At 34.3% G+C, this 125,064-nt stretch overlaps 9 protein-coding genes, 3 long non-coding RNA genes, 3 other non-coding genes and 1 pseudogene across 29 annotated transcripts; 5 read left to right on the forward strand and 11 right to left on the reverse strand.

The window, feature by feature from the left end:
* Positions 3,179–5,078, reverse strand: LOC107612388. The gene is made up of 4 exons (XM_016314121.1): positions 5,051–5,078; positions 4,798–4,934; positions 4,264–4,423; positions 3,179–3,870 (listed from the first exon to the last, which is right to left on the reverse strand). The coding sequence occupies exons 1-4, from the start codon at positions 5,076–5,078 to the stop codon at positions 3,179–3,181; spliced, it is 1,017 nt and encodes a 338-aa protein (XP_016169607.1).
* LOC110262598 lies at positions 13,057–16,115 on the forward strand. 5 transcript variants are annotated; one of them, XM_021102974.1, is made up of 5 exons: positions 13,059–13,817; positions 14,532–14,637; positions 15,028–15,095; positions 15,174–15,275; positions 15,966–16,115. In XM_021102974.1, exons 2-5 carry the CDS (start codon positions 14,566–14,568, stop codon positions 16,015–16,017), a joined length of 294 nt encoding a protein of 97 aa, XP_020958633.1. In that variant the 5' UTR covers positions 13,059–13,817; positions 14,532–14,565; the 3' UTR covers positions 16,018–16,115. The 5 variants fall into 5 exon arrangements, with proteins under 5 accessions (XP_020958630.1, XP_020958628.1, XP_020958623.1 ...); XM_021102977.1 differs by having other exon boundaries at positions 13,062–13,817; positions 15,174–15,309; XM_021102971.1 differs by lacking the exon at positions 15,966–16,115 and having other exon boundaries at positions 13,057–13,817; positions 14,524–14,637; positions 15,174–15,954.
* Positions 25,522–27,282, reverse strand: LOC110266724 (myb-like protein X). Its single transcript, XM_021111688.1, has 3 exons — positions 27,020–27,282; positions 26,349–26,680; positions 25,522–25,815 (listed from the first exon to the last, which is right to left on the reverse strand). The coding sequence occupies exons 1-3, from the start codon at positions 27,186–27,188 to the stop codon at positions 25,522–25,524; spliced, it is 795 nt and encodes a 264-aa protein (XP_020967347.1). The 5' UTR covers positions 27,189–27,282.
* LOC107612402 lies at positions 27,373–32,151 on the reverse strand. Its single transcript, XR_002347470.1, has 5 exons — positions 31,990–32,151; positions 30,465–31,051; positions 29,792–30,196; positions 29,034–29,689; positions 27,373–28,170 (listed from the first exon to the last, which is right to left on the reverse strand). It is a non-coding gene; the product is annotated as an uncharacterized LOC107612402 (long non-coding RNA).
* On the forward strand, positions 34,528–35,322 carry LOC107612416. Its single transcript, XM_016314134.1, has one exon. It carries the CDS (start codon positions 34,528–34,530, stop codon positions 35,320–35,322), a length of 795 nt encoding a protein of 264 aa, XP_016169620.1.
* Positions 36,900–38,288, forward strand: LOC107612427. The gene has a single exon (XM_016314138.1). The coding sequence runs from the start codon at positions 36,900–36,902 to the stop codon at positions 38,286–38,288; it is 1,389 nt and encodes a 462-aa protein (XP_016169624.1).
* TRNAK-UUU lies at positions 38,582–38,653 on the reverse strand. Its single transcript has one exon. It is a non-coding gene; the product is annotated as a tRNA-Lys (tRNA).
* LOC107612440 (probable sugar phosphate/phosphate translocator At3g17430) lies at positions 39,161–41,804 on the forward strand. The gene is made up of 6 exons (XM_021102950.1): positions 39,161–39,188; positions 39,280–39,330; positions 40,199–40,260; positions 40,344–40,605; positions 40,886–41,151; positions 41,238–41,804. Exons 1-6 carry the CDS (start codon positions 39,175–39,177, stop codon positions 41,321–41,323), a joined length of 741 nt encoding a protein of 246 aa, XP_020958609.1. The 5' UTR covers positions 39,161–39,174; the 3' UTR covers positions 41,324–41,804.
* LOC110266730 lies at positions 65,152–67,283 on the forward strand. Its single transcript, XM_021111704.1, has 4 exons — positions 65,152–65,290; positions 66,528–66,749; positions 66,826–66,888; positions 67,123–67,283. The coding sequence occupies exons 1-4, from the start codon at positions 65,152–65,154 to the stop codon at positions 67,281–67,283; spliced, it is 585 nt and encodes a 194-aa protein (XP_020967363.1).
* On the reverse strand, positions 67,615–74,985 carry LOC110262604. The gene is made up of 7 exons (XR_002347469.1): positions 74,891–74,985; positions 73,367–73,952; positions 72,695–73,098; positions 71,975–72,592; positions 70,944–71,067; positions 70,227–70,336; positions 67,615–69,658 (listed from the first exon to the last, which is right to left on the reverse strand). It is a non-coding gene; the product is annotated as an uncharacterized LOC110262604 (long non-coding RNA).
* LOC107612455 lies at positions 76,477–79,052 on the reverse strand. Of its 2 annotated transcripts, none has more exons than XR_002347466.1 (6): positions 78,767–79,052; positions 78,292–78,385; positions 77,420–77,984; positions 77,229–77,318; positions 77,069–77,143; positions 76,477–76,959 (listed from the first exon to the last, which is right to left on the reverse strand). It is a non-coding gene; the product is annotated as an uncharacterized LOC107612455 (long non-coding RNA). The 2 variants fall into 2 exon arrangements; XR_002347467.1 differs by having other exon boundaries at positions 77,488–77,984; positions 78,767–79,049.
* On the reverse strand, positions 79,602–79,673 carry TRNAK-UUU. Its single transcript has one exon. It is a non-coding gene; the product is annotated as a tRNA-Lys (tRNA).
* LOC107635477 (protein FAR1-RELATED SEQUENCE 5-like) lies at positions 87,376–95,881 on the reverse strand. Of its 9 annotated transcripts, none has more exons than XR_002347439.1 (9): positions 95,768–95,880; positions 94,948–94,980; positions 94,021–94,424; positions 93,263–93,918; positions 92,275–92,400; positions 90,266–90,597; positions 90,052–90,180; positions 89,653–89,971; positions 87,376–89,033 (listed from the first exon to the last, which is right to left on the reverse strand). XR_002347439.1 is itself a non-coding variant. In XM_021102952.1 (3 exons), exons 2-3 carry the CDS (start codon positions 94,445–94,447, stop codon positions 93,647–93,649), a joined length of 699 nt encoding a protein of 232 aa, XP_020958611.1. In that variant the 5' UTR covers positions 94,448–94,980; positions 95,768–95,879; the 3' UTR covers positions 93,350–93,646. The 9 variants fall into 9 exon arrangements, 1 of the variants encoding a protein (XP_020958611.1); XR_002347441.1 differs by lacking the exon at positions 95,768–95,880 and adding an exon at positions 95,621–95,747; XR_002347438.1 differs by having other exon boundaries at positions 92,275–92,416; positions 94,021–94,980; positions 95,768–95,881.
* On the reverse strand, positions 97,245–99,959 carry LOC107612462 (annotated as a pseudogene).
* On the reverse strand, positions 101,830–101,901 carry TRNAK-UUU. Its single transcript has one exon. It is a non-coding gene; the product is annotated as a tRNA-Lys (tRNA).
* LOC107619472 ((DL)-glycerol-3-phosphatase 2) lies at positions 114,807–117,376 on the reverse strand. 2 transcript variants are annotated; one of them, XM_016321773.2, is made up of 6 exons: positions 117,207–117,374; positions 116,836–117,060; positions 116,681–116,741; positions 116,431–116,578; positions 116,150–116,229; positions 114,807–115,048 (listed from the first exon to the last, which is right to left on the reverse strand). In XM_016321773.2, the coding sequence occupies exons 1-6, from the start codon at positions 117,268–117,270 to the stop codon at positions 114,931–114,933; spliced, it is 696 nt and encodes a 231-aa protein (XP_016177259.1). In that variant the 5' UTR covers positions 117,271–117,374; the 3' UTR covers positions 114,807–114,930. The 2 variants fall into 2 exon arrangements, with proteins under 2 accessions (XP_016177259.1, XP_016177266.1); XM_016321780.2 differs by having other exon boundaries at positions 114,813–115,048; positions 116,150–116,251; positions 117,207–117,376.

A 125,064-nucleotide genomic window follows, 5' to 3' on the forward strand; every position in this document is an offset into this window, starting at 1 on the left:
CAAGTTAAACAATCAAACTTAAAATAATATTAGTCATAACTGATTTTTGTTGTCTTAGACAAATTTGATTGGACTTGGTTAACAAAAAAATACGAATATATAGTATTTCAATGGGAGTTGGAACTACTGGATCAATTACATGAGACATTGAGACCTGTGCAACTAGTTGTTAACAGAGAGGATAGGGTAGTATGGAAATATGACAGACAAGGAGTTTATACAACTAACTCATTTGTTCAGGTTTTGCAGGAGGCGATACTACCGGAGGAGGTGACAAGCTACAGCTTTACAAAAACCATCTGGAAAGGGTTAGTTCCACCTAGAGTGGAACTATTTGCTTGGTTTGTCCTGCTAGGTAGGGTGAATACAAAAGAACGGTTAAGCCGTTTGGGGATCATTAACCAGGACGACAACATCTGTGTTCTATGTAATAAGTATGCGGAGCATGTGCACCACTTGTTTGTATGCTGTGAATTTACTTGGCAGGTGTGGAGTGCTTGGTTAGCGATGTTTGGACAACAATGGTCTATTTCAGGGTCAATGCGAGAACATTTTCTGAGCTGGACAGAGGGACCAAGGAGGAGGGAGGATAAAGAACAACGACTGAGATGCTTTTGTACGATTGTTTGGAACATCTGGCTGGAGAGAAATAGAAGGATATTTCAGAACATGAACAAAGGTGTTGAAGATATCACTCACATGACTGTGTTGAGCCATAACGAGTGGAGTGGTGTAGACCCCTTTTGTTGTTGATGGCAATACCGGAGATGACAAGGGGATTTTAAATTGTTCTACTCTTACTTGAATTTTGTTGTTACTATTTTTCTTTATTTTGGTTGTTAGCTCTGATTGACTGCTCCACAGTATTGTGTTGAGCTCTTTCTTTTAAAAAAAAAAGATATTTATAAGGGTAAAGTATATTTTTTGTCCCCAAAGTTTGGCAAAAGTTTTAAAAATATCCCTAAGTTTTATTTTGTTTCAATTTTGTCCCAAAAGTTTTCGATTTACATCAAATATACCATCGGAGGCTAAATTTTCAGAAAATTTAAGACCAATATAACAATAATGCATGAAAATTATACTTGATTTGCTTGTGTTGAGAGGTTATTCTTATGAAATTGTTGTTGAATCGATCTTAAATTTTTTGAAAAATTAGCCTCAGGGGTATATTTGATGCAAATCGAAAACTTTTGGGACAAAATTGAAACAAAATAAAACTTAGGGATATTTTTAAAACTTTTGTCAAACTTTAAAAACAAAAAATATACTTTATCCTATTTATAAATGATTATTTTAGTATTTTAATTTGTAAAATTAGATATTATAAAAACTAATCATGTTATATTTTTCACTCCCACATACAAACCCCATAATTCTGCCATGGTTATTGTGCATCTTCCTAAAATATAGGCTGAAACCTGCAATAAACCGTCCTCTACAATCTCGGATTAGTCCGCCGCTAGCTCTGTTGCTCTCAGGTTGGAACACAGACCCATCGACATTCAACTTTATCCAATCCTCTTCCAGGGGTTCCCAAACAACATCTTCTCTGGCGAGTCTCAATTTCTTGCTACTCTGTTCCGTGATATTCAGAACAGAATTATAGTTTTCTGCCAATGTCTGAATCAAGTGTTGCAATCGGTTGCTCTGGGGGGAAGTGTGATTGAAAATTATCTCATTCCTGTACCTCCATGCTGTGTTGCAGGTTATGATGAAAGTAATGGTCCATGGTGTACCATTTTGAAGTACAGTGGTTTTCATCAGGTTAGTTTTTAGCTAGTCTTTATAATTTTGACTGAAAAACATTCCCTGTGAATCACTGGCTTCAATGCTCTTCCAGACATTACGGATATAGGGACAATCACGTAACGTGTGGACCAAAGTCTCATCATCTCCTTGGCATCTCGGGTAGCTCCCATCCTCTGTAAGTCTTCTTCTTTTCTGGTAATTTGTTAGCAAGGCCACATGCATCAAAAGTCAACTAAATGATTTTAATCTCTGTGGTAATTTGGCTGTCCATATGTGTTTGAACGAATTGTTTTCTCACTCCCCATCATTATAAAATGCTTCATATGCTAACTTGATAGAAAAAATTTCGTCTGAGGCTGGTAACCAACTAATACAGTCATCCCCTATGACGGGATTAGATACTTTGATTGAGTGCATTATGTCTGTGATTTCCTCAGGTGGCACAAGACTTAGAGCTCTCCAATTCCAATCCCCATGACCTGTAGTATAGTTGGCGACATTTTCTTGTAATCTATCTTCATCTAGGTTCACCAGTGCCACTTCTTTTAAGTTTTCGAACCCTGGGATCCATTGATCTGTTCAAAAATGAATCCTCTTGCCATTACCAATCCGCCAAATAAACTTTCTTCTAAAATTTTTCCAGATTTTGTTAATGCCACATCGTGCATTAGAATTGTTTGCCCTTAACTGGACTTTGGGGTTAATATCATCTCCGCACCCATATTTAGCTCGCACAACCTTCACCTAAAGCACATCTATATTCAAAATTATCCCCCAAGCCAACTTCATAAGAAAGAGGGAGTTGGATTCCTGAGACTTTCTTATGCCCAAGCCCCCTTTGTCCTTTGATTTACAAACACTATCTCAGTTTAGTAAATGGATCTTCTTTTCTTCCGCACTGCTCCTCTAAAGAAAATTCCTACACAAGTTGTCTATTTTATTGTACACTGCTGTTGGAATCTTCATGGTCTGCATACAGTAACTTGGAATGGTAGAGAGAACCGACTAGATGAGGGTACACCTTCCTGCCAAAGAGAGGGTCTTTTTATTCTAACTAGATAATTTGGCTTGCATTCTAACAATGACAAATTGGAACTGTTGTTGATTGTATCTCTCGTGAATAAGGGGACCCCTAAGTACTTTCTCAGATTTGTTGTAAGGGAAATACTTAGTTCCTGACTAAGCTGCTGCCTATTGTTGTGGTTGACATTGCTAGAGAAAAAAATGCTTGACTTCCCAAAACTAATTTTCTGACCCGAATAGTCGCAAAAGTGTTGGAGAGCCTCCTTAATGATCTGAACCTACCTCATATCCGCTTTAGCTAATAAAACCAGATCATCTACAAAATAGAGATGAGAAATTTTAGGACCTCTTCTCAAGAGTGTTAATTTTATCTTCCACCAAACTATAAATCAATTGAGATAATTTGTCAATACAAAGAACAAATAGATAAGGTGAGAGGGGGTCTCCCTGTCTGATTTCTCTTGTAGGAGAGAAGCATTTTGAAGGTGATCCATTCCACAACAGATTCATGGTTGGAGTTAATAAGCAATGAGCAATAATACCTTATTATCTTCTCCGGGATACTCGTATCACTAAGAGTATCTATCACAAAGCCCCAATTTAATCTATCATAGGATTTCTCTAGGTCAATTTTGATAGCCATGAGCTCTTTTCCTCGCCTCTTGTTCCTCACAGTGTGTACCACCTCTTGAGCCACAAGAATATTATCTGCGTTAATTCTACCAAGCACGAAACTAGATTGTGTGTTAGAGATAAGAGTAGGCATGAACTTTTTCAATCTACACGTTATGATTTGAGTCACAAATTTATAACAAACATTATCGAGACTTATTGGTCTAAAATGCCCAAAATTCTCTGGAAAGAAAATTTTGGGGATAATAGCAATAAGAGTCTGATTAACTCTTGCAATATTACTGGGATCATTAAAAATCAGTTTCACCCAGTCCAGTAAGGAGTTCGCAACAACATCCCAAGCTTGTTGATAAAATTTTGCTGGCAATCCGTCACTCGCCGGCGCCTTCCAACTCCCCGTAGAAAAAACAGCTTCCTTGATTTCTTCCGTGGTCACCTCTCTGGCTATATCAGGATATTCCCTGTCTAACAACTTAGGAAACTTATCAGTAATACTAAAGGGGTTAAAATTCATGCTAGAACAATAAAGAATTTTAAAGAAATCAACTTCCTAAGCTTTAAGAGTTTCTATATCTTCAACCCATTCTCCATCGTCATTTTTAAAGCTGTGACTTTGTTCCTTCGCCTCCTTCCATTCGCTTTTTGGTGAAAGTATTTTGAATTTTTTCTCACCAAAATTGATGTAGTTACATCTTGACATTTGTTGCCAATAGATTTTCTCTTGGATTGCTATGACTTCATACTCTTTCCACAATCCCTTTTGGAGTTTATCCAAGTGGGGATTGGGGCTAAAGGACTGCTTGTTAATAATACCCTCGAGCCTTGACAGGAGCCTTTGCTTTCTCTTAAAAATATTACCAAAAACTTTCCTATTCCAAAGTTTGGCTTTTTCTATGAAGCTGGCTATGTTCTTCAGCAAATCATCTTGGTTCTTCCAACTTTCTTTTACCATATTATCATAATCTTCATGTAGGACCGAGGGAGCCAGGAATCTGAACAGCCTATTCCCATCCTTAATCTGTGTCATATGAAAGTCTAATAACATAGGTAAATGATCAGACTTAAGTTTAGGTAGGTGCCTAACACCAATAGCAAAAAAAGAATTAGAGAACTCTAGATTGTAAGAAAGCGATCCAGCCTTCTCCTCGTGTTTCCTCTACTCCAAGTAAAGGGTGGCCTAGAAAAGCTTAAGTTCTTTAAATCACAAATATTAATGTAATTTATAAATTTATTGGAGTCTAAAGATAAGTTTGAGAAACCCTCTCTATCATTACTAGACAAAGTGGAGTTGAAATTCCCTCCCACGCACAAAGGTTCATCAATAGTGCTCGCAATGTTTTCCAAATTAACCCAAAGATCATTCCAAATTCCTACTCTAGGACTACCGTATACCGCTTTAAGATACCAGTGTATGTCATTCTCCCATATGATTTTCATATGAATAAATTGTTTGTAGACTGAGAGGTGTGACATTCCAATGATCTTTCCTCCAAAGACACCAAATGAATCCCGAAAACCCTTCCGCTTCGCTAATACACCAAGAATCAAAGGCCATCTTTTTACTACTGCCTATTTAATCTAACATTCGAAACCTAAACTCCAAAAAAAAAAAATTCTAATCTAGTTAATCACTACTTTAGCTTACCATTGTTTATCACTCCTCCACCTTGCATTTGTACTTTTAAAATTCTAACAATCTATTAAATCACTACTCTAATTACTATTTGTAGCTTAAGAATTCTAAAAACGCATATAATGAAATTCTAAGCGACTTAATATCACATACAATTATTTATTTTTTAAAAAAAATAAATTTCATTCACTAACCTCTTTATAGATGGAACCATCAATATGGATAACGCCGTCCAACCAATAGATACGATTCGGGTCGTCTTCTATTTCTGCATTTTGAATGTTGTAATTTTTTTGTTCACTTATCTCTGGATTCGGCGTTGGAAATTTGGTGATTTGGTGAAATGTAATTCGAAAAAGTGGATTCGAATTGTTTATATAAGTATATATATACTAATTCGAGGCTAGTAAATTCCATTACCACTACTAGCGTACATTTCATGTAAACCGAATTCAATCATTTTAATTTATTATGGGCCTAATTCGAATTCAATCAATTCGAATTACTAGGGGTATAAATCATGGGCATAAATCGAAGCAACTAGTTTTGATATACTATGGGTTACTTTCTAATTCGAATTTCAAACTCTAGTAAATCGAATCCATTAAATTTGATTTTTGTATTTACCAAATAGTTGATTCGATTTAGCACTAAAATGGCTAAATCGAGTTTAGTCAATTCGATTTATATATAAATTCAAGACATGCACATAACATTTTTTCTTTTAGGGAATCTATGTAAAATTGCCTCTTATTTAGTTTCTTTATGTGCTTTGCTCGAAAATAAATGTATGTAACAAAGAATGAATGAAAAAACAAATAGACATTAAAGGGAGAAATTGAAAGTAGTTGTCAGAAGACAGTAAAGTCAAATAGTAAAAATCACTCCATTACTAAAACATAACTGAGTAATTGAATGTGAGAACAAGATAGAGCAACATTGGACATGAAACACCTTAAACAATCCAACTCTCATGCTCTCTTTAAGACAAGTCAGCATTCCACTTACTTGAAAATTCTCTTTTAAAAGTTTGATATTAGATTAGATTTGTATAGCATCAAAATTAGACAAATAATATAAAAAGGGTTATAATGGTGATGATAATGATACTCCTTAGCTTATTGGATTTTGTCTTTTTTATCCTAAAAGTTGAAAGTATATTTGTTTGTGAGGTGTTTCGGTGGATTGATGAGCGGTTAAACTTTTAATTTTGATAATCAATTAGCTTTTGATATTTTTATCTTTTTTCTGCTTTTGAAGCTTGAACACAATGTACTTTCAGATTAATTAAAAAAAATGATAAATAACTAGATAACTAGATAAGCAAAGAGATACAAATTCATAAATAGTATAAAATCTTAAAAAAACATAAAAAATTCTGAACTAAATTCTGAACTATTGTGGTGGTCCATCCTCCCTGCATCGCACTTCTTCCTCCACTGCTAGCAAAGGATTTGCTTGATTCCTGATTATCGCCATTGTTGCTATCAACAAAGAAGCCTCCCTTCTGATCAGTTCAGCTAGTTCAGATTGGTGGATGTTCCCTTTTGTTTAATAACTTTGTTTAGAAGACATACTTTGGTTCCTGGAAGTAAAATAATTGGACCAATAGTTCCCAATAAGCCCAACTGTACAGAATGAGATACTTGTGTAATTACTAATTATTGTTTTTGCGGTTGTGCTACATGCACACTACTTTCAGCCACTATTTTTAGCCATCGTATTTATATATGTATACAATACAAAATACAAAATACAAAATTCAAAAATTAAAAATAAAAACCTCACTCTCAACCTTATTCTCACGCGCTGAAACAACGTTCTTCTTTCTCCTTCCCTTACTCTCACTTTCACTCTCACTTTCCGACGCGACTCCTTCTTCATCCTCATTCTCAACGGTGATTCTACTTGCCTCTCTCTTTCCATTGGCATGATTCTCCTTCCCTCTCTCTGGTGGCACGATTCTCCTTTGCTCTCTTTCAGGCGCAGTTGCGATACTCCTTCCTCTGTCTCGGGCGTGATGCTCTCTGTCTCAGGCACGAATTTCATCGACTGCATTTTCCTTGTTTGATTCTGTAAGATAAATTTCTATTCCTTTTTTTATTATGCATTTTCCTTGTTTTATTCCATCATCTTCTTTGACGGCATTTTTCTTGTTCGTTTCCAGCATCTATCAACTTCTTCGACTACATTTTTCTTCGTCATTTTGAGTTTCTATAAATGAATTTGTGTTGTGCATATTTTGTACTTAAAATATTTAAGTTAGGGTTTTGAATTGAAGTCTCAGTATGCTAATTTTAACAATTAATTATTAGTAGACTATTAATTGACTATAACTGGATTTTTGTGATATGAGTTGGAGTATGTTTGATTATTACACTGAATGAGTTTGATTATGCTCAGTTTTTAAAAATTATATTATAGCATAGTTGGATGTTTTCCTATCCAATACTCTTGTCAACATTTATGTCAGAATTGGCAATTTGTTTTGCGCACAGAAGCTATTTGCTGAAATGCCCCAAAGGAAACACTGTTTCCGGGTCTTGTTTGAATTCAAGATATGCACAAAATGGCTTGCCTGATGATGCTTGTATTTTATTCAAAGAGATGATTTCTGCTGGCCTCATGCCAAATCACTATGCCATTGGCAGTGCCCTTCGAGCTTGCCAAGACGGAGGTCCAACTAGGCTTAAACTCGGCATGGATATTCATGCCTTAATTTCTAAGTCTCCATTTTTTTAGACTTAAACAAATGTGATATCTACAGCATGTTTGATTACAACTGAATTTTTGTGATATGATTTGGAGTCTATTTGATTATGCTCAGCTTTTAAAACATGATATTACAGCATGTTTGATTATAGCATACTTGATATTTGATTATTGAGTTTTAACTTTTTTTTATATTTTGAATTTGATTAGATTTTGGTTGTTTAATTTGCTAGTTTTGACATATGCGAAAGAAGACTACACCAAAACGAGTAGAAAGAGAACCAGAAAACAGGGAAACCAAAGAAAATAAAAGAAAACATGTATCCAAAAAACTTCGAAGGAGATGGAGTGGCGAAAGGTATTTTGTCTTTATTTTTTTATCTTTTATGCTAGATTTTTTTTTCATCTGATAAGGTCTTTGCATGCTCTGATTTTATTATGGAGAGTGCATTACTAAATATTAGTTTACACAACGAATCATATGACACTTTAGCTAACACATGCTGTATTTTAGTGTTTGATTATTATCTTTGAATTTCAGAAATAATACCCACTGAATGCAGTGTTGAGTTCAAATCTTTTATTTTGCCACTTTAGCTAACACATACTGTAACTGACGATTTCAAAGCATGATACATGACTACTCTGTGTGTGCAGTAAAGAGAAGTGTGAGTTACATTTGCTCCAATTATTGGTCTTTTCGGGTGATTAACTTGCAACTTTCAAAGTTTGACCTATAATTCTGGGTTTCCAATAAAGTTGCTATCATTGTGTCCATGATCTATATCTAGCTGCATTGCACTAATTAAGTAAAAATATTATTCACAGTAACCTCCAACACTAGTCTTACATAGGTATGGATGATTATTAACACTAGGTCACAAGCTAAGCGCTTATTAATAATTAATTATTAAAGTTTAGAAAATTAAATAATTAATCAATTAATAAAGAAGCACGAAGAATCTGCAGGTCCTTTTAGTTGGAAACCAATTCATCATCAATTAGGTTGTCAAAATTCAAGAAACAGCATTCCTTCTTGTTATATATAGTCAACATGGTCTAAATATTAAGTGTTAGTAACAGTAATTAATAAGAAAATGTGTCATTAATAGGAACTCTGTTCTGATCCTTTTTTCCCCTGCAATGCAGTAATGGTAATTAATAAGAAGGGAAAAGGGGAGATTCAATATTCTACTATTCTCATTCTATATAGGAACTACATAGTTTGATTACAATGTTATTCATATAGAATTTACATTATTGCCTTACTGAAATGTTTATTATTTTAACTAATTGCAAGTTGGTAATTTGAATTGAAACTGAGCACGCTACTACTTTATATCTATGATTTGATTTGAATATGATTACTATTTTCATTCATGTAGTGCTATATATGTTGACACGAGAAGCGCACCAAACTTGTTAGTGACACTTTCTTCTGATTATTTGAATGATGCGCAACGCAACAAAATCCGAGCAATGGGTTTTGGATCTCTCTTGGGTATTCCCAAGGAGAATTTAAACCATGATTTGATTTTGGCCCTTGCAAATGCCTATAATCCCTCCAAATTTCATCTTCTCACTCCAATAGGAAAAGTAGATGTTACTTGGGATTTAGTTGCAACTGTCTTTGGATTCCGTGCATATAGTAATAATTAAAATTTCTTTAAGATCCTTTGGTTTTATTAATTAGGATTTATTGTATAAAATCAAACATGCTATATAACATGTTTTAAGATCCTTTATTATGTTGCTATTAAATTTGATTTTTAATATCACTTGATTGGTATAGGAGTATAACTATATATTGAATCTGAATCTTGCATTATTAATGACTTGCTTGTTGAACTTTTTACATATTGAAGCTATTGATGTTAAAAATATCGTGCTATGCTGAGTTTGATTATCATGTTGACTACTGAGTTTGATTATACATATTTACTGAGTTTGATTATACTCCGAGTTTGATTATAACCTTGTTTCTCTCATTATTTTCTTTAAAATAGGTGACCCATTCAAGGAGGTAACTAAAGAGCATGAGCCCATGCTTTTAGAGTTCAAGAAAAAAAAGTCCAAATGCTTTGAGACAAATCATGTTAGAAAATCCAAGAGGGGTCCCAAATTTAGGAGAGCTTTATTGTTGTATGCATTGATAACATTAATGTTATCAATAAATACAACAATAACTTGGGATAAAATTTTCCCGTTTGTAATTGATATTGATAATCCAATGAAGTACAATTGGATTAGATACATTGTTGATGGCCTTGCTGATGGAGTTAATAACTTTAAAGAAGGAGCGGTGTCAAGTTTGAATGGGTGCATATATTTGCTTCAGGTATTTTTTATTTAAACTAATTTTTTCTTTGACTATTATCTAAAGTATGTTTGATTATAATATAACTTTAATTAATTGAATTCAGATTTTATACTTTCATAAACAAAAATATGGACCCTTTGATTTTGAGAAAGAACCACAACCGCCTTGGCTTCCCCATTGAACAAAGGAACTCATTTCTGCCCAAATAGTGTTAGAAAGAAAAAGTTCATCGGTACTTACATTGCCCGCTCTCTAAAATTTTATTTTCTATCCATAATGAATGAATTTTCACTAATTATGCATGTCTTGTAAGGGCTGGTTAGGTCAAAGGAAGAGCAACCTATGCCTAAAAGGCCAGTTCGATCAAAGAAAAGCGTTGTGAAAGAGGCTACCAAAGTGGAAAAAGAGCAAAGTGAAAAGGAAAAAGTGGTAGACAGCCCTAAGAAGGATAAAAAAGAATTGAGGTAAGAAGATTCTGCAAAATCAACCAAAGTGAAAAAACAACAAAGTGAAAAGAGAAAAGTGGTAGACAGTCCTAATAAGGACTAAAAGGAATTGAAGCAAGAAGACTCTACAAAATCAAAGAGAGAAAAGAAGCAAGAAGGAGGAGCAAACACAATTTCCAATGAAAAGTTAGTTTGGCATTTCCACCATTCTCTATTTTGACTTTTCAGCACTCATGTATACTACATTCACTTTCGTACATGATGTTAAAATTAATAATTACTTGCTTTCTCTGATTATACTGTGAGTTTGACTATATATGTTTACATATTTACAAAATTTGATTATACATATTTTTAAAGTTTGATTATACTCAGGTTTAGTGCTATATTTGACTACTGAGTTTGATTATATATGTTTATTGAGTTTGATTATACATGTTTACCGAGTTTGATTATATTTAGGTTCAGTGCTATATTTGACTGCTAAGTTTGATTATACATGTTTACTAAGTTTGATTATAATCTGAGTTTGATTATACATATTTACCAAGTTTGATTATATTCAGATTCAGTGCTATATTTTACTGCTGAGTTTGATTATATGTATTTGCTGAGTTTGATTATGCTCAGGTTCAGTGCTATATTTGACTACTGTGTTTGATTATACAGGTTTACTGAGTTTGATTATAAATGACTAACGAGTTTGATTATCCTTCCCATAGTACAATCTAAATCTTCATGAAATGTAAATCGCAAATATGTTTCTAGTTTGATTACATCCTTGCTTTTCCATGCATTATCCATAGCCAAAATGAAAAGAAAACACACTCACCATCAATGCCTACCTTTGACCTTGGAGTTGAATTTCCTCCAACACCTCTAACAGCTATGACCGTGGATTCAATTGATGTTTCAATCCAACAAGCGTTGGGTTCAAAGATATCATGCATAAATCAAACAACAGATGTGCCAATAGAGGGGTCAGCACCAATTGTTAAGGAATTAGTATTGGATGCTAATATGACTGAAAAATTATACGAGTGGGTGATGGACGAAAGGAAAGATGAAGAGAAGATTGTGGCAACATTTAGGGCGTGTTTGTGGTTCACGTTGGGGAATAGAAAAGCCTGTTTGAGCGTCTTGAACGTCCCATTGTTATGTTGGCAATTTTTTGAAACCCCTAACCCATAAGTGCTTTCATCTCTGAACGTATGTTCACGTGAAGCTAAAAATTCAAGCTTCTGCGTTCACGTTGGGAAAGTTAATTACCGTTAGAGGAATTAGGTAAGAAATTTATTCCATATCTACCAACTGTACCCTTAATTTCTTCTATAAAAAGGATGCACATAACCACATAATTTCACAGTAGTTCTCTGTATGTTCTTCGTTACATATTTTTTTTTCCAGATTTGTTTTCATCACTGCCAAGGTAAAGATTTTAATTTTTTTTTTATTATTTTTAGTTCTTTCTTTCATATTTTGATTTTTATGTTTTTTATTGTATTTTTTATTTATACGATAAATATTTTTCATATCATTTTTTTAGTATTCTGATGTTATTTTTTTAATTTTCTATTGTTATATTTTTATTGTATTTTTTTATTTATATGACAACTATTGTTGATATAAATTTTTGGGCAATTTACACAAATAAAATGATTGAGGAAAACCTTTATGCAAATACAACATTGGCAAATTTCAAACACAAATGCAACAAACGCAACTGTATATAATCCGCTACACCCTATAGTGGAACTCAATTTGCACGTAATCCGCTACAGGCTATCGCGGATTACATTGAGGGCTGCATTACTCATAAACCGTTACACCCTATAGCGGTTTGTAACCAAATGGCGTTTGTGCATAATCCACTACACCCTGTAGTAGATTATGAGTATAGTGGTGATTATATATACCGCGTGAGGCTGTAGTGGAAATCATTTGAAGTATTTTGGAAAGAAAGTTAGAGAGAGAAAGTAGAGAGAAGAGAGAGAAAATTCAAATTCTTGAGTAGTTTGGAAGAATGGAGGATGAACGGCGGTTGTACCGGCTCGACGGCGTTGCTCACGTACACTACAAGAAAATAGAGCATTTGTAACAAAAAATTTGTATCAAATTTAAAATTGTTACAAATGATGGTTTTTTTGTAACAATATTTAGTTATTGTTACAAAATAAGAATATTTTGTAACAAGAAAAAAATTTGTTACAAAATATTTCAATATTTTGTAACGATGTGATTTTTTTTGTTACAAATTATGTTGGCTTTCGTATCGAATTGTTGTTTTGTTGCAAAATATTATAATGTTTTGTAACAAAAGATTATATTCTTACAAAAATTAAAAATATTTTGTAACAAAATATATATTTGTTTCAAAAATAAATTAATTTATTAATAAATAAAATTTTATACTTTTTAAAAATAATCTTTACAATATCATATTTAAAATTTAAATTATTATTTTATTTTAAATATTTTATAAAATTATTATGAAAATTTCAAATTCTAACCCTAATACACAAAATCTCTAATTTGTGCCTTAAATCCACTAACACACGCACACTCAGAGACAGAGAGGGGAGAAGGGGGAAATCAGAAGAACGGAGAAGAGGAAGGAAGATAGGGGAAAGAGCGCGAGGGAAACGAGGGAGGAAGGGCGCCGCCTCCGTCGCGGCTAAGCCACCGTGGTTGAGGTTGCCGTCGTCTCTGTTGAGTTCCACCATGGAGAAGGCAACGGTGCGCAAGAGAGGCAGAGACAGAGGAAGGAGACGCGACGAGGAGAGGAGGAGAAGGCCATTTCGTTCGCCACTGAAGCTTCCAATGCCGCCGCTGCCACCGGAGACCTCGTCCTAGCCGCGAGGAAGAGGAGGAGGGGTGTTCTTTGCGCCTTCGCCGCTGCCCCGCGTTGTCACTATCAAGAAGTAGAACGAGACAGAGAGAGACGCGAAGAAGAATGACGGAGGCCACCATCGCTGCTACTGTCGTTGCTGGGCTCGCCGGATGCTGCCGTGACCACCACTGAGCTCCGCTGTCTATGGAGTCACTGATGGAGGTGTCTTTGCTGCCTCTTCGGTTTAGGTCCTTCGCTCCTTTAATTTGTTCTACTTCCACTTTTACTCTACTGTTATCCTATTTCTGCTACCTTGTTTCCATTCCATTCTTTGTCAGTTATTGAAGCTGCGATTACTGTTGCTGCGATTATTTTTTCCGCCCGTTGCTCAGCCATCACCAAAGCCCACTACCGCCGGGAGAAAATACTAGTATTTTGTATATATCCTTCTCAATAGTGCCTGTTTTTGGGGTAAATAATTTGATTATGGTGTTAAGATCTGAACTTCTGATTCTAAAGTTAATTGTTTATGGTTTCAATCTTTGAATTCATTTAATGTTATCATAGTTTCAATTGGTGTAATATGTTGTTGGAAATGATATAAATACCTTTCGAATAGTTACTTGTGTTTATAGTGATTGCATTGTGTGTGCATTTGTCATTGAATAATTTCTCACATTAAGTTGTTATTGCTGCTCTATACTTGCTGTTGGTTGCTGCTGATTTTTCCCCCTCATTGCTTGCTTGTTGAATGATTGTTAAATTCAATGAGAAAGGAAATGCTGCTGAGTTATTGTTGTTTGTGTTGGAATAGATGATGGTTGCTGAACTGAGATTGGTTTTATTGATAAATCTGTTGCTGAAATTGTTTAGTTTGGCTTGCTTGATTTTCTGTTGAATTAATGGATAAACTGTTGTGCCCCTGCTGCTTGCAAGTGTAATGGTTATTGACTTCAATGAATAGAATGCTGCCTGAATCCATTACCTTTGTTTATTTTACTGTTTTGGGTGCTGTATGATGGGCCATTAATTGCTGTTCTGCTGAGTGCTGCTCTGCTTCTTGCTTGGTTTTAATTGTTTCCTCATGTTTTCTTGCTGGAATTGGTTTATTTACTTCCTTCATATGAATTCATTATGATTTTTTCTTGTGTAATTTTTTTTTGCATAATTATTGGAGATATATAGTGATAGTAGTTACAAGTTAGTGGTGATCGGAACCATGGGAAAATTGGCAGCGCCGGTGAACGGTGGTGGCGCCGTGCTTAAAAGAAAGACACCTTCGAAACTTCGGGTTGGTTTCAATTTCCAAGTGCTTTACTTTGATTTGTTATTTCACATTTGTTATTCAATTCAATTACGATGATGCTTCTGTATAGGAGCTTCCAATACCTATAGTAACATAGTCATTTGTATCAGGAAAAAAATTAGGCTTTTTAAAAAAAGAATCAAAATAAAAAATTTCGCTACTTGTTATGCTGTACTAGTACATATATTAATTTCACTTTTGTAGTGACATAAGCTAAGTTCTTTTTTGCTTAATTCTCTCCATCTGCTTATAATCACAAGCTTGTTGAATAGTTTTGATTTGATTTTCCAATATATTTTCTATTTTTCTTCCAATGTTGGACAAAATAGTATTGAATTGTTGAGGAAGAAATTCTCATTTTTACATGGTTGGCAGGGAGAGCAGTTGAAGAGGGGAAGTGCTGTCACTGATAAATCTTCACTCCCTTTGAGTGATACTACAAGGTATGTTTCTTATGCTTCTCTTAAAATGTTTGTGTTATTTCAAGATTTCATGAGATTTTGGTTGATTTACGTTTGCAGCACCAATCAGATGGATAATGTGGATACGAGACCAGGGCTGTTGAGGAGCCCAAAATACACCAATAAGCGTGTTGATGAAGTATTTCCTGCCAAAAAGTCCAGGTTTGGAGTTGTTTCTGGAAAAGAAAATGCAAAGGTTATTTTATTTGCCAAACTCATGATTCTTATTCAGCTTGGTTGGTTTTCTGTGTCAAAATAGACCATTGTTTGCTACATGATTTCTGATTGCCTCAAGATATTTCTTTGCAAGTGTGGTCATGCCTTTAACATTCTTTGCCTTTTTTTTTTCATACTAAATTACTCCTATGCATTGAATAGTTCAAGTGAATTTTCAAATTGACCACGAACTTGAAATTCTTTTAAAAGAAGAGCCTCTTTTGCATGCTCTCACAAGGTTGGAGATTTCTTTTTACCTATGTGGCTAATTTGATTTATTTTATTCATGCCTAACTTACCTTAAGTCACATAGGGCATGAATTTTTCAAGTCTTGTCTCAACCTTGTGACTTTTATGCTTCATTGGAATTTGGTGTTTGAATGTTCTTTGGCTTACATGTTTCTTTATGTTTCTATCTTAGTCAACACCAAATTGTTTTAATTTATGCCACTTATTTGTGATTGATATTTACTTGATTATGTGCTCTACACATACATGTGTATCACTTGTTTTGGTATTTTGAATTGTTGAGAAGTGAATACAAACTTGCTTGTTTTGAAAATTTAGAAACTTTTTGAACTTAAGGAACTTTTGATTATGCACCTAACTTTTTGTTTCGGTTTTTCTTATTTACAGGAGTGCTAAAATGGTGACCACATACTACCTTGAGGGCTCAAGAATATTTTGATTCATAGAGACACTAATCTATGTTAGAACTTTTAACTTTTGGTTGAACTTGTGCAAGACATATAACTTGTAGAACTAATCAATGTACTCAATAATGTTATTTTGTTTTAAAACAATTTTAGCTAAATGAGACATGTTTGAATTATGTATGTTTTTACATATTATATAAATGGTTTAATAAAATAGTTAATATATTAATTTAAAAAATAATTTAGTAAATTATGCATGCAATTTGTATTAAAAAAAATTGTTACAAAATAATTATTTTACTTTTGTAACTAAAGAAAACAAATGTTACAAAATCAAGTTACATTTTGTAACAAAATTTTATGATAGAAAAAAAAAATAGATTATCACCAAAAATACCTTGAAGATCAAAATTTGTTACCACTTTTGTAATGACTTATGGTTTTTTGTATCCAAAAAATTTGTTACAAAATATCACTTTGAATTGTAACAGTTCCATTTTTTGTTACAAAAACTTTTTGTAACGGGACATACAGTAACGGCTCCTTTTTTTTGTTACAAAATCCTTTTGTTTCAAAATTTCGATTTTTTGTAACAATTTTTTTGTTACAAATATTGCTTTTTCTTGTAGTGGTAGCCGGAACCATCAATGAAGAGGTAAGTGTCTCTATTTCCCTTCAATATTTTAATAAATGTATATTTTATTCAATATTAAGGAAGTAATTCATTAATTAGATAGATAGAGACTTAGTTTAGCTTTTGGTTTGAAAATGAAAATTTGAACTTTAAACTTTGACATTTAACATTTAATAGTCAAGGTAGAGAGGTAAATTAGTAATTTCAAAACCTAAGTAGCTTAAGAATAGAAACATAAGCTATAGTTTGGTGATGTCATTATTAGAAATTAAGCCGGTGTTCTTTATTTCTGAAAATGCAGCCAACCCGATGTGTGTATAGCGTCCGTAGGCAACAAAATATGCCATTACATGATAGGATCATACCTTACTTGGAGAGGGCTGGGTTGTACCACCTGGCTAGGCTGAACGCGCATTGGTTCTAGTTGGATGAGCCTCTGGTCAGCGCATTTATCGAGAGGTGGCGGCCTAAGACCCACACTTTTCATATGCCATTCGGAGAGTGTACTATCACGCTCCAGGACGTAGCATACCAGTTGGGGCTGCCTGTGGATGGCCAGGCTATTTTCGGGTGCATGACAGACTTCCACCTGCACATCGAGGGGGCCAGACTGGCATGGGAGTGGTTCCAGGACTTATTTGGTGAGCTTCCGCCATTGGATAACAAAAAGTTATACACAGTCCACTTCACATGATTTCATGAGTGGTTCAGGGTGCTACCAGCGGATGCTTCGGAGGAGACCGTGCGTATATATGCACGTGCGTATATTATGATGCTTCTGTCGACACAGCTGTTCATGGACAAGAGTGCTAATCGGGTCCACCTTCGCTGGTTGCCTTTTGTGGCGAGACTAGATGACATAGGCAGCTATAGCTGGGGAGCCGCTGCATTGGCGTGGCTGTACCGATGCATGTGCAGAGTGGCGAACAGAAACGTCACCAACTTGGCTGGACCCCTACAGTTGCTACACTGATCGCGAGTGGTGCTGGCTCGACGACATGATGCAGGAGGAGCAGGTTGGTGGTGATGACGGAGGCCAGGCAGATCATCGTCTTCGTCGATCTGCTGCTAGATGACGGGCTGCTCGTGGTGGACGAGCACCTCCCGTCCACCATGATGACGAGGCTGGATCGTCCCGTCGGCACCCTACAAACACTCATGTTGGTGGCACCGCGGAGGCTAGTATGGGTGGTACAACTTTTACTCACGTATCTAGCTCTCAGATACTACATGAGTGTAGCACACAGCTGTTAGCCGATCTTGCTACCACTTCTTTCACCATGGATTTGGACAATCAGTTGGGTGGACCCCAGTTCTATGCGGATTTTGTTGAGATCATACGGGGTGACGACGTTCATCAGTACCAGAGCCCGATTCCAGGCGGCCCTTCCGACCCTCCATAGTATAGGCCACAGCCAGTGGATGTGCCGTCACAGGTTCCTGAGACCTAGCTCCCGGTCGACCTGAATGAGCCCGCAGGCAGCCCGTACGACACTTGGTTCGGCATGGGGGGACGCCACCATCTGCATTTGGAGTTGGGGCACAGGAGGCTCCACCGGGAGATCGGCGAGCGGCTAGGGTTAGGCGTCCGACTCGATGTGGCACAGGCTCGCACCTACTTGGTCCATTCGGGGGCGACCATGATGTTGGTAGTGACCAGCACTAGCGCCGATTGTCTTATTTCCGACTTCAATCCTTGTATGAATTATTACTTATTTATTTTCTGTTAGGGTTAACGACTTGTGACAGTTATATCTTATTTATATGAGTTATGTAGTTAACTTATTCTGTGTTATTGTTAATGCTTGGTGGTTATTATTTTTGTACGACTTATTAAGAATGACGATTACATTTTGTATCAATTTGTGCATTTTGCATCATGGGTTGTTACTATTAACATATAATCACCACTATACTCATAATCCGCTACAGGGTGTAGCGGATTATGCACAAACGCCATTTGGTCATAAACCGCTACAGGGTGTAGCGGTTTATGAGTAATGCAGCCCTCAACGTAATCCGCGATAGCCTGTAGCGGATTACGTGCAAATTGAGTTCCGCTACAGGGTGTAGCGGATTATATACAGATGCGTTTGTTGCATTTGCGTCTGGAAATTGCCAATATTGTATTTGCGTAAAGGTTTTCCTCAATCATTTTGTTTGTGTAAATTGCCCTAAATTTTTATTTTTATTAATTTTTATGATATTTTTATTATTTTTTGTTTATATAAATTATTTTTTCTATCCTTTATTGTACTATATTTATGTTGTGTATAAATTTTTTTATTTGATTTTATTTATATAAATTTTATTTACTTTTTATTATAATTTTTTTGTTCATATAATATATGTTGTTGGTTGTGATTATTATATATTATGTTTGTATGAATTTTTTTTGTTTTTATTTTTTATTTTTATTGTACTTTTTACTGTACTTTATTTTTGTTTTTATTATATACTAATTATAAGTAACAAAGGGGTCATAAATAATAAAAATTTATAGTCCAAATGATACTAAATTAAAGAGTACTAACGACACAAAAATAAATTATAAAATATTTTTTTGTTTAATATTATAAAATATATAGTACTCTCTTTTATATTTTTATTTCTTATTGTTTTTTAGTTCATATGAATTTTTTTTATTATTTACTGTTCTTTATGTTTAATATGTAAAATGTCTTTTTTATTTTTATTTGACTTTATTTTTTACTTATTTTTATCATTGGCTTTTTTTATATTATTTTTTCAGTGTTCTAATCTCTCAGGCATGCTATTAATTTTTAAGGTATTCTTATTATTTCTTGTTCATATGAATTCTATTTTTTTCTCTTTTATGCACGGTGTTTATATCTTATACAAAGTTTATTTTATTTTTCTTATTTGATATAGTTCATATGAATTTTTTTTATCTTTTATTATATTTCTTTTATTCATATGATATATATTGTTGGTTTTATAAAATTTTTATCGTTTTTTATTTACGTGAGTTCTCGTTTTATATTTTTATTATACTTTATTTTTGTTTCGGCTGAAATTTTTTATTTTTTATTCGACTATGTAAAATTTATAATTATAATTCTCATATATTATATTTTATTGTAACTTTTTTTATAATATAGATTAATTGATCCCATTAAAAAAGACAAACTAAATAAAAAATTATTCATAAGTATTAACAAAATTATGAATGTTGGATGCCAAAAAAATTTTATAAAAATAAAATTATTGAAAGTACAGTATAAAAATAATATTAAATTAATATTCTCACATTATTACTTGAAATTTAAAAAAAGATAACATATTTGATTATATATATATATAATAGAATAATGAGTAACAATGAATCTCTAAAGACAAAAGCAGCATGGAACATGGAGACTACTAAACAATTTATTCAAGCATGTTTAGATCAAGTTGCTAAACAGCAACGTAATGGAACCACTTTTACAAAAAAAAGTTGGAAGGATGCTTTGTCTCAGTTTAATGAAAAAACTGGAAAACAATATAATAAGATTCAATTAAAAAATAAATGGGACAAGGAATGGTCATCATGGTACAAGCTTTTTAGCAAATAAATGGGTTTAGGATGGGATTATACTAAACATACCGTTGATGCACCAAATGAATGGTGGGAGAGAAAATAATTGGTACGTAATAACTTATTATTAAAGCAAAAATTTTAACTTTAATTTTGGTAATAAGTCTTGTGTTGATTAGTTGTACACATACAGGAAAATTCTTTATATGAAAAATTCAGAAATAAAGGACTTCTTTTTAAAGATGAGTTAACTATATTATTTAAAAAATGTTATGGCCAATAGCAAATTTGCTTGGGCTCCCTCATCTGGGATGTTACCTAGTGACATAGAAGAAGATGGTGATGGATATCGACCATACTTTGAGGAAGGTCATGTTGATATAGAAGAAGATTATGGAGATAGTGAAGAAGGTATAGGTGCTAGTGTGGGAGTTAGTTCTGAATTTCAACACATAAATCTTAGCTCTTCTCAAGAAAATAATAGTAAAAAGAGTACGGAAAAAAGAAAGAGAGATATGGTTTGTGAAACAACAAAAAGAAAAAAATTTTAAAGTCCCTACCTCAAAGCAAATTGTAGATGCAATAAGTAGAATTGCCTTTGCATCTGAATCACGCTCAACTATTGTGTCCACATTTCTAGTACCCGGTGCATCTATTGGGGAAGTAATGGCTGAGATTCAAAAGATGGAAATGATCATTAGTGATTCCGATTTTCATAGTTGTTGTTGTCAACTAATGATGTTTAAATTTGCTAGAGAAATGTTTGTATCCTTAAAAGGATATGATCAAAGATTGTTGGATTGGCTCAAACATGCAGCATATAATCCACTACCATTCATGCAAAATTATTTTTTTTTTGTGATTTTCATGCAAAACTAGTTAAGTTATTATTGTACTCCATTTTAATTTGTCCATGAATTTTTTGTTATGCTAGGACTTACAATAGAAAAATTTGTGTGTTGCTTATTTATCATTTTATAATATAATGTTTGTGATACTTAATTATTGTTCTTATTATATATAATTTATTTCTTAGCTTGGTATTGATAAGAATTTATTTATATTTTTATGTAGGACTTAATTTTTGTTAATTAATTTGGAATGAACATGGAGTATTTGTTTGAAGAGTATGAAAAGGAACAACATGAAGAATCAAAATTACTTTCCATTCTAGAAGAAGAAACAGTTGAAATTGAAAATATTTCTGCATTAATTGGTCAATATGCAGTCAATTATTTGTCCAAAAAATCATGCAGAACTAGTGAACAAACATGTTATTTATGGGGGCAAGAAATTTTATGTGGCCATGGCATTCGTTGTTATGAAATGTTTCGGATGGAAAAACATATTTTTTTTTAATTTTGTGATGAATTAGTTGAATAAGGATTAAAATGTACAAGACAAATGGGAGTTCAGGAAATAGTTGCAATGTTCTTAAATACGGTTGGTCATGGAGTGGGTAATAGGATGATATAAGAAAGATTTCAACATTCTGAAGAGACAGTAAGTAGACATTTTCATGAGGTATTGGTTGCTTGCTTGAGATTATCTATTAAATATATTAAGCCATCGGATCCTAAGTTTCAGAATGTTCATAGCAAAATAAAAAATGACCAACGATATTGGCCATTTTTTAAAAATGCTATAGGAGCAATTGATGGTACTCATATCCCATGTGTGGTTAGCCCAAGTGATCAACCCAAATTTATTGGAAGAAAATGATATCCAACACAAAATATAATGGCGGTATGTGATTGGGACATGTGCTTTATTTTTGCTTTACCTGGATGGGAAGGCACTGCGCATGATGCTCGTGTATTTGATAATGCTATTACAACTCCTACCATGAATTTTCCGCATCCTCCTCCAGGTTAATTTTTATCATTTTCTTACAAATAAACTATATTTACTTGGTTATCATGTAACTAATTTTTTCCTCATTAGGTAAATATTATTTGGTAGATGCCGGTTATCCAACACCGAAAGGATATATTGGTCCATATAAATGTGAGCGCTATCATCTTTCAGATTTTAGGCGTTCTTCTGGATTTACAAATCATAATGAAGTATTTAATTATTATCACTCAAGCTTAAGATGCACAATAGAAAGGAATTTTGGAGTGTGAAAAAATAGATTTGCTATCTTGCGACACATGCCCAAGTTCAAAATTGAAACTCAAGTGCAGATAGTGTGTGCAACAATGGCTATTCATAATTTTATTAGAAGATATTCTGAAATAGATACTAAGTTTAATCAATATGAACATGCAAACATTCTTGATGGAGAAGATAATAGTTATGTTGGTGAAAGCTCAGATCAAACTCTAACCATTAGCTCTTCTGTAGAAATGGACCGTGTTCGAGATTTGATTAGGGATCAAATTATTAATCACATGCAGTAAAAATAATAGTGTTCTTATGTATTAATTTTGTATAAGATATTATTTTTTATGTATTTCATTAGTGTTTTATCTTTTAATTTAATATTTATTAGTATTTTTATGTATTAAAATATATTTTGTCAATTTTTATATGTTACTTTAATTTAGTAAGTAAATATTAACTTTATTATAAAATGGGTTAATAAGATTTTCAACTATCTAAAGTAAAATAATAGAATAATATAAAAAATTATTTTAATTGATGTCTCTTTTAGTAATTTTTCATCTAAAAGTAATTTTGAGTAGTATAATCCAAACAACATTTATTTTACTATAATCCATTTTGACATAAAGATTGCCAAACATAAATCACGTTAATACAAACTTACTTTTCATCAAAATCAAGTTTGCAAAATCAATTCTATGCAAACTCCCGTTTGCAAACTGTAATCCAAACACACACTTAGTGGCCAGCGCAATGTCTTCCTTAAAAGAACTAATGTGCAAACATTAAAGCCACGAAATAAAATAGATAATTGGGTTAGTAACACAAAATATTTTATTTAGTATAAAGTATTTATTTTATTCTTGAATTATTTGATTATTAATTGTTTGCTTTGCTTGTATCAAGGTGGTCAATTATTATTGATGCATGCTTAATGAGTTACCACAAACAAAATTCAAGAAAGATATATATTACATGAATTCAGACTCAATGGTAAAAAATTTTATTATGTATCTCTTCGTTTTTTTATTTGACAGATTTTGTTCTATTCTAATTTAGATCAATTTGATTTTAATTGCGGTTATTGAGTTTTTATAAAGATGGGCAAGGTGGGAAGAGCTCTACATCAGCTGACATATCTAGGATTCCTAATTTTATCAAAATTAGGATGCGAGGAAAAAAACTTATTTTCTTACCTTTTTGCCATAACCGTCATTGGTGGTTATACGCATTAGATGTTTGTAATAACAAGTTTTACGTCCTCGACCCGTTGTACATATCTTAGACTGCTGAACGGGATGAAATAGATCAATATGTTGTAAGTTTATTTTGTTATAACAACTTTTATTTAGGTCTTGATATTTGATTATCATATAACTTTGACAATTTCATAACATTTTTTAACAGGAAAGTTATCTTGACAACATGTTAGGAATTGCGGATCCTGCATATGTTCAAGCCCCCTCAACTCCAACAATTGAATATCTGAACATACCCAAACAACCAAATTTGCATGATTGTGGTTTGTTTGTAATGAAATGGATGGAATTGTGGCATGGCTTCTGATAGTTCCCACAATTCCATTCATTTCATTACAAACAAACCACAATCATGAAAATTTGGTTGTTTGGGTGTCCAGATATTCAATTATTGGAGTTGAGGAGGTTTGAACATATGCAGGATCCGCAATTCCTAACATATTCTCAAGATAACTTGCCTGTTAAAAAATGTCCTGAAATTGTCAAAGTTATATGATAATCAAATATCAAGACCTAAATAAAAGTTGTTATAAAAAAATAAACTTACAACATATTGATCTATTTCATCCCGTTCAGCAGTCTAAGATGTGTACAACAGATCGAGGACGTAAAATTTGTTATTACAAATATCTAATGCATATAACCACCAATGATGGTTATGGTAAAAAGGTAAGAAAACAAGTTTCTTCCTCGCATCCTAATTTTGATAAAATTAGGGATCCTAGATATGTCAGCTGATGTAGAGCTCTTCTTACGTTGCCCATCTTTATAAAAACTCAATAACTGCAATTAAAATCAAATTGATCATAAATTAGAATAGAACAAAATCTGTCAAATAAAAAAACGAAGAGATACATAATAAAATTTCTTACCACTGAGTCTGAATTCATGCAATATATATCTTTCTTGAATCTTGTTTGTGGTAACTCATTAAGCATGCGTCAATAATAGTTGACCACCTTGATACAAGCAAAGCAAACAATTAATAATCAAATAATTCAAGAATAAAATAAATACTTTATACTAAAAAAAATATTTAGTGTTACTAACCTAATTATCTATTTCATTTCGTGTCTTTAATGTTTGCGCATTAGTTCTTTTAAGGAAGAGATTGCGTTGGCCACTAAATGTTTCCACAATCTTCTCTTCATCTTTCCTTTTGTCCATCACCCACTCGTATAATTTTTCAATCATATTAGCATCCAATACTAATTCCTCAACAATTAGTTCTGACACCTCTATTGACACATCTGTTGTTTGATTAGGCATGGTATCTTTGAACCCAACACTTGTTGGGTTGGAACATCAATTGAATCCAAGGTCATAGTTGTTAGAGGTGTTGGAGGTGCTGGAGGTGTTGGAGGAAATTCAACTCCAAGGTCGAAGGTAGGCATTGATGGTGAGTGTGTTTTCTTTTCATTCCGGCTGTAGATAATACACGGAAAAGCAAGGATGTAATCAAACTACAAACATATTTGCGATTTATATTTCATGAAGATTTAGATTGTACTATGGGAAGGATAATCAAACTCGTTAGTCATTTATAATCAAACTCAGTAAACATGTATAATCAAACACAATAGTCAAATATAGCACTAAACCTGAGCATAATCAAACTGAGCAAACACATATAATCAAACTCAACAATCAAATATAGCACTGAACCTGAATATAATCAAACTCAGCAGTCAAATATAGCACTGAACCTGATTATAATCAAACTCGGTAAGCATGTATAATCAAACTCAGACTCAGTAGTCAAATATAGCACTAAACATGAGTATAATCAAACTTTAAAAATATGTATAATCAAACTTAGAGTATAATCAAACTTTGTAAATATGTAAACATGTATAATCAAAGGAAGCAAGTAATTATTAATTTTTAACATCATGTACGAAAGTGAATGTAGTATACATGAGTGCTGAAAAGTCAAAATAGAGAATGATGGGAATGCCAAACTAACTTACTTTTCATTGGAATTTGTGTTTGCTCCTCATTCTGGCTTCTTTTCTCTCTTTGATTTTGTAGAGTCTTCTTGCCTCAATTCCTTTTTGTCCTTATTAGGACTGTCTACCATTTTTCTCTTTCCATTTTGTTGTTTTTTTACTTTGGTTGATTTTGCAGAATCTTCTTGCCTCGATTCTTTTTTATCCTTCTTAGGGCTGTCTACCACTTTTATCTTTTCACTTTGCTCTTTTTCCACTTTGGTAGCCTCTTTCACAACGCTTTTCTTTGGTCGAACTGGCCTTTTAGGCATATGTTGCTCTTCCTTTGACCTAACCAGCCTCTATAAGACATGCATAATTAGTAAAAATTCATTCATTATGGATAGAAAATGAAATTTTAGAGAGCGGACAATGTAAGTATCGATGAACTTTTTCTTTCTAATGCTATTTGGGTAGAAATGAGTTTCTTTGTCCAATGGGAAAGCCAAGGCAGTTGTGGTTCTTTCTCAAAATCAAATGGTCCATATTTTTTCTTATGGAAGTATAAAATCTGAATTCAATTAATTAAAGTTATATTATAATCAAACATGCTTTAGATAATAGTCAAAGAAATTAAGAGTGGCAAAACGGGTCGAGCCCGTCGGGCCAATCCGCTAAACCCGCTAAAAAAGGCGGGTCGGGCTAGGATTTGGAGCCCGCCAAATTAAAAAAGCCCGCCAAACCCGCACCGCCAAATTGGCGGGTTTTGGCGGGGCGGGGCGGGCCGGTCCGCCGGGCCGAAGATTTTTATTTTTCTTTTTTTTTTATTAAATAAAAGTGTGATTACTATTATAAAATTACCCCTAAAAGAAATATTAGTTTAAATGAAAAATACCTGAAGCACATATATGCACCAATTCAAACTTGACACCACTCCTTCTTTAAAGTTGTTAACTCCATCAGCAAGGCCATCAACAATGCATCTAATCCAATTGTACTTCATTAGATTATCAATATCAATTACAAATGGAAAAATTTTATCCCGAGTTATTGTTGTATTTATTGATAACAAAAATGTTATAAATGCATACAACGAAAAAGCTCTCCTAAATCTGGGACCCCCTCTTGGATTTTCTAACATGATTTGTCTCAAAGCATTTGGACTTTTTTTCTTGAACTCTAAAAGCATGGGCTCATGCTCTTTAGTTACATCCTTGAATGGGTCACCTATTTTAAAGAAAATAATGAGAAACATGATTATAATCAAACTCGGTAAATATGTATAATCAAACTCAGTAGTCAACATGATAATCAAACTCAGCATAGCACGATATTTTTAACATCAATAGCTTCAATATGTAAAAAGTTCAACAAGCAAGTCATCAATAATGCAAGATTCAGATTCAATATATAGTTATACTCCTATACCAATCAAGTGATATTAAAAATCAAATTTAATAGCAACATAATGAAGGATCTTAAAACATGTTATACAGCATGTTTGATTTTATACAGTAAATCCTAATTAATAAAACCAAAGGATCTTAAAGAAATTTTAATTATTACCGTATACATGGAATCCAAAGACAGCTGCAACTGAATCCCAAGTAACATCTACTTTTCCTATCGGAGTGAGAAGATGAAATTTGGAGGGATTATAGGCATTTGCAAGGGCCAAAATCAAATCATGGTTTAAATTCTCCTTGGGAATACCCAAGAGAGATCCAAAACCCATTGCTCGGATTTCGTTGCGTTACCCATCATTCAAATAATCAGAAGAAAGTGTCGCTAACAAGTTTGGTGCGCTTCTCGTGTCAACATATATATAGCACATTAGAGTTCCTATTAATGACACATTTTCTTATTAATTACCGTTACTAACACTTAATTTTTAGACCATGTTGACTATATATAACAAGAAGGAATGCTGTTTCTTGAATTTTGACAACCTAATTGATGATGAATTGGTTTCCAACTAAAAGGACCTGCAGATTCTTCGTGCTTCTTTATTAATTGATTAATTAATTAATTTTAAACTTTAATAATTAATTATTAATAAGCGCTTAGCTTGTGACCTAGTGTTAATAATCAACCAGACCTATGTAAGACTAGTGTTGGAGGTTACTGTGAATAATGTTTTTACTTTATTAGTGCAATGCAGCTAGATATAGATCATGGACACAATGATAGCAACTTTATTGGAAACCCAGAATTATAGGTCAAACTTTGAAAGTTGCAAGTTAATCACCCGAAAAGACCAATAATTGGAGCAAATGCAACTCACACTTCTCTTTACTGCACACACACAGTAGCAATGTATCATGCTTGGGAATCATCAGTTACAGTATGTGTTAGCTAAAGTGGCAAAATAAAAGATTTGAACTCAACACTGCATTCAGTGGGTATTATTTCTGAAATTCAGAGATAATAATCAAACACTAAAATACAGCATGTGTTAGCTAAAGTGGCATATGATTCATTGTGTAAACTAATATTTAGTAATGCACTCTGCATAATAAAATCAAAGCATGCAAAGACCTTATCAAATGAAAAAAAAATCTAGCATAAAAGATAAAAAATAAAGACAAAATACCTTTCTCCACTCCATCTCCTTCGAAGTCTTTTGGTTACATTTTTCTTTTATTTTCTTTGGTATCCCTGTTTTCTGGTTCTCTTTCTACTCGTTTTGGTGTAGTCTTCTTTCGCATATTTCAAAACTAGCAAATTAAACAATCAAAATCCAATCAAATTCAAAAATAAAAAAAGTTAAAACTCAATAATCAAATATCAAGTATGCTATAATCAAACATGCTGTAATATCATGTTTTAAAAGTTGAGCATAATCAAATAGACTCCAAATCATATCACAAAATTCAGTTGTAATCAAACATGCTGTAGATATCACATTTGTTTAAGTCTGAAAAAAATGGAGACTTAGAAATTAAGGCATGAATATCCATGCCGAGTTTAAGCCTAGTTGGACCTCCGTCTTGGCAAGCTCGAAGGGCACTGCCAATGGCATAGTGATTTGGCATGAGGCCAGCAAAAATCATCTCTTTGAATAAAATACAAGCGTCATCAGGCATGCCATTTTGTGCATATCCTGAATTCAAACAAGACCAGGAAACAGTGTTTTCTTTGGGGCATTTCAGCAAACAGCTTCCGCGCACAAAACAAATTGCCAATTCTGACATAAATGTTGACAAGAGTATTGGATATGAAAACATCCAACTATGCTATAATATAATTTTAAAAAACTGAGCATAATCAAACTCATTCAGTGTAATAATCAAACATACTCCAACTCATATCACAAAAATCCAGTTATAATCAATTAATAGTCTACTAATAATCAATTGTTAAAATTAGCATACTGAGACTTCAATTCAAAACCCTAACTTAAATATTTTTAGTACAAAATATGCACAACACAAATTCATTTATAGAAACTCAAAATGACAAAAAAAAATGTAGTCGAAGAAGTTGATAGATGTTGGAAACGAACAAGAAAAATGCCGTCAAAGAAGATGATGGAATAAAACAAGAATAATGCATAACCAAACAAGGAATAGAAATTTACCTTACAGAATCAAACAAGAAAAATGCAGTCGATGAAATTCGTGCTTGAGACAGAGAGCACCACGCCCGAGACAGAGGAAGGAGAATCGCAACCGCGCCTGAAAGAGAGCAAAGAAGAATTGTGCCACCCAAGAGAGAGGGAAGGAGAATCATGTCGCCGGAGAGAGGGGGAAGGAAAATCACCGTTGAGAATGAGGATGAGGAACGAGTCGCGTCGGAGAGTGAGAGTGAGAGTAAGGTAAGGAGAAAGAAGAACGTTGTTTCAGCGCGTGAGAGTAAGGTTGGGAGTGAGGTTTTTATTTTTAATTTTTGAATTTTGTATTTTGTATTGTATATGTATATAAATACGGTGGCTGAAAATAGTGGCTGAAAGTGGTGTGCATGTTTAGCACAACCGAAACTGTTTTTCAATAGCAGTGGCAGTAGCACAAGGGATAATGGTATTGAAACTGGCAACATCCAATTCATATTCTTGTTGAGCTTTATTTGCAAGACAATTGTCATATTGTGTTACAAATTGTTGCAAGTTGCTCTTTGAGGTTAGGTAGCCTTTTATAAACGCATGCATGCTTTCACTCCTTTGAGTGCTACGCATGCCTGCCCAAAAACTGTTACTAAGAAAAATAGTGACCTACCTGTCACGTTCTTCGTACAAATCTGAAACCATAAAATGGACATAATCAAACTTGTAAGGCATATTGATTAATAAATGATAAATAAACAAACAGTATATATAAGATAATCAAACTGATAAAATACCTGCTAACCAATTATTATCATGCAAACTAAATCTGTTGATAAAATCAATCCAAGAGCTCTCAAATGCTTCCTTAGACCTAGAATCCCATACAATATATGTCATATCAGCACTAATCTCGTTAAATTGCTTGCATGCTCCTATTTTTTTTGAAATTTTCTTCATGATATGCCAAATACACCATCAATGTTGTCTCATTGGCAACAACTTTTTCAATGGCATTCCGCAAAACTTTGCATTGATCCGTCAATATGTCAATAGGCGGCTTGCCACCCATACATCGTATCCAACAATTAAATAACCAAACAAAGGAACTCTCTTCTTCGCATAAAAGAAGAGCGCAACCAAGTAGCAATGATTGGCCATGGTGGTTAACCCCAACAAATGAGGCAAAAGGCATATCATACCTATAATAAAAACAAGAGAACATAATCAAACTGACTAAATCAAACAATCAAACTTAGTATATCATGCAGAGCAGCAGTAGCAAATTCATTCTATTCTACCTATCCCTATACATCAAACATATGCAAAAATAAGAGTACATAATCAAACTCAGTATATCATGCACAGCAGCAACAAATTCATTCTATTCTACCTATCCTTATCCATCAAACACATGCAAAAACCAAAGTATATATAATTAACTTGAAATATATAATTGTGGTGTCGTACCTATTTGTTAGGTACGTCGTATCAAAGCTCACAACGTCCCCAAAGTGCTCATAAGCAGTACGACTTCTAGCATCAGCCCAAAAAGCATGCTCTATGTGATGTTGCTCATCCAATTTAACTTTGTAAAAGAAGTTGCAGTTTTATTGTTGCATCCGATGAAAATACTGCATTAACGATTGCTCATCCCCCTCCTCTTGTATGACTCTGACACTTTTTGCTACATGATTCCGAAGATCTTTTTCAGTAAAAGTTAATTTATCATAGCCACCAGTAGCAGTTGCTAAACTCTGATATGTGTTTCTCATTGTAACACTAGCTTAATCAATGATCTTAGCTATCCGTTTGGCATGCAAGCTTAGTTCCCTATTCTTTCTTAGGGTCTTTGCCATGCTAGGACTAATAGCATGGTTGTGCTGGATATTCACAAAGGTTAACACATATTCCATCTTCTTATCCCTTTTCACAATAATCCTAACTTTATAATTTTTCTCGAAAGGATTTGTCTTCTTTAATGGATCAATTTTTTATCTTCGATAACCAATTCTAGAACATACAGAGGAGAATGCCATTCCTATGCTTGGAACAACCTAAAACATAGATAATAAAAAATTTAAAATTAAATCAGGTATAAAAACGCTCTCAATTTTCTATGAATAAACAAGACAAATTAGTTGTCAAGCATTGAACCTGAATATAATCAAATTCAGTAGTCAAATATAGCACTAATCTTGAATATAATCAAATTCAGTAAACATCATAATCAAACTCAATAGTCAAATATAACACTAAACCCCAACACATTCATAGAATCAACATCATCATCTAATCTAAGTAAATGCAGAAATTTCAAATATGCAAACTACCAATTTGACTACAATCCAGGAGCTAAACATTTTTTTCATTACACAAATTTATAACATAAATTTTTCAGGATATAATCACACAACGTACATGATGTAAAAGGATCTAAATGACATAATGAAGCCACATATCAGAAGCATAAGCCTAAGATAACAAGAACAAAAAACCCTAAGATATAATAAAAAAATTAAAATCAAATCAAGAATAAAAAATTAACATATGAAGTAAATTAAATACAAACCTCATCATTCGAGTTTATGGATTCCATTGAATCAAAATTTATAATCAAAACCCTAAGATAACAAGAACCAAAAATAGCGCAAAGCAAAGCAAAGGGCACCGTGGAGAAGAAAAGAAAGTGAGAAGTGAGATTGGTGCAATCGAAGAGAAGTAAAAAGTGAGGTTGGCGCAATCGAAGAGAAGAGAATTGAGGTGCATGCAATGAAACCCTTTTTGCAAGAAGAGAAGAAAGCACAAGAGGTGAGGTGAGAGAGTGGCTGAAAGGTAACGTATAAATAGCATTTTCCTTGATTTTGTTAGATTCTATTACATAATTCATAATAAATCACAAGGATTTTTTGACAATATCATAAAAAAGAGACACCTTAACAAATCATAAGGATTTTATGACAATATCATAAAAAAGGGACACCTTTGCACTAACCTGTATTAGAGGTAAAAGGTTCTTCATTAACCTCAATTGACCAGGTGCAGGTTAAAACTCACCATACTTCACTTGATCTTAGTCCGAAAACCGGGAAGGATATGCTTTAATATTTTTTCTTTTATACTAAAACCCCATCTCTTTCTGCGTGCTCTTCTCGATGTAAGACTAACCAGACTAAACCTTCTAAACTATAAGTGTAGTGCCAAGAGCTTTTTTCCGCATGCAATGCATTTGTCGTCCAAAATTGCTGTGCCTCTGACAAAAACATTGATTGAAAAGTGAAAAACATTGCTAAATGCCTAAATCCTTCATCAAGGTTTACTTAGTTAACTCATACTACAAGTACCCAGCTAGACAAAACAGTGCAACAGGAAAATAAAATTCAGAATTCGTGTTATATGGGATAATTTTCACACCCATAATGTAACATCCCAAATTTAAGAACTATTTTAAATATCTAATTTTGTTTATTAAAGCTTTTTGTATGCGTTTTGTGATATCTTTCTTATTTTTTCATAAGTTTCATTAATATAATAACATATGCTTTTCAGTTAGTTTATTATCATATAAATAACCACAATAAGACAATTAACACGGTTCTAAAAACATGCGAGTTATTGCTTTATGTAATCAATCTTCGGTTCCTCATGGATGTTATCTTCGTGTTTGTTATCATTGGAGCACATGTTGAAAGATAATTTGCAATTAAACCATTTTGACTTATTACAGGCAATTTTTTAAGTTAAATTTAGACAATATAATGATCCTTTTTGCAAGTAAGTTACATCTCATCAATCTGTCAAAAAAAGGTTACATCTCATCAACATTAATTTTTCACATCATTCACACCTGAAAAATGGCATCTTAATACATGCCAAAAGTATATTGAAGCGAATATCGTACATGCAATTTATAAACCCATCCTACAGAAAATGTTAAGGATAAGTGGCAGGGCAAATTATAGAAAAGTCAAAAGTCATTAAACAATGACTTCTTAATACTAAAGTCATAAGTTGTTTATATTAACAACTTAGGAATTAACATAGGATGAAGACCATGTAAAACGATAAAAAAAGGAATGCAAAATAGCAACTCTAAAGCACAAGTATACTATGACTTCTAAGGCATGAGTTTAACAATGGTAAGTGAATTCTAATCTAATGAACTCCCTTTGTTGCACTGTTGGTAAGTGAATGTCAATGTCAGCAGCAATAGTGCCTGTTAAGAAAAATCAGTTTATAGCAAGCATTTCAGACCAAATATTTCAAAAAGTAGGTGTAATCGTATATGATGAGCTAAATTTTGAAAAGCAAATAACAAGAATTATTACTATAATATAAAACTATCCTATGCTGAAATTCTTTTAGTTAGATTAGATTTAGACAGTAAAATGATCCTGTTGCAAGTTATTTCTCATCAACATCAAATTTTCACAGCATTTCCACCCACAAAACAGCCTCTTAATACATGCAAAGTAGAGTGAAGTTAATATCGTATATGTTACGGCCTGGCCCAGACTGAATGTGGGCCGGCCCGACCCGGGCGCCACCCGACCCGGACAATTAGTAACAAGGCGCCCGATTGCCGACCCAGACACGCGTCCCTGACAGCTTCGCTACAGCTGTGCGAGGGAGGTCTCGAAGAAGATGGACCTGCCCTTGCAGGGCCCACCTCTGACACGGTATAAATAGGGAAGGACCTGCCCTTCCCCCAAGGTACGTCACATACCACCCAACCTTTACTCGCCTGCACATTTCACTGACTTGAGCGTCGGAGTGTCTTTACAGGTGACACCCCCCTCTACATCCGAAGAGCTCGGGACTCTGCCTATCCTCAACTCAGAGACGTGCGACCAGACGACTTCCCCTTCTTTGATCAAGGTATCAACCCAACCCATCCGGTATCCGACCTACCGAACATTGGCGCGTCTGTGGGGAGCTAGTCGCCTGGATGGACGTTGTTTTGGGAGAGACAGGCCGCGAGACCGAGCGCAGAGGGGAACCCTCCGCGATTTCTCCCCGACCGTGCACGAGGTCCCCTCCGAGACGTACCACCCGATCTCTCGAAAGACGCCCTTTCGGGGGAACTGGCGACAACCATGCCAGAATAATGCAGGAACTACGCCACAGGATGCAAGACTTGGAACGCCGGCTAGCAGACCGGGAACACGACCAGCACACCCCAGACTAAAGCCACTCTCGTTCTCACTCAAGGAGCCATTCCAGACGCACAGCCAGCCCTCAGGCTGAATCCGAGAGCGCCGGGGAAAGAGGACGCGTGAGAAGACGCCACGACCCCCTCATCTACACCAGGCACGAAAGGCGGCATACCACAGATCGCAACCACGAGGAGACTCGTCAGGAGGACGACGAAGGGAGAACAACGAGAACGCGGGGACCCGTGATAATGGGAGCGACCCCATTTCACCGTTCCATCCTCGAGGTCCGGCTGCCAAAACACTTTGACAAGCCAACGGACATGAGGTATGACGGAATGTAAGACCCGCTGGAACACCTCACGGCCTTTGAGGCCAGGATGAACTTGGAGGGAGTGGGAGATGAGGTAAGGTGCCACACTTTCCCGGTCACCCTGGCGGGACCTGCAATACGGTGGTTCAACAACCTTCCGCAAGGCTCGGTGACCAGTTTTGTGGACATCAGCCACACCTTCTTAGCCCAATTCACGACTAGAATTGCAAAAGCAAAACACCCAATCAACCTGCTTGGAGTGGCCCAGCGGCCCAGAGTGCCGACCAGGAAATACCTAGACCGATTCAACGACGAGTGCCTGGAAATAGATGGGCTGACGGACTCAGTTGCAAGCTTGTGCCTAACAAACGGGCTCCTGAACGAGGACCTCAGAAAGCACCTCACCACGAAGCCGGTGTGGACCATGCAGGAGATCCAATGTGTAGCCAAGGAGTACATCAACAACGAAGAAGTTAGCCAAGTCGTGGCTGCCAACAAACGGCAGCCCTCTTACAACCAAGACCAGCACCGCAGGAGCAGAGAAGGACAAAAGGAACACGCCAGGGACGGCGGTCCGAGCAAGGCACCCAGACCGTTTCCTCGTGTCGGGAAGTTCACCAATTACACTCCCCTCACCGCACCAATCATGGAAGTTTATCAACAAATCGCCGAAAAGGGGATCTTGTCGAAGCCTCGACCACTAAAAGAACGAACAGAGGGAAACCGAAGCCTCTACTGTGACTATCACAAGGGCTATGGGCACAAGACACAGGATTGCTTCGACCTAAAGGACGCATTAGAACAAGCGATCAGGGATGGAAAGCTAGCTGAATTCTCCCACCTCATTAGAGAGCCGAGATGACGGAATCACGACCACGACGGCGAAGACAGGACTCAGGCAGCAAAGCGACGCCAAGAACCGGAGGGCGACGACCAAGGCCTCACCATAGTGAACGTAGTAACAGCTAGGAATGCGGCACCTAGATCAAGGTCGGCGCATAGGAAAGACGCCAAAGTTCTGGCGGTCTCCTCGTCCTCTGCACGAAGCGCGAGGAAGCACCCACCCATTTCATTCGGCCCAGAGGATCAATGGTTCGACGACGTCGGAGAAAGCCCTCCCATGGTCATAACGGCCAGAGTAGAAACCGGTCTCGTCAAGCGAATCCTTGTAGATACGGGGGCAGACTCAAACATCATGTTCCGCAATGTGTTCGACGCTTTAGGCCTAAGGAACACCGACCTACAGACTCACCAGCACGGCGTCGTAGGGCTCGGCGACCACTTCATTAAGCCGGATGGCATAATCACCCTGCCGACCTCATTGGGACAAGGCCAAGGGAGAAGAACGATAATGGTCGAGTTCGTGATCCTAGAGACTCCACCGCCTACAACATCATCCTGGGGAGAAAAACCATCAACGACCTAGGAGGAGTCATCAGCACAAGGATGTTGGTAATGAAGTTCATAATTGAAGAAGGGTCAGTAGGATCTGTGAGGGGAGACCTGGAAACGGCGGTCGCTTGCGACAACGCCAGTCTCGCATTAAGAAAGAAATTTAGAGAAGCATCGGGGGTATTTCTCGCCGACTTGGATGCCAGAATTGACGACAAGCCCAGGCTCAAACCAGAAGGGGACCTGGAAAAGTTTAGGGTCGGGAACACGGAGGAAAAGTTCACGTTCGTGAATAGGAACCTCCCCCATGAATTAAAAGAGCCCTTGATGGAAATGATCAGAGCCAACGGCGACTTGTTTGCTTGGACACCTGCCGATATGCCGGGGATAGACTCCGGGTTCATGTCACATCACCTAGCCATCAGGCCAGAAGCCAAACGAGTGGCTCAAAGGAGAAGAAAAATGTCTCAGGAAAGGGCAGAGGAAGTGGCCAGACAAACGGCCAGCCTCCTTGAAGCAGGGTTTATCCAGGAACTAGACTACTCTACCTGGTTGTCAAATGTGGTCCTGGTAAAAAAGCACAATGGGAGATGGAGGATGTGCGTGGACTACTCTGATCTCAACAAGGCATGTCCCAAGGACTGCTACCCCCTCCCCAACATTGATGCACTCGTTGACGCGGCCGCGGGATACCGGTATCTAAGCTTCATGGACGCCTACTCTGGCTACAACTAGATACCGATGCACCGGCCAGATGAGGATAAAACGGCGTTCATAACGCCGGGAGGGACCTACTGCTACAAGGTGATGCCTTTTGGAATGAAAAACGCGGGGGCAACGTACCAGAGGTTGATGAACAAAATATTCAGCGATCTTATCGACAAGATGGTGGAAGTCTATGTGGACGATATCCTTGCAAAAATCGCCCGACCTGATGACCTCATAAGCGACCTGGAGAATGTGTTCGCATCCCTCCGACAACACGACATGAGGCTCAACCCGCTTAAGTGCGCCTTTGCCATGGAGGCCGGAAAGTTCCTAGGGTTCATGATAACCCAAAGGGGAGTGGAAGCCAACCCCGAAAAGTGCCAAGCGATACTCCAGATGAGGAGCCCGGGTTTCATCAAAGACGTTCAGCAGCTGGCGGGAAGGCTCACCGCATTGTCCCGATTCCTCGGCGCATCGGCAGCAAAGGCCCTACCCTTCTTCAACTTGATAAAGAAGGGAATAGCGTTTGAATGGACTCCGGCATGCGAGGAGGCATTCAACCACTTCAAAGAAATCCTAGCAGCACCACCTGTGCTCAGGAAACCCAGAGCCGGGGAACCACTCTACCTATACCTAGCCATAACAGAAGGAGCGCTTGCAGGGGTGCTGGTGCAAGAAGAAGGGAAGGCCCAGCAACCGATTTACTTCGTGAGTAGAGCGCTGCAAGGGGCAGAACTTAGGTACAGGAAGCTAGAGAAACTGGCACTAGCGCTCTTGATCTCTTCCCGCAGACTACGACAATACTTCCAGGGTCACCAGGTGGTCGTGAGAACGGACCAGGGGATCTGCCAGGTGCTCCCAAAACCTAATTTGGCGGGGAGGATGATGACCTGGGCCATCGAGCTGTCCCAATACGATCTGAGCTACGAACCCCGACACGCGATTAAGGCACAAGCAATGGCGAACTTCCTAGTGGAAGTGATCGGAAATCCAACCGAGGACACGGGCACACGGTGGAAACTCCATGTGGACGGAGCTTCCAACCAGACGTCTGGAGGTCCTGGGATCATCCTAGAAAGCCCGGACGGAGTCATTTACGAACAATCGGTTAAGTTCGAGTTTCCCATATCAAACAACCAAGCAGAATACGAAGCCCTTCTAGGGGGATTGGTTCTAGCTCAGGAATTCGGGGCCACAAGGTTAGAAGTATGCAGCGACTCGCAGGTCGTCACCGTGCAAGTAAATGGAAGCTACCAAGCCAGAGACTCGCTGCTGCAAAAATACTTGAAAAGGGTCAAAGAGCTGAGCAAACAATTTGAGGAGGTTACGGTCCAACACGTCCCAAGGGAAAGGAACACACGAGCAGACCTCCTATCTAAGTTGGTAAGCACAAAACCTAGAACCGGCAACCACTCCCTCATTCAAGGCATCACGAAAGAGCCCGCAGTTGCTCTACACCTGACCAAGATGAGCCCCTCTTGGATGGACCCCATCACCGATTTCTTGAAAAACGGCAAACTCCCTGGGGATGGGAAGGAAGCCAAAGCGTTGAGAAGGGAGGCTGCCAAGTATACGGTCATACAGGACCAGCTATTCAAAAAGGGACTCAGCCAACCTTTGCTGAAGTGCCTACACCCCGACCAGACAGACTACGTGCTCAGAGAAGTCCACGAGGGATGCTGCGGCCACCATATCGGGGGTAAAGCCCTGGCCGTCAATGATGAATGACTCCAGAGAATTCATGAAAAAATGCGCCAAGTGTCAACAGAACGCCAACTTCCATAGAGCGCCGGCTTCCGAGCTGAGCCTACTGACGTCCTCCCGACCTTTTGCACAATGGGGAGTCGACCTCTTGGGGCCCTTCCCGGTTGGCCCAGGGCAAGTCCATTTTTTTATAATGTTTAATTTAGTTTGATATATTTTAATTTTTTTATTTATTCACTAAATTGGACTTTAGTTATAGGTTTAAGATTTTTTTTTATTTTAACATAAGAGGTTATAAATAACTCTCTCTTTGTTAACGCCATCTGTGGGGATCGAACCCACGACCACGTGGTTAAAAGCCACGCGCTCTACCGCTGAGCTAAGATGGCATGCATTTTTAAATCTACATAATTATTAATATAATTAAATCATGTAAATTAATTTGAAAAAGGAAAACAACTATTAAGATATGTTTTCATTTTAATGTGTTTTTTTTCGGTATTTAGTTAAGAAAAAATAAGAATAAAAGATAAAAATAAAAATACAAATTAAATGTACTCTAATATTTTAATTTCTTACTAACGAACTTCTTTGAATTGTGATAATTGGACAAAAAAAGATTACATAATTTCATTTAAGTTTGTATGCTTGATATTGCCAACCTCTTTTGTACTAGGCTTTGACATTGATAACAGACTATGGTCAATTTTTCTTAGGTGTCTCAAAGATTTGATTTGTGCAATGAAGCCTATGCATGATCATGTTCCAATTTCATTTGGTTGTTCTTCATAATTTAGCATCACTATGCCTCTAACTGTGCTACTTGATCACCTTTCATTGTCTTATTATATATTTAGTACCTTAATTTATGTTCTCTCATTCTAAATTCCAGGTTGTATCTCCTGTCAAAATGACATTTGAAATGTAAGTGTATCTTCTCCGCTTTGAAGCCTTCTTTAGCTTATTCTCTTTTTGTTCTATTTATTTATTTTTACTCACTTTCTTTCTATCTCAGATATGCAACTTGTGTGGTACCAATTAGTGCTTTCTTCGCATCAAGCCTTTGGTAAGCTCTACAACTGTTTTTCTTTCCCCCCCTCGAGATAGTTTAACAATGGTTGACTCTTGAAAAGAGCATCTACAAAGCCACAAAGGCTAACCAAGGGGAAGCATAACCAAACAAGTATCAATATAAACACCGAATGCACATAGAAATTAGAAATGCAAACATCAAATAGTAGCTGCACCTCGGTAACAATAACTAAACCCAAAAAGAAACAAAAACACCAACCAACTCCTTGAAGTACATGAGCATGCTACTTCACTTGTTGACGACTTGTAGAAGAACCAGGGAACTGCACCAAGCCACACACACATCTATAGCATGATAAACTTGCAGGGTTAATGGGAATTGGGAAATATCTCTCATTTGTATGTTTTCTATCTAGTTTAGTTTGGAAAGTGCTTGATCAATATTGCATCAAACCATATTATCCCTGTTGAATTTTTTATCAAAATTTCAACGGGCTTAAGCTTTCTTTCCGGGTGCAGTATTTGTTAATTTTTACCCCATTTAAGTATAGTTCTGTTACTTTCGATTAGGGTGAATCAGTGTTTTTATGAATCTGGAGTTGTTACTCCTCCCTTGATTACTCAAACTGGAATTCTCCATCTGCCACTACTTACCTATCCTTGGAAATTTTCATTTCTATTGTTTGAATCTGTTCGAAGTATGATGTTTGTGAAGAAACTATGATGGTTCACTTGTACAATTGAAAGGATCACATTGGTGGTAACTGGTAACTAAGTACTAAGTACTATTGACTATGGTTTCTATATAGGATAAATTCACAAGTTTGCTCCTTATGAAATTGGTTGAAAAATTGTATGAGAAATTTTTTATTTTATTTTATTATTATTACTTTTGTTGACAGGTTTGGTAACACTGCCTACTTGCATATATCTGTGGCGTTTATCCAGATGCTCAAGGCTCTGAGTACGTTGTCATTCTATTGAACTTCCCATGTTTATCTTACAGTCTAAACAATCTTTCCTTAATTCCAAAACTTGATGTTTCAGTGCCAGTGGCAACATTTGTTGTGGCTATTGTGTGCGGCACTGAGAAAGCAAGGTGTGATGTGTTCTTGAACATGGTGTTGGTCAGCATTGGAGTTGTCGTTTCCTCGTATGGGGAAATTCATTTTAATGTAGTTGGTACACTTTATCAGGTCACAGGCATTTTTGCAGAAGCTTTAAGACTGGTCTTAACACAAGTCCTTCTGCAAAAGAAGGGCTTAAGTTTAAATCCTATCACAAGCTTATATTATATAGCTCCATGCAGGTATATTCTGTTGAAATTTTCCGACTAGTTTTCTCTATACAAGAAATCAAGTATAGAAAATGTAACAGCTAATGTGTGTGTCTAGCAACTATCCAATTGATTCTTCTTGCTATTCCGGAAGAGGTATTGTTAACATTGATCAATGTTGATAAAAGATGTCACTTTATGTGATTCAATCTCTTGCTTAACAAGTAATGTTATTGTGAGCACCAATGCTTGGATATTAGTGAATCCAGTCTAATGTGATGTGATAACTTCTCGTTTGCTTTGTTATGCGCAGTTTTGTGTTTCTCTTTGTACCTTGGTACCTACTGGAAAAGCCTGCAATGGAAGTTTCACAGATTCAGTTCAATTTTTGGATCTTCTTTTCCAATGCTCTATGTGCTCTCGCCTTGAATTTCTCTATTTTCCTAGTAATCGGTAGAACTGGTGCTGTGACCATCCGAGTCGCCGGCGTGCTTAAGGACTGGATATTAATAGCCCTTTCAACTGTTATATTTCCAGAGTCCACAATGACTGGGTTGAATATAACTGGCTATGCTATAGGTAAGTTTCAGTTGAAACTCGAAACACATTCTTAATATCACTCCCTCCTTTGTCTTGATCAACTATTGTATCTTTTACTTCTGCAGCACTATGTGGCGTCGTGATGTACAATTACATAAAAGTCAAGGACGTTCGAGCCTCTCAACAACCGACCGAAATCATTCCAGATTGAATCACAAAGGCATCTTCTTGAGTCTTGACATGTATAGTTGCATTTCTATGTCCCAGTCTCATTGTAAACTTGTCTGATACACAGGACTGGAGATTTGAGAAGAGACCTTCTGACATTTATGAGCCATTGAACGCCGCCAACAATGAGGGAAGCATTGGAGGTAATGGTTTCACATCAGATATTGAGCGTCGATGAAGAAGCACCACGACACTTAAAATTTAGTAGTAGCAGTTAGGGAGAACTGGCCTTGTTGGTTATGGAATGCACTTTTCTGAATCTGAATAATCAAAATATGTTTGTGAAAGGAGAAGGATCTGTTTTAACTCTCTGTGATGGCCGTTTTACAATCTTTCCAATACAGGGAATCAAGGATAGTTATTATATAAACATTTCATTAGTAACCAAAGTGTGTAACTGTGTACATTCTTGAACCGACCAAGAATTAATAAAGCTCTACAGCAAAATAAACTTGCAAGAGTAACAGGCACTCTTAATCAAATTTTATAAAGACGTGCCATCTTATTTGGTAGAATTTTAGAAAACTATACGTTCGAAAATTTTCAAATAACGCACTACTTTACAAAGAGAATAAAGTCTTACAACTAAGCAAAATATTTAACTAAATCCAATTAAGTTGTTATAACCGTTTTTCACCGTCACGCATATCTTTTTCTTCTTCTTTCCACTCTTATGCTATTGCTTCTTCTTCTCCTTTTTTTTGCTCATTTTCTCTTTTATTATCGTCGTTGTCACCACTACTGTGCCACCACCTCCATCTCCTTCTCCTTGTTCTTTTTTTATTTGAATTTTCTTTAATCTCCTCTTTTCTTTTCCTCCTCCTCTTCCTCTATCATCATTATTATTGTCATTGTTATTATTATTGTCATTATTGTCGTCTTATATGTATAAGAGTTCAAATCCGAAATGCACCAAAATTTCTTAATAGTGACGACACACAAATAAACTCAGTTCAAAATAAGTTCAGATTAGAATGCACCGAAAATAAATAAAAAATAGACCAAAATAAAATCCAGAATGCACCGAAATTACTTAATGATGACGACACACAAACAAACTCAATTCAAAACAAGCACAGACTAAGTGATGGAGGTGGTGGTGTGGTGGTGTTAACAACGACAATAACGAAGGAGAAAGAGGAAAAAAAAAAGAGGAGGAGGAAGAGAAGAAGAAAATGATGATGATAACGAAGAAGAAGGATGAGGAGTTTTGAGTTATCATTAAGTAATTTCGATGCATTCTGAATATAAATAAAGTGTCCCTTCCTTTCCCCCTTCAGATGGAGGCAAGAGTACCCTTCCGTGATCGTTCTGCAAAAGGAATTTTGCTCTGGGTAGTTTTCTGAGTTTAGAGTGAGCTTCATTTTCTGTAAGACCAGCCGATGTTTGTGAAGGATTACCATGTGTTCATAACACGCAACGGAAGAAAAGAAAGTAATCTTAAAGATCTATTTTGCGTTTAAATTTTATTCCAATAATATATAGATCAGATCTAAATACCGTTAGATACTTTAGTAAAAACTTTATTCTTCAATTGTATGAAGACTCTATGCGTATCCACACTGAAACGAACCTTTACTGTCAACTCCTTGACTAGTGGACATCTAATCTAAATTAATAAATCTCTTGCAACTCTTTGCACACCATAAAATTATTCTCCAAGAATTAGGCTCATATATGTTTATGTATGTAGAGGTAAAGGAATAAAACTCTTGTTATTAGTCTCATTTCCCTTTGCTCTTGTCATACATATATATAGTATGAGATTTGTTATTGATTTTAAATTTGAATCTCAAATTCAAATTTAAATCATATCTTTTTATTTTAAACTTGAATTTTTCAAATTTATGAATCAATCATAATTCAATTTGAAACAGAATCAGTTAGAATCTCGTCCAAACTTAGAATTCAAATTTAGAAATAGAATAACTCATTATTCTCAAATCTCATTTAATATTCTTACTTATCATACTATTATTATATTATTGGTGCTAACAAAGAATACAATAATATTCCATTTGAATAAATATAATTATTTATTTGATCAAATCAAAATAATAATTAAATAATTCTACAGTAAAGATTAAAACACTCGTTAGTGTGTGACCCATAGGTTCAATACTAAGCGGATAGTAAATTAGTCATATTAAATTTACTAATCAAGGTTGACGTCTACCAACACTCCTCAACGACCCGATAGTATGAAGTAGTATATTTTTTTACTAAGAACCTGAGAAGAACAAAGTATAATTCCTTACATTTTTCTAGCTCTTGGTTAACCCTTAGAGTATGGTTTAATTGTCAAACTCTAACTTGTTACTATTATTATAATGAACTATGAATGACCTAAGAAACTCATTTCTTCATTCATTCAATTCCTTGGCCAAAGTTTTATTAATCTCAATCATTATAATCATAGAGTTCAAACTCTTTACCAAGAGTTGACGGTGTTTTGTCGATTTTTAGCAAATCGATGGTGGTTCGATATCTAGTGGTCTGCGAGCGAAACCTACTCCTCTTTGCGGGTACCAATTTTCTAAAAGTGCATCAAAGTATCTTCTATCAGATAAGTATTGGTAATAGAAATAAAGAAGGTTTATAAATTGGTAAAGGAAACTTAAAGGTTAAAATTTTCAAAGATTAAATGTGAAGAAAGCAGAAAGGCTTGCATCGGAATTTAAAAGAAAACAAAGAAATGCCTTTGACTGAATCGAAGGTCTTTGACATAGAAATTTGAAATGCAGAAGGATAAATTGAACAATGAAAATAAAGAACACTTGGAAAATAAATTTACTTGAAATGTTAAATTTACAGAAGTGTAAACTAAAAGAATGAAAAGATGGGAGGAATCCTACAAAAAAGTTACTCGATTGCAGACTCAGGAAATTCCTGGGATGTGAGTGTGCTTGAGTGTTTTTCTGAGTAAAAGTTCCAACCCTTAATCCCTATAACTTCTTAGTATTTATAGGTCAATCTTACATAACTGACAATTAATTTACAATTAATTATAATTAAATACGAAAATACAAATTTGAACTGCAATCACTCTTGGTAACCGTTCCCGCCGCATGATTGTAGATATTCCCCATGATTTCCTTGTGTGAAAGAAGCTACTAACTCTCCCGCTTCCATGACTATTTCGAACAGTTCATCGAAAACCTGCTCGATTTCTCAAATCGAATCTCCTATTCGATTAGGCCTATTCGACTGACTCATGCCGAATCAACTTACTCTGGTCGAAAATATTTTCGACTAACAAATTGCCCCCTTGGATTAATGTGATTGCCTTCGATAACATTATCGAAGAATAAAACACTTAATCCAAAAAAGCAACGTCAGTTTTCAAATCAGTAATAATTGTTATTTAAACTCTCCATTACTACTGATCCACTCAATACGTCTCCCGAAACTTGCGATTTCTCTTTCTACCACTTCACATTCCTCGCGAAGTTACCTCTATTTGCATTCCTTCCACAATAACGGCTACTGTGATACTTTAAATTTCTCACTTTCTCCTTTGTTCAAATCTTTCGAACCCCATCATTCTCTGAACTTTCCTTGCACCAAGAATTTTTTTCACAAAAATCCCCAACCTTCAATTTTCCTTGACAATGGCTAATTCTTCTTCTCATGCCACTACTCAAGATAAGGGTAAAGGTCCTGTAATAGCGCCACCATCTCCACCAGCCCTTCGCATTCTAAATCAAATCAATGATGAAATCATTGACGACCCCCATTTGCAGGTTAATGACACGAGAATCCTAATCCCCTTCACAATCGGCACAGATACACACTGCTTCCTCGGACCGATTGAAACTCTTGAAAGAGCAAAGAAAAAACTCTCTTTCTTCTCTAATGCTGAAGAGGAAGATTTATTGATAAACCAAGTTTTTAACATTTCTCACTTTATCAACCAAAAACCCTTCCGAAATAATCCAAAAATCAATCCTTGAGGATTTGATTTCACAACTTGGTATCAACGTCTCGAACCCACAAAAGGTGCTATCTGGGGAGCCCTAGGAATACAAAAGCTACTAAGGCTCTCTCATTTTTCACTCACTACTCATCCTTGGATGATTGGAGCAGTGACTTGTTTCTGGAATAGGACTACCAACAACTTCCACCTTCCTTGCGGAATGATCGGGATGTCTCTCCTCGATGTGGCTGCCATTACAGGACTCCCAATAAATTCTCTAGATTGTACTCCTGACATGCAATCTCAGCGTCAGTACAATGTTACTTTCAGCACCTCTTACAGTGAGTTCATTGCCTACAACATGGGTGCAGACGGTACAGAAATCACAGATAATGAACATGTAGCCTTCTTGTTTTACTGGCTAAATACAGTTTTGTTCTGTTCCTGAAGCGTACAGATGTCAAAGCTCTACCTTCCCCTGGCTGCTCTTTTACATGAAGGAAAAGTTCTCAACTTGGCCAAACTTCTTTTGGGGCACATTTTCGAAGAATTTGGTCTACTTGTTTGTGACCTCCGCGATAACAAAATAATCAACACAGGAGGTCCTCTTTGGCTCCTTTAATTATGGCTTAATGCCATTTTTGAAAATTTCATGACAAAACCTGTAGGTGGCAGTACTGATAAATAGCACATTGAGGGTTTTCGCTTGTCTAATTACAAACCCAATTTTCCAAACACCCAATTAGATGAAGACAGATTTTGGTCTATTTTCTCTCTTTTCCATTCCTGCAAAGATTTTGATAATAAGCAACTCAATTTTACATCTTTTTTGCACCGCAATTGTGGCCCTGCCTGACTCGATTGTTTGCTCTTCCCAAACACTAATGAGAAAAACGAACTTGCAAATCGAACTTGGGCAAACTTGTTGGCTGTTCAAGTGATACCAATCGGGTTACCACAGTATAAGAAGGAAAAGTTCAAGATAACCTTGTACGCTCCTCACTTGACTACCAGACAACTCGGATTTTCTCAAGCTATCCCAACTCTACAACCTCGACACAGTGAACCATTCTATCAAATTACTTTGACATCTCAAGAAGATTTCAACACTTGTCTCTTGAAAAATCAAAAACAAAGATACCGTTTCAACTTTTTGATCTATGAACGCAGTTCATTTATCACCAAATCCTGTTTTGAATGGTGGACTGCTTATTACTCAAGATACACCCGTACCTTGGAAGAAATTCAGCAAACTGCTGTTCGAACAGCTGTCACTGAGAGTTTACCAAAAAGAACTCACAAAAGGAAGGCTGATGCTACTCGACCACCACCACATAAGAGCAGAAGAACTCCTACCAGAACCTCTCGAAGAGTAATTCTTCTATTCATAACTCTATTTTCAAACTCAAAATATCCTTCAAATTATATATTATGTTTTTTTTTATTCTGGACTTTTAACAGTTAGTGTTGCAATCATCAAGCGAAAGCGCTGATGAGAGTGAACCAACCAATAAGGATTCTCTTGCTGCTTCCTCTCAATCGGAAGATGCAGCCGATTCTGATCCTAGCCCTCAGTTAATACTAAGATCCAGAGTTTCTCAGGTAACACAATCATCACTACACACATCTTACTTAGTTTAAAAAAAATTAAACTCATAACTGTGTACCTTTTGTATTAGCCCGTTAATATTGCCCAATCGGCTTCTTCCACTGGAGTTCCTGATCAACCGATTCCCTAACAACAAAATGACCCAGAGCACTCTACATCACATGATTCGGCTACTCATCTACCTCTTCCTCACTCAACACAGGTGATTGATCTGACAGCAAATCCCTTGCAGCATTCCCCAGAAGAAACCCACAGACTTGAATCAATCTCACCAAATAATCAAGCTGCATTCTCTGAAGGGAACCAGGTGGTCCCGGATTCCGATTCCGCTTCTAAGTCTGCTGACACCACCAACTCAAATTCCTCTCGATCTAAGGTTTTAGAAACTCCTCCAGAGTTGCAACCTAATCCTTCACTCCAAGCTAATCTTCAGACCCCTCCGGGACCAAGACCCGGAACATCGAATGTTCCTACTACTCCAACCAGTGCAACCTTGGATGACTTGATCTTTGTTTTGAATAAAGTTATCCAAGAAAACAAAGTGCCAGTGCCTGTACCAGAAATCTCAAGACCTGCTACATCAAGGCCTCCAATCGAATTAGATCCTGACACTCGGGAACAACTTCGATCACTCATCAAGCTCTTGGATCATCCACCTACCACATGGGTTAATGATCCAATTCTCAACAAACTCTTGGCTGATCTTTTGAATTCTTCTTTTGAACTCCCAACTAACACACTGTATTCTGCTTCAATTCAAGAATTCAAACAACTTCTTAACGAGAGCGTTGCATCTCAGTTTCAACTTCAGAAAACTAAAAATAAAGAAGCCACAGCCAGATCCAATATAGAAAATTGTCTTGCAACTGCTCAACCAATCCAAACCTCTCGTGAGGAATTTGACCAGAGAATCTCCCATGCTATTTCTGTTCAAGCTTTTCATGATCAAGAAGAAGCAAGGCTCGAAGCAGAAATAATTCAAATTAAAGAACAACTTGCCACCATACGCCGGAATCGAGCCACTATAGCCAAACCTCTGGCCGTAGCCCAACAAGAACAACATCTCCTTATTCAAGAACTTGTCTCAATCGATACCAAGCGGGGAGAATATGAAAAACAACTTGAGAAAATTCAAGCCGACAAGTTCAAACAAATGGAAGAGCTTTCAATTCTGGAAAACAAAAGGGCGAAACTGCGCTCCGATTTGGCAAAACTAGTAGCACCTTGAATTCCTTTTTACTTCTATTTTTGTAACTTCTTTTGTCTTTTCTGAACTTTATATATATTGAACTTTTATGTTTGCCAACAATAGAAAAGTTTTAAATACTTCCCATTAATCGAGTTAATCACTTTTCCTGACTCGATATCTTTGATTTGATAAGTGTTCCCAGAATACATCCATATTACCTGAAAAGGGCCTTCCCAACTATGGGACCATTTACACAGAAATATCGATTTCTTCTCCATCGGCAAGATGACTTTTAAAACTAACTCGCCTATTTTGAAAGACTTTTCCTTAATTCAACGATTATAACTTCTAGCAACACTTTCTTTTTGTCGAATTACATTATCAAGTGCCAGGATTCGCTCTGAGTCCAATTCATTTAACTCATCGAACATGCATTCCAATAATGATCAACTGGAAAATCATTCTGTCTTGCTACTCTTAAAGTATTCAAATTGATTTCTAATGGTAACACTGCATCATGGCCGTATACCAATTTATAAGGTGATGTTCCTGTCAAACCTCTTGGCGAATTTCGATAAGCCCATAATACTTGACTTAAAGTTTCATGCCACGTTCGAGGCTTATTCCCGATATGCTTTTTAATCAAGATTATCAATATCTTATTTGTCGCCTCTACTTGTCCATTAGCCTGTGCATAATAAGGAGTTAAAGTAACCATATTAATGTTTCTCGAAACCGCAAAATTTTTAATTCGCTGACCAGTAAACATAGCTCCTTGGTTAGTACTTAACATCTGAGAAATTCCAAATCGATGGATAATATGTTCCTCAATGAAGTCTATTATTTCATTTTGACCAACTTCTACCAACGGAACTGCTTCAACCCATTTTGTGAAATAGTCAATAGCTATTAAAATAAACTTGTGTTGTTTTGCTAAAGGAGGATGGATCAATCCAATCAAATCCAGAGCCCAACCTCTAAATGGCCATGGTTTTATTATCGAATGCATTTCAGCCACTGGAATCTGTTGTATCAAACCATGTTTCTGACATTCCTGACATGCCTTTGCATACTCAATACAATCTTTTATCATGGACGGCCAGTATACATGATTTCGATATAATACCCATCTCATTTTCTTCCCTGCCTGATGGGCACCACATATTCCATTATGGACTTCACCTAAGGCAACGTTCTGATAATCTCGACTTAAGCATCTTAACAGACTCCCATCAATCCCTTTTTTATATAGTTCATCAGCCAATAAGACGAAATTCATTGCTCGTAATTTTATCTTTCTATCAACTACAACATTGGGATCCTTTAAATAAAGAGCAATAGGCTTTCTCCAATCAGAATCCTCCCATTCATCCATACACAAAACCTCTCTTTCATTCGCTGGTACTAAAATTTGATGGATACCAGATAATTTTCTAAGAGTCTCCGGACCAACCCGATACCTCGAAGCAATTTGGGCTAACTCATTAGCAATTTCATTATGAATTCTAGGGATATGCACCAAGGAAATCTTTCGAAAAGACGTTAATAATTCCCAAGCAGTTACTAAATATTTTTGTAACGTCTCATTATTACACTTCAATTCTTTCGATAACTGCTTTAAAACTAACTGTGAATCCCCTAAAATTTGAACCTCTAAAGCTCCTTTGCTGATTAAAATTTCAAGACCCAAAATCAGAGCCTCATATTCAGCCACATTATTCAAACAAGATACTTTAATTCAAACAAGAATTCTGATGGAATACCCTCTGGTGAGATAATGAGAATCCTAACTCCTGCACCATGTTTATGCTTGGATCCATCAAAATACAATTTCCAATAACTGCTTTCTACTTCGATTATGTTTGCCCCCTGGTCATTCAGATCCTTCGAATTATCTACAAGAAAATCGGCAATGACCTGCCCTTTTACAGCCTTGGCTGGAACATACTGTAAATCGAATTCCGTTAATACCAGCATCCATTTTCCCAAACATCCCCTTAACATAGGAAAGCTTAACATATACTTGATCAGGTCAGTTTGTGCTATAACTTTTACTGACTTAGCCACCATATAACACTTTAATTTCATACATGCATGATATAAAGACAAACATAATTTCTCGATTGGAGAATACCTTGCTTCGATGTCAGTTAATACTCGACTAAGGTAATAAACTGCTCGCTCATGCCCGTTTTCATCATCCTGGGCTAACATACATCCAATAGTATCTTCAGATGCTGCAATATATAATTTTAAAGGCTTAGATGGACGAACATTCGCCATAATCGGGGATTTTGACAAATATGCCTTGATCGAATCGAACACCGATTGATGTTCTGTGGTCCATTCGAATTTTGAACCATTTTTTAATTTCACTAAAGGCGCAAATACCCTAGTTCGATCTGAAAGATTCGAGATGAATCTCCGAAGATAATTTACTTTACCCAAAAATGATTGCACTTCCTTCTTCGATTTGGGTGCAGACAATGCTAATATTGCATCTGCTTTATTTCTATCAATAGCTATTCCTTTCTTATGAACAACAAATGCCAAGAAATTTCCAGCCGATACTCCAAAAGCACATTTCAACAGATTCATTTTTAAACCTTTCTTCCTCATAGTAAGGAATGCCTTTCTTAAGTGGTCAATATGTTGACTTGCGGAAATCGTTTTGTCCATTACGTCATCGATATATACCTCCATAAACTTCCCAATGAATTCATGAAAAATGGCATTCATTTCACACTGATATGTTGCTCCAGCATTCCTTAAACCGAAAGGCATAACCACCCATTCATATGTACCTAATGCTCCAGGACAACGGAAAGCAGTTTTAGCCACGTCATCTTCTGCAATAAAAATCTGGTTATATCCATAATATCCATCCATGAAACTAAGAATTTCATTCCCCGCTGCAGAATCGATTAACATATCTGCGATAGGCATAAAATATTCATCTTTTGGAGTAGCATTATTTAAATCTCGAAAATTGATACATACTCTTAAATTCCCATCCTTCTTCATAACAGGGACAATGTTTGATACCCACTCCACATAACATGCAATTCGAATAAATTTCGCTTTGATTAAGCATTCTATTTCTTTTTTAATTTTAATATTGATTTTAGGAGCAAAATGCCTTGGAGTCTATTTTACAGGTCGAGCATTGGGTTTCAATGCTAATCGATGTTCTATCAATGAACGATCGAGACCAGGCATCTCATGATAATTCCAAGCAAAATAATCTTTGAATTCATATAAAAGATTAAAGAGTTCAGTTCGAAAAGGATCAACAAGATCTTTACAAATATATGTAATTCGAACATCATCAAGAGTCCCTAGATTAATTTCTTCTAAGGGATCTTGAGATTCAAACCCTTTATAATAATCATCCTCTTTGGTTGAATATTTTTCAAATCCCAAAGGTTCCAAATCATAGATGCAATCTGTTCATACCCTGGGTCAAAGCTGTCCGACCCGGGATGTTTAGCGACAAGGCGACCGACCTCGACAGATCCGACTATCCGACCTCTTCTCAAAGAACTCGGCCAAACTGCCAGGAAAGCCCAGTAAAGGGCCCAAATAGAGGAACACGACCCAAATCCAAAGGCAGTCCAAGCCTATAAGAGATAAAGGTGGTTCCCTTGAAGATAAGCTAACCTCACCCAAAGATAAGATAAGATAAGATAAAGATAACTAACTTATCTTATCTAAAAAGGTCAGCCCACTCTATTATAAATACACTGGAGCACCCAGGTATAACTCATACTCTGATTCTACTAAAAACCTACTTAATACCCTTTCTAACTTAAGTATCGGAGTCCCTTGCAGGTACCCCCCACCCTCCGGTGACCAAGGATCGGCAGTGCAGCCAAGCTCAACAAATCGGATACGACAGCTCCGGCCGCCACCCACCAGCCGGGCACGTCATCTCCGACCAGTACAGAAGATCTCGTCCGAGATCGACCTACAGTTTCAGGTAACCCTCGGAACATTGGCGCCGTTGCTAGGGAACCTGGAAGTCATCCCATCACCATGGCGGATGACCATGACAACGATCACAACTCTGGTTTGGTGGATAGAATGCCAAACAAAGACACGGACGCCACCTCCAAAGACACACCTCAAAACGGGGGAGATAAGCAACCCCCAAACACAGAAATTTTGGAAGCTATCCGTAAGAAACAGAATCGTCTTAAACAGCTGAAACAAGAAGCTGAGAGAAACCTCCGGAGAGAAACTAGGCGACGACGAGAGCTAGAGGACAAGCTTCTAAAGCTCGAGGCTGATCTCAAAGCCAAAACCATTCAACCCAGTCACGATGACGACTCCCACAAGGACAAAGATCCCTTCACCAAGGAGATCATGAAAGCTAAAGTCCCAAAGGACTTCAAAGCTCCCGACATGACTCCGTACGACGGCACATCAGATCCAAGCCATCATCTTAGCAATTTCAGAAGCAGGATGTATCTCACGGAGGCCTCAGATGCAATCCGTTATTCTCCATCCAGAAGGACAAAGCCAAGCACGCCCCAAGTCTATTAGGAATCAAGCAAGGAGATCGGAAAACTCTCCGCAGCTACATGGAAAGATTCAACAAAGCATGCCTTGACATACAAAGTCTTCCAACAGAAGCGGCCAGCATGGGATTCATCAATGGCCTCAGAGAAGGACCTTTCAACCACTTAATATCCAAGAAGTACCCAACATCTCTAAACGAGGTCTGAAAAAGGGCGGACAAATATATCAATATGGAGGAGAACTCCCGATTGGGAGATAGCTCAAAAACTGGATTCTCCTAACCCACCACGGGACAAGGATAAAGAGTCCAAGAAAAAAGAAGATCAACCCGGTGAGAAGCCTATAAAATTCCACAATTACACCCCTCTTCGGGTGTCTCTTGTGGATGTTTACTAAGAAATATGCAACACTGAGAAGATCCCGCCACCTCGCCTAATCAAAAACAAAAGAGGTCAGACGAGTTGAAGGTCCACCTCACACCAAAGAGGTCGGACGAGTTGAAGGTCCACATCACAATGAAGAGGTCAGATGAGTGGAACATCCACCTCACACCAAAGAGGTCGGGCGAGTTGAAGATCCACCTCACACCGAAGAGGTCGGGCGAGTTGAACGTCCACCTCACACCGAAGAGGTCGGATGAGTTGAACGTCCACCTCACACCCCTAAGAGACATATTCATATGATAAATGGAGGATTCGCAGGAGGAGGCATCTCTAAATCATCTTGCAAAAGACACCTCAAAGAGGTATATTAGGGAAGGGAGAGAGGTTTGAAAAGGACAATGGAGTGCGAACAAGCCTTCCGAGATTTCAAAAATTCTTGGGGCAACCACCCATTCTTACCCGACCAAGGGAAAGTGAAGAACTCATATCATACCTCACAGTGGGAAGTCGGGCAATAGCCTCAGCACTAGTCAAAGAAGACGAAAAGGGGGCAACAACCCGTCTACAGCAAGGCTCTATAAGGGGCCGAACTAAACTATCAAAAGATAGAAAAAGTTTTCCTACGCCCTCATACTCACCTCTCAACGACTCCACCCATACTTTCAAGCTCACACTATCAGAGTTCGAACCAACCAGCCCATAAAAGGCATCCTACAGAAAATAAACTTAGCTGGAAGAATCGGGACCCTGGACAAAACCAGAGAACAGGTCGACAATTCGGGGACCCTGGACAAAAACAAAAAATAGCTCGGACATTTCGGTGGATATGAGGTCCAACACATACCTCGGGAGCAGAATGCCCGAGCTGATGCACTTTCAAAACTAGCCAGCACCAACAACTCGGGAAAATAAGGAAACAACTCGGACAATAACAGAAAAACATCAGATGTCAGATATAGCAGTAAAAGGGAAACCCCAAGACTCACACAAAAGTCCAGGGGCACCCTTTGGAGGCAACAACAGAGCCAAAACCCAAATACAAAGTCAAAGTTTTACATCAAAAAGCATGCCAGCTTCCACATTGCCTCATCAGAGGAGCTCATCAGTGTAACATCACCTTGGCCGTTCGCAAAGAGGGGACTCGACCTCCTCGGACTATTTTCCAAAGGATCGGGACAAGTCAAGTTCTTCATTATAGAGGTGGATTACTTCACAAAATGGATTGAGGCAGAGCCCCTAGCTAATACCACTACTCAAAAAAGTCGGAAATTCTTGTACATATACATTGTTACAAGGTTTGGGGTTCCTTACTCCATCACCACAGATGATGGCACTCAATTCACGGACACAGGTTTCAAGAAGTTGGTGGCTGACTTGAAAATAAAGCACCAATTCACATCCGTAGAACACCCACAAGCTAGTGGACAAGCAGAAGCTGCCAACAAAGTCATACTAGCTGGGTTAAAACGACACAAAGGGAGCTTGGGCTGAAGAGCTCCCACAAGTCCTATGGGCATATCGGACAACTCCACACTTCACCACAGGGGAATCATCCTTTCGATTGATTTATGGAATGGAGGCAATGATCCCAGTAGAGATTGAAAAAGGATCCCCCAGAATGATCCTCTACAATGAAGAGGTCAACTCCCAAATCCAAAAGAAAGAACTCAACCTACTTCCAGAAGTCGGAGAGAGAGCTCGGATCAAGGAAGAGGCATTAAAATGTCGAATGGCCTCAAGATACAATCAGAAGGTAGTATAGCGAAGCTGTGGCAACAACGACCTCATCCTAATCTGAAATGATATCAGAACAACTTGACCTGGAGAAGGAAAGCTGGCAACAAACTGGAAAGGACCCTACCGAATCATAGAAGTACATGGAAAGGGCTACTACCGACTGTCCGAACTCGAAGGGCAAGAGCTACCAAGGTCATGGCATGCCTGCAATCTAAAAAGGGTGCCAGGCCGAGATCTAAAAAGATTGCCTGACCTAGAAGGGTAAGCACTAACATATACATACTCTTATCCTTATTTTATTGTTTAAAAGATTGCAGATTCCCTAAAAAGTTTCCTACCAAGACGCCCGATTACGACAGGTCGGCAAGGTGAAAACCAAATTCACCGCCCGATCATGACAAAGTCGGCAAGGTGAAAACCAACTTCACCACCCGACCACGATGAAAACCGAATTCATCGTTTGATTTCGACAAAGGTCGACAAAGTGAAAACCAAATTCACTGCTCTACCAAGACGCATTAATCTGAGCGCAAAATTTCACTTCCTGATCACGACAAGGTCGGCGGGGTGAAAACCAAATTCACCGCCCGATCACGATAAAAGTCGGCAAAGATGAAAGCAGAATTCATCGCCTGATTTCGACAAGGTCGGCAAAAAAGTGAAAGCAAAATCATCGCCCGATTATAAAGCTACAGATCGCCAGAAAGTGAAAATCAAATTCACTGCACAATCACGATAAAGACTAACAGAGATGAAAACCAAATTCATCTAAAGGTCGACCAAACGAGGATTGAACCCAATTTCTACAAATCGGCAAAGATAAAAACAGAATAATGCAAGAAGTTATCGAAAGTGATCCGGAGAAAGGACCTGACGAGGTCTTGATAAGATGGATTGCTAAATAATAACTTAAAGACTGGCCGACGTTAAGAAGTCGGACCAGTCAACCAAAGTTATAAGTAAACCCTAGAAAGAGGTCTGGCCAACCCTATAAAAGAGGATTACTATAACTTAGAAGGGCACGACACGACGAAGTCGGCCCAAAACATAAAAGTTATAAAAGTAATCCCTGAAAGAGACCTGAACAAAGGTCCAAGAAAGAGGATTACAAAAATAACTTAGAAGGGCCCGACATGATGAAGTCGGCCCAAAACACAAAAGTTATAAAAGCAATCCCTGAAAGAGACCTGAACAAGGTCCAAGAAAGAGGATTACAAAAATAACTTAGAAGGGTCCGACATGAAAAAGTCGGCCCAAAATGAAAAAGTTATAAAAGGTAATCCCTGAAAGAGACCTGACAAAGGTCCAAAAAAGAGAATTACTAAAAATAACTTAGAAGAGACCGACATAACGGAGTCGGCGTGACAAAAAGTTATAAAAAGTAATCCATAAAAGAGACCCACCAAGGTCCAACCAAAAATGGATTACTAGAAAGAACTTAGAAGCGACCGACATGAAGAAGTCGGCCCAAAGACGATTAAAGCTACAGAGTTATAAAAAGTAAATCCATAAAAAAGATCCGGGAGGTATAATGGATTACTAAAAATAACTCAGAAAGAATCGACAAGCGAAGTCGACCAACGAAAGCTACAGGGTGGACCGACAAGAGAAGTCAGACCAACGAAAGCTACAGCTCGGATCGACACGAGAAGTCGGATCAACGAAAAGCGTGCGCTAAAAAGGACACAGCTTTTCCCAAAAAGCCACGGCTCTACGACAAGGCTATCAAAAATGTTCAGACCAACTAAAAAGGTTCTACCAAGAACACTAAAAAGTTGTCGGACAAGTTAGCCCCAAAGGTCATCCCACCTAAACAGAAGACTGACTAAAAAAGATCTAATCAAAAAGAGGTTGGACAACAAAGTACCAACACTCTATAAACATCTCATAAAGGCCAAGGAAAAGTCAAAAGACCAAAGCCAGAAGTGCTTCGCTGAAAAGTACAAAGTCTTGAAAAAAGACACTACTTAGAAAGCAAAAAGCACGGCCTCAAAGACGGAGCTAAAAAGTCGTCCAAACAAACTATAAAAAGGTTTCCCATCAGAATACTACCTAAAAAGTTGTTGGATTTTGACTAAAAAGCCCGAGCAGTGAAGACAAACAAGCCGGAAGAAGGCTTAAAAGACCTCTCAACGAAAAAGGCAATACCAAACTCGCACAAGGAGAAACTACGCAAGATCGACCAAAGACAGATGCTTGAGCGCAACTTCCCCAAAGAGATCGAAGCTCTGAAAGCACGATCTCACGGAAAAGTCCGAACTCAAGCAGGGACAAAGTCGTACAGGTCGACGTCAGCTAAGAAGAGGCGCAAGTACGATCTCAAAAAAAGAACAAGCCAAAAGGTTGGAAAACAACTTAAGGCTCAAATGTGCTTAGCTAAAAGGGATACAACTCCGCTCAAAAAAGGCACAACCTCAAACAGGGCTACGAATGTCATCCGAGACTAAAAAAGGTTCTATATAAAGAACACTAAAAAAGTCATCAGACAAGTCATTAAAAGCCCGGATATCAAGCCGCAAGGACAACTTCGCCAAAGCAGAGGATTGTCAACACAAACTCAAAGCAAGGCGTGATCCAGAAGGCAAGAGTAGAAAACCCACACTACCACTCAAAAGAGGTCGGACTGTGAAGAACCAAACCTCTAGAAAATCTGCAAAAGATTGCAAAGCAATGAAGAAACAAGCCAGACATATGCTTGAGCACAATCCCACGGAAAGATCGAACTCAAGCAGGGGCACTATTCATACCTTGGGTCAAAGCTGTCCGACCCGGGATGTTTAGTGACAAGCCGACCGACCTCTTCAGGTCAGACTATCCGACCTCCTAGAAGGTTGGCCCATGACCGACCTCTTGGAAGGTTGGCCCATTACCGACCTCTTCTCAAAGAGCTCGGACAAAATGCCACAGAGGCCCAAGTAGGCCCAAACAAAGGAACACAGCCCAATCTAAAGGCAGCTAAAGCCCAGAAAGATAAAGGCGGTTCCCCAGAAGATAGGATGACCTCACTCAAAGATAAGATAAGATAAGATAAGATAACTAACTTATCTTATCTAAAAAGGTCACTCTACACCATTATAAATACACTGGAGCACCCAGGTATAACTCATACTCTGATTCTACTAAAAACCTGCTTAATACCCTTGCTAACTTAAGCATCGGAATCCCTTGCAGGTATCCCCTACCCTCCGGTGACCAAGGATCAGCAGTGCAGCCAAGCTCAACAAATCGGATACGACAGCTCCGGCCGCCACCCACCAGCCGGGCACGTCATCTCCGACCAGTACAGAAGATCTCGTCCGAGATCGACCTACAGTTTCAGGTAACCCTCGGAACACAATCAAAAGTGAAATCAATAAAATCATCAGAAATAGAAGAAATTGGATCTTTGATTAAATCATCATCACTTTTATTTTCTACACAATGGGCCTCTGCTATTGAATCGGCAGTCCGGCTCGCATTATTAGTTCCATTACAAGACATAAGGAAATTGAAACTAAATTTGACTGGGAATGTCGAATCGGACGCATTACAATTAACAAACTTACTAACCCTATCATATTCAAATTCATAAGAAGAATTATCTTTATTATCTAATAACTGCGAATTATTTAAATAATTTTGTAATATTACCAGGTAGTTGGAAACTTCCTCAACCTGGTCCATGGAGCAGTCCCTTCTAAGTCTTTAAGAGAGGCAATCCCAACCAGTTGGTTCACAATCCAACTCTGGATAATGCAACTTCACCAAAAGGCCTTCTGAGGACAAGTAGCACCCTTCACAATTATAAGGACTCAGTGATCGATCAACATCTAAGGCCCTTAACTTACAATTATAAATCCTGAAATCGACATGCATTTGTTCGACGTATAAATTCGAATTTGCCTTGACGGTTTCAGGTTTACCCTCATTAGTCCATAAAAGCACACTTTGATGCAATGTAGAAGGTACAGCTCCCACACCATGTATCCAGTCTCGCCCCAACAAAGCATTATAACTTGCTCTCGAAGGAACCACCACAAAGACAGTATTACACTCAGATGAGCCAACCTTTACGGTCAGAGTCACCAATCCCCTGGCTGGAGTCGAAGCCCCACTAAAATCTGTCACAGCAATGTTTGTAGGGACTAAATGATCAGGATGCTTCCCTACTTTAATTAACATCCTTTCTGGCAACAAACTGATTGCAGCACCACCATTAATCAAAACCTTATTCACCTTTATCCCACTTAAAGTAGTTGTTATATAAAGTGGGCGAAGGTGAGACATCTGCTTCTCAGTAGGCCGTAAGAAGTAACCTGGCTCATCCTCTATCCGGATGAAGGAAAAAGCTTCCTCATCCTCCGAATCATAATCTGCATCAGGATCTCCTTCATACTCCCCCAAATATTCAGTGGGAATGATCGATATTGTCCCAACCATATCATCATCGCCCTCATCGAAGTATTCCACATCCACATCAACATCTTTGTTTTTATCAATTCCAGAAGATTGGGCTACTGCCTTGCCCTTTTCCATTTTTGCAGGTGATGGAATTTCTTTAGGGTAAGTTTCTCCATCAGAAGGAAAAACGATTCTAGAATGCACAGAAGGCATTGCCCCCTTGCTTAGTTCCTTGCCTGTCTCAATCGAAAGTTTCTTATTCTGATTGAAACCTCTCCTTCCTCCTCTTCCTCGTGGGTAACCTCTAGCACGACCTCGATAGTAGGAATACTGATTTCGAGAAGGTGCTCGATGCCCCCACTGTGGATTATGCCGATACAAATGGTCACGTCTCTGGAACTCCTTGCAATTCCTGATCCACTAAACACCTACAGCTTGAGAATGGCTTAAAGGTGTAGATACATTCTCCTGAGGAGTCTTTGAACTAGAGCCCTCCATACGCCTGAGTGGCTGACTCTGGCGCGCCTGCTCTTCCCTATGAGCCAACTCCTTCTTCATCCTTTCTTTTTCAAAGATTTCTGCTGCTTCAGCATCAAAAACAACATTGCACCGCGGACACAGAGATACGTCCCAGTCTTTGATCTTTTGCTAAACTAAGAAGTCCAGTAAACCATCCCCTGTCCTAGGGTATACTGATCTGACCTGTGACTCGAAATCATCAAGAGCCACATCAAAATCGTAGGACATGCCCACCATGTTTACTCTAAGGCAAGGTTCAACATAACTGGCATCAACTTCGAAGGGATCTACATCAACCTTCATCTCCTTCTTGCCATCATCGAATTTCAACCGTCCTTCCATTATTGCTTCTTGAATCAAATCCCTGAAACGGACACAGCTATTAGTCGAATGACTTGTTGCTTGATGAAACTTATAGTAAGGCTTTCCTTTTAAATCTTTCACAGAAAGCAAAGTTCTACCCTCAGATAAAATTAACTGTTTATCTTTAAGCAACACATCAAAAATCTGATCAGATTTCAAAATATCAAAACTATATTTCTTTCCTTTTTAGTTCTGAATAATTTGACTTTTCACTACTTGGCAATTTCTTTAACAAAGAACAAACATAAGGAGGGCCTTTCTTAAGTTCGGCCAAATCGATTTCTGTTTCGAAATCGAATTCCTCTTCGAAAGACTCCATTGTTACATAAGCAACTTTTTCTTTTCGAGTAAAAGGCTTACTCTTCGATCTTTGTTCACTCCTATATTTTTCTTTTTCTTTTTTCATAATTTCGGTCTGTCGAACCTTTTCAGCCAAATGGGCCAAATCAGGAATATGCACGTTAAGCAGTTTTCTACGCATATAGAATCCTAACCCCATAGTTGCTATTTTCACTATCTCATTCTCAGGTAATGACACATAGCATCTACTCCTAGCGTTTTTGAAATGTATTAAATAATCATCAATGGTCTCACCATCTTCACGTTTCAAAGCCACTAGATCGGTAACTGCTACGTTCATTTCACCTCGATAAAACTGAGCATGAAAAGTAGTTTCTCACTGATTCCATGTTGTAATCGAATTTGGTCTAAGATTCGAGAACCAAGTAAATGCATTCTTCGTCAATGACGAAGGAAAAAATTTTATTTTCAAATTTTCATCATTAGCTAAATTCCCGATCTCAACCAAATAACAAGCAACATGTTCAGTAGTTGATTCTCCAACTTCACCAGCAAATTTTGTGGTTATCTTTGGATTTTTTACCCCTCTTGGAACTTTTGCCATTTGGACCACTTAGGGAAAAGCAGACACAAAATGCGGTTGGTTTATAAAACCAACATTCAATCCAACTCGATTTAAAATCTCTTCTACAATTCTAGTGACTTGATAGCATTCGCCACTACGCAATCTGGCTAAATAGTCATCAGCATTTTGACCTCGGGGAACCACGTGAGGATTTTCTCGATTTGGAATATCATTTTCATTTTGAAAAATATTTTCCATCGCTTCGTTATTTCCCCTGGCATTATGTCTTTCACCTTCATCATAATCAACAATTCGAGCAATCCTCTCGACTTGTCTAGCAAGACGCTCGAATCTTGATTCATGATCAGCCATCATGGGATTCAGAATTGTAGTCATTTGCTGAGTTAATAAATTGACCAGGTCATGATGACTTTCCTCCACTTGTTGTCGATATGCCGCCATCGAACTCACAGAATTTGAAGTGGAGCCCACACTAAAATCACAAGAATACTCATAATGTTGTTGTGGGTTTTAAACATTATTCACTCTATTTACATTCCCAAAGAAGACAGGTGGCACAAAATCACCCACCGGTGGGGTATAACCAGGAGGAAGACCATAAGGAGGCCAACCAACAGTTAATGGAGGTTGATATGGTGGCACAGGGCCACGTGGACGAATATTGCGTCCAACATTTTCAGTTTGAATAGTCGTAACAACTATACTTTCAGTTCCAATTGCACCCTCCGAACGTGAAGATACGTCGGTTTGTTGCATGGACACTGGTATGCTATCATTAGTGGACGAACCACCATTCACATTTGATAATTCATTAGCCATGTGAATGATCTTCCCACTTCGTAATCGCATACACTAAAAATTACTGGAAAGAATATTTATCTGACACACTTCGATTTAAAAACTGTCCCACCGGGCGTGCCAATTTGTTTTGTCGATTTTTAGCAAATCGATGGTGGTTCAATATCTAGTGGTCTGGGAGTGAAACCTACTCCTCTTTGCGAGTACCAGTTTTCTAAAAGTGCATCAAAGTATCTTCTATCAAATAAGTATTGGTAATAGAAATAAAGAAGGTTTATAAATTGGTAAAGGAAACTTAAAGGTTAAAATTTCCAAAGATTAAATGTGAAGAAAGCAGAAAGGCTCGCATCGGAATTTAAAAGAAAACAAAGAAATGCCTTTGACTGAATCGAAGGTCTTTGACATAGAAATTTGAAATACAAAAGGATAAATTGAACAATGAAAATAAAGAACACTTGGAAAATAAATTTACTTGAAATGTTAAATTTACAGAAGTGTAAACTGAAAGAATGAAAAGATGGAAGGAACCCTACAGAAAAGTTACTCGATTGCAGACTCAAGAATTCCCTGGGATGTGAGTGTGCTTGAGTATTTTTCTGAGTAAAAGTTCCAACCCCTAATCCCTATCACTTCTTAGTATTTATAGGCCAATCTTACATAACTGACAATTAGTTTACAATTAATTATAATTAAATACAAAAATACAAATTTGAACTGTAATCACTCTTGGTAACCGTTCCCGCCACGTTATTGTAGATATCCCCATGATTTCCTCGTGTGAAAGAAGCTACTAACTCTCCCGCTTCCATGACTATTTTGAATAGTTCATCGAAAACCTGCTCGATTTCTCGAATCGAATCTCCTATTCGATTAGGCCTATTCGACTGACTCATTCCGAATCAACTTGCTCTGGTCGAAAATATTTTCGACCAACAGACAGATTCCTTATTAACTAATCATTAATTCTACAAATATTTAAATCATACCCAATATCCATTCAACTAGCATTGTAGGGTATTAGGTGTTTGGAATCAAAGTATAATAAATATATTGTTAATTACTATGACAGTCGCAGGTCAAAGGAAACTCTACTACTATGTTCATCTTGAGAATATCCTATTGACAAATATGCGGTAATTATAACCATTAAGAATTTTCAAATTGAGTTAGTTTAATGGTCATATCTCTATAAGCACCATCTATATATATAATTTAATAAATGAGATATATTAATATTTTTAGATTATTAATGTCCTTTTTAATAATCTTATGACCAAGAACAATTTAGACTAAATTAAAAAAATTTACTGTCAATATTATGATCACTATCACAATGATAAATTTCTAAATTTAATCAAGAACCTTATTATATTGACTCTTTAATATAACAACAATAACAAATTATTGACACATGATTGATTGAATTGTGGTCATACTATTTATTCCCAATAGTTTGCACTCCGTCTATTTACGGGCTCTAACCTAGATCCTCCGTACAATGCTCCTGTTATGTGGCTACTTGATGAAGTACCAGTGAGTTGTCCTATGACGACGTATGATTATGCAGAGGAGTAGTAGATAACATTTCGTCTTTTGATCCTGTTCAACCTAACTCGAGTTTTGAAAACCTAGAATGTATTTTCTCTCGCTTTTATAGTCTAGAGGGATTAGGTTGATATAGAGTATTAGAGTTTAGGCTAGTTTGGGCGCCAACTTAGGAACTTCTTGAACAGATGAGGACCTAAAATATTGTATGTATATATAAGTATATGGTTATTGTTTAGTTACTTCTAGGGGTATCATAACGAAGATTTGAGCATTGTTGAAGGATGGATGACTGAATATTGTTAACTGATACGAGTTGTATATATATGTGTGTGGTTGCTTATAACAACTTTATCTGTTATTATTTATGATTTATCTGTGTATGTTCCTGCTTATCAACCTCAACATTTTCAAAAAAAAAAAATACCCCACAAAATAACAATGTTTGAACAATGAATCACGCTCATTAATAAATAATAGCTAAAGTTAAAAAAAGCAAATTAGTAGCGCTTGGCTTCTAATATAATCATGACATATCGAAAGTTGTGTCGTTATAAAACGCCTTAGGAATTGAGCGTTTCATAATCATAATGCTCATTCGATTGGATCTCTCCTACTTCTCTATTTTAATCTCATTGGAATTTTCTGCAGTGTAAGTGGGTTTTTTCTCTCGAAAAACTATATCTAGATTCATATAACCAAAGACAATTTTTACGGTATCTTTATAAACCTTAAAGTTTATACCATTCAGCATAGGAATGCTGTTAACTTGTGTAGAAACATTGGTAGCTGAAGCCATAGTAACTGAATTAGAACAAAAAACATGCAGTAAATATTAGTTAAATAATGCAAAAAAAAGTTCAGATTGAGATATCTAAAACATTAATTTTCAATCTTTGGATAGAAAAATTAACGGTAAGTTTTTCTCTCATTGCAGTAATTAAATATTGTCCAAAATTCCTATTACACATTAAACCTTTTTTTAGACCGACTAAATATGCACATGAAAACTTAAACTTTGTAACCTATTTATTACTGCATATATTTTCCATTTATTGGTCAAAACAATAATCTTTTTTTGGACCGATTATTGACTTTATAATTAATAGAAAATAAACAAAAGTGTGCAATGCTTATTATTTGGCCAAACAATAAACTTCCTTTGGACCGATTATTATTCGCATAAATAATGAACATCAATAATTTATTCTTAAATTCTCTATTATTCAAATATTATTAATGTATACATATAATTTAGTCAAATATAAATCTTCTTTTGGATCGATTAATATTCATATAAGTGAGATACACAATCATTTTTATATCCCAAAAGATATTCAATCAATTTTACACCAAATTTAATGATACATACAATTAAACAAAACAATCATACTTCAATTTTATGAGTATCATTTTATATATAAATTTAAAACCTACTCAATATATATATATAATTTATATTTTTTTAATAGAATAATGAGTAACAATGAATCTCTAAAGACAAAAGTAGCATGGGACATGGAGACTACTAAACAATTTATTCGATCATGTTTAGATCAAGTTGCTAAACAGCAACGTAATGGAACCACTCTTACAAAAAAAGGTTGGAAGGATGCTTTGTCTCAATTTAATAAAAAAACTAGAAAACAATATAATAAGATTCAATTAAAAAATAAATGGGACAATCTTAAGAAGGAATGGTCAGCATGGTACAAGCTTTTAAGCAAATAAATGGGTTTAGGATGGGATTATACTAAACATACCGTTGATGCACCAAATGAATGATGGGAGAGAAAATAATTGGTACGTAGTAACTTATTATTAAAGCAAAAATTTCAACTTTAATTTTGGTAATAAGTCTTGTGTTGATTAGTTGTACACATACAGGAAAATTCTTTATATGGAAAATTCAGAAATAAAGGACTTCTTTTTAAAGATGAGTTAACTATATTATTTAAAGATGTTATGGCCGATAGCAAATTTGCTTGGGCTCCCTCATTTGGGATGTTATCTAGTGACATAGAAGAAGATGGTGATGGATATCGACCATACTTTGAGGAAGGTCATGTTGATATAGAAGAAGGTTTTGGAGATAGTGAAGAAGGTATAGGTGCTAGTGTGGGAGTTAGTTCTGAATTTCAACACATAAATCTTATCTCTTCTCAAGAAAATAATAGTCAAAAGAGTACAGAAAAAAGAAAGAGAGATATGGTTTGTGAAACAACAAAAAGAAGAAAAATTTTAAAGTCCCTGCCTCAAAGCAAATTGCAGATGCAATAAGTAGAATTGCCTTTGCATGTGAATCACGCTCAACTATTGTGTCCACATTTCTAGTACCCGGTGCATCTATTGGAGAAGTAATGGCTGAGATTCAAAAGATGGAAATGATCACTAGTGATTTCGATTTTCATAGTCGTTGTTGTCAACTAATGATGTTTAAACCTGCTAGAGAAATGTTTGTATCCTTAAAAGGATATGAGCAAAGATTGTTGGATTGGCTAAAACATGCAGCATATAATCCACTACCATTCATGCAATTTTTTTTTTTTTTGTGATTTTCATGCAAAACTAGTTAAGTTATTATTGTACTCCATTTTAATTTGTCCATGAATTTTTCATTATGCTAGGATAAGACAATAGAAAAATTTGTGTGTTGCTTATTTATCATTTTATAATATAATGTTTGTGGTACTTAATTATTGTTCTTATTATATATACTTTATTTCTTAGCTTGGTATTGATAAGAATTTATTTATACTTTTATGTAGGAGTTAATTTTTGTTAATTAATTTGGAATGAACATGGAGTATTTGTTTGAAGAGTATGAAAAGGAACAACATGAAGAATCAAAATTACTTTCCATTCTAGAAGAAGAAACAGTTGAAATTGAAAATATTTCTGCATTAATTGGTCAATATGCAGTCAATTATTTGTCCAAAAAATCATGCAGAACTAGTGAACAAATAGGTTATTTATGGGTGCAAGAAATTTTATGTGGCCATGGCATTCATTGTTATGAAATGTTTCGGACGGAAAAACATATTTTTTTCAATTTTGTGATGAATTAGTTGAACAAAGATTAAAATGTACAAGACAAATGGGAGTTCAGGAAATGGTTGCAATGTTCTTAAATACGGTTGGTCATAGAGTGGGTAATAGGATGATATAAGAAAGGTTTCAACATTCTGAAGAGACAGTAAGTAGACATTTTCATGAGGTATTGGTTGCTTGCTTGAGATTATCTATTAAATATATTAAGCCATCGAATCCTAAGTTTCAGAATGTTCATAGCAAAATAAAAAATGACCAACAATATTGGCCATTTTTTAAAAATGCTATAGGAGCAATTGATGGTACTCATATCCCATGTGTGGTTAGCCCAAGTGATCAACCCAAATTTATTGGAAAAAAAGGATATCCAACACAAAATATAATGGCGGTATGTGATTGGGACATGTGCTTTATTTTTGCTTTACCTGGATGGGAAGGCACTGCACATGATGCTCGTGTATTTGATAATGCTATTACAACTCCTACCATGAATTTTCCGCATCCTTCTCCAGGTTAATTTTTATCATTTTCTTACAAATAAACTATATTTACTTGGTTATCATGTAACTAATTTTTTTTCCTCATTAGGTAAATATTATTTGGTAGATGCCGGTTATCCAACACCGAAAGGATATATTGGTCCATATAAATGTGAGCGCTATCATCTTTCAGATTTTAGGCGTTCTTCTGGATTTACAAATCATAATGAAGTATTTAATTATTATCACTCAAGCTTAAGATGCACAATAGAAAGGAATTTTGGAGTGTGAAAAAATAGATTTGCTATCTTGCGACACATGCCCAAGTTCAAAATTGAAACTCAAGTGCAGATAGTGTGTGCAACAATGGCTATTCATAATTTTATTAGAAAATATTCTGAAATAGATACTGAGTTTAATCAATATGAACATGCAAACATTCTTGATGGAGAAGATAATAGTTATGTTGGTGAAAGCTCAGATCAAACTCTAACCATTAGCTCTTCTACAGAAATGGACCGTGTTCGAGATTCGATTAGGGATCAAATTCTTAATCACATGCAGTGAAAATAATAGTGTTCTTATGTATTAATTTTGTATAAGATATCATTAGTGTTTTATCTTTTAATTTAATATTTATTAGTATTTTTATGTATTAAAATATATTTTGTCAATTTTTATATGTTACTTTAATTTAGTAAGTAAATATTAACTTTATTATAAAATGGGTTAATAAGATTTTCAACTATCTAAAGTAAAATAATAGAATAATATAAAAAATTATTTTAATTGATGTCTCTTTTAGTAATTTTTCATCTAAAAGTGATTTTCAGTAGTATAATCCAAACAATATTTATTTTACTATAATCCATTTTGACATAAAAGATTGCCAAACATAAATCACGTTAACACAAACTTACTTTTCATCAAAATCAAGTTTGCAAAATCAATTCTATGCAAACTCCCGTTTGCAAACTGTAATCCAAACACACACTTAGTGGCCAGCGCAATGTCTTCCTTAAAAGAACTAATGTGCAAACATTAAAGCCACGAAATAAAATAGATAATTGGGTTAGTAACACAAAATATTTTATTTAGTATAAAGTATTTATTTTATTCTTGAATTATTTGATTATTAATTGTTTGCTTTGCTTGTATCAAGGTGGTCAATTATTATTGATGCATGCTTAATGAGTTACCACAAACAAGATTCAAGAAAGATATATATTACATGAATTCAGACTCAGTGGTAAGAAATTTTATTATGTATCTCTTCGTTTTTTTATTTGACAGATTTTGTTCTATTCTAATTTAGATCAATTTGATTTTAATTGTGGTTATTGAGTTTTTATAAAGATGGGCAAGGTGGGAAGAGCTCTACATCAGCTGACATATCTAGGATCCCTAATTTTATCAAAATTAGGATGCGAGGAAAAAAACTTATTTTCTTACCTTTTTGCCATAACCGTCATTTGTGGTTATATGCATTAGATGTTTGTAATAACAAGTTTTACGTCCTCGACCCGTTGTACACATCTTAGACTGCTGAACGGGATGAAATAGATCAATATATTGTAAGTTTATTTTGTTATAACAACTTTTATTTAGGTCTTGATATTTGATTATCATATAACTTTGACAATTTTATAACATTTTTTAACAGGCAAGTTATCTTGACAACATGTTAGGAATTGCGGATCCTGCATATGTTCAAACCCCCTCAACTCCAACAATTGAATATCTGAACATACCCAAACAACCAAATTTGCATGATTGTGGTTTGTTTGTAATGAAATGGATGGAATTGTGGCATGGCTTTAGATAGTTCCCACAATTCCATTCATTTCATTACAAACAAACCACAATCATGCAAATTTGGTTGTTTGGGTGTCCAGATATTCAATTGTTGGAGTTGAGGAGGTTTGAACATATGCAGGATCCGCAATTCCTAACATATTCTCAAGATAACTTGCCTGTTAAAAAATGTCCTGAAATTGTCAAAGTTATATGATAATCAAATATCAAGACCTAAATAAAAGTTGTTATAAAAAAATAAACTTACAACATATTGATCTATTTCATCCCATTCAGCAGTCTAAGATGTGTACAACAGATCGAGGACGTAAAACTTGTTATTACAAATATCTAATGCATATAACCACCAATGATGGTTATGGTAAAAAGGTAAGAAAACAAGTTTTCTTCCTCGCATCCTAATTTTGATAAAATTAGGGATCCTAGATATGTCAGCTGATGTAGAGCTCTTCTTACCTTGCTCATCTTTATAAAAACTCAATAACCGCAATTAAAATCAAATTGATCATAAATTAGAATAGAACAAAATCTGTCAAATAAAATAACGAAGAGATACATAATAAAATTTCTTACCACTGAGTCTGAATTCATGCAATATATATCTTTCTTGAATCTTGTTTGTGGTAACTCATTAAGCATGCATCAATAATAGTTGACCACCTTGATACAACCAAAGCAAACAATTAATAATCAAATAATTTAAGAATAAAATAAATATTTTATACTAAATAAAATATTTAGTGTTACTAACCCAATTATCTATTTCATTTCGTGGCTTTAATGTTTGCGCATTAGTTCTTTTAAGGAAGAGATTGCGCTAGCCACTAAATGTTTCCACAATCTTCTCTTCATCTTTTCTTTTGTCCATCACCCACTCGTATAATTTTTCAATCATATTAGCATCCAATACTAATTCCTCAACAATTAGTTCTGACACCTCTATTGGCACATCTGTTGTTTGATTTAGGCATGGTATCTTTGAACCCAACACTTGTTGGGTTAGAACATCAATTGAATCCAAGGTCATAGTTGTTAGAGGTGTTGGAGGTGCTGGAGGTGTTGGAGGAAATTCAACTCCAAGGTCGAAGGTAGGCATTGATGGTGAGTGTGTTTTCTTTTCATTCCGGCTGTAGATAATACACGGAAAAGCAAGGATGTAATCAAACTACAAACATATTTGCGATTTATATTTCATGAAGATTTAGATTGTACTATGGAAAGGATAATCAAACTTGTTAGTCATTTATAATCAAACTCAGTAAACATGTATAATCAAACACAATAGTCAAATATAGCACTAAACCTGAGCATAATCAAACTGAGCAAACACATATAATCAAACTCAACAGTCAAATATAGCACTGAACCTGAATATAATCAAACTCGATAAACATGTATAATCAAACTCAGATTATAATCAAACTCAGCAGTCAAATATAGCACTGAACCTGATTATAATCAAACTCGGTAAACATGTATAATCAAATTAAGACTCAGTAGTCAAATATAGCACTAAACATGAGTATAATCAAACTTTAAAAATATGTATAATCAAACTTTGTAAATATGTAAACATGTATAATCAAAGGAAGCAAGTAATTATTAATTTTTAACATCATGTACAAAAGTGAATGTAGTATATATGAGTGCTGAAAAGTCAAAACAGATAATGATGGGAATGCCAAACTAACTTACTTTTCATTCGAACTTGTGTTTGCTCCTCCTTCTTGCTTCTTTTCTCTCTTTGATTTTGTAGAGTCTTCTTGCTTCAATTCCTTTTTGTCCTTTTTTGTCCTTAAAAGGACCTGCAGATTCTTCGTGCTTCTTTATTAATTGATTAATTAATTAATTTTTAAACTTTAATAATTAATTATTAATAAGCGCTTAGCTTGTGACCTAGTGTTAATAATCAACCAGACCTATGTAAGACTAGTGTTGGAGGTTACTGTGAATAATGTTTTTACTTTATTAGTGCAATGCAGCTAGATATAGATCATGGACACACTGATAGCAACTTTATTGGAAACCCAGAATTATAGGTCAAACTTTGAAAGTTGCAAGTTAATCACCCAAAAAGACCAATAATTGGAGCAAATGCAACTCACACTTCCCTTTACTACACACACACAGTAGCCATGTATCATGCTTGGGAATCGTCAGTTATAGTATGTGTTAGCTAAAGTGGCAAAATAAAAGATTTGAACTCAACACTGCATTCAGTGGGTATTATCTCTGAAATTCAGAGATAATAATCAAACACTAAAACACAGCATGTGTTAGCTAAAGTGGCATATGATTCGTGTGTAAACTAATATTTAGTAATGCACTCTGCATAATAAAATCAGAGCATGCAAAGACCTTATCAAATAAAAAAAAATCTAGCATAAAAGATAAAAAATAAAGACAAAATACCTTTCTCCACTCCATCTCCTTCGAAGTTTTTTGGATACATTTTTCTTTTATTTTCTTTGGTATCCCTGTTTTCTGGTTCTCTTTCTACTCGTTTTAGTGTAGTCTTCTTTCGCATATTTCAAAACTAGCAAATTAAACAATCAAAATCCAATCAAATTCAAAAATAAAAAAAGTTAAAACTCAATAATCAAATATCAAGTATGCTATAATCAATCATGCTGTAATATCATGTTTTAAAAGTTGAGCATAATCAAATAGACTCCAAATCATATCACAAAATTCAGTTGTAATCAAACATGCTGTAGATATCACATTTGTTTAAGTCTAAAAAAAATGGAGACTTAGAAATTAAGGCATGAATATCCATGCCGAGTTTAAGCCTAGTTGGACCTCCGTCTTGGCAAGCTCGAAGGGCACTGCCAATGGCATAGTGATTTGGCATGAGGCCAGCAGAAATCATCTCTTTGAATAAAATACAAGCATCATCAGGCATGCCATTTTGTGCATATCCTGAATTCAAACAAGACCAGAAAACAGTGTTTTCTTTGGGGCATTTCAGCAAACAGCTTCCGTGCGCAAAACAAATTGCCAATTCTGACATAAATGTTGACAAGAGTATTGGATAGGAAAACATCCAACTATGCTATAATATAATTTTTAAAAACTGAGCATAATCAAACTCATTCAGTGTAATAATCAAACATACTCCAACTCATATCACAAAAATTCAGTTATAATCAATTAATAGTCTACTAATAATCAATTGTTAAAATTAGCATACTGAGACTTCAATTCAAAACCCTAACTTAAATATTTTTAGTACAAAATATGCACAACACAAATTCATTTATAGAAACTCAAAATGACGAAGAAAAATGTAGTCGAAGAAGTTGATAGATGCTGGAAACGAACAAGAAAAATGTCGTCAAAGAAGATGATGGAATAAAACAAGGAAAATGCATAACCAAACAAGGAATAGAAATTTACCTTACAGAATCAAACAAGGAAAATGCAGTCGATGAAATTCGTACCTGAGACAGAGAGCACCACGCCCGAGACAGAGGAAGGAGAATCGCAACCGGGCCTGAAAGAGAGCAAAGGAGAATCGTGCCACCCGAGAGAGAGGGAAGGAGAATCATGTCGCCGGAGAGAGGAGGAAGGAGAATCACCGTTGAGAATGAGGATGAGGAAAGAGTCGCATCGGAGAGTGAGAGTGAGAGTGAGAGTAAAGGAAGGAGAAAGAAGAACATTGTTTCAGCACGTGAGAGTAAGGTTGGGAGTGAGATTTTTATTTTTAATTTTTGAATTTTGTATTTTGTATTGTATATGTATATAAATACGGTGGCTGAAAATAGTGGCTGAAAGTGGTGTGCATGTTTAGCACAACCGAAACTGTTTTTCAATAGCAGCGGCAGTAGCACAAGGGATAATGGTATTGAAACTGGCAACATCTAATTCATATTCTTGTTGAGCTTTATTTGCAAGACAATTGTCATATTGTGTTACAAATTGTTGCAAGTTGCTCTTTGAGGTTAGGTAGCCTTTCATAAACGCATGCATGCTTTCACTCCTTTGAGTGCTACGCATGCCTGCCCAAAAACTGTTACTAAGAAACATAGTGACTCACCTGTCACGTTCTTCGTACAAATCTGAAACCATAAAATGGACATAATCAAACTTGTAAGGCATATTGATTAATATATGATAAATAATCAAACAGTATATATAAGATAATCAAACTGATAAAATACCTGCTAACCAATTATTATCATGCAAAATAAATCTGTTGATAAAATCAATCCAAGAGCTCTCAAATGCTTCCTTAGACCTAGAATCTCACACAATATGTGTCATATCAGCACTAATCTCGTTAAATTACTTGCATGCTCCTATTTTTTCTGAAATTTTCTTCATGATATGTCAAATACACCATCGATGTTGTGTCATTGGCAACAATTTTTCAATGACATTCCGCAAAACTTTGCATTGATCCGTCAATATGCCAATAGGTGGCTTGCCACCCATACATCGTATCCAACAATCAAATAACCAAACAAAGGAACTCTCTTCTTCGCATGAAAGAAGAGCGCAACCAAGTAGCAATGATTGGCCATGGTGGTTAACCCCAACAAATGAGGCAAAAGGCATATCATACCTATAATAAAAACAAGAAAACACAATCAAACTGACTAAATCAAACAATCAAACTTAGTATATCATGCAGAGAAGTAGTGGCAAATTCATTCTATTCTACCTATCCCTATACATCAAACATATGCAAAAATAATAGTACATAATCAAACTCAGTATATCATGCACAGCAGCAACAAATTCATTCTATTCTACCTATCCCTATCCATCAAACACATGCAAAAACCAAAGTATATATAATTAACTTGAAATATATAATTGTGGTGTCGTACCTATTTGTTAGGTACGTCGTATCAAAGCTCACAACGTCCCCAAAGTGCTCATAAGCAGTACGACTTCTAGCATTAGCCCAAAAAGCATGCTCTATGTGATGTTGCTCATCCAATTTAACTTTGTAAAAGAAGTTGCAGTTTTGTTGTTGCATCCGATGAAAATACTGCATTAATGATTGCTCATCCCCCTCCTCTTGTATGACTCTGACACTTTTTGCTACATGATTCTGAAGATCTTTTTCAGTAAAAGTTAATTTATCATAGCCACCAGTAGCAGTTGCTAAACTCTTATATGTGTTTCTCATTGTAACTCCAGCTTAATCAATGATCTCAGCTATCCGTTTGGCATGCAAGCTTAGTTCCCTATTCTTTCTCAGGGTCTTTGCCATGCTAGGACTAATAGCATGTTGTGCTGAATATTCACAAAGGTTAACACATATTCCATCTTCTTATACCTTTTCACAATAATCCTAACTTTACAATTTTTCTCGAAAGGATTTGTCTTCTTTAATGGATCAATTTTTTATCTTCGATAACCAATTCTAGAACATACAGAGGAGAATGCCATTCCTATGCTTGGAACAACCTAAAACATAGATAATAAAAAATTTAAAATCAAATCAGGTATAAAAACGCTCTCAATTTTCTATGAATAAACAAGACAAATTAGTTGTCAAGCATTGAACCTGAGTATAATCAAACTCAGTAGTCAAATATAACACTAATCTTGAATATAATCAAATTCAGTAAACATCATAATCAAACTCAATAGTCAAATATAACACTAAACCCCAACACATTCATAGAATCAGCATCATCATCTAATCTAAGTAAATGCAGAAATTTCAAACATGCAAACTACCAATTTGACTACAATCCAGGAGCTAAACATTTTTTTCATTACACAAATTTATAACATAAATTTTTCAGGATATAATCACACAACGTACATGATGTAAAAGGATCTAAATGACATAATGAAGCCACATATCAGAAGCATAAGCCTAAGATAACAAGAACAAAAAATCCTAAGATATAATCAAAAAATTAAAATCAAATCAAGAATAAAAAATTAACAAATGAAGTAAATTAAACACAAACCTCATCATTCGTGTTTATGGATTCCATTGAATCAAAATTTATAATCAAAACCCTAAGATAACAAGAACCAAAAATAGGGCAAAGCAAAGCAAAGGGCACCGTGGAGAAGAAAAGAAAGTGAGAAGTGAGATTGGTGCAATCGAAGAGAAGTAAAAAGTGAGGTTGGCGCAATCAAAGAGAAGAGAATTGAGGTGCATGCAATGAAACCCTTTTTGCAAGAAGAGAAGAAAGCACAAGAAGTGAGGTGAGAGAGTGGCTGAAAGGTAACGTATAAATAGCATTTTCCTTGATTTTGTTAGATTTCATTACATAATTCATAACAAATCACAAGGATTTTTTGACAATATCATAAAAAAGAGACACCTTAACAAATCATAAGGATTTTTTGACAATATCATAAAAAAGGGACACCATTGCACTAACCTGTATTAGAGGTAAAAGGTTCTTCATTAACCTCAATTGACCAGGTGCAGGTTAAAACTCACCATACTTCACTTGATCTTAGTCCAAAAACCGGGAAGGATATGCTTTAATATTTTTTCTTTTATACTAAAACCCCGTCTCTTTCTTCGTGCTCTTCTCGATGTAAGACTAACCAGACTAAACCTTCTAAACTATAGGTGTAGTGCCAAGAGCTTTTTTCCGCATACAATGCATTTGTCGTCCAAAATTGCTGTGCCTCTGACAAAAACATTGATTAACAACTGAAAAACATGGCTAAATGCCTAAATCCTTCATCAAGGTTTACTTAGTTAACTCATACTACAAGTACCCAGCTAGACAAAACAGTGCAACAGGAAAATAAAATTCAGAATTTGTGTTATATGGGATAATTTTCACACCCATAATGTAACATCCCAAATTTAAGAACTATTTTAAATATCTAATTTTGTTTATTAAAGCTTTTTGTATGCGTTTTGTGATATCTTTCTTATTTTTTCATAAGTTTCATTAATATAATAACATATGGTTTTCAGTTAGTTTATTATCATATAAATAACCACAATAAGACAATTAACACGGTTCTAAAAACATGAGAGTTATTGCTTTATGTAATCAATCTTAGGTTCCTCATGGATGTTATCTTCGCGTTTGTTATCATAGGAGCACATGTTGAAAGATAATTTGCAAGTAAACCATTTTCACTTATTACAGGCAATTTTTTAAGTTAAATTTAAGACAGTATAATGATCCTTTTTGCAAGTAAGTTACATCTCATCAATCTATCAAAAAAAAAGGTTACATCTCATCAACATTAATTTTTCACATCATTCACACCTGAAAAATGGCCTCTTAATACATGCCAAAAGTATATTGAAGCGAATATCGTACATGCAATTTATAAACCCATCCTACAGAAAATGTTAAGGATAAGTGGCAGGGCAAATTATAGAAAAGTCAAAAGTCATTAAACAATGACTTCTTAATACTAAAGTCATAAGTTGTTTATATTAACAACTTAGGAATTAACATAGGATGAAGACCATGTAAAACGATAAAAAAAGGAATGCAAAATAGCAACTCTAAAGCACAAGTATACTATGACTTCTAAGGCATGAGTTTAACAATGGTAAGTGAATTCTAATCTAATGAACTCCCTTTGTTGCACTGTTGGTAAGTGAATGTCAATGTCAGCAGCAATAGTGCCTGTTAAGAAAAATCAGTTTATAGCAAGCATTTCAGACCAAATATTTCAAAAAGTAGGTGTAATCGTATATGATGAGCTAAATTTTGAAAAGCAAATAACAAGAATTATTACTATATTATAAAACTATCCTATGCTGAAATTCTTTTAGTTAGATTAGATATAGACAGTAAAATGATCCTGTTGCAAGTTATTTCTCATCAACATCAAATTTTCACAGCATTTCCACTCACAAAACAGCCTCTTAATACATGCAAGGTAGAGTAAAGTTAATATCGTATAGTTTGACAAAAAGAACGAATATTCAGGGGGGAAAAAGGAACAAGCGCAAATGCAAGCGCAAAATAACTTAGAATACATGTAATTTACAAACAGATCCTACAGAAAATGTTGAAGATGAATGTGTAGATTACAGAAATATTCATAACATAAAACTCCTTTGAATGAGACATGTACACACCACATATGACATATATGACAGTAGACTAGTAGAGTATTGTTTCTTTCCTATCCCCTACGATTTCCCAATGTTAAATAAAGAAACATGGCACAAAGTTGTTCTTCTGTGATTTACATACAAGTACAGAACCACAAACAAGATATGCAAGAAATTTTAAAAATTTCAAATTACAGAGACCAAAATGAATTCCCCCTCAAGAGCAATCCTCTCCCAGTGACAGGTACAAGAATCAAGTTGGTAGGAACAGGATGGAGAAAACTCTTTCTTCAAATAATGTTGGAATCAATCAAAATGTTCTTTGCTCCTTAGATACAACAGTCTCCTGGTCTGAGCTGGAGGAGCCAATCCCGGAATATCCGTAATATCTTTGTTGTTGGGATTCAAGATCTGCAGAGCCCAGCAAAAATAGAAGTTTAGAGCAGCACTATAAATGCTTCTTTAAAATAAATTGTTGGAGCATCTTGGTTTAGTAATTTTTAACACATGAATATAGTACCTTCACCACAATAATGGCGATTACACCTCAGATGATAAGGAATAGGAAAAGCATAATGCCCTTGTCTGTAGCTACCTGATAATGGGGAAAGATAGTTTAGTTACATGACACTATTGAAGCAAAGAAGATAATGCATGTAAGAAACAAAAAACACAGTGACCTTTCTACCAATCTCCTTCACAAGTTGGGATGCCTTAATTCAGAACTGAATAGAGTCAAGCTCATTGACAATGCAACCCATTTGCTCAGTCTGCGGTATTTAGAAACAAAAAGGTTAAAAATGTGATAGTTTAGATTCCATTCTTAAAACATGCTAGAAGTAAATCAGACTTCAATGGTTTGGCATACAACCTACATGTTTTGAAGGATTAAGAACAAAGCTGCCAGGGAAATGGAGTCAAAAGTCTGAATTAATTCACCTGCTTAGATCTTTCAATAGCCTGATCAGTTTCATCCATTTGTATGGCATTGTAGTTCAACTACAACTTCCACTGAACATTTTACCTGAAGCCAATTCAACATTTTCTTCAGCTGTAGGTTCACCTGCTCCCATATCAAAAAGCTCAATTTTCTTATTGTGTACCTGTTATACATAAAAGTGACAGTACAAATCCTCCTTTCATAACTCGCAGGACTAAACCTTTTATTTAGGAGGAAAAAATTGTAAAAGGAACTAAAACTTTTGCTTTATTGGGTCTACACTTCTACTAACACCACACCAAACATATATCACCGTATTGAAAGATCAGTGTGCCCACGGGGGAAATTGATATTAGCCATCTGATTTGATCGAATCAATAACTTTTAGAGGGCCCAATTGTATGTTAACAGAAATTTTTATTCAGACTAGATAAATAGAAATATCAATATTTACTTCCGTTTTTCTCAATGCCACATCTGAGTTTAGCTCCTTGATCTGCAAGGAAAAATACATGTTAGAATATGAATTGGCTGCTTGAATGCATGAAGATACAATGCACAAAATCAAAAGCTTTTGAGGAACAAATGTAGATCACTTATTTGATGTCATGACAATGCTGAGAAAGTAATTGCTATGCTATCTAATTATTCATAAAGCTGTTACTGTTGAAAGCATGATAGGGTGCTTTTACTTATTCAGGATACATGAAGGATTTTGCATCCCTTTTCAAACTGAGGATAGTTTTGGTGACTATATTGGCAACATAAGCAAGAAAAAAGAAAAAAATGTTCTGGGCATTGACCATCGATTGATTTTCGTCATTGAGTTGTTTGTTCACTTCTTGGGAATTTCTTCCCTCCCCATCTTTAATTTCACGATCAAACTCCTTTATCAACCTGATACCAGAATATAATGTTTCATATTTTAACAATGATGGAAAAAGCATTCAAAAGGAAATTTTCAAATATGTCAAAATAGCATAAATTTTCACTTTTTGGCAGTGTCATATGAGAAAGAAAAATTACTTCAATCAGATATATCAATCATTTACACCTTGCGAAATGTGGCATGGATGTAAAATCTGATAGAGAACTCATGTCTCCATATTTGATATTAGTGGTAGCAAACTAAATTCCACCATGCCAACCTATGAGGGAAATCAAATCATGAAAGTGGATATTTTGTATAAAATTGGTCTTTTCCTTCAGACTAAAATTTGTATTTGTGGGATCTCACTGAGTGAGTCACTGCAACTACATAAAATGTACATTGCTTACCTTTTGCATTCCCTCATCTTCTGCGTGAGATCTTCCAATTGACTACTTTGTCTATGGGAATCTTTAATTTTATCCGGCCTCTGAAAGCCATTTCTGGATGAAAGTAAATTCATTAAAAATAAATAAATAAACATATTACAGAATGCTAAAAGGATGGGATCTATTTAGAAAAAAGTAGTTATGCCTTATTTCTTTTCCATCTCCTGGTATTACTAATATACATTATTATGAGACAAAAGTAGAAAAGAAGTACAACTGTACAAGTAAACCATACATCACCCATAAAATACAAATAAAGGAATGATAACATGATACCCTTCAACTGGTTTCAGCCCATCATTGAGTGAAAAAGTAGCCAAAGTCATAGAGAGTACTACTATCCACGTTTTCAAGAGAATAAAATTAAAAAAATAAAATGGTTTTGCTAGGGAACTAATCTTTTTTAACCAACAATCAGCCAAAAAAGTACAAAGTAATGGGATGAGCAAAAATTAAGGGAGGAAAAGAGAACTCTTGCCTGGAAAAAGTTGGTTCCAATCTTTTTTCAAAATCAAAATGATTGATTACCTCTAAACAATTTATGCTCACTATCTCTAAAATTCCAAAGGAAACTTCTGAATAATGTACGAATAAGGCCTCCCATATGTTGTTTCAACAATGCACATCATGACACCATGCAATTATTTGTAACTGCCGAAAATGAAAATAAGACATCAATATACTACCAAAGTTGATATATTTTAATTCTGTTTATTTGTCTTATTAAATTGGATTTTATATTATAAGTTTAGAATTTCTTTTTTATTTTAATCTAATAAGAGATTATAAAGACTAACGCCGTCTGTGGGGATCGAACCCACGACCACGTGGTTAAAAGCCACGCGCTCTACCGCTGAGCTAAGACGGCATGCATTTTTAAGTCTACACAATTATTAATATAATTAAATCAAGGCAATTTACATAAATAAATTGTTTCACCTTTAAAATTGCGTAAATGCATTGTTTTCAAAACGAAGACGCAAATGCATTGTTTTATATATCTATGGAAACTGCTACTGGCCGTAGCGGTTTACACAAATACAGAATCCGCTGCTGCCAACCGCGGATTACGTTGAGTTGTGGCAGCATGGAAACCGCTGTTGCCTGTCGCGGTTTTTACATGATTATGGTTGGTCATAAACCGCTACTGCCAGTAGCGGTTTATGTGCATTGGGACACGTGTGTAAACCGCTGGAGGCAGCAGCGGTTTACGTTGAGTATGAAAACAAATAGTAAAACTAATTTTTTTCTAAAAAAATAATTACAAAACAAATAATTAATGGTATATACTATTTAAATAATATCATAAATAAAAAAATTTAATTTCACATTTCACAATATAATTTAAAAAATATAAATATGCATGTAATAAATTTTTTATTTGTATTTATTATTAAAAGTGAGACCAAATTACAAATAAAAAAATACAAAAATACTCAAAGTATTAAATTATATAAACTAAGACTAATTTTTTTTATTCTCATCTCTTTTAAAATTTATAAATAATAAAATAATTTATTTTTAGCCAAAAGTTCATGAGTTTTAAAAGGGATGAAGATAAAAAAAAGGAATGAAGATAAAAAAAATTATTTTATAGAAAAAATGTATGCTTCAGTGAATTTTTTACTAAAAATAAATTATTTTATCATTCATGAGTTTTAAAAGGGATGAAGATAAAAAAAAAATTAGTCTTAGTTTATATATTTGAGTACTCTGTGAGTATTCACTCTTTGATTTGCTATTTAGTCTCATTTTAATAATAAATACAAATAAAAATTTATTACATGCATATTTATATTTTTATTTTATTCATCAAAATTATGATGCTATCACTATTATTTATCCAATCAATCAACTATAAAATACAAATAATTTTTATTTTTTGGCATAAGACAACAAAGTTGCACAATAAAAAAAATTACTTAGCTAGAACCTCAATTGCAAATCAGCAACAAAGAACACAACCCATGTTCCAAACTCTCCGAATCTCCTTTGTATGGTTGATATAAATAAAAGAGAATGAAGTGATTTTTAAAGAAAAAATATATGATTTAATGAACTTTTGGCTAAAAATAAATTATTTTATTATTTATAAATTTTAAAAGAGATGAGAATAAAAAAAATTAGTCTTGGTTTATATAATTTAATACTTTGAGTACTACTGTATTTTTTATTTGTAATTTAGTCTCACTTTTAATAATAAATACAAATAAAAAATTATTACATGCATATTTATATTTTTAAATTATATTGTGAAATGATAAATTAAATTTTTTTATTTATGATATTATTTAAATAGTATATACCATTAATTATTTGTTTTATAATTATTTTTTTAGATAAAAATTAGTTTTACTATTTGTTTTCATACTCAACGTAAACCGCTGCTGCTTCCAACGGTTTACACACGTGTCCCAATGCACATAAACCGCTACTGCCAGTAGCGGTTTATGACCAACCATAATCATACAGAAATCGCGGCAGCCAACAGCGGTTTCCATGCTGCCACAACTCAACGTAATATGCGGCTCGCAGCAGCAAATTCTGTGTTTGTGTAGTGGTTTTCATAGATATGTGAAACAATGCGTCTTCGTTTTGGAAACAATGCATTTGCGTAATTTTAAAAGTGAAACAATTTATTTAGGTGAATTGCCCATTAAATCATGTAAATTAATTTGACAAAGGAAAACAACTATTAAGATATGTTTTCATTTTTAAAGTGTTTTTTTTTTTCAGTATTTAGTTAAGAAAAAATAAAAATAAGAGATAAAAACAGAAAATAAAATTTTATCTTTTTATTTTTTTTATAAAATCTTAAAAACAAAAATAATAAAAAAAATGTAAACTAAATATACCCTAATTTTTAATTTCCTACTAACGAACTTCTTTGAAGGGTGATAATTGGACAAAAAAATTACATAATTTCATTTATTTGAGGAAAATATTTGTTTATCCACGCAAAATTTACTAAAACTCATTTGTTTTATTTCATTTTATGCTAATATTTATTCTTTTTTCTTAAAATATGTCCTTTTAAAAAAATTTTGACAATTGTTTTAAAAATAAAAGGAATATATAATAATACAACAAGGTTTGTCGCTAATTGAGGGAGCCTTGAATAGGTAGTTGAAAATAATACCTGTTCTGAGGGTTACCTGAAACGTTGATTTGGACCTGTGCCAAGATTACGTCTGTCCGAGTTTCTCGTGAGGAAGTGGGGGGTGGTACCTGCAAGAGACTCCAATACTTAAATTAGCAAGGGCTTTAGGCAGGTTTTTAGTAGATAGGAACATGAATATACTTGAGGGTGTCAGTGTATTTATAATAGAGTCGATAACTACCTTTGTTGGAGTAGTTCCATCTTTACTGATGGATAACTGTTCCCTTTATCTTGGGAGTTTGTTAGGACTTATCTTATCAGAGAAGATAAAGATTCCAGTCGAGATTCTCGGAGGTAGCTACCTACTTGGGCAGGATAGCCTAGCTCCCTTTTACTAGTGTCTGACCTCTTGAAAGAGGTCGGGTACATCGAGAAGGCCACCTTTTCTGATGGGCCTTTTATCTCTATTGGGCCTGGCTTTTATTTATTGGGTTAGGGTATGAACAGTACCCCTTCTTGAGTCCGAATCCATTTATGGGCCAGGCTCAAGCATCTTGTGGCTTCTGTTGTTGACGTCGGTCCTATCACCATTGATAGGTCGGGTTACCCGACGTGTTTAAAATTTTTTAACGTTGCTTCTTTAATGATGGGCGAACATTGCGCAGCAGTTGTTCCTTGGAATCCGCGTATGTTTAAAGAGGAATAAAGGAGCCGTTTGCCCTTTATCTCTTATAAAAAGACTTTTCAGCTCTTCTTCTCCCTTTTCCTTGTTTCTAAGATTTCTTTATCTTGGACTTTGAAGAGTTTTGCTTCGTCACTGTGAATAGGAACGTTCGTGTTTTTTCTGTTTAGACATGTCCCCCCTTTCTTCCACGGTCTTCATCGAGGTTAGTTTCGTTTCATCTTCTTCTTGAACTCTCATTTCTGTTAGCCTGGGATTGCTTTGTCATTTTTATTGAGTTTGCCTCCACTGTCATTGTACTTTTTGTTGAAAAAGTCTGTTTTGACTTTCTTGCGAGTTTGATGTGGAACGCTTGAAACATTTAAAAATGAAAGACTCTAAAAGAATCACTTTTTTGCACTACCATAGTTGTTACCCTTTTGTTTATATATTGTGTTGCCCCTAATGGTGTCGCCTTTGATGTGACAATGTTGCATAGGAGGGACGCCATTTCCTTCTCTGTAAAAATTTTTGAAAAAAATGGCTTCCCTTCGGCTTTGTTGATTTTACCCGACCTTTTTTAAACGAGCTCCAACTTCTTTTAGTAACGATTTTCATTATTTTGCATCTGTAGGTGTAGCCTTTATGTCACGCATTGTACTTACGAGTACGTCAACCAAAGTCCCTCCTAACCTTTGAGTTTAGGTAGACACTACTGTCTTTTCTTGTGTTCCTGTGACTGATAGGGAGTATTGTGAGGAGTTCCGTAGGCACCATAGTATATGGGAGAATAGGAAAGAAGAAAGGAGCTATGTATTAGAGGCGCCCGACCCAGAAGAGAGACCGTATTTTCCTCCCCTAGAGGATTCTTAGCAACCTTTCTTCTATGCTTATGATTGCTTCTTCACTAGGTTAGGTATCCGATTTCCTTTTACTACTTTTGAAATTGATGTGCTGCGATCTTACAACCTTTCCCCTACTCAATTTCACCCTAATTCTTGGGCCTTCTTGAAAATATACAAACTCTTATGTCGGGAGCTGGACGTCCAGCTTTCGCTGAATGTCATTTTTTACTTTTTTGTTGCAACAAAACCCTACAGTTCCACAAAAAAGTCGGGGTGGATATCCTTCCGAGCTGTACAAGGTCGGAAAGTTTTATCTATTTTTGATGAATCCTTTCACGATTTCAAAAATCACTTTTTTAAGGTCTAGGGTGTTGAGGGAGTCCGACATTTCTTTTTGTCCGAAAACCAAGAACCTCATTTTCCTTTGTATTGGCAAGACACCCATATAACTATTAGGCGTAACGTAGTTGAGTTAAACGATCTGGAGAGAGGTGTGGTAGACTTCCTTTTAGATACCTGGGCTCGGGCTCCTTACCTGGATACAAAAAGATTTTTGGGAGATCCCAGCCTTCTGAAGTATGAGCTCGGTATCTCCCTCTTCCCTTACTTGTTGATTTCTGTGATTTATCATTTCTGTTTTTGAAATGCATTTTATTTTGTTTTGCAGAAAGCATGGCTCCAAAATCGGCTATGAGAGTTCTTTGGAACACAAAGAAAACTGTTATAGCTCGGAATCTTCAGCAGCAGAAAGAAGTCGGAGCGTCTTCTGTCCGATCTTCCCCAAGGAAGTCGATGTTGGATCCTTCTGACCCGAAGGTCATCATTCCTACTCCTCTCTCCAAACTTATATCTCTTGAATCTTCCCCTTAGTCTCCTTCTTCCACTGAACCTCCTTCCAAGAAACAGAAAGTGGATGAGGAGGAAAGCATTTAAATAAGAAATTTTGACGCCTTGGCTTGGGGGGAAAAGAGCGTTCTTCCTTATCACCACTTGAGCATGGACGACGTGGTGCTTCAAAACCACCGCCAGATGTTGGCACACGGAGGGCTCTGTACAGTCAGAGTGTGTACTACTCTCGTTAGGGAGTTGAGGAGCTCTCCCATACAAGCCACGACCAGTGCTTTGGTGGCCACCCGGGCTGACGTGAAAAGGTTAAATGAAATGAAAAAGGAGTTGGAGCAGGAGAGGGAGACCTTGAGGACCGACTTGGAGCAAGCTCGGGAGAGAGTGAACAAGTCAGAGGCTGCTGCTGCCTTAGCCGAGGAGAAGGCGAATAGGTTTGAAGAGAGCTATACACGTGTCTTCAAGGAAAGACTGGCACTTGAAGAGTAGTTGGAGAAAGTGAAAGAAAAGTTCGCCGACATTGAGGAGTCGATGACATTCAGGATGGATGAAATGTTCGAGAACCTAGAGGCTCAGGTTAAGGTCTTGGCTCCCGACCTTGATCTTTCTCTCTTTAGCATGGACAATATAGTGGTGGATGGCAAGATAGTCCCTGCACCCGATGAAGATGAGGAGGAGCCTCACCTTAGCGTGAAGACCTCGGGTCCTCATGTCGGTTAGACCTTAACATCGGAAGCCCATTCTGAAGCTGCTGTTATGAAGACCTCTTCTTCAACTCCCACTGTTATTTTAGTTGTGCTAGTCTCTATGCATTCTCCAGTTCCTTTGGATAAGAAAGAAGATGTGGTTACGGGCGAGAATCTTGATCCTCTTTTTGGCGAGAAGTCCTCAGCCCTTTTATTTCTATTTGAGATTTCGGTAACAGCCCGACCTGTGGGTTTTATGATACTTAAACTTTTGTAATAACTTGTAGTTTTTTCTGAACATTTTTACCTTCTACTTAGTTGTTTTCACAACTTTTTATGAAGTAATGTCCAAAAATTGTTCTTTTTATATCATAGAATACCCTTCTATTTTTTGAAACAATATTTTCGTAGCTGGATACAGTTTGCTTTGACTTTGGGGCCTTAGCAAAGTTTATTAATTTAAGAGTTTCCTTCCATAGTTTCGACTTTGAACAATCGACCTTTGTTAAGTTACTTTTACAGCTCGTTTTTTATCCGTCCTTCTTGAGGTCGCTTTGTACGAGTTGTTTATATAACTTCTTACATTAACTTGTACCTCGTCGCTTCATCTTGCCGAACATTTTAGGTTGGACAATGATTTTCACAGTTTATCGAGCTTAAATTAATGCGTTCAAGATAGGAAACCTTTAAATAAATAAAAGAAATAGTAATTTTTATTAATATTTAAGAAATTCCTTTACAAAAGCATACTAGGGGTTTGAACATCCCTAGCCCTCGTGTTAGTGCCTCGTTAAAAAATCCTTGAAGTCGGGAAAAAGTGTGCACCAATTAGACGAGGTTTACTACCTAGCTATAGTATTTCCTCAAGTTACAAGTGTTCCACAACCTCGGGAGCTCCCGCCCTTGGAGGTCAGACACTTTGTAATAACCCCTACCTAAGACCTCTACTATCTTGTAAGGTCCCTTCCGATTGGCCACCAACTTTCCTTCCCCTGACTTTTGTATTCCGATGTCATTTTGGATCAGAATAAAGTCGTTGGTGGTGAAGTTCCTTTTGATCATCTTTTGGTTATACCTTAGAGAAAAACCAACCAAAGTGAAAAAACAACAAAGTGGAAAGAGAAAATTGGTAGACAGTCCTAATAAGGACAAAAAGGAATTGAGGCAAGAAGACTCTACAAAATTAAAGAGAGAAAAGAAGCAAGAAGGAGGAGCAAACACAAGTTCCAATGAAAAGTAAGTTACTTTGGCATTCCCACCATTCTGTGTTGACTTTTCAGCACTCATGTATACTACATTCACTTTCGTACATGATGTTAAAAATTAATAATTACTTGCTTCCCTTGATTATACATGTTTACATATTTACAAAGTTTGATTATACTCTGAGTTTGATTATACATATTTTTAAAGTTTGATTATACTCAGGTTTAGTGCTATATTTGACTACTGAGTTTGATTAAAATCTGAGTTTGATTATATATGTTTACCGAGTTTGATTATATTTAGGTTCAGTGCTATATTTGACTGCTGAGTTTGATTATACATGTTTACTAAATTTGATTATAATCTGAGTTTGATTATACATGTTTACCGAGTTTAATTATATTCAGATTCAATGCTATATTTGACTGTTGAGTTTGATTATATATATTTTCTGAGTTTGATTATGCTCAGGTTCAGTGCTATATTTGACTATTGTATTTGATTATACATGTTTAGTGAATTTGATTATAAATTACTAATGAGTTTGATTATCCTTCACATAGTACAATCTAAATCTTCATGAAATGTAAATCGCAAATATGTTTCTAGTTTGATTACATCCTTGCTTTTTCGTGCAATATCCACAGCTGGAATGAAAAGAAAACACACTCACCATCAATGCCTACCTTCGATCTTGGAGTTGAATTTCATCCAACACCTCCAGCACCTCCAACACCTCTAACAGCTATGACCCTGGATTCAATTGATGTTCCAACCCAACAAGTGTTGGGTTCAAAGATACCATGCCTAAATCAAACAACAGATGTGCCAATAGAGGTGTCAGAACCAATTGTTGAGGAATTAGTATTGGATGCTAATATGACTAAAAAATTATACGAGTGGGTGATGGACTAAAGGAAAGATGAAGAGAAGATTGTGGCAACAATTAGTGGCCAGCACAATGTCTTCCTTAAAAGGACTAATGCGCAAACATTAAAGCCACGAAATGAAATAGATAATTGGGTTAGTAACACAAAATATTTTGTTTAGTATAAAGTATTTATTTTATTCTTGAATTATTTGATTATTAATTGTTTTCTTTGCTTGTATTAATGTGGTCAACTATTATTGATGCATGCTTAATGAGTTACCACAAACAAGATTCAAGAAAGATATATATTGCATGAATTTAGACCCAATGGTAAGAAATTTTATTATGTATCTCTTCGTTTTTTTATTTGACAGATTTTGTTCTATTCTAATTTATGATCAATTTGATTCTAATTGCAGTTGTTGAGTTTTTATAAAGATAGGCAAGGTGGGAAGGGCTCTACATTAGCTGACATATCTAGGATCCCTAATTTTGATAAAATTAGGATGCGAGGAAGAAAAATTATTTTCTTACCTTTTTGCCATAATCGTAATTGGTTGTTATATGCATTAGATGTTTGTAATAACAAGTTTTACGTCCTCGACCCGTTGTACACATCTTAGACTGCTGAACGGGATGAAATAGATCAATATGTTGTAATTTATTTTGTTATAACAACTTTTATTTAGGTCTTGATTATCATATAACTTTGACAATTTCATAACATTTTTTAACAGGCAAGTTATCTTGACAACATGTTAGGAATTGCGGATCTTGCATATGTTCAAACTCCCTCAACTCCACCAATTGAATATCTGGACATACCCAAACAACCAAATTTGCATGATTGTGGTTTGTTTGTAATGAAATGAATGGAATTGTGGGAACCATCTAAAGCCATGCCATGATTCCATCAATTTCATTACAAACAAACCACAATCATGCAAATTTGGTTGTTTGGGTACGTTTAGATATTCAATTGTTGGAGTTGATGGAGTTTGAACATATGCAGGATCCACAATTCCTAACATGTTGTCAAGATAACTTGCTTGTTAAAAAATGTCATGAAATTGTCAAAATTATATGATAATCAAATATCAAGACCTAAATAAAAGTTGTTATAACAAAATAAACTTACAACATATTGATCTATTTCATTCCGTTCAGCAGTCTAAGATGTGTACAATGGGTCGAGGACGTAAAACATGTTATTACAAACATCTAATGCATATAACCACCAATGACGGTTATGGCAAAAAGGTAAGAAAATAAGTTTTCTTCCTCGCATCCTAATTTTCATAAAATTAGGGATCCTAGATATGTCAACTGATGTAATGCTCTTCCCACTTTGCGCATCTTTATAAAAACTCAATAACCGCAATTAAAATCAAATTGATGATAAATTAGAATAGAATAAAATCTGTCAAATAAAAAAACGAAGAGATACATAATAAAATTTTTTACCGTTGAGTCTGAATTCATGTAATATATATCTTTCTTGAATCTTGTTTGTGGTAATTCATTAAGCATGCATCAATAATAGTTGACCACCTTGATACAAGCAAAGCAAACAATTAATAATCAAATAGTTCAAGAATAAAATAAATACTTTATACTAAACAAAATATTGTGTTACTAACCCAATTATCTATATCATTTCGTGGCTTTAATCTTTGCGCATTAGTCCTTTTAAGGAAGACATTGTGCTGGCCATTAAATGTTGCCACAATCTTCTCTTCATCTTTCCTTTCGTCCATCACCCACTCGTATAATTTTTCAGTCATATTAGCATCCAATACTAATTCCTTAACAATTGGTTCTGACACCTCTATTGGTACATCTGTTGTTTGATTTAGGCATGTTATCTTTGAACCCAACACTTGCTGGGTTGGAACATCAATTGAATCCAAGGTCGTAGCTGTTAGAGGTGTTGGAGGTGCTGGAGGTGTTGGAGGAAATTCAACTCCAAGGTCGAAGGTAGGAATTGATGGTGAGTGTGTTTTCTTTTCATTCCGGCTGTGGATAATGCACAAAAAAGCAAGGATGTAATCAAACTAGAAACATATTTACGATTTACATTTCATGAAGATTTAGATTGTACTATGGGAAGGATAATCAAATTCGTTAGTCATTTATAATCAAACTCAATAAACATATATAATCAAAAACAGTAGTCAAATATAGCACCGAACCTGAGCATAATCAAACTCAGCAAACACATATAATCAAACTCAGCAGTCAAATATAGCATTGAACCTAAATATAGTTAAACTCGGTAAACATGTATAATCAAACTCAGATTATAATCAAACTTAGTAAACATGTATAATCAAACTCAGCAGTCAAATATAGCACTGAACCTGAATATAATCAAACTCAGTAAACATATATAATTAAACTCAGATTATAATCAAACTCAGTAGTCAAATATAGCACTAAACCTGAGTATAATCAAACTTTAAAAATATGTATAATCAAACTCAGAGTATAATCAAACTTTGTAAATATGTAAACATGTATAATCAAAGGAAGCAAGTAATTATTAATTTTTAACATCATGTACGAAAGTGAATGAAGTATACATGAGTGCTGAAAAGTCAAAACAGAGAATGGTGGGAATGCCAAAGTAACTTACTTTTCATTGGAACTTGTGTTTGCTCCTCCTTCTTGCTTCTTTTCTCTCTTTGATTTGTAGAGTCTTCTTGCCTCAATTCTTTTTTGTCCTTATTAGGACTGTCTACTATTTTTCTCTTTCCATTTTGTTGTCTTTTCACTTTGGTTGGTTTTGTAGAATCTTCTTACCTCAATTCTTTTTTATCCTTCTTAGGGCTGTCTACCACTTTTTTCTTTTCACTTTACTCTTTTTCCACTTTGGTGGCCTCTTTCACAACGCTTTTCTTTGGTCGAACTGGCTGTTTAGGCACAAGTTGCTCTTCTTTTGACCTAACCAGCCCCTATAAGACATGCATAATTAGTGAAAATTCATTCATTATGGATAGAAAATGAAATTTTAGAGAGCGGACAATGTAAGTACCGATGAACTTTTTCTTTCTAATGCTATTTGGGCAGAAATGAGTTCCTTTATCCAATGGGGAAGCCAAGGCGGTTGTGCTTCTTTCTCAAAATCAAAGGGTCCATATTTTTGCTTATGGAAGTATAAAATCTGAATTTTATTAATTAAAATTATATTATAATCGAACATGCTTTAGATAATAGTCAAAGAAAAAATTAGTTTAAATGAAAAATACCTGAAGCACATATATGCACCCATTCAAACTTGACACCACTTCTTCTTTAAAGTTGTTAACTCTATCAGCAAGGCCATCAACAATGCATCTAATCTAATTGTACTTCATTGGATTATCAACATCAATTACAAATAGAAAAATTTTATCCCGAGCTATTTTTGTATTTATTAGTAACAAAAATGTTATAAATGTATACAACAAGAAAGCTCTCCTAAATCTGGGACCCCCTCTTGGATTTTCTAATATGATTTGTCTCAAAGCATTTGGACTTTTTTTCTTGAACTCTAAAAGCATGGGCTCATGCTCTTTAGTTACCTCCTTGAGTAAGTCACCTATTTTAAAGAAAATAATGAGAGAAATATGATTATAATCAAAATCGGTAAACATGTATAATCAAACTCAAAGTATAATCAAACTCAGTAAATATGTATAATCAAACTCAGTAGTCAACATGATAATCAAACTCAGCATAGCACGATATTTTTAACATCAATAGCTTCAATATGTAAAAAGTTCAACAAGCAAGTCATCAGTAATGCAAGATTCATATTCAATATATAGTTATACTCCTATACCAATCAAGTGATATTAAAAATCAAATTTAATAGCAACATAATGAAGGATCTTAAAACATGTTATACAGCATGTTTGATTTATACAGTCAATCCTAATTAATAAAACCAAAGGATCTTAAAGAAGTTTTAATTATTACCATATGCACGCAATCCCAAGACAGTTACAACTGAATCCCAAGTAACATCTACTTTTCCTATTGGAGTGAGAAAATGAAATTTGGAGGGATTATAGGGATTTGCAAAGGCCAAAATCAAATCATGGTTTAAATTCTCCTTGGGAATACCCAAGAGAGATCCAAAACCCATTGCTCGGATTTCGTTGCGTTACCCATCATTCAAATAATCAGAAGAAAGTGTCGCTAACAAGTTTGGTGCGCTTCTCGTGTCAACATATATATAGCACTACATGAATGAAAATAGTAATCATATTCTAATCAAATCATAGATATAAAGTAGTAGCGTGCTCAGTTTCAATTCAAATTAGCAACTTGCAATTAGTTAAAATAATAAACATTTCAGTAAGGCAATAATGTAACATCTATATGAATAACATTGTAATCAAACTATGTAGTTGCTATATAGAATGAGAATAGTAGAATACTGAATCTCCCCTTTTCCCTTCTTATTAATTACCATTACTGCATTGCAGGAAAAAAAAAAGGATTAGATTAGAGTTCCTATTAGTGACACATTTTCTTATTAATTACCGTTACTAACACTTAATTTTTAGACCATGTTGACTATATATAACAAGAAGGAATGCTGTTTCTTGAATTGTGAATTGATGATGAACTGGTTTCCAACTAAAAGAACCTGTAGATTCTTCGTGCTTCTTTATTAATTGATTAATTAATTAATTTTCTAAACTTTAATAATTAATTATTAATAAGCGCTTAGCTTGTGACGTAGTGTTAATAATCAACCAGACCTATGTAAGACTAGTGTTGGAGGTTACTGTGAATAATGTTTTTACTTAATTAGTGCAATGCAGCTAGATATAGATCATGGACACATTGATAGCAACTTTATTGGAAACCCAAAATTATAGGTCAAACTTTGAAAGTTGCAAGTTAATCAACAGAAAAGACCAATAATTGGATCAAATGCAACTCACACTTCTCTTTACTGCACACACACACACACAGTGGCCATGTATCATGCTTTGGAATCATCACTTACAGTATGTGTTAGCTAAAGTGGCAAAATAAAATATTTGAACTCAACACTGCATTCAGTGGATATTATTTCTGAAATTCAGAGATAATAATCAAACACTAAAATACAGCATGTGTTAGCTATAGTAGCATTTGTTTCGTTGTATAAACTAATATTTAGTAATGCACTCTGCATAATAAAATCAGAGCATGCAAAGACCTTATCAGATGGAAAAAAATCTAGCATAAAAGATAAAAAAAAAAAATAAAGCCAAAATACCTTTCTCCACTCCATCTTCTTCAAAGTTTCTTTGGATACATTTTTTCTTTTATTTTCTTTGGTGTCCCTGTTTTCTGGTTCTCTTTCTACTCGTTTTGGTGCAGTCTTCTCTTGCATATTTCAAAACTAGAAAATTAAACAACTAAAATCCAATCAAATTCAAAAAGTAAAAAAAAGTTAAAACTCAATAATCAAATATCAAGTATGCTATAATCAAACATGCTGTAATATCATGTTTTAAAAGCCGAGCATAATTAAATAGACTCCAAATCATATCACAAAAATCCAGATATAATCAAACATGCTATAGATATCACATTTGTTTAAGTCTAAAAAAATGGAGACTTAGAAATTAAGGCATGAATATCCATGCCAAGTTTAAGCCTAGTTGGACCTCCGTCTTAGCAAGCTCGAAGGGCACTGCCAATGGCATAGTTATTTGGCATGAGGCCAGCAGAAATCATCTCTTTGAATAAAATACAAGCGTCATCAGGCATACCATTTTGTGCATATCCTGAAATCAAACAAGACTAGGAAACAGTGTTTCCTTTGGGGCATTTCAGCAAACAGCTTCCGTATGCAAAACAAATTGCCAATTCTGACATAAATGTTGACAAGAGTATTGGAAAACATCTAACTATGCTATAATATAATTTTTAAAAACTGAGCATAATCAAACTCATTTAGTATAATAATCAAACATACTCCAACTCATATCATCATAAAAATCCAGTTATAATCAATTAATAGTCTACTAATAATCAATTGTTAAAATTAGCACACTGAGACTTCAATTCAAAACCCTAACTTAAATATTTTTAGTACAAACTATGCACAACACAAATTCATTTATAGAAACTCAAAATGACGAAGAAAAATTCAGTCGAAGAAGCTGATAAAAGCTGAAAATGAATAAAAAAATGCTGTCGAAGAAGCTGATAGAATAAAACAAGGAAAATGCATAATGAAACAAGAAATAGAAATTTACCTTGCAGAATCAAACAAGGAAAATGCCGTCGATAAAATTCGTTCTTGAGACAGAGAGCACCACGCCTGAGACAGAGGTAGGAGAATCGCAACCGTGCCTGAAAGAGAGCAAAGGAGAATCGTGCCACTGGAGAGAGAGGGAAGGAGAATCGTGCCGCCGCAGAGAAAGGGAAGGAGAATCACCGTTGAGAATGAGGATGAGGAAGGAGTCGCGTCGGAGAGTGAAAGTGAGAGTAAGGGAAGGAGAAAGAAGAACATTGTTTCAGAGCGTGAAAGTAAGGTTGAGAGTGGGGTTTTTATTTTTAATTTTTGAATTTTGTATTTTGTATTGTATACATATATAAATACAGTGGCTGAAAATAGTGGCTGAATGTGGTATGCATGTTTAGCACAACCGAAACTGTTTTTCAATAGCAGAGGCAGTTGCACAAGGGATAATGGTATTGAAACTGGCAACATCCAATTCATATTCTTGTTGAGCTTTATTTGCAAGACGGTTGTCATATTGTGTTACAAATTGTTGCAAGTTGCTCTTTGAGGTTAGGTAGCCCTTCATAAATGCATGCATGCTTTCACTCATTTGAGTGATACGCATGCCTACCCAAAAACTGTTACTAAGAAAAATAAGGACCCACCTGTCACGTTCTTCGTACAAACCTGAAACCATAAAATGGGTATAATCAAATTTGTAAGGCATATTGATTAATAAATGATAAATAATCAAACAGTATATATAAGATAATCAAACTGATAAAATACCTGCTAACCAATTATTATCATGCAAACTGAATCTGTTGATAAAATCAATCCAAGAGCTCTCAAATGCTTCCTTAGATCTAGAATCCCACACAATATGTGTAATGTCAGCACTAATCTCGTTAAATTGCTTGCATGCTCCTATTTTTGCTGAAATTTTCTTCATGATATGCCAAATACACCATCGATATTGTGTCATTGGCAATGATTTTTCAATGACATTCCGCAAAACTTTGCATTGATCCGTCAATATGCCAATAGGCAGCTTGCCACCCATACATCGTATCCAACAATCAAATAACCAAACAAAGGAACTCTCTTCTTCGCATGAAAGAAGAGCGCAACCAAGTAGCAATGATTGGCCATGGTGGTTAACCCCAACAAATGAGACAAAAGGCATATCATACCTATAATAAAAACAAGAGAACATAATCAAACTGACTAAATCAAACAATCAAACTTAGTATATCATGCAGAGCAGTAGTAGCAAATTTATTCTATTCTACCTATCCCTATACATCAAACATATGCAAAAACAAGAGTACATAATCAAACTCAATATATTATGCACAGCAGCAGCAAATTCATTCTATTCTACCTATCCCTATCCATCAAACACATGCAAAAACCAAAGTATATATAATTAACTTAAAATATATAATTGTGGTGTTTCTCATTGTAACACCAGCTTGGTCATTGATCTCAGCTATCCGTTTGGCATGCAAGCTTAGTTCCCTATTCTTTCTCAGGGTCTTTGTCATGCTAGGACTAATAGCATGGTTGTGTTGGATATTCACAAAGGTTAACACATATTCCATCTTCTTATCCCTTTTCACAATAATCCTAACTTTACAATTTTGGCTTGAAAGTTGGATTTGTCTTCTTTAGTGGATCAATTTATTATCTTCGATAATCAGTTCTAGAACATACAGAGGAGGATGCCATTCCTATGCTTGGAACAACCTAAACCATAGATAATCAAAAATTTAAAATCAAATCAGGCATAAAAACGCTCTCAATTTTCTATGAATGAACAAGACAAATTAGTTGTCAAGTACTGAACCTGAGTATAATCAAACTCAATAAACATGTATAATCAAACTCAGTAGTCAAATATAACACTAATCCTAAATATAATCAAACTCGGTAAATATCATAATCAAATTTAATAGTCAAATATAACACTAAACCCCAACACATTCATAGAATCAGCATCATCATCTAATCTAAGCAAATGCAGAAATTTCAAACATGCAAACTACCAATTTGACTACAATCCAGAAGCTAAACATTTTTTTCATTACACAAATTTATAACATAAACTTTTCAGGATATAATCACATAACGTACATGATGTAAAAGGATCTAAATGACATAATGAAGCCATATATATCAGAAGCATAAGCCTAAGATAACAAGAATCAAAAACCCTAAGATATAATCAAAAAATTAAAATCAAATCAAGAATAAAAAATTAACATATGAAGTAAATTAAACATAAATCTCATCAATTCGAGTTTGTAGATTCCATTGAATCAAAACTTATAGTCAAAACCCTAAGATAACAAGAACTAAAAACAGCGCAAAGCAAAACAAAGAGAACCGTGGAGAAGAGAAGAAAGTGAGTAGTGAGGTTGGCGCAATCGAAAAGAAGAGAATTGAAGGGCATGCAATGAAACCCTTTATGCAAGAAGAGAAGAAATCGCAAGAGGTGAAAGTGGCTGAAAGGTAGTGTACAAATAGCACTAACCTGTATCAGAGGTAAAAGGTTCTCCATTAACCTCATTTGACCACGTGCAGGTTAAAACTCACCATACTTCACTTGATCTTAGTCCAAAAACCGGGAAAGCTATGTTTTAATTATTCAATATTTTCTTTTATACTAAAACCTCGTCTCTTTCTTCGTGCTCTTCTCGATGTAAGACTAACCAAACTAAACCTTCTAAACTATAAGCGTAGTGCCAAGAGCTTTTTTCCGCATACAATGCATTTGTCGTCCAAAATTGCTGTGCCTCTGATGTCTAACAAAAACATTGATTAACAACTGAAAAACATGGCTAAATGCCTAAATCTTTCATCAAGGTTTACTTAGTTAACTTATATTGCAAGTACCTAGCTAGACAAAATAGTGCAACAGGAAAATAAAATTCAGAATTCGTGTTATATGGGATAATTTTCACACCCATAATGTAACATCCAAATTTAAGAACTATTTTAAATATCTAATTTTGTTTATTAAAGCTTTTTGTATGCGTTTTATGATATCTTTCTTATTTTTTCATAAGTTTCATTAATATAATAACATATGGTTTTCAGTTAGTTTATTATCATATAAATAACCACAATAAGACAATTAACACGGTTCTAAAAACATGAGAGTTATTGCTTTATGTAATCAATTTTCGGTTCCTCATGGATGTTATCTTCGTGTTTGTTATCATAGGAGCACATGTTGAAAGATAATTTGCAAGTAAACCATTTTGACTTATTACAGGCAATTTTTTAAGTTAAATTTAGACAGTATAATGATCCTTTTTGCAAGTAAGTTACATCTCATCAATCTGTCAAAAAAAAGGTTACATCTCATCAACATTAATTTTTCACATCATTCACACCTGAAAAATGGCCTCTTAATACATGCCAAAAGTATAATGAAGCGAATATCGTACATGCAATTTATAAACCCATCCTACAGAAAATGTTAAGGATAAGTGGCGGGCAAATTATAGAAAAGTCAAAAGTCATTAAACAATGACTTCTTAATACTAAAGTCATAAGTTATTTATATTAACAACTTAGGAATTAACATAGGATGAAGACCATGTAAAACCATTAAAAAAAAAAGGAAAGCAAAATAGCAACTCTAAAGCACAACTATACTATGACTTCTAAGGCAGCATAATAGTTTGCGTTTGTAATTGTAGGAGCATGTATTGTTCAAGCAGGATCCCTTGTTAACCTGCATGAAATTCTTTTAGTTAGATTAGATATAGACAGTAAAATGATCCTGTTGCAAGTTATTTCTCATTAACATCAAATTTTCACAGCATTTTCACCCACAAAACAGCCTCTTAATACATGCTAAAAGTAGAGTGAATTTAATATGGTATAGTTTGAGAAAAGGAACGAATATTCAGGGGGAAAAAAGGAACAAGTGCAAATGCAAGCGCAAGCATAACTTAGAATACATGTAATTTACAAACAGATCCTACAGAAATTGTTGAAAAGATGAATGTGTAGATTACAGAAATATTCATAACATAAAACTCCTTTGAATGAGACATGTACACACCACATATGACATATAGACAGTAGACTAGTAGAGTATTGTTTCTTTCCTATCCCCTACGATTTCCCAATGTTAAATAAAGAAAAATGGCACAAAGTTGTTCCTCTGTGATTTACATACAAGTACAGAACCACAAACAGGATATGCAAGAAATTTTAAAAATTTCAAATTACAGAGACCAAAATGAATGCCCCCTCAAAGCAATCCTCTCATAGTGACAGGTACAAGAATCAAGTTGGTAGGAATAGGATGGAGAAAACTCTTTCTTCAAATAATGTTGGAATCAATCAAAATGTTCTCTGCTCCTTAGATACAAAAGTCTCCTGGTCTGAGCTGGAGGAGCCAATCCCGAAATATCCGTAATATCTTTGTTGTTGGGATTCAAGATCTGCAGAGCCCAGCAAAAATAGAAGTTTAGAGCAGCACTATAAATGCTTCTTTAAAATAAATTGTTGGAGCATCTTGGTTTAGTAATTTTTAACACATGAATATAGTACCTTCACCACAATAATGGCGATTACACCTCAGATGATAAGGAATAGGAAAAGCATAATGCACTTGCCTGTAGCTACCTGATAATGGGGAAAGATAGTTTAGTTACATGACACTATTGAAGCAAAGAAGATAATGCATGTAAGAAACAAAAAACACAGTGACCTTTCTACGAATCTCCTTCACAAGTTGGGATGCCTTAATTGAGAACTGAATAGAGTCAAGCTCATTGACAATGCAACCCATTTGCTCAGTCTGTGGTATTTAGAAACAAAAAGGTTAAAAATGTGATAGTTTAGACTCCATTCTTAAAACATGCAAGAAGTAAATCAGACTTCAATGGTTTGGCATACAACCTACATGTTTTGAAGGGTTAAGAACAAAGCTGCCGGGGAAATGGAGTCAAAAGTCTGAATTAATTCACCTGCTTAGATCTTTCAATAGCCTGATCAGTTTCGTCCATTTGTATGGCATTGTAGTTCAACTACAACTTCCACTGAACATTTTACCTGAAGCCAATTCAACATTTTCTTCAGCTGTAGGTTCACCTGCTCCCATATCAAAAAGCTCAATTTTCTTATTGTGTAGCTGTTAAACATAAACTATAAAAGTGACAGTACAAATCCTCCTTTCATAACTCAGAGGACTAAGGCCAATCTGAGTAAACAGCTTAATTAAACTTTTTTTGAAAAAATAGCTTAAATAATAAATAACTATATATAATAAGTTATTTTGTGTTTGGGTTTTTAGTTCTAAAAGTACTTATTTTATAGAAGAGTTACACTATATGTATACCAAAATCAGCCACCAAAGTCAGCTACCAATATAAATACATGCTGAAATACAAATACACAGTGAAAATAAATTAAATCACATATGTATTTATACATGTAGGGCCCAATTGTATGTTAACAGAAATTTTTATTCAGACTAGATAAATAGAAATATCAATATTTACTTCCGTTTTTCTCAATGCCACATATGAGTTTAGCTCCTTGATCTGCAAGGACAACTACATGTTAGAATATGAATTGGCTGCTTGAATGCATGAAGATACAATGCACAAAATCAAAAGCTTTTGAGGAACAAATGTAGATCACTTATTTGATGTCATGACAATGCTGAGAAAGTAATTGCTATGCTATCTAATTATTCATAAAGCTGTTACTGTTGAAAGCATGATATGATGCTTTTACTTATTCAGGATACATGAAGGATTTTGCATCCCTTTCCAAACTGATGGATATAGATACTATATTCGCAACATAAGCAAGAAAAAAGAAAAAAAATGTTTTGGGCATTGACCATCGATTGATTTTCGTCATTGAGTTGCTTGTTCACTTATGGGGGATTTCTTCCCTCCCCGTCTTTAATTTCACGATCAAACTCCTTTATCAACCTGAAACCAGAACATAACGTTTCATATTTTAACAATGATGGGAAAAGCCTTCAAAAGGAAATTTTCAAATATGTCAAAATAGCATAAATTTTCACTTTTTGGTAGTGTCATATGGGAAAGAAAAATTACTTCAATCATTTACACCTTGTGAAATATGGATGTAAAATCTAATAGATAACTCATGTCTCCTATATTTGATATGAGAAACTCTTAAGAACTAGTAACTTTTAATATTTTTTGCCATCATTTGACTAGCACAAATACTAAATTGTTATTTTATTAATTTATGTGTGTAAATTCTAAAAAATATAAGTGTAAATTATATTGATTTATAGGTGCAAACTGTATTGATTCATGTGTGCAAAACTCTAATAAATATAGATATAAATTATATATTTTTTGTGTGCAAAACGTATGTAAATATAAGTGTAAATTATTGTTGGCTAAATGCTGGCAAAAAATAATAATATTTGCTGGGCCATGTAACATTGCTCATTTGATATTAGTGGTAGCAAACTAAATTCCACCATGCCAACCTATGAGGAAAATCAAATCATGAAAGTGGATATTTTGTATAAAACTGATCTTTTCCTTCAGACTAAAATTTGTATTTGTGGGATCTCACTGAGTGAGTCACTGCAACTACATAAAATGTACATTGCTTACCTTTTGCATTCCCTCATCTTCTGCGTGAGATCTTCCAATTGACTACTTTGTCTATGGGAATCTTTAATTTTATCCGGCCTCTGGAAGCCATTTCTGGAAGAAAGTAAATTCATTAAAAATAAATAAATAAACACAAACACTTCGCTACCACCATGATCATGCATTTCCACTGTAACCACTAGCCTCCTATCAAGCCCTATCCTTATTCCTTTTATAGCCAAAGCAGGCAACGTTGTTCTTTAAAACCCCTCTCTCAAGCATCATTAAACCTGAAGTCCCCCAAAAACAACATTCATCACACTTCTCACGACTCAAATTCAATTATAGTTACATTTCAACCAGTAATCATCCCAATTTCAACAATCATTCAAAACCTAAAGACCTATTCTACCAGCAACGTTAATCACATTCCAAACACATGCACAATATATGACAGCTGTTTTAAATATTTGTGATATGAAAAGATTAAATATTATTTATAAGATATTAATTTAGTTTGATATATTTTAATTTTATTAATTTATTTACTAAATTGAGTTTTTATGTTTTAGGTTTAGAATTTTTTTATTTTAATTTAATAAGAAGTTATAAATAATTAAATACTTGATAAATTATTACAGTAATAATTCAGTGATTAGAGATGTGAAAACTATTTTTTGATTTCGTAATGAAAAGGACAATTTACCAAAATAAATAATTTAGCTTCTAATTTTATCAAAATACACATTTTACAAAATAGATACTAAACTGCAAATAATCTGCGGTAGGAGTGTCGTCGCAGTTTGTGTGTGTGAATTGCAAACGTCCATAAACTGCGATCCTTTTTGTTCCTGTATCTCCATTTTGTTGCTCTGCATCACCATGCATCACTATACCCTAACATTAGTCCCACTGTATTGCTTGATTCTCCCATCATGCTCCCCAATTCTCAGGTTATTCCGCTTTCTCTTTTTTTTTTATATATGTTTTTTTTGTTGATTTTTTCAGCAACCTTTTTTATTATTTTGTTTCAATTTTATCAAAAGATCAATTTTGTTGGGCTTGTGATGTTGTATTTATTTATTTAGTTTTGTTTTCATTCTTTTTATGCTATGTCTTCTCTAACTATTGACTCATTTCATTGGCTAAGTTCTCTATCATTTGATGATCAAGGGAATCTCAATGATGCTGCTGATTCTTACTTCTAAGTTTAAGAATAGTTTATTTTTATATAATATCAAATATGAAATAAATTACAATCTTAAAATAATTAATTGCATTTATATAGATCAACCATTAAAAAATAAGACTAGTAAGTTAATCTATTATTTACCATAACTCTTTTAATTTTTTTTATTCTTAACAACCCCTTCTCTCTTTTTGTGAAACATCCAAGCTTATTATTATTTAAGTAGGAATATTTAATATGATCATTCCTTATCCATCCAGCTGCTCTATTTTGTAGGCGTCTTATCGTCTCATTTTGCAGGTGTCAGTGGGCAGATATAAAAAGATAATTTCAATCTCCAATTTGCAGGCACCATGACTGAAATGATGTACAATTTCATTTTGTATTTAAAAAAATAATCATTTTATTTTATTTATTTATATAAAAAGCAAAAACCACACCTTGGTCGTCAAGCGTCAGGAGACTTCCCACTGATAAAATGTCAAACATGGGTGAAGCACTGAAATTGATAAAAATTATGCTAAAATTGAAGGTCCATGTTGATAAAATGTCAAACATGGGTGAAGCACTGAAACTGGTAAAAATTATGCTAAAATTGAAGGTCCATGTTGAAAAAATGTTCAACTGCAAAACCGGGTTTATTTGTGAACAAGTGAAATCATGAGAAAATTAGTTAAAATGTTGAGAAGTTCCTTCTGTTTATCATTATTTTATAATGCTTAATTTAGTTTGATATATTTTAATTTTTTATTTATTCACTGAAGTTTAAGATATTCAATTGCGAGACCGAGTTGTTAACGCCGTCTGTGGGGATCGAACCCACGACCACGTGGTTAAAAGCCACGCGCTCTACCGCTGAGCTAAGATGGCATGCATTTTTAAATCTACATAATTATTAATATAATTAAATTATGTAAATTAATTTGAAAAAGGAAAACAACTATTAAGATATGTTTTCATTTTAATGTGTTTTTTTCGGTATTTAATTAAGAAAAAATAAAAATAAGAGATAAAAATAAAATAATAAAAATAAAAATACAAATTAAACGTACCCTAATATTTTAATTTCTTACTAACGAACTTCTTTGAATTGTGATAATTGGACAAAAAAAAATTACATAATTTCATTTATTTGAGAAAAATATTTATTTATCCACTCAAACTTTACTAAAACTCATTTGTTTTATTTCTTTTTATGCTAATATTTATTCTTTTTCTTAAAATATGTCCTTTTAAAAATAATTTGACAATTGTTTTAAAAATAAAAGAATATATAATAATATATCAAGGTTTGTCGTTAATTGAGAGAGTCTTGAATAGGTAGTTGAAAACAATACCTATTTTGAGTTACTGAAATATTGATTTGGACCTGAACGTGAGGTCCAAATTCCTTTGTGTGGTGGCGTTTGGCACCTGTCTAAGTTTTTCGTGAGGAGGTGGGGATGGTACCTGTCAGTGTATTTATAGTAGAGTCGATAACCACCTTTGTTGGAATAGTTTCATTTTTTCTGATGAATAACTGTTCCCTTTATCTTAAAAGTTTGTTAGAACTTATCTTATCAAGAGAAGATAAAGATTCCAGTCGAGATTCTCAGATGTATACATCTAGGGGTGGCAATATGTACCTTACCTGCGGGTACCTAATTCGACCCCATCCGGTCGGGTAGGGTTGCCAACCCGATCCGCAACGGGTAGAGTAGAGTGCGGGTAGGGTAGGGTGCGGGTTGAACCTCAACCCTACCCGACCAACCCGCACTCTATATATGTATATGTTATATACTTATATAAAAATATGTTTTAAGTAGATGTTAAACCAAAAACCTCTCACTAAATAAAAAAGATCCTTAGCCATTAAAAGAAAATCATTAATTGATAATTTAATATTTTTTTTACATAAAAGTTAATTCTATTTTAAATTATCATCAAGTTATAGTTAAGAGCGGATAGAATTAAGGTTAAAATATTCTTAATCCGCGAGTAGAGTTAGGGTTAGATCCAAATTCTACCTTATCTTACCCATTGCCACTCCTAAATACATTATCTCTGTTGAGTTTGCCTTTTATTTATTGGGTCAGAATATAAACAATACCAAAAAATCAAAATGACAAATGACATGAATAAATTAATTAGAGAAATGATACATACTAAAACCGTTTAATCTACCTATCATGCCCGTGCTTGTTAAAAAAGAATGAAAACATGTTATTAGAAAGTGAACGATCTTATATTATTACATAAATAACCATTCTAGAATTAAGAACATCTAAGTTAGGTTGTATATTATATACTAATATGAATATGCTAGCCTTGCTACTTGCTAGTAGGAACTTTCTTTCCATCCTCCAATATCTTCACCAATAAATTTCTATTCCACCTATGCCAAAAGATCACCCAAAAAAAGAAAAAGAGGTAACTACCAAATCGGTACCCGGAAGATTCTGACGCTGACAAAATGGTACCTGACTTTTGTTATTGACAAAATAGTCCCTAAAAAATTTTAAAATTTGACAAGCGTGTCCCTGAGCTCGCCGGAGCAAATCTCCGGCAAGCACAATAAGAGTCCTGATAAGGGTTCTGAAACTGAGTGAGAAATGGGTGTGTGAAGAGTGAGTGTGCGAGGATTGCGAATCAGAGAGGAAAAATTAGGGTTAGGGTTATGAGATAGAACGTCTTCAGTGATCTTTTTGAAATTGAGATTGATTCTCTCAAGATTTCTGGGATGTTCAGGAATTGCAGCTCCTCTAGTGCTAGATCCATTATTCCTTCTTCTTCTTATTTTTCTTCTTCTTCTTCTCAAATTCTCGTTTTGGTTTGTGAATGCTGTGAAAGGATGTGATTTTGAGGTATCAGATTTTTGTTCTTCTTCGTTACATAAATGAGATGAGATGAGATGATATGAGAGGCAGGGAAAGGGAAGAGGGCTGCGATGGGAAAGGAAAGGGAAGGGGGAGTGTGTATTGGGGGCTGTAATGGGGAGGAAGAGGAAAGGGAGTCTGCGTTGGGGAAGGAAGAATTAGGGTTTGGGAGGTGGCTTGCCAGGTCACCAAAATACGGTGGCCATGTCAGCATTGTGCTTGCCGGAAATTTGCTCCGGCGAGCTCGGGGACACGCTTGTCAAATTTTAAAATCTTTTAGGGACTATTTTGTCAATAACAAAAGTCAGGTACCATTTTGTCAGCGTCAGAATCTTCCGAGTACCGATTTGGTAGTTACCTCAAAGAAAAATAATTAAAAGTGATATTATTAATTAATTTTTTGTCAAGTGTTATTAATTAATTTAGAAATGATAATATTTTTTTATTGAAAATGACTATTTATTCTATCAAAATAATTAGGACTAAGCTGTAAAATGCATAAGCTAACTCCAATTTGTTTTACAACTTTTAATACAGGCTCAAATAGCCCAAAAATTTATCAAAAAAATAAAAAATAAAATGTAAAAAAAAAGTCAAGAAAAAAGAAGAAAATTGTGTAGAATTTTAGAGAGGATGAAGTCACAGTGAGTTCCAATTTGCATTGTTCCTTGTTCTTGTTTCATTCACTGCACTTTATAGAACGAAAGCTACCTCATTTTTTATCTCTCCTCACTTCTTTCGAACCGAAGATATTTATGTGTTCATTTTTTAGTACAATTTTTTTAATTCATTTGCTTAACATCAATTCTTTTTTTCATTGTAATGCTATATCTCTAGTAATAAAAATTTTTTAACAACTCTAATTGACAACAAAAATAAAAAATCTTCAAAAATAGATTCAACAGCCTATCTTAACGGTCCACTTTATAACAAACGTTCATTTAAAAATTTGGCATGTAATATATTGATATTTATATATCAAGCCCAATAACCAAAGCCAATTATTCAATTATTGAAAGACCGGTCACAACTCTATTTAGGTAGCAAATATCATGTCATTCTAATATAACTCTACACGTGTCTTACGCTTAATCTGCCAACATCGCAAAGAGTACGAGGCGTGCAACGGCAAGACGCCTGGTTTAAACAGGCTCATGCTAAAATTCACTATATATATAGTATACAATCTCTTCATCTCTTTATATATAATAGGAGAGCATTTTAAGGTTATCTGCTTGATAAGTAGAGTAATCATTGAACAATAAGTGTTGCACTCCAATGTTTGACAAGTATCAATTATAAAAGAAAGCTAAAAGAAAGTCATTTATATTATCCAATAGACTTACACATTACACATTGTGCAAAAATAAAGAATATTCAGATTTTCAAAATCTTTATACCTATTACTTATATTATAATTTTTAACATTTTAAATTGTTTATTCTAACTCTTCTTTTAAATATTCTGTCTCTCCATTTTCAGTAAAAAAAAATTTTTTTTTTTAAATACTCTTCTTTTATCTTCAGTCATCTTTAAAAAGAAAAAAGAGCCTCCTTTTAAATATTCTTCCTCCATCCTCAGAAAAAAAAAAAAGAAAAAGTAATCCCTCCCTTTGAATAATCTGCTTTTATTTTGTGGGAAAAATTAAACACCGAAAATAAAGCATAATAGCTAAAACATTTGATTACTTATTCGATATCAATCTAAGAAAATTAGCATAGAATTTCAACGTATATGTAGTGAGGATTTGGGAGGCTCAAAATCAGTATAATGAGAAAGAACTTGGATCAATAGAAATAATTTTTCAAGACAGCAAAGTAGCTAATCTTTTTATATATCACAGTTGACTCGTCGGCTATAGTTCGACTCAGGTAAAACTATAAATCAGAACCTGATTAAAACTAAATAAACACGTGCCAACCCAAATTAGCACAAGAATCTCTCCGCAAATCTCTCTAAACAAGGTCACTAAAACACAGTTACGAGATAATTAGCTGAAGCTCCGCAAAACAATTTTGGAAATACTTATAACCGTCGTAAACACAACAACTTTATAAATACAAGTGTCACAGGGACATTATTCATTCTGAATAACTTCATATTTATCTTTTACTCTTACTAACTTGAGCGTTAGAATGCCTTTGTAGGTGTCCATCGCCGCGGTTCTTAGAGAAAACCGACGTATCATCCTTCTTGTCTAAGGAAAAGTGAGTCCAAGCATAAAAAAAACGAGCTATACCTTGGAGTCGGCCACTCACACAAGAACATTTGGCGCCCACCGTAGGGACGAAATTAATAATCCCACAACAACCTTTTGATATTATTTTGCAGCTCCATGGTGGATGATGTTGTTCCCCACCTACTCGGTGGCAATGAACATCACCCTCCAAGTGGAGGTAAAGAAAATGGCCGAACGGAAGTAAAAACGAGGGAAACAAGAGCCACTCACACAAGAACATTTGACGCCCACCGTGGGACTAAATTAATAATCCCACAACAACCTTTTGATATTATTTTGCAGCTCCATGGCGGATGATGTTGTTCCCCCACCTACTCATGATGAACGGTGGCAATGAACATCACCCTCCAAGTGGAGGTAAAGAAAATGGCCGAACGGGAGTAAAAAACGAGGGAAACAAGAAAAGGGGCCGAGTAAACTAATTTCTGCTGGCCGACTAAACTAATTTCTGCTCCACTGAAATTCATAAAGTTGGAGTTATGTTCGAATTTTTTAACTAAATTTAACAATTTTTTACAATATTTTTGAACAAATTTTCAAAAATTTATCATTTATTCTATCCTTTTAGTAATAGTGAATCTTTTTATATTCATTTTAAATTCACGTATTACTTGTAAATGAGTATTTGCTTTATTTCTTATTTTACATTGCTCTGCTCTATTCACAGTATTTATTCTTATGCCGATTCCTCTTTTTTCTTCTTATGTTACTGACAATAAAATTTTAAGTAGCTTACAATGGTAACGACACTTTCTTATTGGTTTTTAGCAAAACAGCATAATACTTATTTCTATTGACACGTTAATAAGTTACATTTTTTCTTATTCTTTTTCAATTCTTTTCATGTATTATTGAAAACTTCTCTGTTTATTGTTTATATTGTTATTATTAGTAATTATTGCTTGTTCTTCAACTGCATCCTAATTACTCAATGCTCATGCTGTCTTATTCATGTTTTTTTTTATTTTCTTCAATTATTCGGAATGACGGAACTTAGTTTTAACTTTAGCCAATAAATTCAAAATATGTATTTATAATGTCAGCACAAATAGGGATTCAAAATCAACTTGTGAAGATATTGATGCTATTAGTTTGATGAATTATGCAAAAAATGTTATATGCGAAAGGACTTACTCCTTTACCTTTCTATGAGTTTCTTAGTTTATTTTTTCGATCTATTTAACAAAATTTCTTCTTAATATATTGATGATTGGAATAGGACATATTTGATGTGTCTTTAATTTTTTACCTTCAACTTATGAGAATGATTAATCACTTAATTTTATAATTCAAATGCCTAAAATTAAAAAACTTGGTTGCTATATATTATTGTAGGACAATTACTCCAAAACTTTTATTTATGTATTTTGCTATCTATTGAAAATTTATAAAATTTTAACAAGATCTCATCCAATTAGGTGATACTAAACTAAAACTACTACTTATACGACTACTGCTATATTACTTTTTCATTATACTCAGCCAAAATTTTCGTAGATGAAATTGTCATTATCATTCATAGTATCATAAATTAGAACTTATCTAATCCAAATATACAAAAATAAAGGCCTAACTTTAATGTTGTCCCACATTTTTTTTTCACTTGTTATTTTTTTTTGTAGGACCTCAATCATAGCTCATGAGCGAATTTCACCTCCTCCTTCATCAACTCAGACCGAGTTATAACTTATGAACTTTGACCTATAAGTCGAGGTTGACATTTCTATTTCGGTAAAATCATGTATATGCATGATCTAATTTGCTCATATAAATTTTTATGTCAAATTTCAATATATCATAACTTCTTATGAAGTATCTACTACTCTATATATTCGAATTGCTTCACATTATGTATATATTTTATCATTCATATATCAAAATCAATCAATCCATCCATCCGAAAATAAAATTGGCTATTAATCAATCCGACAAAAATGACTTTTTTTTACTGATCAAAAAACAAACTCAATTAGCAATTATCTCAATTAGCAATCATCGTTACTTGATATATGGTGATTGGCTCATCCTTTTTATTTTTCTATTTTACAATAATTTATGTATTTTACTTTCAACCCATTTTATTTATGTTACAAATCTTTATTATTCACTCAATATTCAATAATTAATTGCTTTGGGCAAGAAATTCATCAATAACTTGTTGTGGGTTGAAAAAATTCTCAAGACAATCGATCATTATATACTATGATCATACAATCGATTCCGAATACATATTTTCGAACTTTTCAGTTCGCGTTAATCAAATACTATATGCATGCCATGAAAAATTATTTTTAAACAGAAAAGTATCCCCACACAACTACATTGATCGAACAACTCTTATCATTCAGTTGTTTTTGAATACATGTCGACTAACTAACTTTGGGGACTATCACTCATTGCATAACCAATTTATAGACAGACATAACTATATCACTTTCTAATCTTTTTTATCCATCTTTATTTATTTATTTGTTTATCTGTTTCATCTGTTCTTCGATCGTTCACAATCTTTCAATATAACTTTTTCACTACCAATGTTTTTCTTTTTTCTTTCTTTCTCAATCCAACAAGTTGAGCTTGGGGGCTGCTATAATCACAATTCCGATTTATAGGTTAGAAGCTCAACCTGTTTAATTGAAAACTTTCACATGTCAAGTTTGGGGGCTGTGATCTATCGGCTATAACTTGACTCAGGTAAAACTATAAATCCGAACATGGTTAAAACTAAATAAACACGTGCTATATCAGGAGTACATGGAGAGTACGTGTTTTGCTCTCCTAACGGACTTATCTTATAAAATCAAACAACTATGTGCCAACCCAAATCAGCACATGAATCTCTCCGCAAATCTCTCTAAACAAAGTCACTAAAACACAATTAGTTACGAGATAATTAGCTAAAGCTCTGCAAAGCAGTTTTGGAAATACTTATAACCGTCCCAAACACAACAACTTTATAAATACAAGTGACTCACGAGGTGCCTTTGCAGGTGCCCATCGTCGTCATTCTTGGAGAAAATCGATGTATCATCCTTCTTGTCTAAGGAAAAGCGAGTCCGAGCATAAGAAAAACGAGCTATACCTTGGAGTCGGCCACTCACATAAGAACAACAGTTACTGTGCAAGTATTTATTTTTTAATTTACTGATATTTATTTCTCGAGTCTACACTAATTTTAGGACGATAGGATTCATGGATCCATACCCAAGTGTGTTGTTGCTAGGTGGAGGGACAATATCTTTGAGTTCCAGATGTACCTTATGCGTAACTTCATAGTTACAGGTAACAAATTTAAGCCAAGGACTACCAATAGCAATTGGGTACTAATATTTTTTCAACAGACAATGGTCACGCATGTAAACATCCCAAGCTACCCTCTTGAAGCATTCTGTTTCAAGTCTATTTCGAATTTGTTAAATGCTGAAAGGTTGGACGACACATATCTGTTTAGTAAGTATTACTTATACTGATTCAAAAGTTGTTGTGTGAAATTCGTTCGAAATCTATTTTTTAAGACTGATAGTCATCATTTATTGATGGTTCTTGCTCTTTAGATATGATTGCTAAAGTAGTTGAAAAGGAAAACCCAAGGATTTAATTACTAGTAAAGACAAGAAAACCAAACGTCTGGTTATTGTGTTAGAAGACTTAGAGTATGTGCTATTTTGGAAAATTGACTAATATGTGTAAACATATTTTCAAACTATAAAATAATATGATGCATCCTTATGTTTTCAATAGGAACAACAGGATTGGGTGTACTTTGTTTGGGGAGATGGTGGATCAAATCCAACCACACCTTGAAAAAGAAAGTGTAGAATCTTTTATTGTTGTGCTGCAATATTTCAAAGCATCCCAGTGAAACGGCAAAACCACCGTTTAAAGCCACTTTTATATCTTCAACATCCACATTGAGAGGAATTTAAAAGAGGTGGTTAGTTTTAAAAACATGTTTGTTTGTTTAAACTTTAACCAGTTTGTATCTAGCACATTTAATATCGGTCAAAAGTTTTATAAATTCAATATTACATTGAATTGTGTAGGCCCTTGAGTGGTGCACCACTAAACTCAATTAAGATTAGTCAAGTTTCAACTCAGAGAGCTTGGTCTGCGGCTGATGAACTGAAGCAGGGATCTGTGGGAATGAAGACCATTGAAGAGGTCCTAAATGCTGTAGAGGTAAACTAATGGAAGCATTCACTAATTAATTTATTTTTATATAAATATGTTAATGTTAGAAATTGATTAAAGTGCCTAATTGAGTTCTAAATAGATAGCTGCATGTTGGATTGCTGCAACTATTATTTCTATCAATGCTGGAAAGAATGATTGGCTCTACAAAGTATGTAGAAAGTGCCCAAAAAAAAAAAATTAAAACTTCTACCATTAAAAGATATGAATTTAAGGATTGTGGACACAGCAAGAATTGCCTCAATCAGGTTAGGTATTTAAACTAGATAATAAAACTTATCACTAAATGACAATTTTTTTTAAATGGACAGCACTATAATATGAAGACTGTATTTCATTTTGAATTCTATTATTAGCTCTATAAAAACAAATAGAGAGTAAAACTTATAAAATACGAGTTGGATGATAGGTACAAGATTGAAGTGATTGTCTATGATGGTACTAGCAGTATGACTTTGCTCCTTTGGAATAGAGAGGCAATTCAACTTTGCAGAAAGAAGGCAGATCAAATCAAAGAAAAGAAAGTAAATGCACAATCATAATCTCATAACTTCAAAATGTTGATGTATCCATGTAAAGTAATTCACTAATTTTCCTTTTTGTGAATCTGATCGCAGCCTATTAGTGAGGTGGAATATCCCCCACTCTTGCTAACACATGTTTACTTATTTATTTTTCTAAAATCAGTTAAAATGTGTTCCAAATATCTTCATTTAAAAAAAATAATTAAAAAAATACAAATTAATATTAACCATTTTAAATTTTATATACTTATTTTTTATAACTAGATTAAACATCAATATAATAAAAGAATATTAACCACAATTCATGCAATTTGCGAAAAATTTTGTTATTTATATATGAGCTTATTTGCGCATAGATTAAGAAAATAAGAAATAAAATAGATTTATAAACCAGCATACACTAAGGGTCTAATAATATAACTAAATGTCACTTAGTATTCGTTATTTTTGTAACTTTAATATAAACTATTTTCATTTAAAGTTTTAATTTTTTGAATTGTATAACAGCAACACAGTGTAACAATATTTATTTAAACACACAAATATAATAGGTTTCATGTTTAAGGAGATTCTGTTAATATATATGGGCTAGAAAAATAATATTATTCAGCCTCTAAAGAGTAGATGATGAAATAATCTTATACACTCTACAATAAATTTTTATATAGGAAGACTTTTCTAAATTAAAAGCAACAACTATTAGTATCAATGAATAAGAATTAACAAAATTTTATAATGAATTAACATTTGTCTACGCACAAGTCTTACATTAGTATAATATATAATTAGAAAGGGAAAGTAACGAGGTAAAAAGACTAGAGAGGAAGAAGCAACCCAATGAGATGATGCAATAATCTAAAAAGGAGGAAGTTGAAGATTGTAAAAATTGATTAATCAATTTTTTGTTTAAATGATATTATGAAGTGTGATTGTTTATTATATAATATTTGTTCTTATATATTTTTATTTAATCTTTCTTAAAAATGTATAATAAGAACTTAAGAAATCATACTTAATAATATCACTTGAAAAATAAATAAATTGAGACAATTGAGACAATTTATCTTAAAATTATGAATGTTCATAAGGTAAATGAGTTGTTTGTAAAATATCAAATTCAAAGAGTACGAAGTCTCTTTAGCTTAATATTTGTTTTCAGCTATGTAATTAAATCAATCACAACATACTAATAGCAAAACATGCTAAGATTTTGCATTCAATTTTAACATAATTTTTAAGCATTACCACTCCACCATTTTTTAATTTTGAAATAGAGTTAAATATCGTGTAATGTAGCCTTATTGTAGAATTTGGTGTTTAACGCCGTTGTAGATGACAGCCAAGAGTAAATCAAACAATTCAAGTTGACAAGAGAGTAATTTAATAGTCTGATTTGTGTCATTCAGACAACATGTCTCCCATATAGCGGACCGCGCTTCATTTTTGCTCTCTATCACTCGTTCTCTCTTTTTCACATCTTTTTATCATTGAATATTCACTCTTACATATTCTCATCTCACTTTGAATATTCTCTTCTTCAAACCTCCAAGAAAAAGAAAGGAACTTCAGTCACCTCTTTCTTACACCGGCAAGAAGAAACCAACAATGTCGAAGAGACCTAAAATAAAAGATGTTGATCGTTATGAACTTTTCATTGTTAATTATTCTAATAATGTAAGTAAGTATTTTTTTTAGTTTTATAATTTATTACTGAATTTAGGTAATGTTGTTGATATGATATAGTGTATACACTAGGGAATATATTTTTGGGTGTGTTTGATCATAAGTATTAGAATTATATTTTAGATATATTTAAATTTTATTAATTATTGGTAGAAGCTAAATATAATTGTGGAATTTCTCTAATAATTTCATAGTTACTTTTAAACTCTTTTTTGCTATTATTATTGTAATATTTTCATTTGATATTTTGGTCTCCTTAAAATTGTTCAAACTTAATATACAAACTTAATATACAGTTCGATGAATGACATCTGTAAACAAGTTAAATATAAATTAAAAATATCTCTTGTATACTCGCTTTGTCAATTATGACTATATTTATACATCATGCTATAGATATATTTTGATTATTATAATTTTTTTTAAAATTGTACATATATAAATTTTTTATTTTTTAAATCACATGATAAAATTTATTTTTAAATATATTTTATTTTATCTATAATAAGACACGTATGATATTTATTTCATTTCAAGACTGCTTTTACTTTGATAAAATGATAAGCATTAAGAACAATGTGAATTTTTTTTTTTAAAATATGATCTCTGTATATGTTAAAATTTCATTGCCGCCAATAACACAAGATTGGTCAGAGTTGTAAATGGCTTGGTATTGTGTAGATTATCTATAAAAACTAAATTTCTAGCTACACTGAAGAATTAATTAATTATTATTTTATTAGAACTATATTTCATATGCTTTACTAATTAATAATGTGAATGCTCAATTTTTTTAAAATAAAAGAAATATTTGAAGATTAAATTTTAATCCAAAATTTTGCATATACCTTCTAAATAACTATTCAAATGTCCCTACAAAAAATTCAAATGCAGAAGTCGTTTAATAAAATATAATTTCCCTATTTTGCCACTTATTTAAAAAAAAGTATGTTTCTTGTGAGGTTTTGAAAAATAGATTAGTCATTGAACCAAGTAAAACTAGAGATTCAATTGAAGTTTAGGGTTCAATCTAAATATCCCTTTCCCTATCTCTCTAATTTCCCCTTCCCTATAACAAATAAGCATAAGAATCACATACTCCTCTATTTAATAAAAAGATTGTTACATGCAACTTATAGTATATTTATTTTATTATGCACAGTATATATAATAAGTAGTTTATAACTTAGTGTTTTTAATTTTTTTTAACATAACTTTTAATATTGTAAATTAAAATGATTAGTTGTAAATATTTTTAAAGCGTGAATTAAACGTATGATGTAAGAGTATATAATATTTCCCCTATTATTATTTAGTTCGTTTTCAAACAAACATTTTAATTAAAAATATCTTGATACAAATATACATAATTTATTTTAAAACAATTTTTTTTTTCATTATTTTTGTATCACTAGCTCTACTTTGTATCTTAAAACATCTCCGAATGAACCTAACATATATTGTGTTCATGTGCATGTGAACCACTACTAAATTAGCTTTCAAACAGGCCAGGGGCAAATCCTTACTCCAATTTATTTAAATCAATAAATATGGACCACAGGAAGATAACTGTAGAGGACCACTGCCAACAAGTCAACAGTTAAGTGAACACTGAAAAGCAAACAGAAGGATGGGGAATCTGATATACATGATTAATGGGAAAGGGGAAAGCCACATTATCCTTGTTTAGTTTGAATAGTTCAAGTAAGCCTTTATGTGTGAATAGAACAATGACATTCCAATTGCTATTGAACAAAATTAATAGCATAACATACCCCTTCTGCTATTCAAAAGATTTATTTTCTGTTTTCTAATTTTGATCTTTGTACAAAATTAATGATAGAGATGTTAGTGCATGTCAACCTCCACTCCAAATGACTTAGCTACTAAATTGGAACACAGGGATTATTAGTAATAAAGTAGTGTTTATTTAAAAGCTCCAAACAAGACAACTGAGTTTAAAGGAACATAAATGAGGTTCTTATTTCTTATGTCCTATAAAAACCAACAAAAAGCCAATAAAGTTACAATAATTACCAAGTTGGAAATGTTTCCAACAAGCAGAGCATTCGTTATTCTCTCAAAATATATCAATCATTTATTTTATTTCAAAATAGTCATCGTTTTTATCAAAACAAATAAATTGTATTTAAAATTTAAATATACCAAAGTAATTATCAAACCAACAATTATTTTATAACATATTATCAAGAACACAGAATATGAACGTCAAACAATGTAATAGCTGACAATGCAGCAAAAAAAAAAAAAAAGAGAAAGAAACTGAAATTCTATGGAAATGGATTAACGAGTCATAAATATAGTTGTACATAGGTGGTGCCAGCTTTTCTCTTACCGCAGTGGAAACTGTACGGCAACTGGATGTTTAACTTGAGCTTCCATTATCTTAGAAGGGTGGTAAACCCCATTCACTAGGGTTGAAATCCATCAATGAGTTTAAGACCAGATCTGCTATATCATGAAAAGACTTGTCCAGTCTTGGATCCGGAACCATAACAACAGACCTGCACGTAACAGAAAGAGATCAACATCAAGAATAAATTTAAATCTCTACTACTACATCAAATTGCACAATGTATCTATATTTATCGAAACAACATGCAACTGGATATTGATTTAGGCAATATATAGGAACAAGTAAACACCATCATCATTACATAGCGTTCAGAGGTACCCGTATCACATTGAATGCTATATTACCATCAGACAAAATTTTATATCCATTTTCTGTTAAGCATGAGGTTTGATTTGATCACTTTGCTTTTCATTTTTCAAATGATATTATTAGCCTGCTCATGAGGTAGACTTAGATTTAGTACTAAGTTCTTAACTTTTGAAACTAAATAGCGTAACATAATTTTTAAAATATTAGAGATTATCCTGCTTGAAATTCCAACAATACCATGCAAGCCATTAGCCACCTCAAACTTTCAGAGCTAACAAATGAGGAGGATTTCAGTTCTTGGAATATTTATAGGTAAGAAATCAATTCATAATTAGGTAAATAATAACAGATTCCTACTTTGATAACAGAACAGTTGGGACGATCTATCAGACTCAACAGATCCATTTTTTCAGTGACTGCATCTGGTTGGCAGAACTTATCAGCTGCCTCTAAAAATTAGCTTAGTTTTCACTCAAACTTAAGCCATCATTAGAATATAAAAGATGGTGGAAGTGACATCCGCTAACTTGCTTCTGAACACTAATATTTACAATTCATAGTTTTCACTCCTAGGACATACTAAACATATTGCACAATGGTGTCGTGTATGTCTATACTAGAGATTAGAGAAAGAGGCAGAGAAAGATATGATCCTAATTTAAAGTGACATAAAGTCATTACAAAGACGCAATCTGTAATAACTGTTAGGATGAAGAACTTTTCCAACATATAAAGTATAAATTTGAATCATCCCAGACCACTGATATAAGACGTGTATGCTAAGCAAGCGATAATCCGACATATGGAACTGATAAATCTATCAACTTATATCTATTCTATTAAACATCGGCAAATGGTTTTGAAAACAAAATTTATTTAGATGAAAAATGAAAATATAAGAAAAGAACAGGGATATTTTTCAATGGCTCAATCTACTTACATCCCAGCATTTTTAGCTGCAAGAACTCCTGAAGGTGCATCTTCAAAAACAAGAATGTTGGAAGGATCTAACGGTCCACCCTGTTGACCAGCTGAACATTAACTACAACATCACCATATACGACTACTAACTACAGATTTTGAAATAAAACAACTAAAAAAGCGAATCCCCAACACCAAGTTCAGATTAGGAAAAAGGAAAGTCAATTGTAACCATTCAATCTGCAGTCATTTTTGTGATCTGGTAATTGTTAGGTATTCATAACATGGTAATTGGTATACCTCAAATCTCTTGGCTGCTGCAAGAAATACATCTGGAGATGGTTTGCCTTGTTTAACTTCAGGATCATCACCAAGAACAACATGATGCATCAAAGCAAAGAGTTCACCATGTCTTTGAGTTTTCAATTCAAAGTGTCGCTTGAGAGAACTGTACATTAAATTTCAATACTCCTTCCAAATAGATGCATGACAGAAAACAATCGCTTCTTTAAACATGAAAACAAAAACGACAAGAATCAGAAAAACATACCCAGTTGCCAAGGCAATCGGAACTCCTTTTGCATTTAAATGTCTGAGTAAACGATCAGCACCTATAACATGAAAACAGAAAACTGAGTAACCCTTGACAGCAGAGCTCTAATGATCTTAAATGGCAATTCAAGAATCCTAGTTTTCAAAGTATACCTGGCATGAGCTCACTTGTTGGGAACAATTCCTGAAGCATCTCCTCTCTCTCAACCAAAAACTGCTCGGCGCTAAGAGAATCGCTAATTCCACTCTCTTCAACGAAGATCCTAGCAGCTTCTATTGCTTTCCTTCCCATCATCTTGGCCTTGAGGCTCCAATCGAAAGTTTTGTTGTATCTGGCTAGTATCTTTTCCTGAACCTCAGTGTAGAACTTTTCCGTGTCTGCAAAAAAGCGTAATTCTCCATCATAATCATAAAATGCAGTTGTTGAATGCGTGACTTATGCAAGTAATAAGAGTGAACGAAGCTGGAGACAAATGGAGACTGGAGAGTATCACATACGAGTAGTGTATAGTAGAGAGAGGTACCAAGCAAGAGACCGTCCATGTCGAAAATGACATGGGTGATTTGTTTTCTGAGTGAATTGGCCATTGCGCTGCGAACAGAGAGATCTCTGATTGGGAAGGAATATTGAAATTTGAAAGAGAGCAGAGAGCCCTGTTCCCCTCCACTCCAGGTTGCTGATGAATGATGGCAATCTCCATTGGCATATGTGGGCTTCTGTTACAAATTTTGGCAGAGTTGGGCTTTTTTTAGCCCATTATCACTACTTTAGTCCAAATTTAAATGCAGCTCTATTGCTTCAAAAATGGAGATTTTCCAATTCTCAGAGCAGCACCATTGCCCCCTCCCTCCTCAGTCCTCACAAAAAAAGATGAACCCTTTTTTACCTTTTTGTGAAGTTGTTGTTAGAGGGTACAAAAGGGCGTTCCAGCCAAGCTATTTGTCATTCTCCATCTTGCGTTTCGGCCCACTAGGAGGATGGTTTTTTCACTTTTTTTGTCACATTCGTACATCATTTGAGTCATATACAATTTTCCAGGCCCAATAAAAAATATTGCAGAATTACATAAAATAAAAAGGAAAACACAAAATATTTGTAAATTTTTCAATACAAATAAAATATTCCAAATATGTCATGTAAATATTGACTTGGCACTTGAGAATATTTATTTAATCAATCATATCAGTTGTACATTAAAATAAACTACCAAAATTAATTACTACTTTATTAGTCTAAAATCTATTATTTTGTTATATATTACTAGTTATACAATTAAAATATACCATATATTATTTCTTTATTATAATTGAAATTAAATATTATTTTTTAAATTAATGAGTTCTCCCCTCTTTTTTCTTTCTTTTTCTATCTCATTCCTTTACCTACTTTACCTTTCTTATATATCATTATCAATATCAATAACTAATTATAAATTTAACAATCAAAATGTGCACATAACATCATCTAATTGCAATTAAAATTAAAATATTAAAATATAACTATAATGTGCCACATGCCTTTTCTTTATTATAATTGAAATTAAATCTCTCTCTCTCTCACTCTCTCTCTCTCATACTTAATTTGGTCCTTAAACTTGTACGCGAGTCTCAATTTAGTACCTGAAGTTTTAATTATCTTTCTTTAGTCTCCAAACTTTATAAACGTGATTCACGTTAGTTAGTAGGGATAATTTCGGCACAAAAACGTTAATGAAGTGATGACATGGACAACCAAATGTCATGCTGAAACTTGAAAACGACGTCATTTTTGTTTTAACGCTTAAGTGTGTGTTTGGATTACAGTTTGTAAACGGGAGTTTGTATAAAATTGATTTTGCAAACTTGATTTTGATAAAAAGTAAGTTTGTATTAAAGTGATTTATGTTTGGTAATTTTTGTATCAAAATTGATTATAATAAAATAAATGTTGTTTGGCTTATACCATTCAAAATCACTTTTAGATAAAAAATTACTAAAATAACCTCAACTTAAATAATTTTTTTATATTATCCTATAATTTTAATTTAGATATTTAAATAAATCTTATTAGTTAATTTTATAATAAAATTAATATTTACTTACTAAAATAAAAATAACATATAAAAATTATTATTATTATTTACAGTTAATTTTTTGTTTAATTTACTTTACCTAACAGAATCAATAATCATATTATAAAAAAATAATAACAAACATAATACACAAAAATCACAATTATAAAAGTGTATAATATCAAACAAACAGTTGAAAAAAAATAAAAAAAAAATAAATAATAAAAAAATATAGCTCATATAAATAGAAATAACAAGAATTTAATAAATAATATAATAACATACATGAAGGATAAAGTTGGTAAAAGATAAATAAATAGTTAGTATCATGGCTAAAAAGCTCGTTAGGAAAACGCAGAAGCTAAAAATAGTTGCTTCTTGTAAACGTTGGTTTTGGCAGCAGAATCACTTCTGCGTTCATGGAAAAAAATTTTGCCAAACCAAAAGTTGAAGCTTTCAAGAAGTCTAAACGTACTTCTTTCCTTCCAACGAGTTTCCCAAACACACCCTAAATAGTCCAAAATGATGCCGGAACACTTGTTTTAGAAGAAAAAGTGTCAATAAATACCACTTACGATATTTTTTTAGATTATTGGAATGCCAAAATAAAAACGACGTCATTTTATAGACTCTAACATGGTATTTGACTATCCATGTCAGCGTTCTGTTAATATTTGTGCATCAAAAATTAGTCTAGGGACTAACGTGAGTCACTTTCACAAAGTTTGAGGACTAAATAAAGACAATCGAAATTTCAGGAACTAAATTGAAGTTCACGTGCAAGTTGAAGGACTAAATTGCTCTTATATATCATTATCTATGACTAATTACAAATTTTAAAATTTGGCAATCAAAATTTATAACATGACATCCTCTAATTGTAATTGAAAATAAAATTGAAATATAATTATATTATAGCTTAAAGTTCCATTGTCTGCTTACTTGCTTAATCCCATATAGAGACTTTTGCAAATTACAAACCAAACCTGGTTGTGACATAGCCAAACCGGGTGGTATCCTCATATAAACTTTCTTGTCTAAATCTCCGTGAAAGAAGGTAGTATTGACGTCCAGCTGTTTCAAATGTCATTTCTTTGCCGCTGCTAATACTAACATTACTCGTAAAGTAGTCATTTCGACAACTGGACTAAAATTATCACCATAATCTACTCTTTGCACTTGAGTGAATTCTTTTGTAACTAGCCTCGCTTTGTGCCTTTCTATGGTGCCATCGGAATTGAATTTTACTCGAAAAATTCATTTTCAACTCACAACCTTCTTGCCTTTTAGGAGTTTAGTGAGACACCAAGTTTTGTTCTGATCTAGAGTTGTCAATTCAGCTTGTATTGCCTTTCTCCAATATTCATGTGCAGTCACTTCCTCATAAGTGCTATGTTCCGAATTTGAGGTGATGGCTAGAGAAATGGACTTATATTTTGGAGTTAGTTTATTATATGACAAGTGTTGTGAGATAAGATACAAAGAGCTAGAGCTGGCTAAGTTGCTAGAGTGAGTTGTGTGGGTTATCATACAATGGTAGTCCTTCAAATAAGTAGGCAATTTCTTGACTCTTTCAAATTTTCTAGTGATGCAGTCGTTTGTGATGTCATAGTTTTGTGATGCAGGTGCATTGTTAGTGTGTGGTATGATGATGGGTGCAATGGTGTGTCAGAAAATTGATGAGTGTATTGAACTTGAGAAATGTTCATTTAAATCTGTGAATGTGGTATGTGTGAGTGATTGAAAATGATGTGTGGATGGTGTATTATATTGAAAAAGATCAATGCATTGTGGAGTACAAGTGGGTACCACAGAAATGTCAGTGCTAGTGGAATATAAAAATGAAAAATGAGTTTCATAAAAAGTTACATTTCTAAATATAAAAAATTCTTTTGATTTTAAATCAATAAGTTGAAAACTCTTTGTTCCTAGTTTAAAATCGAGAAAAGCTATTTTTCTGACTCTTGGGTCTACTTTTGTTCTTGAATTTGTTAATGTAGAGGCATATGCAAGAGAACCAAATACTCTCAAATATAAAAAGTTAGGAAAGTTACCATACAGAAGTTTATAAGGACTAGCATTATCCAGTTTAGTGCTGGGCAGCCTATTAATTAGGTGAATAGCGTGAGCAACTGCATATTGCCAAAAAGAATGTGAAATTCCTGATTGAAATAACAAAACACCTAAAATGTGCTGGTGTTTTTGCTCTACAATCCCGTTTTGCTTTGGTATTTTTACACAAGAAGTTTGATGTAAAATGCCAGTTGATGCAAAAAAAGATTTTAGAGTGAATTATGGCCCATTTTTAGTCTGTATACACTTGTTTTTCAAATTTTACTCTGACAACATTCACAAAATTAATAACCAATTGTGATGCCTTAGATTTGATTTTCATAAAAAAAATTCAAGTGAATCTGCTCTTGCCATCCACCACAGTAAAAAAAATACCTATGTCCTTCATTGAAAGGGGCAGAAATGGAATCCCAAATATCCATATGAACTAAGTCAACAATCTTTTATTTTAGTTGTACTAAGATCAAAAGATAATTTCTTTTGTTTTGTAAAACGACATGAGTCACAATGAAGTTTTGAAGCAATACAATCTATAAAAGGATAATATTTCTTCAGTAAAATCAGTTTATGCATGGGTATGTGTCCTAATCTAAGACACCAAATGTTATTGTGCTCAGTGTGTGAAGATGTTGTGGGATGAGTAGTAGTCGTAGTTGCCGCCAATAAAGCTTGCTTTGTTGGAGGAGGGAGAAAGTGAGAGAATTCTGATTCTCTACTCATTGTATATAACCCTTCTCTACACTTAGCAATATCAATCATCTTTGATGTGGATCGATCTTGTATCTCACAACACTTATCATTGATTAACCATTGACAATGTAAGTTTGAGGTTAATTTTGACATAGAGATCAGTTTAAAATCAAAAGAAGGAATGTAAAAAAATTTTTGAGAAAAAAGTTTGTAGAGTGTGATTAAAGATGGTGCTAACAATTTTGGTCTCATTTGACAATATCACATTGATTGAAGCAATATTATGAAAGCTTGCAAAATCTTTTAAGTTGAAAGTTACATAATCTATTGCACCAGAGTCAATGACCCATAGTGCAGATTTTAGAGTGATAATGCTTATCATTCTTGCATTAAAACGCAATGCAATGGTTTTACCTGGAGTGGATGTCTGAATAGAATTAGTCAAAATTTGGTTTGCATTATGAGGCTATTGCTGCACACTTTTGTCTTTGATCAACTCTGATAAGGCAAATCTTTGCTTTGGAGTGAACTCAGATCTTGATTTTTCAGTGTTCTCTTTGAGACAAGTGAGTTGAGATTGTTTGTCACTAAGTATATTATCATACTCCTCAATGATCACGTGATTGATTGTGGCGTTATGTTGCTGCCATTGCTAAAAATATGAGGAATACCTATGTTTCTTATAGCACACATCTTCTGTGTAGCCTTGCTTGTTACAATGAGAGCATACCATTGTAACTCTACAACTTCTACTACCTAGATTTTCTTTAGGGAAAAAAATAATGGTTTGATTGATCTTGAATTGGACTTGTGTTGCTCTTCGAAATTTGAGATGGAAGATTCGTGAGTTGATGGAGGAGATTGGCATTGCTCTGGTCATCAAAATCACCACTCGAAGATTTGTTTACTATGTCCGCCATTTTGAAAAATCAATGAATCACAGAGTAATAAAGATTTAGATATTCTTCCTTCCAACTCGTTGATCAGAACAGCTATGTTCACCAAGAAAGAATCTTGCGAAATAGCATCTCATAAAACTCTATTGAATGAGTTTGAAGGAAGAATTAAAAAAGGAGAAAAGAAAATGTCGAAGAAAAAATAAGGGAAAGAAAGAAAACGACGTCATTGGCAACTATTGACAATTCACAACTTTTTAATTCGATTCACAACTTGGTTGCTCTCCATGCTCATCACACCATGAAGAAAATCTCACGTCCTAAACTATTCAAGCTGTGATGTTAATGGTTTGACGAACCAGAAGAGAGAGGAAGAGTAAAAGTTGAGAGAGGAAGAAAAATTGGTTCTTTTCATTTTAAAAATTTCAAATGAAAGAAAATAGAAAACTAAAAAAAATATTTTGTGATTAACCTTATATACTCCTTATGTACTCCTACTATAATTAATTACCATCAACATTAAACTAATAAAAAAAGTCTAGGTAACAGCACTCGTATTTATAGGGGTTTTGCACACAATAAGCATATAGTTTGTACTTATATTTATCAAAGTTTATACAGATGAATCAATACAATTTGTATCCATATTTTTCAGAATTTACACACATAAATTAGTAAAATTTATTTGTTAAAGATAATTTAGTATTTGTGCTGGTCAAATGATGACAAAATATACTAAAAGCTGCTGACCCCAAGAGTTTCTCATTTGCAATAGCTAATTATTTAAATTTGTGTCATTACAAAAAAGGGAGTATTATTACCCAGCTATGATCAACCACCATGAATTGTTATATTGTTTTGTTAGAAGCTTTTCTATTTTATTTTAATTTGTATGTTGGAGATTTTATGTGTATATTAATTGTGTTAAATTTGTATTTGAATTGTGTTTTAATTTGATACATTTAGTTGAATTGTATTAGATTTTATTATGACTGTATTAATTTTTTTAAAGCTTTATATTCAAGAATATCCGTGAGTATCTGCTTCCCTGTGAGAAAAAAAAAATAGGGATCTATAACAAAGATGGGTGGGGATGGAAGGCGTTTTACTAAACGGGAACGGGATGGGGCCGCAGAAATGGATCTACATTCAACTATGTGAGAGCAAATGCTATTACTGAATTTTTATAAAGTTTCATGTAGAACATAGAAAAAAAAATTATATTTGCCTCCACTTAATAAATAAATTTGACCCCAGTAAATTTTTATTTTGAGTTCACACTTTTCGGTATATAGGAATGAAAAAAAAAAGACACAAAATATAAACATTAATCAATAATAAATATATTAAAGCACTAATATAGAGCATATCAATTCAATTTTAGTAGATAAATATATTATTATTAAAAGTGGATATATTCAGATAATGTTAAAATAAAATTATTTTTTATTTGTTAATTCGGTGCTTAACAAATTAAAAAAATTAAATAAATTAATGAAGAGCCAAAATTGGACTCTATTAAATACTTTTTTATTATAAAAGATTAAAAATTATCCATAAAAAATATATTTAGTTTGCTTAATATTAATAAAAATTAATATCTAAATAATTTTAGACTTTTAGTATGTTTATGTAAATAAATATTACCAAAAGATTTTTCTTATAAATTGCCTATATCAAAATTTGTAGCAAAATTTTAAAATCTAATCAATTGTTGAAGAAAAACCAAAAATAAAATAAATTGAAAATAAAACAAAAAAAAAACGTTGTCTGAAATCAAATGACTTAGTTTTTAAAATAAAAAAAATATTTTTACAGAAATTGATTAAAATTTAAAAGAATATTATTTTTTTATTGATATTTTTTTAAATTAGTTTTAGGTTTGCCAATAATAATATTAGTTAAAAAAAAATTTTCAGCTATAAATATTATAAAGAATTGATTTCATAATCTTAGGAGAGATGAATTTTTAAATGATTATTTAATAACATATATAAAAAGAAAAACATTTGATTGTATTGACAATGGAAAGAAAATATAAAACCTATTTAACTTAATATTTTAGTGCTTAAATTTATTCGTTAGATAATTTGAAATGAATTATATTTTACAATAATAAAATATAATTATAAAAATTATTGTCATATATGCATTACCCCCACTGACAAAATTTTTTGGATCCGTCATTAGATGGGAGGAGTTTTCGCCTCTATGGAGTCTCATTGCCAATTTGCCATCCCTAATCTCTCTTGAGTTGGCATGTAAATAAATATCAGTTGAGCAAAATTAAATACAATAGATCTGTTATAATCTAATACTATTTCTCCATCATAATAAATTGAAAACAACAGCGTTCGAGACTTGTAAATAGGTAGATCATCAGGTATGCGTCTAACAATGTGATCCTGGTGGTCACCTAAGCCAACCAACACTAAATACACCCACTAAATGTTACCCCGAACATGTCACATATCATACCAATCCTTCAAAAAGTCCTCAAATCGATCATCGTGAACGTGCATTTCATTTACATTCATTGGTGTAGTAAGATGTGTTGCAAACCACTAAACTTTTTAACAACACGATCCACCTTATATCAGGCACGAACCTAAGAAGAAAATAGAGGGGACATTTGCCCCCACAAACTTTCTTGAAAAAAAAAATTAAAATTA

This window comes from Arachis ipaensis, chromosome B01 (assembly GCF_000816755.2).
Source record: "Arachis ipaensis cultivar K30076 chromosome B01, Araip1.1, whole genome shotgun sequence".
Lineage (NCBI taxonomy): Eukaryota > Viridiplantae > Streptophyta > Magnoliopsida > Fabales > Fabaceae > Arachis > Arachis ipaensis.

Excerpts from the sequence above, each read along its gene's own strand:
- LOC107612388 (XM_016314121.1), bottom strand. The coding sequence starts at position 5,078 with ATGCAAGGTGGAGGAGTGATAAACAATG. Across the intron at positions 4,935-5,050 it reads TGGAGGAGTGATAAACAATG|CGAAGCGGAAGGGTTTTCGG; the intron begins GTAAGCTAAAGT and ends TTGGTGTATTAG. Across the intron at positions 3,871-4,263 it reads TTGGAATAGGAAAGTTTTTG|ACAGGGAATATCCTGATATA; the intron begins GTAATATTTTTA and ends CTAAGTTGTTAG.
- LOC110262598 (XM_021102971.1), top strand. The coding sequence starts at position 14,566 with ATGGGAAAATTGGCAGCGCCGGTGAACGGTGGTGGCGCCGTGCTTAAA. Across the intron at positions 14,638-15,027 it reads AGACACCTTCGAAACTTCGG|GGAGAGCAGTTGAAGAGGGG; the intron begins GTTGGTTTCAAT and ends CATGGTTGGCAG. Across the intron at positions 15,096-15,173 it reads CCTTTGAGTGATACTACAAG|CACCAATCAGATGGATAATG; the intron begins GTATGTTTCTTA and ends TTACGTTTGCAG.
- LOC110266724 (XM_021111688.1), bottom strand. The coding sequence starts at position 27,188 with ATGGGTTTTGGATCTCTCTTGGGTATTCCCAAGGAGAATTTAAACCAT. Across the intron at positions 26,681-27,019 it reads CTTTGGATTCCATGTATACG|GTGACCCATTCAAGGATGTA; the intron begins GTAATAATTAAA and ends TCTTTAAAATAG. Across the intron at positions 25,816-26,348 it reads GGTGCATATATGTGCTTCAG|AGGCTGGTTAGGTCAAAGGA; the intron begins GTATTTTTCATT and ends CATGTCTTATAG.
- LOC107612416 (XM_016314134.1), top strand. The coding sequence starts at position 34,528 with ATGAACTTGGAGGGAGTGGGAGATGAGGTAAGGTGCCACACTTTCCCG.
- LOC107612427 (XM_016314138.1), top strand. The coding sequence starts at position 36,900 with ATGATAACCCAAAGGGGAGTGGAAGCCAACCCCGAAAAGTGCCAAGCG.
- LOC107612440 (XM_021102950.1), top strand. Across the intron at positions 39,331-40,198 it reads TTCTTCGCATCAAGCCTTTG|GTTTGGTAACACTGCCTACT; the intron begins GTAAGCTCTACA and ends TTTTGTTGACAG. Across the intron at positions 41,152-41,237 it reads TATAACTGGCTATGCTATAG|CACTATGTGGCGTCGTGATG; the intron begins GTAAGTTTCAGT and ends TTACTTCTGCAG.
- LOC110266730 (XM_021111704.1), top strand. The coding sequence starts at position 65,152 with ATGGCCGATAGCAAATTTGCTTGGGCTCCCTCATTTGGGATGTTATCT. Across the intron at positions 65,291-66,527 it reads TTTTGGAGATAGTGAAGAAG|GAGCAATTGATGGTACTCAT; the intron begins GTATAGGTGCTA and ends AAAATGCTATAG. Across the intron at positions 66,889-67,122 it reads ATATATTGGTCCATATAAAT|ATACTGAGTTTAATCAATAT; the intron begins GTGAGCGCTATC and ends ATTCTGAAATAG.
- LOC107635477 (XM_021102952.1), bottom strand. The coding sequence starts at position 94,447 with ATGTTCTCTTGTTTTTATTATAGGTATGATATGCCTTTTGTCTCATTT. Across the intron at positions 93,919-94,020 it reads TGATAATAATTGGTTAGCAG|GTTTGTACGAAGAACGTGAC; the intron begins GTATTTTATCAG and ends TTATGGTTTCAG.
- LOC107619472 (XM_016321773.2), bottom strand. The coding sequence starts at position 117,270 with ATGGCCAATTCACTCAGAAAACAAATCACCCATGTCATTTTCGACATG. Across the intron at positions 116,230-116,430 it reads CAGCAGCCAAGAGATTTGAG|GGTGGACCGTTAGATCCTTC; the intron begins GTATACCAATTA and ends GCTGGTCAACAG. Across the intron at positions 115,049-116,149 it reads GCAGCTAAAAATGCTGGGAT|GTCTGTTGTTATGGTTCCGG; the intron begins GTAAGTAGATTG and ends TGTTACGTGCAG.